This window comes from Platalea leucorodia (genome assembly GCF_965183815.1).
Source record: "Platalea leucorodia genome assembly, chromosome: 1".
NCBI classification, from domain to species: Eukaryota; Metazoa; Chordata; class Aves; order Pelecaniformes; family Threskiornithidae; genus Platalea; species Platalea leucorodia.
In genome coordinates this window covers 122,897,255-123,008,287 of record NC_138823.1, presented here as the reverse complement: position 1 = coordinate 123,008,287, position 111,033 = coordinate 122,897,255, and the positions used below count along the sequence as shown (strand labels likewise).

At 42.7% G+C, this 111,033-nt stretch overlaps 3 protein-coding genes across 3 annotated transcripts; 2 read left to right on the top strand and 1 right to left on the bottom strand.

Annotated features, from left to right (window-relative positions):
• Nucleotides 1–14,558: 14,558 nt before the first annotated feature.
• Nucleotides 14,559–51,024, top strand: CMTM8 (CKLF like MARVEL transmembrane domain containing 8). Its single transcript, XM_082312689.1, has 4 exons — nucleotides 14,559–14,880; nucleotides 43,015–43,188; nucleotides 47,535–47,651; nucleotides 50,473–51,024. Exons 1-4 carry the CDS (start codon nucleotides 14,701–14,703, stop codon nucleotides 50,554–50,556), a joined length of 555 nt encoding a protein of 184 aa, XP_082168815.1. The 5' UTR covers nucleotides 14,559–14,700; the 3' UTR covers nucleotides 50,557–51,024.
• A 4,072-nt stretch (nucleotides 51,025–55,096) lies between these two features.
• CMTM7 (CKLF like MARVEL transmembrane domain containing 7) lies at nucleotides 55,097–83,045 on the top strand. The gene is made up of 5 exons (XM_082307085.1): nucleotides 55,097–55,299; nucleotides 76,370–76,543; nucleotides 78,473–78,571; nucleotides 79,608–79,689; nucleotides 80,049–83,045. The coding sequence occupies exons 1-5, from the start codon at nucleotides 55,141–55,143 to the stop codon at nucleotides 80,060–80,062; spliced, it is 528 nt and encodes a 175-aa protein (XP_082163211.1). The 5' UTR covers nucleotides 55,097–55,140; the 3' UTR covers nucleotides 80,063–83,045.
• Nucleotides 83,046–91,812: 8,767 nt separating this feature from the next.
• CMTM6 (CKLF like MARVEL transmembrane domain containing 6) lies at nucleotides 91,813–104,923 on the bottom strand. Its single transcript, XM_082313453.1, has 4 exons — nucleotides 104,756–104,923; nucleotides 99,023–99,199; nucleotides 98,012–98,110; nucleotides 91,813–96,496 (listed from the first exon to the last, which is right to left on the bottom strand). Exons 1-4 carry the CDS (start codon nucleotides 104,876–104,878, stop codon nucleotides 96,356–96,358), a joined length of 540 nt encoding a protein of 179 aa, XP_082169579.1. The 5' UTR covers nucleotides 104,879–104,923; the 3' UTR covers nucleotides 91,813–96,355.
• Between the last annotated feature and the right edge of the window lie 6,110 nt (nucleotides 104,924–111,033).

The window sequence follows — 111,033 nt, the reverse complement described above, 5'->3', positions numbered from 1 at the left end:
ATATGCTTTGGGTAGGGACTTTCCGATACCCTCCATCTATCAGTCTAGTTCTGCTCTTACTGAAAGCAGTTGCAGAACTGGATTTTAAGAGGAGAACAGTAGGGTGATGCCCAGCATAATGGTATCTCTGTCGGAGTTCCCCACGTCTAAATTGAATTTACCTATTTGTTATATTTACCTATTACCTACAGTATGTTTTAAAGCGATGTTGTGAAAGGTAATTGTAGGGAGCACTGGGAACTGTATGTTATTTCAGTAAGTTACTAGTAACAGCATGAATTACTGCTTTTAAATGTATGTCCTTCTGGTAACTCATGCTGAAGGAATTGGTGAATAATAGATAAAGCACAGCTCTGACCTGTGAGCAGTCTGGATTGTTTCGGTGGGGGTAACTGCCCAGTCTGCTCAGTATAATCCGTATTGCACTCTGTGATGTTAGCACTGCTTCTTGTCGCTACGCTGCCTGTTTCGTTTTCTCAGCTGGATGAGAGTCATTTCGTGTCTTTCACCCTACAGCTTTTCTTCATATCTATTCCAGCTTCCCTCTCGTCTTTATGCAGCTGCACCTGTATCTGCTATTTTGGATTGAACCTTAAGAAGGGTTCTTCATATCAAAAGGTGGGTGTGTGTACATGCACACACACATGCTCATCTATACAGGTAAGCCCCTACCTACCTGTTACTGAATATTTGCGTGCATGGGTAAGCCTCGTAAGGGGCTGGGAATTTTGCACGGGCTTTTAGCAAGGCCACCAGCAGGACCGATGTTCAGCTGCCTCTGCACCAGCCGTGTCCATCCATTCATTTGAAGCTGCTTGGTTGTGAAGCTAGTGCATAGATCTCTTCCAGACCATCTGTCGTGGTTTAACCCCAGCCAGCAACTAAGCACCACACAGCTGCTCGCTCACTCCCCCCCGGTGGGATGGGGGAGAGAATCAGAAGAGTAAAAGTGAGAAAACTCGTGGGTTGAGATAAAGACAGTTTAATAGGTAAAACAAAAGCCGCGCGCACAAGTGAAGCAAAGCAAGGAATTCATTCACTACTTCCCATCGGCTCTCAGGTGTTCAGCCATCCTCAGGAAAGCAGGGCTCCGTCACGCGTTAACAGTTACTTGGGAAGACAAACGCCATCACTCTGAATGTCCCCCCTTTCCTTCTTCTTCTCCCAGCTTTATATACTGAGCATGACGTCATATGGTATGGCATAGCCCTTTGGCCAGTCTGGGTCAGCTGTCCCAGCTGTGCCCCATCCCAGCTTCTTGTGCACCTGGCAGAGCACGAGAAGCTGAAAAGTCCTTGACTAGTGTAAACTCTGCTCAGCAAGAACCAAAACATCAGCATGTTATCAACATTACTCTCATCCTAAATCCAAACCACAGCACTATACCAGCTACTAAGAAGAAAATTAACTCTATCCCAGCTGAAACCAGGACACCATCCTACCTGGCAGTAAATCAGCTTGGGTTAATTGAAAGCATTGCTACTGTTTTAGGGGAACAGTATCACATCTATGCTACCAGTCATTGAAGCTCTGAAATGCCACGTTTGTAAAAAATAGTGCATATTCCATGTTTAGGTGAAAATAATAATAACATTAATTGAACTAGTTTGCTCTTTCTTTCTCCAAATCCAGGTTCATTATAAACCCCATTTTAAAAATCGCAAACGAGTGTGTCACATTCTTGTCAGAGAAACATACTTCAGCTCTCAGTGTGATAGATTCTTTCTGAATAGTTTGTTTTGAGGACTTAGTGAATAGCTTTCAGTTTGATGATTACTGAGCACAGGCATGTGGTAGGCTCAGAAAGTACAGCCTTGGGGATTTTTAGTTTGCTTTTTTGAAGGCTGGAGAGAACTGGAAAGCAAGCCAAATCTATTAGCAAGCACTGGCGGGGTTCCTGATCTATGTAAATAGTAATATAGAGACATGTATGAAGCATTAGCTAGTATTTAAAATGCAAACTTCAAACACAAAATCCTTGCATCACAGCTTCTCAGTAACTGTAAGCCATTTTTTTTAACATGCTATTCTTTTTTGTGGTACCTACTCCCTATATTGTTGCATCAAGGATAAACCAACGTGTTTTGTGATACATGATTTTGAAGACTCAAAATACTCACTTGAAAGCATTTTAGCAAAGTGAACTCAAAGCGAGCTGCTCTGTACTGTGATAGCTGTGCAGAGACAGCCTTGGCTGTGCCTGTGCTTTGGATTAAAACCCAGTTTTCGTACAAGTGGTTTTAGTGGTGTATTTAAACCCAGTTTAGGGATTTTTCTAATTTTCACTTACTGTGACGAGGTGCATTTGAATGTGACAGAGATGCTTTGGTTTTGGTTTTGTTTTCTTTTTTTTAATGCAGACTTCATCAGCGTAATTTTCTCCAAGCTTCGAGTTAGGTGGTAACTGCAGTAGCACTTAGTCATGCCAGTCATCCCTTGTCTGTGTTTAGTCTTATCCTCTGGTTTTCTTCAGCTGCGTTTTTTTCAGGCTGTAGGCTACTATAGAGAAGGAATGCCTTTTGTTACTCCCAGAGCTTTACCCAGCACGGCAAAAAAAGGATCAGCATACTGCCATCTGCATTTAGCCTTTTCTTATGTTTGTTGCCCAGTAGAGAGGTTAAGTGTGGAATACGATCTTGCAAACTTTCATGCTGCTGGGTTTAATCCTTCTGCCTCTTGCATCTTTATTCATATATGCACTGTTTTAAAACAGCAGAAGCTCGAGTTTTTCTTAGTGGTATTCCCCGGTTCAGTTGCTCAGGCAGCTTTAAGTCTCTAGAATACAGGATCACACCAAAATCTTGGTAGCTAGCAATGATCTTCTTCACCCAGAGTCCTTAAACTTTGACACAAAAGCTGCTTTATTTGATTCTAGTGGATTCCTACCCTAGAGCCACAGTATCCTACACTTACGTGTACTGTACTTCATTATCATACTTATTCAAATAACTTTTTTTTCTCAGAAATTTTGTCTCCAACTTATACATGACTATACATTATTCACAGATATATTCAAAAACTTGTAATTTGGCTGCTTATAACCATTTGGCAGAAGAATGTGCGGTTTCCAGGTGTGGCTTTTCTTCTAAAACACAATGTGGTTGGCTCGACAGTGCTGGGCACTGTCGAGAAGCAGAGGTGTTTCCTAGCAGGCACAATTAGCTTTCCGAATGCAATCAGATTAGAAATGAGAGAAGAGCATGGAATGAAGTTGGACTGCCTACCCTACAGGTAAATTGTTTTAAGTGTAACCTGTATCTACTACGTGTCGAGGAGAGAGGGAACAGAATTCAGAATATTGCACTCATCGGAGAATAGAGTGAGACCAAGTCAGTTTTAACCAGTGCAAGAGTTGGTAATGCAAGAACATACACTAAAATACAGGAGGAGTGAAGACAAAGCTGTTGAGAGTTGGTTCGAGCCTCTTTTGTCCTGTCATTCTGTACCAGGCACGGCTTCATGGTAACAGCTTAGTGCAGCGATGTTCTCTTCAAAACTAAAATCTAAAAGAGAGCTTAGCAGTTGCTCAAGTGCAAGAGAGATTTCACAAGCACACTGGGTATTACTGAAATGCACCGAGATGTAACAATTGCTGTTGAAGTTCCCCCTCCCTTCCATGTACCACTCTCCAAGAAAGATATGGGAAACTCTTGAGATGAGAAAAATATGCTGTTCATGCACTCCAGACAGGTTACACAGAGGAAATACGGACTCTACTCACTTTGCAGTGGGATGATGAGAGTTCAGAAAAATGCAGAGATAGTCACGAGAAAGCCTGGCAAGAGGTGGTCAGAGAAATAATTGCAGCCTCCTTGGGGTAAAGCCCCCCATTCTTTCTTGCACACACTGCACTTAACAAGCGAGAAATAATCCAAAGTGTTGTCTACCTCTTCATCAGTTTCTGATTCTTCTCAGAGCTAAAGTAAGCAGGATTAGGTCTGACTAAGTAATGAGAGATAGGCCCTCAAAGCAAAGCTCCTCAAAATGTTCTTCCTGAAATTCTGATGGAATTTTCTTCTGTCTCTCTTGCAATTGCAGAGCTAGAAGTGGGAGCTCTAGTAATAGCAAGGTATCCAGAACCCTGGCTATTAAAGTTTTTTATGTGATCTTAACAACAAAATAATTATAATCCTATTAGCAGCTGTAGCCTGGTGTTACCAGAGGTTGAGGTTAAATGATAGAAATTGAGCAAGAACACTCCAGGGACACTCCTGACTCCTGATGCGTTTTTATCCATCTAAAATAGGTCCTGACCCACAACTGGGCTGGAAATCTCGCTGGTTTTCCTTCCACCTGAGGACTTGTGTGTTGTGTACAAGCTCTCCGCTGGCACAAAGCCAGCAACACTGCTTTTCTCATTGCTGCTGTAATCAGTCCTAAAGTGAAGAGCAGGGGATTCGGTTACATGATTTGCGAATTATCAAATGCTATGGTGATGGGGGCATGAGAAGCACTTCTGTGAAGGATCGCATTGAGACAGAACCCGTCGTGTCAGCATGTGGGCTGAGCCAGGGGAGCATCCAAGGAGTGGTAAGCAAATACTGGGAGGTTTAAACATCTCTGCTCTTCTAACGTTGGAACAGCAATTAGGTCCAGACTGGATGGACGGATGGTTTTTAGGAAATAGAGTGGAAAGGCCCGGTATGGGAAAACTTGAGAAGCACAGCTCCAGGTACGTTGTTTTAATTACTGAGTTGGACTGGACTGATTTAAAACTCATTATGTTATAATGACTGGGAACTCTGCACCAGGTAATCAGGCCTTGGATGAGTCCCTCTCGAACGCATTGCTAAAAATGACAATATGTGGTTTATTGTTGCAGAAGCTATAGGGTAAATAAGCAGGGAACCTAAACTATTCAAGGCAGCCTGCTTGAGTCAGGATGAAAGCATTTCAGCTGGGCTGTTACAAGGAAGTTCCCAGGGCTGCTGACTGAACGTGTCCTAAAGAACAGGCGACTTCATTCCCTGGGACTGCTTCCTCTGTGTGTTAAATTCACGTTTTAAAAAAGGAGATGCATGTGCATGCACAGACAACACTTGAACAGGGAAAATGCTTAGTTTTCAAGTCCGCTTTCAGTTCTAAAGCATTAGTGTCAACATACGATTTATCTCTATTCAAGGCAGTTTTCTTGGGCTTGCCCAGTCACAAGTCTTTGCATAGCTAGATAGAGTTTTGCAAAGATTATTTTGCTTTCAAAAGCATTACCTGCCTTGAGATGATTAGTAAAATATATTGAAATCCAGTAGGAAAATCACAAGAAATAGCCGATCTCCATATGCATTTTAATATGAATTTGAAGTGTTTGGGGTTGGTGGTGGTTTGGGTTGGCAAGTTTTTTATTTTCTCTCCTGCCTTTGAGCAAACACAGCCTAGTGCATCTGCTTTAGTCCAGTATTGTTGACCGATTATAATGTGATGATGGCTTTTTTTAGCACAGCTTATGTCAGGGGACTCACTACCACGCACACAGGATAAGGGATGCTTCTCTGTCCAGTGCTAATGGAGAGACTATGCCTCTTGCTATCACTCATCCTATGGCTCATGCTTGCTAAAAGTTATTTTCAAACACATTAATGAAATGCTGTGAAATAATGTTTTCTTTTTCAAGGCAGGGATACATCCAGAGCAAGCATGTGGGGGATGTAGTTCAAGTCCTGCCTCTTCTTCGCTTCCCCAGATTTGGAGGTGAGCCTGAACTGTACCACTCGCACTCAGATGAGGTAGGCTGGGGGCCTGCTACCCCTCCATTCCCCGCTGCTAGAGAGGCAGCTGTCATGCGTCCTTGCAGCTCCCGTTCTATGGTCTTATAAGAAGACACGATTGAATACTTGTCTTTGTAGTAGAAGTGCCTTCACCAGAAGTTTTTTTGCCTTTTCTGTCTGTGTTTCTTTGGTTGCCTGACACGCAGTTGCTTTACAGATGGGAGTACTTTTTCAGGCTGGAGGATGTCACCTATAACTCATCTTCTGATTAGATAGATACCTTGAAATACCCCTTAAAATATCCCAGTGTTGTTCATTGCTATTTATGAAGATAATTTATTAAATCCTGCATTTTAGCACTGATGAACTTAAATAATTCCCTTACTCGTATTTCTCTTACTTGTGAATTACACCAAGAAATCCTTCACTAGTGAATTCAGACAATGCAGAAAAGTAGGCTTCTAGCACAAGAGGGATGCTTGTATGCAAGAAAAAATCTCAGATTTCATTAACACCTGGTTTAAATATCTCTTTGCTAACTTTGGTGTTTTTCCTTTTACAGCCTGCTTGAACAATGAATCACAAAAATATGACCTCCCTGATTAGTACTTCACTGAAATAGTAATCATAACATCACTTAAAAAGAAAGCACAGCAGTTTGATGCATGACCTTCAGTTGCACACGCTGATACAGCTTGTTTCCTGAGCCTCTGATTGAATCCTTGTGAGGAAGGCAAGTAAGAAATTATTTGATTGCCATATTCAGAGCACTACACTGCTTTTGTAAGATTATATGTTTGATATATTTCGCGACTACTTTTTTTTTTTTAAATAATTGTCTGGGTCTAGAAGACATTCTTTTAATTATATAGATATGTCTCTGTGTGTGTCTGCATATGTTTACATATATATATAAATATATATATATATATATAAAAAACCAGTTTTCTGATGTGCTGAGGAGATGAAGGTTAAGCTATCGCACTACCTGTCCTCATCTTCCTTCATAGTCTTTTAACCAATTGGTCGATTCCAGCTGAATGTGACAAAGTGGAGGAGTACCAAAAGATATCAAATTCTTGTAAATGCCAAGAAAACATGCTAACTGAGGATACCCTCTTAGTAGAAAAAAGCTACATGGAGTAGATTGACCTTACAAATACCCGCACTGCAGCGAGTACTTCCAATGGAGTCTGAACTTTCTTGAACATTAAGGTGAGCCAACCTCAAAGTTCACAGCAAACGAAGCTTTTTAATTGTGGGGCTTATGGGGACATCTGTGTTATAACAAATCTCATGTCAGAATTGTCTTAGCATTAAGCCAGATATTCACAAATATATGATGGACTTAATTCACCTCAATATTAGTAATTACAGCCACATCCATCTCAGAGCATCCTCTACTTACTCCAAATCTAATACTGCAAACCACAGGGCTGTGGCAATTCACGTAATTTAAATACCTAGGTAATGAGGTTGCCCGCAGTAGAAAGGCTGTATTTTAGCTGCACTACAAGCACTTAGTAAAATCCTCCTTGGTATGTTTTTCTCATGGTTCAAAGAGCTTAGATAGCCTAACTCCTATCAGCTCTTCTCCCAATCTCCTAAAATCCCCAAATGAAAACCTTCCTTTCTTCTGAAATTCTCTTCTCCCTCACTGATCTAGCAAAGAAGCATTATCCGTGCTCAGTAGCTAGTTAGTAGGGTGATAAATGACTTGACAGGATAAGCCTTCTCAAGACATGTCGTAAATGGGATAAGCCTTTGTTCTGAGGAAATCCCAGTCCCTCCAAAAGGCAGCCCATCATCCATCCCCTGACTGCGCTGTAGTCTGATACTATGCACTGTTCTCACACAGCCCAAAGCCTGCAATTTTCAAAGCAGACTAAGTGAATTGAGAAATTTTAACAAAATTTGGCTTTCTGATTCATTTAAAAATCCCAGCAGGTTTTGATAGACCTGCAACAAGCAACACACACTGTTCCCCATAAATACATGCAGCCGTAATAGAAAAATCACTCTCTCTTCTATTTATCTCCTGTTTCTCCAGGCTCCTATTTCTCTTGCAACAGTTGTTTTTCAGGAACCTAGATCCGAAGAAGGCACTAAGTGCCTTGCATCGCTGCAGCTATTTTTTTTCATGCACTGACACAAGACTTAACCAGGTAGCAGCAGCTTTGCATGCTGGCTTTGTGCATATCTGTAACACTAATGCTATGAAAGCATCCAGCAATTATTTATAGTCATGAGCATTGTTCTGTATGTTCTAAAACACTGGTGCCTGCACCTCTGTGGCCTGCTCTGAGGTGAACTTGACTGTGTTTTGTGCCAGGGAGATTTGTTTCTTTGTTTTTGTTTTTGTTTCAGGGCTAAGACTGTTCTATGAATACAAATAATAGGGTCATTTTTTTCTTTGTATTCATAGAAGTCTTTTGGCACTGATCTACTTGCCAAGATAAATTGCTGATTTGAAAATACCGATACCATATCGCTCAGTCACTTGGAGGTTTCAGACCATTATGTGGTATAATGTGTTCCTCTGTTAACATTTTGCTCTCCTTCAGTTAATGGACAGATGTCAAAAGCCTTTATCCCATATTAACAGGACGGCTGTGCAAACCAGTATGAATGAGGAGCAGTAAAACATCTGCCTGCATTTCTCTGCCTTCTCCTTCCCCTGTTGTGTTCTCCAAGACTTAGGTCAGTGCCCTGCCAGGCTCCCAGTCCTCCTCCTCTCCTGCTCTTCAGCCCCCCGCGACAGAGCATGTACGCTCTGGTACCTCGCCGCGGCCAGCTGCCTCCTTTCTCAGCAGATCCTGCAGTCAGCCCACTGGCCTTTTTTTCTTTCTCCGGATGAGGATTTTCCACCCTTAAACCTTGCAGCCCACCTGCATAAAACTGATTCTCCCCCTACAGCGCTTTCATTGCCCAACTATTGGCCAGGCACAGCCCAGCCAGCGAGATTCATGAGATCCTTTATCCTGCTACCGCTTCAGGACAAGGAGGTGATGTGTCAGGCATTGGTACTATGTGTATATTGTACAGCTGGGTGACTGCAGCATTAACAAGATTGGAGCTTTATGGAATTAATTGGAATTTTATTTCTGTGGTTTCTCAAATCACTCGGGTCGTCTCTTGCCATGTTCTGTATAATACAGACCACAAAATTTGTCAATATAAGCTTGATAAAGAGTATATTTTAAATAAATCCATAGCTTTGAATTATAGATTTAAAATTATGGAGAGTCTACTGCTTTACTTAATAAATTATTCAAATAGCTAAGTATGCTGTATTAAAAAGATAAGTTAAAAAACCCCAAACAACAAAGATGCTTTATTTTCAGTCTGACTTTGTCCAACTTCAGCTTCCAGCCATGGTATCTGGTTAGATTTTTGCCTGCCAGCTACTGGATGTCTTCTCTCTGTGTATATGCGCACACAGCAAGCGTGAGTCACCTCCTAATAATTTAGCATAATATAAGGTGCGCTTTAGGTCTCAGGCATGTTTCAGGGTGTTGTACCAACCACAGCAGAGCAAGATAGCTGTCTGTTAAGCCTGCAGGCAAGATGATGGCAGAAGTTGAGGTGGCTGTAAACGCTCTCCCTAAACATGGATGATGCTGTGATAAAACCACAGTGGGATTGTCCAGTCTTTCATCAATTTTCTAAAAACAAATACGGCATTGACAATTGTTGAAGGTGATCTTTTCCTTCAGCTGTTTTGCACTGGGCTCGGGTGCTGTATAAACATTACCTGCTGTGATTTACATAAACAGTTAGGCAAGCACCATCCTTAACAAGTAAAAAAAACATACATGTCTTCAGTGGAAACGTTTATATTGTCAAGTACTGTAATCACTAGTATGTGTTTGTACCATAGTAATATTTAAAGTCTACGGAGGACTGGTGACCCCAATGAAAGTATTTATGAGTGTGCCCCAGGGACAGCCTGCCTGGACATGCTCAGGGGCAGAATAAGCTCATTCCTCACATGACGTGACACCAGACACTCTTGAGTATTCAGGTGACTCGTGATTTGCACGTGCGAGAAGACATGGCCACCAGCTGCACTTGGAGCTGTGCTTGCAGGCCCACTGTAGAGAAAGACAGCTGAGGGCAGCTGAGAAGCAGGCTGTGAAATACAATATGGGCATACTCTTGCAGGTGTGTCACAGATCTGAGGTCCCTGACCCCAAAGTATGAAAACCACAACTCCCATTCTGAGATTTGTACATAGACTTCACAGTTCTCACTACGCACTCTTCTCTTAATTTGAGTAGATGTGCTCTCTGCCCTGAAGTTAAGCATATGCATACAGCGTGCAGGGACAGTGTTCTAAGTACAAATTTGCTCTGGAGAAGTAAGAAATTTTTCCTCAGCACAGTATCTACGACACAGTTGTGTTTTTCAGGGTTGGGAGATTCCCAGAGCAGATAAAACAGCTGGTGAAAGGCTAACACACAGAAAATACATGGCTTATGTACTTTGTGGTTTCTTTTCTTAGCACAGTCTCTATCACCAGTTTACTTAGTGCCATGATAATGGGTTTCAAAACTGGGAAAAAAAAAAAAAATCTTAAAGTCAGTATATGACTGTTCACAGCATGGAGTTAATTCTCTGTATGGCAGTGCATATGTTCTAAGACAGCTTTTTGGCAGGTAAAATGTCTGTGTGTCCATAGTCAGGCCTTTGTCCGTATAATTCAAATAAACTTCATGTAAAGAAAGAAATATTTGTGAGAAAATGAGTGCAGAACATAAACAAACAGCTAAATTTTGCATTTTCCAGCATTAGGCTAGTAACTTATGTATCTGATGGTCAAATCCCATGCACTGTCGTTAACTCCAACTGTAGTTTCAATTGGTATTGATTTTATGTTTGTTTATTCTGGGGTGCCCAAGCTGCAAGACCAAAAAAGCCTCATGTTCAGTAACCCCACATATAAACACGGATCCTCTACAGATTTGCAGAATAATAGCCATTTTGAAAATAAAGGCATCTCATCTATTCTCTCTCTGTTGCAGCAACATTAGAAGATCCAAGTATCTCAATCATGAAAACCATCTTTACTTTGCAAAATACCAGTTCATATACAGGGTCATTAGCCTTGATTGACCATTAGGCATGTCTATAGCACATGTCACTACCAAAGTACAAATCAAGTATTTCTGGTTTGGGTTACTATAAATCAGCTTTCCGTACAGTCGTAAGCCGCCGAAGAGTAATATATGTTATTAATCATTTACTTAAATACATTTGTAGCTCAAAGCCTACATTTTGCTGATTCCGAAAAGCCATTAGGAAATATTCCAAACATTTCTTGATTTAATGCTAACTAAAAATATCTCATCCTCAGATTAGCACAGTGGGATGTCAAGGGTGAGAATATTTGTCCTGGACATCCGGCACGAATCCATGTTCCTTACGTATGACCTGGGTTCCACGGAAAATACAATTCCTTTCTTGCCCTCTTTAGAATAAGTTCCCTTAGCTTTCTTAGATCACTCCTAGGTGGTCTAAAAACAGTAAATTTTTGCTGTTGACTGAAATCTGCTGATGATCAGCAAAAAATCTCAATCACCTTTCCTTTTATATGTTTACTCGGGTTACTTACTTACCTAAAAAAAAGTCTGAATAACTTTGACATTTGAAAATTCTAGGATTTGGGAGGGGGGAAGGGAAGCTGTATTTCAAAAACAGAAAACCAGTTCAGGAAATTCCAGTCAGCTCTGCTCCTTGGGCCTGTGAGTCTAATTAGCACTTCCAGTTGGTCAGATTGTTGCTAAGAAGGTAGTTCTAAATAGCTCAATCAGTAATCTCAAAAATGTTGATAACCTCAGGATCTGAGAACCAAACCAGCTTAAATGGAAGAATCTGTAAATTAAGTATCAATACATTCAGGAATAAGCCCTTTACTTAGAAACCTGATAATACTTCCATCAGCTACTTTGCTTTTACTAAAACATTTACATTGAAAGGCTTCACCAAATTACGTATTTTTTTCTAATCAGTTTACTTCATTATAGTAGTTGATAAACAGAGGTTACAATCTTGACTGGTGTTTGAAAGCCCCACTGATCCTTTCCTTGAAAGGTTAATTTAAAATACAGAAAATGGGCCACCTTCTTCTCTCTTGGTAGTTCTGTAATAAAAGGTTGATTGTTCAATCAGCAGCATTCAATTATTTTGCTTCTGATGTTATCTACATGTAAAAAAATCTAGCTAAGCTCAGATGGTCCCTGCAGGCTTGCCAGTTCTAGCCTTCAGTGCAAGGATGCAAAACAAAAAATTAGAGCTTCACAATTAACTTTCAAAATGTAAAGTATTATGTTGTCAAGTTAAAGAATGAAATTTTCTTCCTGGAATATCAGTGATATAGAAAAGCTTCTGGAGTGTTTGCCCCTTTTTTTAGTGAAACTCATTCTTAGAATATGTTTGCCGGAGAAAAATGTGCTAACCGAGGAAGTCAGAGTGGCAGCCAGTGTTCAGAGAAGTAGCCCAGAAATGTAGCCATCCAATTCTTGTTGAATTAGTCACGATACTAGACCTCTACAACAGACATTGAAAACTTAGGCTATATTAATAGATTTAATATAGTTGAAACAGAAAACAAATGTTTCCCTAGCTGTGTTTTTGTTTTTGTTTTTTTTCTTCCACGGGACCTGGGATGCTCAAATGACAGATGTACAGACCAAAAGCAATGAAATTTATTGCTTTGATTGTGATGGTTGAAAGAAACAACGCTGACCTCCAGAAGTTTAGAGAGCAAAATAAATACAGAGTTTTAGCATTATGTATCAAAACTGAGACCACTGACTAATATCCTGGAAACACGGTGAGACTATACATCCAGTGTAAAATAAATCAGCTCTCAACAGGAAAGTGATGTCAATGACACGAACCATTTTGAAATTTGTGTTAATTTTGCTATTGGCATGAATTTTAGCCCCACATTTACTCACTTTTACTTACTGATCTTATAGGTGGGAAAATGAAAAGACAGGACTCACTCAGAGGAGAAAATCAATGCTGTTGCATTATAAAGGATCCTCGTGAACAGCAACAAGGGCATCTCAAAGCGACTCTGGCATTGGAAGGAAGCTTGGCAGTGCTGAACAATCAGATAAAGCACTTTTTATTTGCAAGCCAGTTGAGGCAGGTCGTTAAACAGACCAATGCACAGATGTGTTCTCTTCCTTCAAAATCTCAGCTCTTATTTAAGAGAAAGGGATAAAATAGGAGCACAACCAATATAGAATGTTGGTAACTCCACAAAAAGTGATGGTTTTGCCAAAGTGTAAAATTCCTCATTCACGACTGAGATGTTGTGTTAAATGGTTTGAGTGTGTGCTTTGATAATGGTCTTTTTTTTTTTCCTCACAAGGAAATGGTATGATCTGTATATCATATCACACTGAGTGGCTGGCATCTCATTCTGATGACCTGCAGTTCAAGTTTACAAAAATCTGCCACATTTCTTCTGCCATCTTAAATAAAAAAGTCACCAGTGCCTATGAGTACGCAAAGGCTCCACAGAGCCCGAGCCAAGACACACATTCCAAGAAGCATATGGAGCCTGTGCTGTGACTCTCTTACACTGTGAGCGGAGGCACAATCATGCACGGAACCAGTTCCTTTGGTAATTCACGTTTCCCCTATTCCTGGGAGAAACTCTGCCATCATCCTCCTCCCTCCCCAGCTGATTCAATCCCTTGCTGAAAGGTAATACTGCAAAATCCATCCTTTGTTAGCCGGTAGGAGAGCAGCAGTAAACAATTCGAGGACAATAGCCACCAGACATATGGAAAACACTTCATTTTTACTGAGCTGCAACATGCAAATTCTTTGCTAACGAGAATTCCTGAATGTTGAAAAAAACTATAATCTGCTTGCTTACTGTTGAGACACCATATTTTTTGTGGAATGGAAGATCACTTTAGAAGCTTTAAATGACCTGGAAATGATTTTTTTTTTTAAAAAAGGTGACACTTTAGATTGCAAAAGTACTAAAAAATATAGGTTAGGGAACAGCTCGACGCTGTCGGGTAGTAGGCCAATAATGACCTCATAATTTCCATTTTCAGTGCTTTCATGGGTTTTAAAAAGTCTTTTGCATCATGGAGACTCTTGATTGTTTGGCAGATCCCAGCTAAATCCCCATTTCCAGCTCTAAGAGGGCTGGGGTGTCTCCTAGCCTCTCGTTCCCTGCCTGGGGCACTTCGCGGTGGTTCCTCTCCCAACAGCGTGCCGCTGACGAGCGATGGCAGCCAGCGGGGACGACAACCCACAGCGCCAGCTTGGAGATGTTGTCTGTCAACCCGTCAACCTCTTGTCTCCTGTCAATGTTTGCTGTGACAGTGACAGTCTAGATGGAAAACAATGGCAGACGGCTGGGGTTGGAGCCCCAAAAACGTGCTCGCCCATGAGGCCATGGGATGGTTTCCCGCGGGGTGTTTTCCCAGAGAACGGCTGGCTGGGCTTGGCTCCTCGGCCGCGCCGCAAGCGGAGGTGGTCCCAAGGCCTCTGTGTGTACAGAAGGCCGGGAGGTCAGGGGATGGTTTCAGAGGGGCCCCGCGTTGCCCCCTCAGAGGGCCCTTCCCTAGCGCTGGGGATCCCCCGCACCACCAACCCCGGGCCGGGGTCCCCCACAGCGGCCTCGGCGGCCCGTTCCCGGCGCCCACCCTCAGTGGGCTGCCGGCCGCCCCGTCAGGCGGGCGGCCCCGCTCCCGCCGCGGGGGCAGGCACGGGAGGGCTGGGCGGCCTCCTGGGCGGGCGGCCCCCCGCCGGACCCGCCTCTCTGCCCGGGGCCGGGCGCCGAGCACCCTCCCCCCCGCGCCGAGGCGAGGGGCTGCCCGCGGCGCCGGGGCCGCACAAAGCGGTGCGCGGCGGCGCCTTTCCCGCCGCCCGTCAGGCGGCCGCCGCCCCTGCCTCCGCCCCGCCGCCGGGCTCGGGGCTGGCCGGGAGGCGCGGGGCAGCCCCGCGGCGCCGACCAACGATGGAGCCGCCGGTGCCGCCGCCGCCGCCGCCTCAGGAGCAGCCGCCGCGCCCTCGCTCCCACACGGTCACCACCACCAGCAGCTCCTTCACCGCCAACCTGTCGGCCAGCTCCAGCACCCTCGCCTACGACAGGGAGTTCCTGCGGACCCTGCCCGGGCTCCTCATGGTGACCGAGATCGTGAGTGACCCCGGGCAGGCGGCGGCCAGGGAGGAGCCGGGCCGGGGGGCGCGCGGAGGGGCGGGGGAGCGCCGGCCCGGCACCGGGCGCTGGGCCGGTGTTGGGGTCCCCGCCGTGGAGAGCTCCCGCCGCCGTTTGGAGGTTGGGCTCTTTCCCCTCGGTTTCATCACCCGAGGCGGCTTCGGTGGGTCCGTGCCGGCGGGGGAAGCGGAGGGAAGGGACGGCTTGGAAACGGGGGCGGCTTTACCGGGGGGGCACAGCGCTCCCGCCTCCAGGCTACGGACAGCTGCAAAAGTAGTAGGGGCCACAGGCAGCCGCCCTAGCCTCCCGCGGAGTTTGCGGTATCGTCGCCTCTCGAGGCGGAAAAAAGGAGTTTTGGCAGGTCGGGAACTGACTTTTGGAGGCTTTTCTTTAACTGCGTTGGTTGTATGTGCTTCGTGCTTCATCGCGCACAGGTAACAGTGACGTGAGAGTTCATTAGGCGACTTATCTTCGTTTTGTAAGTCAATAAAAAACATTTCCTTAGGCTCTTCGTGATTAGATACACCTGTGCACAGTGGGATAGGAACTAGCACCTTTTGGTTTTTGGTAGCGATTTTGTTTTTTTGCAGGTGCTTTGTAAGGTGTAAACGACCCCGGGCAGCACGGGGTTCAGTCACTTGTCCTAGTCGTAGGCAGCGGAGCAACGCCGGGATCCCTCGGCGGTCCTGCCTGCTCTCCCTGGGTTAAGCAGTGGACACTCGGCATCTCCGCTTAAAAATAACGCGTTTCTTTCAAGTCTGCTCATCTACGCTATTGGTAGTTAAGGAACTTAAAGAGCTGGTTGCCCCAGCTAATTTTTTGAGTTTCCTGTGCGATGTTTTTGCTTTGATGATGCTGGAAGGATTAACATATCTGACCGGATTCGTTTTCAAGGCTTGAAAACATTGTGCTTCACAAGAGCAGTGGAATGACTGTTGGTTTTGCTGACTTCAAAGTTAAAATAACCAAGCAAAGCTTCAGGCTGACGTGCGGTGTGGGACCTCTGGCAGGAGCAGTGCCGTCGGAGAGAGGATGCGCACTGAGATGCCAGCTGCTGCGCGGGCAAGTAGTGGTGAGGGTGTGAAGTCCGAGCCTGCTACCGGCTGGTGCCTTGCATGCCGGCATGGTTGGGAGTTCTGGCGATCTTTAGTAGGTAGGTGGTTGCAGGCTTATTTCAGTTGTTAAATACAGGGGATGCTTCCCTGTCAAAGTTGTAGATCTGTGAATAAAGGAGTCTTAGTTTTTGAAAGAAAAGCTGCTTGCTTTTCCACTCCTCTTCAGTTACTAATTACAACACAATTATGAACCTTTATTGCTCTTTATCTGAAGAGTGATCCCACTGTAGATTGTTAGAGAGGTGCCCATGGCTTTTCCCGAGCCCTGCTGGAATGTCGTATATTCAGCCTGACTGCAAATACTGCATCAGCTGCACTTATATTGAGCTACACGGCCACAGGGCATGGTCAGGCTCTTGCTTACTCTTTGTTGGAAGTGTGCTTTCTAGTTTGTGTTGACAGGTGATGATATTGGTGTAGCTTACCTTTCTAAACAGTGATGATGGTTTTTAGGGGGACTTTGCTTCCAGTCAGCCATTCCTGACTCCTGGAATAATTATAAAATGATTCTTCAGCCACCATTTTGAGATGCTTGAGTTCATTAATATTGACATTTAAAGCCAGCTTCGCCTCAAGTTTCATAAGTACTTGAGAACACGTTTACCAGCTTCAGAAAGACACTCAATGCTACCTGACTTTGTAGGCTAGTGTAGAGTTGTGTCTGCACTACCGCCTTCCATGTATGTATTTTTATTGATCAACAGTGTGAAGATGTGCGGTTCCTGGCCAGCTCAAAGGAGCTGACAGAAGTCTCTAATGCAGATGAACTTACGCTGGTTTGTGATGATGTATTTGAGAGAATGGAGGACAGTTTTAATAGGAAGTTGAAGGCAATAAGGCAGGTCCTACAGAAGCAGAGTATTGCTAGATACTGCCTTTGAGGAAATACTTCTGGTTCTTAACCCCACTTATTTTAAAGCAGGTAGAGTAGCTGTTCTTCTGTGAAATTAAAGGAAAAGAAAAACGTATTAGTGAATACCTTGATATGGAATTAACTGAAATAAAACCAGTTATTAAAGTCAAATAAGTGAGTTTGTATATATGTGTGTGTGTGTGTGTGTGTGTATATGTTTGGCATTGGTTTTGGTCAAACCTTTTCCACCAGTTCTGTATGTCCTTTTTTTTCTGAGGGAAAATGTGCTTTAAGAGAGCATGACTAGCTTTACACAAGATCTGTATTTCAAAATTGGCTCTGCATATTCTGCAGTAATGGAGTTGTGTACCCTAAATCAGTCAGTTCCTGCTTGTTCTGATCATCCTATATATATAAAAGTTGTGGCTTGCCTGCACAGATTGGCTCTTCAGGGTCTTTCTGACCCTTGGTACTGATCCCCCTGCCCACAGCACAATCCTGCTAAGGATTTGCAAACCTGTAAACGGGACAAACTCATGTGTGTCTGTATTTCAGTCTCAGGCGTTTGCAGCCTGATAGATCATTTTCAAAGCATCAAGCTCTGAAGTGCAGCAGCTGTGGCAAGAGCATACTTTGCTTCTGCTGCCCCTGCTCTGGAGACACCTGTGAGATGGACAGGGAAGAAGAGTGTTTTTAGTAGTATCTGTTATCACTGCAGCTACTGATCTGCCAGACCCTGTGTTCATTAGGATGCTATGTTAAAGCTAAGCTAGGGGTGTTAAACAACAGCGCTAAATGTTCTGAGAGTTTGCACGGTGGGGCTGCGTAAATATTTGGTTATCGCTGCTGTCGGTCAGTAGACGTGCATGCACCAAGAGGAGTGCAGAGTGCCGTCTGTGACTCCTGGCTCTGAGACCGGAGCTCTCTTCTCTGTTATAGGCAAAGGGCAAATCTGTGTTATTATTCAACCAAAGAGAATGGAAGAGCACAAAGTCACCACATCAATTAAATCTTTCAGTCCTTTAAGTGAGGGATCTTGATCAGGTTTTGCTCTTACCTCCCGAATTTGGATACTGTGAAGATGAATTAACTGCCGCGTGGATTTCCACATGCACTGGTAACCAGCCTACTTCTGCACTGAGGCTGTGGTTTAATGGCACAGTAAATTCAGCTTAACGATTCCCACTAAGAGATTCTTTGCAATGCTGCAAAACACTGGTCTGCTATTAACTCAGTCTGCTGTTTCCAATTTGTTCAAAATGAGTTAGCTTTATAAAGACAGGTTTTATGATGGATCAGGTATTATCTGGCCTTTATGTAGCTGCTTTAAAGCCAGCATAAATCTGGGATGAGATTGACTGTGCATATTCAGCAGTAATGGAGTCATGTACCCAAACCTGGTTCAGATTAATTTTGTAATGCTGTGTGGTCTAGCACTGCACACATCTAGTATGAATGAACACAGAACCACAGCCTGAAGTGTAGGCTGAATTACCTGGTGCTGACAGATTTCCATTGCCTTCTACCTCTGCCTCCATGACGAGAGAGCGTGCCAGGTTGCCTGCCCCTTACTGGGAAAGAACTGGGGTCAGTTTGTTTCAGTGCAAAGAGCAGAATAGAAAATGCCACTGGATTTCTGAGAGGCCTTTGGGAACTGGCATAAAACACAGCTTAGGTGTGTGGCACTTTATCTAAATTATTTATATACAAAAGTAATGATGCTTGCTGAACAGGGCAGGGGCTTCTGACTCAGGAGACTTGGATTCACTGGCCTTAGTTGGCCAGTGACTACTGACAATGAATTTATCTGCATCTCTCTAACTTCTCTGAATGACTTCTCTGTTCATGGAATACAGATACAAATCTTTGTAAGGCACACTGAGAGCTGTTGGCAGAAAGTAATATGTAAGACATAAATGGTGTTACATAGTCTTTAACTCAGATGTTCATCAACTGAGTTGACACTGCAGTAAAAATATATCCCATAGAAGATAATTGATACTTACTTCTATAGTGTAACCCCCCCCCCCCGCCCCAAGGAGGATTTATATTTTCAAAAGAAGCAAGTATAACAATTTCCAGAGATGTCTTTTGAGTGTTTCTTTTCTGTACAATGATGGCCCAGAAAGACTATGTTTTGTCTTCTTTGGAATTTTATGGCCAAGATAAATGATGGCTAGTGACACCTTCTCAGAGCTTTAAATCAGCTTCTAAAGTCAAGCGTTATGGATCACTTTGCAGAAGTGGAGAGTTTTGTGGTTGCTATGGATGTAGTTATAAAAATATTTACTTTCTAGCAGAATGACATTGATTCTTTCAGAGTGTTGCTTCACACCAGTATGTTGCTAGATACAGTCTCTAATAAAACTTGCCCTACTAATTTTAAGACTTGTAATGGCTGTTTGTCCTTAATAAAAACACATACTACATAGCTTGGAAAGGTTTGGAAGGTTGTTATGCTGCTGCTGCAAGTGAAGGCTTGCGATGGTGTAAATTTTAGTAAATTATAATTACAGTTGCATTTCTTCATGCTATTCTATGCAGCTTATTCTCAGAGTGAAATGCTCAGAATAAGACACATACTTGAAATAGAAGCCTGATAGGAGGTTATTTACATCATTGGCACCGCATAAAATTATGGTTTGAAATTACATTTCTGGACAATAAAAATAATTTTGATCACTATTTCATTATTCTTCAAACGTAAGACCTTTGAAGGCTTAATTGAGAAAAGAAATCTTGTTGAATTTGTTTATTCTAGTAGAGTGGTGAGCTTCAAAATATTAAATAGACATTGAAAGTTATGTCAGATTTAAGATATTGAGGTTACCAAAACCAGAACAACTGGACATGTCCAAATGTTTGTTCAATAGGCTTTCCTTCATTTTTTTCCCTAAGAGATGCATCAAAATCTTCTACAGATATTCAGGTTTTGAATTAAGTTAGCAATAAAATCATAGCAATGTTAAGAAAAAGAGAAGTAATACAGTGGGACCACCTACTGTTGAAAAGCTAAAAGACAAAAATTATGCTTAATTTTTTAAAGCTCTCCTTGCATTGACCTTTTTCTTGTAGTCTTATGCCCTCTCTGACTGCAGGTAAGAGTGTTGTGTATAGATCCCGTGCTCCTCCTCCACCCCCAGTTCTTGGACAGACCTCAGAAACACAGAGGGAGTTTCATAAAGCCCCTTTCCTCTCCTGAGTAGCAGCAAGTCTTTCTCTTCTATCAGGAACTTGGGAGATTTTTGCTATTTTTTTTTTTTTCTTCTTATAATGCAGTTTTTACTCCAGTCGTAGCATGTCTGCTTACATGTAGTTGACAACACTGAGGCACCTTCTAATGTGTTGAACAAGTGCTTTGCCTAGAGGAGGTGTATGTAAGCATGGTCTTAAAACAGTTCACTTTGAATTACTGAGTGAAAAGAAGTGTCCTGTACTAGTCAGGCACTTCATCCAGTAGCTTCATCTTCCTGTGCATGAGTAAGAAAATACACAATATAAAGTCCAAGCTTTCTTTTGCTCTTGATCAGACAAAACTCTCACTGAAGTCAGGTTTCTGTTCTCCCTTTTTTAGGTGCTGTTGTTCCATTGCTAACCCTTAGTGTAACTATCCTTAGTGTAGTGGATGCACACATCTATATGATTTCCATCTTCCTCTAGGATCATATTGTTGTTTAAAGTTCTGCTTCTTTAAAGGTCTTTGGTTTCCTGGACAAGATCAGGGCGTTTCCTTGGGAAAAGAGAGCTGTTTGGGGGACACAAGAAAACAGAAGGTTTGCAAAGTGTTGTCTGGAACATGTTCCAAGTGCAGACAGAAACAGTATTAGGACTGACGTGGTAAGAGGGTGAAAATGCCTCTCAAACTGAAAGCAGATATTTTACAAAAGGTCAAAAATGCAAAATATTCTCAATACCTCAAGGTTAAGGTAGAACATGTATGAAATGTCATTATCTCTTCATGAGAAGAATGCTTTAAAGACATACTTAAACATCAACTTTGTTCTTGGGTGGATAGTGAATATAATGTAATTCCTTCTTCCTCACCCCTCCCAAACTCTAGAAAACAATTACCTTCTTTTGTACCTGAGAAAAAAATTCTTATATAACCCGAAGCTAATTTTAAATAATTTTTTTGGCCTTCAGTAGCCTATGTCTGTATGTTCGTGAAATGTGCAGTCCTCCCATTATTCCTAATGGAATAAGTACAGCTTCGTAGGTGCTTAGCTTTAGTATGATGCTGTGGCTGGGTGTGTGACTCATAAGGATTAGTGCTAAGGCTAAAACCATCATGGTCTGAGGAGAAAGGTTGATGGTGTAGTTGGAAAGAGATTGGGACTGCATCCCTGAAAACTGCCTTTTTCCAGCTATGCCAGCTGGTCCGGGAAAAATCATATGGAAGACATTCCTCACCCCTGCCCTTCACCCAGAAGTCCCACATCCCTGGGTAATTGTACTATGGGAACTGAGTTGCTTGTGAAGGCAGTGGTGTTGTCAGATACAGCAAATGATGGAGACACTTGATGCTACGTTTTGTCCTAAAATAAATACAAATCCTGGACTTAGGTCTGTGTCCCTTTTCTCTTTGGTTTGGTTTTGTTGTTTGTTTTTGTTTTTTCCCCTCCTCTCATGTTATATTCTTTTTTTCCTCTTTCTGCATTGGGATTCCTGCCTTCTCCTTGGAATGATTTATTACACACTGTTAAGACCTCAAATTAGAGGATCTTAAAGTAGTGTATGCCTATCTAAAAAAAAAAAAAACATTTTCCATGCCAGGTATGAAGAAGAGGTATATTTGCTGGCAGTGTAGTAGGAATGCAAGCAGGAAAAGGACAAAGACAAAAAGGTTAATTGACTATAACTCACACAAGACTTGCAAAATCATATACGGCCCCCAAATTTCTGACTCTTAGTCTTAACCATTAACAAAGTGCTGCTTCTACAGCAAGAGCAAATGCCTTTCACTCCCTGCTTTAGGATGCTGGGAGTGCTCCTGCATACCTGGGGAGCCTGCGGATGTGTCTGCTCTGTCCTATGTCCTGCACCAACTGCGTAGCAGTAACCGGCAGGGTTAGAGCAGCAGTGGCTCAAGGATTCTTCTTAAAAATTGAATTCTCAAAACCACAGAAAAATTCCCTCAGGGACTCTGAGCCCTTCTGAATGGGAAGCGTAGCGGCAATTATGATGTGCTGCCCTTGTTTGGTGAGTGCCTTCTCATTCAGCCTGCTGTTTTTTCCTGTTCTCTCCTGGGAATAATAGTGCCATGTAGTCAGTTTCTAATGGTCCTGCTTTTATTTATTTATATATGTGTGTGTATGTATGTATTTTTTTAGCTTTGTTTTTCTTTTGGATAAAGTACATATTGTAACAGTGTGATGTTTCTGCACTTGTTCCTGTTTCAACTCCAGAAAAGCAGTAGAAAGTGTGACCAAGCCCTCTTTTTCTAGGGTCAAATAGCAAATAGATGTTAGCATCCATCAGACCTTTGGCAAGGTAGTTCTGTTCCTGTGGCCTGAGCCAGTTCCTGTGGAAGCTGCTGGCACTGATTCACCTGCCTCTGAAAGGAGTGGCTGAGGTACAAGACTGGTAAAACTCCAGTGAAGGAGGGACTGAGTAAGGAAAGAATCAAGTCACTGCTTTCAGTGGGAGCTGGGTCTGGTCCCAGGAAGGCTTGGTGTTAAGCTTATGATAGTGAACTGAAAGAGGCTGGGGTCTTGGTTCCACATTCATTAATACTGGATCCAGGCTTTGCCAGATCACTTCACTACACAGACTTGGATCAGTCCTGGGCATGGCTGCATTTTTGCCAAGTTAGAGCACAATATTGAGTGTTTACACTGTTCGTTTTTGCAAGGTATGGGTGTGCGGGTGACACTGATGCAACCACAAGTTTGCAGAGACAAAAATCTTCAAGGCAAAACAAAAACAATTTCAACAAATTGGTATCATTAGAGGGATGCTGTCCCAGCAGTTTATTCTGGGCAGCCACAATGTTTCTGGTCCAATATGAGATGCGCTAAAATCAGATTTTGTAGAACTGAGTAACTAAGTAAGCATGGTAATAATCAGCAAGGTGTTGTTAGTCTTTGGATATATCATCTAGTTACAAAGAATAAATGTATTGCAAAATGCTAGGTAGGACTGGGAAGAGGCTATGTGGGGAAAGCAGCTTCTCTGATCATAGTCGAGTAGTTACGGCTTGTGTTTAGCTGATGGTGTGATGTGCACAACTTGAAAGGAAACCTGTCAAGAACCTCTGCTTCATGCCTGAAAACAAGAGTCGTTTGTATCATCAGCTTTAAATGTGACTGCTATGTCCAGGCCTGGATTTAAATACATTAAAGGTGACACTGTTTCACACGGACTCCATTTATTTAGCCTGGAAGCTGTACAGCCACTAACAGGGTCCACCCCCTTTTTTTTTTTCCTTTGTATGTGTGTATAGTGATTACATGAAAGAGTCCCTTTAATAGGTATTTTAGCATCTGTTCTCTTCATTCAACAGTAGTGCTGTTCGCAAGGCTGCAGCTCCTGCCGTGGGTAGTAGCTGAACGTGGCAGTTTTGAGAGGAGTATGAGGAACCATAGGAGAAATTTAAAAACGGGGGCACAGAGAGTGTTGCAGGCAGTAATTACGCACTGGGGGACAGGGGAACAGGCAAAAAAGCCTCCAACAAAAGGAAAAGCGCTGCAATGTGTCTTTAAAATGACACTTCAACTGATAAAATCAGCCTTGGTTGTCTCCAACTGGAGACAGCCATGGTAGGGTAGACTCTGAGAAGGATCGGGTGAGGGGAGGGCGAATCCTGGTTGGATGCCTGCTACTACTGCTGTAGATTGGAAAGCATAAACAAATGCACAATTGTCCTCAACAGGCTCGGAGCACAACTGTGATATGTGCTGGGGAAGGTGGTGCTCTTGTTCAGTCCTTAGAGGGGGAAAATCCGCCCAAAAATGACAGTATCTGCACTGTTTTGGTTTTAGTTTAATTTCTAAACCACGATGTATCTGGCTGCCAGTAACATCATATGCTGTTTCAAGAGCTTGCATGTGTATAGGCGCATACAAAACCATTAAAAAAACATTATTATAGCTGAAGGCCTTGGAAATTAAGAAGCACCAGAATTGATGTTCACCCTGGCAGTGTTGGTTTGGTATTGGATTGCGTGCAGACACTGGAGTGCAGTCAAAACCTGCGTGGTCGCGTTATTTTTGTCAAGAAACTTCTGTCACTGGCATTGCACAGGAGAGTTTTTCTGGGAGTTACTGGGATATTGTGCATACAGCATTGAAGGAAGGCATGTCACGAGTAAGGAAAGGGGTTGTTCAAAGAGAAAGGATGGTCCCCCGGCTAATTGCTTCCTTGGAAAATCTGATTCTTATCTTCTGCTTGCACTAGTGTTCCTATGGGGTGCTAGATAAGGCAAGTAAGCCTGGCATTTCAGTGTGCTGGCTTTTCTCCTTGTTTTCTGGATCCCCGACTTTGGGTCTGAGATGCAAAAGAAATGATTATTGGCAGTTGTAGCTGAAGTCAATAGGAGCTATGTTCTGAAGCAGCTAAATGCAGTGTCATGTTAAGTGCTGCGGGGAAAAAAGTTTTCCAGTGAAATTTGGCAAGAAGTACTTTTGACCTTAATTTTAGTGCACTGTCTGTAAAATTGGGATACCATACTTCTTTGTCTCACAGAGATGTGTTCAATAGTTTACTGATGACCTGTGAGATAATTCAGATAACAAAGTATTTTTAAGGAGCCCATGTGGATACAAAGCGCTGAGTTGCACGCTGGGAACAAGTCTGCAGGCCACAGTAAACAAGTAAACAAGGAGAAAGCGAAATAGTAAAGGCACTAGTTCTGAAGGAGGCTCTCCCTTTGGTTGCTGCAGGCAGGTGGTGGTGTGGGGACGGGGAAGGTATGTGGTCATGTAATTACAGACTGTACCACAATGTATACTTAACTAATGGTAGAATTAAGATGTGTGAAGAACTTTGTTTCCAGCATTGTTGTATACTTAACGGAAAGTATTTCAACATATGTTTGCGCCTGTCTCTCTCTTGTACACTCTCCTGCCTCTTTGTCGCAAGTCCTATCTTTCCAACTCTTTTAGTTGCAGGGGTTTTTTTGTCCCTTCGCTCCTTCAAGCCTTCCTTGCCCAGCAGCTCGGGGCAACTTGCTGAAGGCCTGTTTTGCACGATCTTCATCCAGACTGCTCTTCTTCAGGCTTGACACAGATAATCAACATAGAAGAATAAGAATTTGGCAAAATGGGGTCTTGTGAGAAGGTGTGAAGCAACTGAAAGAACAGGCTGCGCTCAGTATGAGACATCCATCTTTAATGGTTTCATACAGCTGTAGGTGGACAAAACTATGAAAAATGCTGTAGTATTTTAGAAGAATTAGAAATACTTATAGTGATACAGTGATTTAGGAGGTTGTTGGTGAATATTGTGACATGTTTTGGTTCTTGCGTTGTGGCAGGTGCTTTCTTTTATTTAAACAAATGCTTTTGGCTAAGCCGTAGGCCTAGAGCAGGTTGGACGGACTTGGTTTTTGTCAGACCTGCCACTATCTTGTGATGACCTCAATGAAGGATTTTGGAAAAAGGCTGAAAAGTTCTTCAATATGAGAAATTCAGGATACATGGAAAAGCAGGATCCCTGTTGGGATTTCTGATTTATATTTCAAAGCCTCACTGGGTGCATAAGCCATGTTCATTGGACTGTGCAATACAGTTACAACAGTTATTTACTACTGTGGATTGCTGGTTGACCTCCAAGATGAAAATATTTCTCCTTCCCTTTGATATTACTAAGATATAGCACAGTACAAATGAATACAGTATTGGTGTTCTGTTCTCCAAATGCACAGGAATTGTGCTAATGTCAGAGTCTGGATGCCATATAAAATTCCTACTGGACAGAAAGATAGTTGTCATTGAGAAACCACTATATTTAGTTTCTGAAAACCACAATCCTTATTTTACTGTTTTGAGTAGATTCTTGCATTAATGAGACTTGACTTTAAAAGGCAGTGTGCAAGAGGAAAGTAATGACCTACTTGAAGAGATGGGTTCTCTTGTGGTGTGTTTTCTGTTTGAATTATGACCTCCATCTGAAGATGTATAAAACCAGTTTTGAACATATTACACAGGCCTATAGACTATAATTGAATGATGAGATTTACCAAGAGTGGAATAACAATAGACAACTTTTTATGTTATTAATTACATCTTCATTGTTCCATTTGGTATATTTAAAGAATTTTCCCTGTTTATCTTCTCAGCAAAAAGGGTAGGAATCTTAGCCATGAGAATAAGGTTTCCAAACATTTTGTTCCAACTTGGGATTTCTTTCTAGACTTTGGCAATCACAAAACATGACCAGACACTTCTACAAAGAACTCGACATTCTCTTTGTGCAGTAACAGAGGACTATCTCAGAAATGTTTGCCTGAAGTAAGCAAGTCAAGATAATGTGTTAAAGGTGAGATGGGGTCTCTTAGGAGGTGTTTTACCAAGTCAAGTTAAAATTAAAGAGAGTACACAGCAATAAATTAAATGGAATTCTCTAAGCTTGGTTACATCTAATTTTCACTTTCTTGTTAAGCTGAACAGTGGAAAAAACAACCTCAGAAAACCCCCAAACCAACCTATGTCTGAAGTAATTTTTCACTTTAAAAACTGGGCTTTATTTCAAAATGCCTCTTCAGTTTAGGCCTTGGTGTAAAGAAAAAAGGGTGGAGAAGTGTATTTTAAAAGAACACATAATTTTGACTTATGGTGGTTGCTGTTTCTGTAAGATTACATAGACAATGTACACAAACAAGAAGATGACCCTGAGAAGAGGTGCAGATAGTCCAGATGAGTTGATGGGAACAAAATCAGACTAAGATCTAATGTACACAAACAGTATTGTTATGAAGAGAAGGTTATAATGAATCGGTTTTTGATGCTATTAAAACCTGTTGCAAATTTCCCATTAACTTCAGTCATGCTGACATATCCGCACATGAAATAAAAATAACATGAAAGCTTACCTACCGCAAAGGCTATACAGGCTAATCAGCGCTTATATTGTTTGTCAGGCTCTTAAAGATCAGCAGCTCCTTTCCGATAGTCATTTCCTATCCACTTGTTAGTATTTGCTAAAGGGGTGGCTCTGTTGTTCCTTCCGTTCAGTGCTGAAGAAAAGTGTATGCCCAGAAGCTTTCCCCATTTGTTTCATTTGCCAACTCCATGGATTAGTCTAATAAAAGAGATCACCTCCCTTAAGACCTTTCCTCTCCAATACCCCTGTGTGGAGTACTTGCTGTCAAATTAGACTGAGATTAGGAGGAGCCTAATTAACACTTTTTACCTTTTTTTGTGTTGACCTACGGTGCTAAAACTGACTCTGGGGAAAATTAAAGGCACAGTTAACCTACTTGTTATTCTGTTTCATATGCGCTGTTTCTTTGGCTTGAACAGAGCAGCTGATAGATGATAAAAAGCGGAGGCTGTGCAGATCCATTCCTCAGACGTGTCCTTTTATAACCCAGATGTCTAATTTACATATTTCTTTAAAGCTCCCGATAGTCATGTGTCCCACAGTACAAGCAGATATCTTATTTCGTGATGAAGCATTAGTAGTTTTGTTACATCCACATCATCGTAACCTCATGATACTATTAAATCCTAGATGTCAAAACAGCTCATCACAAATGTCGATCTAAACATGTTTATTCAGTCCAACAAATGAGTGCGTCCCATGGCTTTCCTGCCTTATCACTGGATTATTAAACGACATATGCCTTCTGTATCAAAGGCAAATCGCTATGCACGCTGTGTTCTTCCTTTTCCCTTTGTGTGAACTAGCAAAGCTTCCAGCTAGTGATGTCTTTCAGTGGCCTAATTCCTTTCTGCTTTCTTGGTTTTACTTGCTAAGACCTGTAATATTGTCGGCGGTAGGAGGTTACATTACGTGCCTCTGTGTTTGTGCACAGTTCATGACAGCAAGCTGAGTTTTCAATGTGTATGGATTTGAGCATTTTGGTATAGGAATAGTTGGTAGCTGGAAGAAAGGGGTACCTGCAAAATTCTACTTTTGTAGTCAGATTTTTTGAGTTCTCTAAGGAATTTTCCCTCTTCGATTTTATTTTTCCCTCTTTGATTTGAAAGTAGTAATATCATGCTTTGGAGGGAAAATGTGCTCAGTATCTCTGACTGCACACAGACTTTTTAAACAAAAAGCCGCCATAGACGGCCTTCCCTTCCCCCCTCAGTGGGAAAACAGGAACTTCTAAGCAGGAGGTAAATAGCTGAAATACTGAACAAAGAGTATTTGAACAAAGACTGGTAACACCTCTTTATTGTATCTGCCCTATTGTCATTCTAGGGAAGAAAATACTGGGCAGAAGAAAGCTGTGCTCCAAATCTGAGGAAAGAGAAAGGGAAAAGGTGTGGAAGTTAGTTAAGTAAATATAATTTAGTTGGTTGTGTATATTGGGGACGGTGTAATATAAACAGAAGTACAGGAAAAGGCTTGGGTTTTTCAGAAGAACCACTTGGGTGGGAAGAGAGCCTGCTGCCAGAGCAGAGCGTAGCCTCAGCCTGTAACCCCTCAGCTCCTTGGCTTTTGTTACCTTACCTAGAGCTCTCCTCCTTATAATTTTGGCGTGTGTGCTACATCACTTGCTGCTAATGAATTGCAGGTCAGATGCAGATAGACTTTGACAAAGTCGGTTGCTGCATTTTTGGATATTGGTGCTGCCAGCGGCCTGCCGGGTCAGGTCGTGGCCACCTCCACTGAACCAGCAGCTGACCCAGTCACAGTTCCCGTCACCTTAAACCATGACGGACTGTGACCCGAGCGCTGCGGAAGCGGTTGGCTGGTAAGCAGTTGCAAATTTGGTGCTGAAGGCTGACAAGGTGACTGCCCTCTAGTTATCCGCCTTGCTCATCTGCCAGTGGTTGATGGTGTAGTAGCCTTGTCCTCTTGTTTCACAGTTTAGTCTATGCCTATGCATGAGACCATGCCCTGAGACAGAGCCCGTGTCCTGATCTGCTGACTCAGCTTCTTGTAATGCAGGGGATGGGGAGAGGTTGGAGGGGGTGGAGAGCAAGCAGTGCTTATATTTTAGACCAATATTTTGATCTCGTGCTGAGGAGATCTGCCTGAATTTTAGGACAAAATTCTAGCCTGTGCTAGGACTGTGGGCACACTTTGCTAGATAAGGGGCCTGTTGTGATAGGACAAGGGGTAATGGTTTTAAACCAAAAGAGAGTAGATTTAGACTAGATATAAAGAAGAAATTTTTTACAATGAGGATGGTGAAACACTGGGACAGGTTGCCCAGAGAGGTGGTAGATGCCCCATCCCTGGAAACACTCAAGGTCAGGTTGGATGGGGCTCTGAGCAACCTGATCTAGTTGAAGATGTCCCTGCTCATTGCAGGGGGGGTTGGACTAGATGACCTTTAAAGGTCCCTTCCAACCCAAACTATTCTGTGCTTCTATGATATGTTTGGGGGTTGTACTAGTTTTCAGGCTAACAACATGCTCATCTCTCAGAGGAAAATGCTACGCCTGCAGAAGAGCTGGAAGGAGAATGTGTGGGGAATACCTTTGCACTATGGAGTGTAATTGCTCTTAACACTTCTCTTTCAGGCATGGGAGATCCACTAATCCATAGTAATCCCTGTAGTTTGCAACAGTTCTGACATCTGTGAACTGTATTGGAAAATCAGATTTAGAGAGAGAAATGGAATTGAGTATGCTTGAAAACCCAAAATCTATTAGCTGTATTGTGGGGAGAGTGAAGCGTAAGTGCATGCAGTGAGAGCAGCAGCTAAGGAGGACTTGTTCCTCCTTGTTTCTTGACTTTTCTGTGTTTATGTATTACAGGAGGCAAATACAGAAGTTCTGATTTCAAGCTGGTAGTTCTTAAACACAGACAGCTGAAAAGGTCTCCATGCCTTGCTGTTCACTGCAGTTCACAGTTCAGGGTATGATGATAACCCAAACCAGTGGTTTGTTTACCTCGGCTACACTGGGCAGTAGAGTGTGGTAATTCAGGAGCAGCTTTGTATGCAGTCACCCTTGCAGGGCAGCACCCTCTGGCAGAAAAGCAGAGCAGACATCTGAGGGACATGAAATCATTTCTGCTTACTTATTTAAATCTGCGCAAGCCAATGTCTTCAGGCCGTGAAATATTTTTTCTTGATTGGAGACTTTCTTTTCCTTGCACTAGAAAGCCAACAGTTGTAGCCAGTTGTTCTGTTCTTTGTTTACACAAGGCCCATTGAAGCGGTTGGAGAACATTATACCCTGCCTGACACACAGGCATATATACTTAATTTATGACTTTGGTAGTTTGAATTTTGAGTGTCAGGTATCCCACGGAGCTTTTTACTTTGTTCTCTTATGCTGCATGGACCACTTGAGTATTTATTATGGAGAGCAGACAGGCTGTGGGAAGTACTTCAGACCTGTGGACTTTTTTCTTCAGAACCTTAAAAATAAAGTTGCGGAGCACGGTAGCAAAGACTTCTCTAAAAGCATGACTGATCCGCAGTGTCTTTTTAAATGTTTGTCCAATTAATTTTCTTTCTTTGGCATTAATGTTTTCACTTGCATATAATTCTTCATCTTAAAGTTGCCTTTGTACCCTAAACTTCTCTGCAAACATTAATTGTGGGACAGTGGTAACAACTCTTAAATAGGTCTCTATTGAAAACTTAATTCTTAATTGCCCTGATCCTGATTCCTTCAAAGTAAACTGTTTCTACTACTACTGTGAAAAGAAAAAAGAGAAGGAAGAAAAGGGGGTGGGGGGAAGCATAGCTTACTGTCAGAAGCAATGTTGATATTTGTGATTCTCTCATGTTCAGTTGTGTCTTGTCAACAATTTTAAATATGGCTCTTAGTAGAAAGTTATCTTTGATATATCGGTGACAGATGGAGATTTCAGAAAAGGACATGCCTGGAAACTGGCTTCAGACAAATTCAGATGAGAAGTGAGGATGAGGTTTTTCAACAATGAGAGTAATAGGCATTATGGCAGCTTGTTTAGAGACAAGATGAATCTTATCATTGCAATGTCTATGCCAAGATGTCATCTCTTTCCAAAAAGCATGTTGTAGCTTGAAATCTTTATAGCATTGCACACTTGGTCAAAATGGTCCTTTCTGACTGTAAGTCTGTGAACACAGAAAAACATAACAAGTGTTAAATTTTTATAGGCATGCTGTTCTTCTGTGTTGTTAATGCAAAATGTATTCAGGAAAGAAAACAATTTTTCCAGAGAAGGAAAAAGATTTTTTCAATGAGGTACTTCTACAACATGTGGATCAGTCTTTGTAAAATCCTTCATCTTTACCTAAAAACACAAATAATGGCTCCTGGGATTGGACCTTTATATCTGGAACTCCATACAGAAATAGTCAAGAGGTACAATAAGTTTCTAAATAGGCGGACAACAACAGATCTGGATGCAGACTTATTTTCTCATGTCTTCTGTTTGTCAGGCAAGGGGAACTGTTACAACTTTTGGTGACCAGAGGATTTTGTCTCGCAGTGAGCAAAAATTTTGTATTGTACAGCAGCAATTTCTGTGGTGGTCAGCTGGAAATGAAAAGATACTTTCATTCTAAAAATTTAAAAAAAAAAAAGTTTTTTGAATGAGCAGTTAATGTTTTCCTCATGTTTAAATGGATGTAGAATGCAGCAGTAGCCTTTCTTAGCAGAAACTGTCTTTGATTTTTCCATTGCATCGTATCTGGCTTTATGACTGTGTATCCTAACTATAGGGCAAAATACAAGTTATTCCTAAAGAAGTAATAAGCTTTCTGTTTTAATGTAACAGCTAAGATTTGTGAAACAATGCTGTGCGTCCGCTAATTATAGGCATCTCTATTTACATGGCCTAACAGGAAGATGGAGATGTAAAAATAGCAACAAAGAGCCTGTGACATTATTAATAAAGCAGCTGTATACAGCATTGTTCTCTTGAAGAACGTAGACAACATTTAAACAAAGTGGACTACATAAATAATCCGTCATAATTCATAAGTAACCATTGTTAGGAATTCTCTTTTAAAAATAGTTCACCTTATTAACATACAAATGATGGCAGAATTACTTTCTTTCTGGGTGTGTGTGTTTTGCATGTACACATGCACGAGATGTTAAAAGTAACTTGCACAAATCATTGCCATTTATTGAGAAACTGGTGTTCTTCTACCCTCAGGAACTTTGTCCTTTCAGGGAAGATGGGAGAAAGGAAAATAGAGTGCTATTAAACTTCTTTCAGAGGAAGAGTTTGTGTGTAGATAGAAGAGGCAAGATCAAGGTAGAAGAACACATAGGTAACTCAAACCTCTTTTCCTGAATTTATTAGAACAAAAGAACAAACTCTTCCTACCATCATGTTCCATTAAGAAACAACGGTAGTTGTAGTGATAATAATAAATAGCCACATTGGGGAAGACACAGACACATATGACCCTGTATCTTTTTAGCTCAGAATCCACTTCTGAGCTTTTCCAGTTTAAATAATAAAAGAAAAAGTAGAAAGAGATTATTGAGTTAGAGATTACTGAAGCTAATAGTCTTTTTTTCTAATTTTTCTGTGCAAGGAGAATAATTTCCTTACAATGCACTTCCAAAAGTATCAAAGACAACTATGTGTTCAGTGTACGCAGCAGGTTAAATCTGCACACTCACAGTTTGTACATGTGCTTTATAAAGGAGAAATCGTATTCAGAGCACAAGGGTTATACCATGGTCTTTACCTCCAGAAATATGTCTCTACTACTCGACTTGAAAGCCTGCAGCCCATATATTTGTGAACCAGTCACTACGTTTGCATGAGCAAAAGGTAGTATCTTAAGCTCGTCATCTGCCCCACCCAAGAAATGCCCCTCAAAAACCCTAAACCAAAAACTGGGAGGGGGCAGACCCTATCCCGCAATTAAACTGCAGCTGCACTCCTGAAACCCTTTCTGTCTTGACAAGAGAGATGAAATTCATCATCCATAGAAGTTCTTGTTAAATGCGAGGAGAGGAAATTTCTTCCTTTGTCCAAATCTCAGCTTCAGATGTCAAAATAAGAATTCAAAAAGCCTGCCAGTACGGTTTTCCTTTCCTTTTTTTTTTTTAAATTTATATTGAAGCAAAGAAGCACTGCGAGCCCTTTTAAATCCTTCCACCAAGTAGCTGATGTTCCCTACTAATATGAGCTCTCAAATCCGCCTGCAATTTTATAGTATGAAGATCTTTTTAAAATTGAAATCAGTGAAATCATACAGCATTGTATGAGTTTGATCATAGGACTTACTACAAATCAACCCAATGAATTACTACTGCGTCTCATGTGGGTCATATAGGATGTATTTTTGCTTCTGTACTGCCTGTACAAGGACAGGACTGTTTAAAGGACCAACTTGTGAATGTTACTTCTCAGAGAAATCAGCTACAACTTTTACTCAGAGCTCCAAAATGCATTAATATTTGAATGTTAAATACAAAAACAGTTAACCTTGTAGTTTCACCTATATTGATGATTTATAGCCAGGATTTTAAAAAGGGAAAAATGATCAGAGTATGGAATTTATGTGCTATTTTTAAAACTGATGGTGTTTGTACCGAATCTTCAAGTTTTTCCCCCAAAACCCTACCTCTAGAAGCTGCACAAAAGCAACTGCTAGGAAACAAAGAAATATGTATCCTGTGCCATGTGTGTCTCCGTGGGACTATTTTGCTCTGTAATTGTCTGCTTTAAAATTCATACTTGAAAGCAGCATTAAGTTAAAATTTCCTCAGAAAGTAACTGAAAAGGCAGATTATTTTGTGTTTGGATCTAATATGCTATTACTTCACATTTTCCTTTCTCTGCTGCTGAAGAGAAAAGCGTAGCAGGAATTCCAGGGAGTAATTCGCAGCTCCGTGATACTGTGGTGTTGCCTGTAGCAGTACCACTTCTCCCAACTCTGTCAGGAAACTGTGGAGACAGTGAATGTGAAATCAACAGCATTGCTGCACAACAGCAAGGTGTTTCTGTTTGGGAGATGCCAGGTGGTGGGAGTAATCCCTGCCGCAGCCAGGCCTTGCTGAAGTGGAAGGAAAAGGGAGCAGCAGCGTTCCTTTTATTCGCATCCCTCGTGATTGCTAGATAAGAGGCCAGACGGTCTCCTTGTGTTGGGGTCACGTTTAGAGATTAAGCGCTGTGGAACTCATTGCCTTCCAACTGTTTCACCGGGTGCCCTTCCAGAGAGGTAAGTGCTTTTTAGGACAGGCTGTTTGTCTTTGGTGGCGTTTTGCACCACCCCTCTTTATTTTTACATTAAACTGTGGCCCCGATGGAGCCGCTGATAGCAGTAACCAGCGCGTTCCCGGTCAGCTGCAGCAGCTCTGAGGCTGGTTGCAGGTCTTTCTCCTGACTGACCTGGGACGGACCCATGGCGCTGTGTTGTGCATAAAGGTACTTTCATCAGATAATAAAATGCTATGGGCGAAGATGAGGCTGTGCCTTCTGCTATGGGTATGTATCTAAAATGATGGCTAGCCCTGTGTTAGCAAGGGTGTATAAGATAATACATGCGTAGTGCACAGTAACCTATACAAATGTCTCTGTGTGAGCAGATCCTCAGGCAAAACATGAGTGTTAAGTTAGAATTTACAGGCATTAGTAAACAGTAGTGTGCTCCTGAATGCAGCCCTCAAAAACCTTAAAGCATTTAATGTGGAAAGTGCCCTGGGACAAGGACCAATCTTTATGCTTTGTACACATTTTAATGACCTGTTAATGATTAACCACTGCTCTGCTGAGAAGATGGATTTTGTGATGATATAATTCAAGCTGGTTTCTTCACCGTTGCTTGGCATTATTCTTCATAATCCTACTTTAGAAAAAAAACGGTATATTGATGTGGCATGTAGTCATCCCATCCTATTCTATTAACACTTTTGCAGCTTCCAGTACTTGGTTGCCAGGGTCTCCTGCAGGAAAGTAAGGCAAATTAAAACCAGAAGTTAGTAACGGTGGTTGTAATGGATCTGGTTAGTGGTCTGTTTAGTCCAGTATATTCAGGCTCTGATAAGGAGTGATACTGAAAACTTGGGGAGGAGTGTAAGAAGGAGCACATATGGCAAGATCCTTCTCTGCTATAGTTCTCTAGCTTCTAGTGAACTGAACATTTAGGAATTTGCAGAGCTGAAGGTTGCATCTTGACTATTGTGTATATACGTATTATATACAGACAGGGCTGACCTGTCTTCCAGGAGTGTGTATGATGTTTCCTGTGGCAACGAATTCTGTAATTTGGTTATGTGTTGTTTTTTTTCCTTCTTCTTGATTTTTTTTTTTTTTTTTTTTTACATACCACTTCCTTCTGTTTGTTTTTCAACTTTCTGCCTGATAATTTAGCTGGATACTTCTTGTGTTGCAAGTCCTAATTCAGTCCTTGTTCCTTTCTTTATGCCACCCGCCATTCTGCAGATTTCTATCATGTCCTCCCTCAGTCTTCAATAGAAAATTGGACTCATCTTTTTTCCAATCTTAAATTTCTTTTCTTGCAGGAGCCGTTTTCTGTGCCTTGCATAATCCACCTGTGTCATTTTAGAAATGGGAGAGAGGAATGAACAGAAGATACTCAATGCGTGGGTACGCCATTGATTTATAAAGCACTGCGATATGTTCTGTTTGGTGGAGTTTTTCTATTACTTTATTCCTTTCCTGACAATTTCTAATCTTCCTTTGTGAAATTTTTGATCACATGGAACAAAATTTACAACCCAAGCACAGTCTTATTTCTTGTTTACCTTCTGAATATCCACTACCCTACCTCTAGTTATTTTTTTCAGACAAAGCTTCCTGAGAAACTGTAAGAAATAAACTCTTTTGTAGTGATTTCACAGTTTTGATGGGAGATGTGACAGTCTGTGTTTTCCAGAAAACATCTCTTGCTTTTCTAATTTAAGCTACCTCCTCTTGGTCTGTGTTACTGGTGTTAGCTCTGGTCTCACACATTCCATGCCTATTTCTCAGGTGAAGAACGTTTGAGCATTGTAATACGCCGCGGGGATGGACAGCATGGTTTCCTTACTCTCTCCCACCCCTGAGTTGTTTTTTTTCTTAGCTGTCAGTTGCAGTGAGACAGAGCATCGTATCATAGAAGGCTCCTCACGCATGAGTTGCAGTGTGGTCAGTGGAGTCAACAGTGGAAGCCAGAAAAGGAGTACCTTTGTGATTTATTCATTTTAGCAGGTGGTAGACTCATTAAGGTAACACGAAATTGGGGTCTGCTACTGCATCTTGCTCAGGTACTGTTGTCTTTGTGCCTAGTCAGCACCTGCAATATTGCAATACCCATTCTGATCAGAAAAATAAGTTTCCCACTTGCCATAGACTGCCTCCCTCTCTCTGCTCTTCCCAATGAGACTTTATTATAGTTTCTTGGGCACTCCTGCAAGCTGACTCAGCCTCTCAGCATGAATCCTTTTGTAAGTGCAAGCCGATACCCTTATTTACGCATGCCGCGGCCAGTTCAGTACATCCTCACTGCTTGGCTGATCTGGATAATGAGCGTCATGGTCTGAACATCAGGACTAGCCCTGCTTTACTGGCTCAGGTGTGGGGAGGTCTGCTCCCCAGATCTTTAGGCGAAGGCACTCTTGGACTCTTTCCTGGGGAATTGGGGTAGGTGTGGGAGGACTTCCCAGCTCCGTGGAGCTGTAGGAGAGGCACTGGAGGTTCGTCAGCTTTTGAAGGGCTTGGTCTGAATTCTCACTCCGGAATAGGCACGCTTCCTATTGAATGAAATGTCTGCTAGTTGGCCTTGACTCATTGCAGGCCTGGGTCAGGAGGTTTTTCTGTGTGGCTTGTAATAGGATTTGGACTAAACTCTTAAGTAAGAGAGTTCAGTCTTTAGTGAAGACATACTTCTGGAGCGTATTTTGGCACGTGCTGCTTCCAGTAGTTTTCTTTCTTAGGAAATCTATCCTAAAAAACACCTTTTGTACAACTGCAGCACAAACAAGATTTTTATATTTTGTATTGTAGTCTGGATTGATATTTGATTGACTTATTCAGTACTTGTAGGCTTTCGCCTTATTTTTTTCTGAGGCGTTTTTCCTGCATGGACATTAAAATACAATTTTCTAAATAGTGGGGAAGTGTTTTGTGGTTTGGGGGTTTTTATTTTGTTTTTGTTTGGTTTTGGTGGGCTTTTTTTTGGTGGGGTTTGTTTTTTGGGTTTTGTTTTGTTTTTTTTTTTGAAGTAGAACAAACAAATGATCCTTATTTCGAGTAGTTTGTGGATAAACCTACATTTGATGTTGCTGTTGTACCCAGTATGAAAGTAAACCTATCAAAGTTGCTTTGTGGAGGCACTCTAACTTAGCATAAGCCTTGTGAAAGATTTCTGTGTGTGTGTATATATATATATATATACACACATCTCGCTTTCTTCAAGCGTTCCCTTTCAATCTGCAGGGGTTTGGCACCCTATGCAAACTGCCCCTTTGATGTTTCTGCTGGGCATCTGAAGCCTGTGGAAGTGCCCCCTTCTAAAGCGGTTTTCTTTTTAAAAAAAAAAAAAAAAAAGGCAATGATTGTGCTCCCTCTAGTGGCAAAAGGCGGAATTGTTGTATGTCACTTTGTAGATCGTGTGTGAGAGCACAAAACCTCCGATTTAAAGACATTATTTAAGTGCAGTACAAACATTTACTCCATTTAGCCGTAGCTGAAAGGAAAAAAAAAAAAATCATTCTGTATCTGTCAAATATAAGACAATTAATTCTGCCTGTTCTATACGACTGACTGACCTGGGCATGTCTTACAGGAACAATAGAGGAGGAGTGCCCTTTTTCCCCCTCTTTTTTTTTCTCTTTAACCACCCCTCCGGATATTTTGATTCGCAGTATAAGATCCTGCGTTTTGGTGTATGATCCCTGTCATGATAGGTTTGGAAGAATGTTTGTTAATCTTACCAAATGCTTACAAAACACCCAAGGGGTGGTTGACTAATCCACATCAAAGAAGAGGAGCCCCTATAGTACTGAACTGCTGGTCTGGCTGCCCTTAGGGACCCTTGTTTTTCCTCTTAGTGCCCAAGGAAAAGTATCTACAACGTTGCCTTCCCAAGGGCCATGAAAGGTGAGATAAGAAACTAGGCAGCGGGCATGAGAAATGTTTGCGCTCTCCCTGCACGCAAGAGACTCCCTGGGTTTTTTTTGCCTGCAGAGAGTAGCCAAGGGAAGAAAAGGCTGGAGGTTCAGACATTCATAGGCTGCTTGTGCTGCTGCTGAGGTAGCTCCTAACTTGTGATTTAGTAGTGAAATAATGATGTGCAATAATTTAGAATGGTCTCTCTTTCCTCTAGTCATAAATCTCCTTTCTTAGGAAGGAGAGGCAAGATGTCTTGCTTTCTACTTGCTGGATTCTGCCCATGTTTAGGTGGCTTGCATACAGGAGACAACTGTTGCTGCAAATGCACAACTCTTCTAATCTCCTTCTAGCATAATTTCCATCTGTGCCAGTAGCAATTCTGTATAAATCCTACGATACTTATGCATACAGAGAACTGAAATGGTCCTAGGAAGCATCTCTAGGATAAAGAACAGGAAAAGCTTCAGGCGAACATGCCAAATAGTTTTTCTCCCTGTCAGTTCTGCCAAGTTCTTTTTCCTTTGAAAGGGATGCATAAACATTTTTAACTGTGTTGCTGAGTTAACCAGTCAAGATGAATGCTGCAGAATTTGTAACGTTAGCATCACTGGAGAGGAGTCACTGCATCATAGGCTTTTTAAATACAGTTTGCAAGTACGAATTCAGTTCTGCAGTTTTTAAGCTGTTTCAAAAAGCAAAACTGGATACACAGGTTCAAGCTCACACCTGCTTTCGTACCTGCTGACTTGTACCAGTGACATGAGACAAGATGTGTCTCATCTACTAGGCAACAAAGCCTTTATATTTTTTTTTTAAGTGACTAAATAGTCCGATACTTTTAAAGTTCTCGGCACTGTGGAAAAATTATGGCACTTATTTAAGGGTTTGAATATGCAATTAAGCATCTAATTTTAAACCTGCACACTCAATAATATTGGACTTTGCTACAAAGTTATTTCCTTTTTATGGTATCTGCCAAATGCTGAAGTATGCATTAGCACATTTGACATATTAATGCATTCTAGTAGTAGAGGTACCTGATAAAGCAGCAGCCAAATGACCACAAAATAGATGCCCAACTGCAATAAACAAGGGAAATTTGCTTGCCTTTATCATGTACTGATGAGTGAAATCCCTATCTCCCATCTGACTTGAAAAAGTGGGCCCAGTTGGTGGAGCCCTTGCAGTCTTAGGACCCAGCATCCCTTCTCATCAACTGCCACATGCATTATTTTCTTTGGTCGTCTTGATGCTTTTTCCTCCCTTTCTCAGAGTCATTTTTGACAGGATTGTAGTATGTTCCTGTAATTCTAAATAAGCATATTCTGACATCCTCATAAATTAAAATAAAATACTTAGCTATTACTAATACAATCTAGCACACCTGGTTATAACGAGATACAGGCCTTTCCCAGTTACTGAGGGGAGCTTTCTCCCTTGTCTTGCACCTGATCTGAAGCAGTGAAGGTAGCTGTGTACTGTCTGCACATGCTGAATTACTGTGGGCACTCCCCAGGTATCGCATGCAGTTGCTGGTCTTTGCTTTATGGTATCGCATACCTATCACTCACTTGCCAGATTCTGTACAGTAGATGCTCATTGAGATGGCATTTGAACTCCCCACCGGTTATTCCCAGTGGGGAGGTTTGTTATCAAATCAGCAGGAAAAAGCGACATTCTTGGCTCAAGCAGATGCACAAGTGTCATCCAGTTTGTACTGATCTGTTGAACAGCAAACGTGTAATGTAAGGGACAGTCAGAATATTATGAGACAGGCTTTTAACACCACAGAAGCTATCTCAGTATTTAACATGCTGAGAAGACAAGCTAATCAAGAAAGACTCGTCTAGATGTCTGTGTTCCTTTTGACTCCTTAGGTATTTTGTAGATGCCGACGGCCAGTGTGAACTTTAAATCAATTTATTGCATATGTTTACATATGCAATAAAACCATTTGCCATATCATTTAACTACACACAGAGTGAATTGTTGACCATGAGCTGATCTGACCTTTTCAGCTCCAGTAATATGCAGTAAGAGTATCTGGATCTAACTGAAAATGTCAGATGCGCTCTAATATGCAACCCATCAAAGTTACGATGCACATGAACCAAGAACTGGTTAAGAATATAAATCTGTAACACCCATGGTGCATCTCAATTGCTTAGATAAATTGTTCTGCCATTGGTACGGGCTGGCTAAAAGTGTGCATTAAAAGCAATTCTTTGGAATACATGTGAGATGTACAGCTGCTTAAATATTAAAATGATCTTGAAAGAGGGGTGATAACACCAGGTTAGAATATTAACTGGAAAAAACAGTGACCAGTGAGAATACCAGTGCTCTAGTTAATGTCTTGCTAGCTTCGTTGTGTGGTAATGTAAGATTAGGGGTCTCCTGTAACCTCAAAATCTTCCTTTTTAATTTTAATAATTTGCTGCTTGTGAAGTTTTTATTCTTTCCAGAAATAATCCATTATATAAGCTGAGGTGTCTTTATCAATCTTACTTGTGTTGAATTTAGTATTAAGTGTTTTTCATAGTCTTGTGCTTTTTATGAAAAAGTCTACTTCTATTTTTAAAAGCTTTCTAAAAACCAACACTGTTGTTCATAGGTTATGGTGTATAATGATGTTTAATTTCTTTGTTTTCTTTGTCTCATCTTCGATGTTTCTGTTCTTGGTATTTTGCTAGATATTCAGACCTAGGATAAATCTGTAATAATTATTTATCAAGCATGAGACCATTTATTCATTGGTATAATTTCTGAATGATGAATTTAAATTTGGATTAAAGTGGATGGGCACAATGAAAAGCAACTTTGTATCCTGAGAAAATGATATTTTGTTAGCTAAACAGTCTCTCAAGATTGTTTAATCTTAAAGCAGTTGTTACACTAAAATTGAGTTGGTTTTTAATCTAATCATGGGTAGTTAGTGCAATTTGAAGCATTATTAACTGAATTGCTACTATTACTAAAATGTTGTTGGAACTAGAATTAAAATTAACTATGGGAAGCATTGCTGAACGGATAACTTTGCATTAAAGAATAGTGCATATCTTCAAATAGCATTAACTGGGTAGTTTAACTGTTCTTGTGAGGCAATGCTGCCCTCCCCTGGTAAGATACGGAAAGTAGGAATTTTTATCCCAGTCTGAGCAGGTTCTAGGGCTTCCTGTTAAAGAGAAACTGCTGAATTGGTGAAAACCATGGAAAAAGTGCTCTTAAAAAGACCATTATGTACCTTCTCTATTACAAGACCAAAAAAAAAATATGGAACAGACATTTGTGCGGTGTTTTATGTATGCATGGTGCAGATGTGGATGAATGTACAAATAATAGACAGGAATATACTGTGAACACACAAAACAACAAAGTGAGAGCTGAATTAAGTTTGGGTGGCAATTTGGAGGATGAATTGAAGACAAAATAAACATACCAGGTAGCCGCTGAAAGTTAGCAGGACTGATTACAATGAACTTTTGTTTAACAGTATAGTTTTGTCTTGTATATAATGTTTAGAGATTTATCATTGATATTTACATGTTTGGTTCTGCAATAGAAAAGTAAATGAGACCATGGCCAACAACTTGCATGGGAACAGAATTAGCTCTTGTGCAAGTGAAGATATAGCAAAACTGTCATCTTCTGTCAGGGGCTGTTGATTACAAAGATACCACCGTAGGCTCAGGAAGTCCCTCCACTGCACACTCCTGAGAGCTGAGGAAGGTAGTCCAAGGAAATATTACTATTGCATCATCTATTCTTAATGTGTTTCTTCAAACATCTGTTACTAACCACCGCTGGAGACAGAATATTGGGGTAAAAGGTTCTTTAAATTGTCTAGCTATGGCTGTTTTCTGTTAAGTGTGCTGCTATTTGCTTTAATTTTGTTTTCCTTCCATTTCTCACTGCTAGGCAGTTTCACCATAGTCCAGATAGCAGAAAGAGATGAGCCTTGTTTCAAATATAAGAATTTTAGTTTCCACATCTGACTCCAGTAAAGTGTGTGTGGTGGCGTTTGGGTTTTTTGTTTGGTTTTAAGGTATAAAATAACCCTTTCTTTTTGTAATTAAGAGTTTTCTAATTGCTGGACAACTTGCAAAACACAGAACTTTTCTTCCTGTGGCATATGACTTGACTTCTGTTTTGTTTGCCCCTCATCCCTCTTAATGCATTGGAGATCACCTAACACTAAAGAAAACTGGAGAGCGTATCTTAAAATATCTGGTTCATTGTATTTCTTCATGTCTTAGATGTGAACAGATTGCCAGATTCAGGATCAGGAAGGAGTTTTTTCCCCAGACTGGTTTGCTTGAGGGCTTTGCTTGAGTGTGAGTTCTTGTCTACTACTTTGGGTCAGGTCACCTGGGAGATGTTTTAAGAACTGTGGAATGGAATGACATTCCCAACCTGACCTGCTCTGGTCCAGCAGCATGTTACAGTGGTGGTAGCTGTTGATATTTTACTACTACCTTTTCTAGTAAGGTCCTAGGAGTTGTTTTGTGTCTATGGTGCCTGCCAGTCCACAGAGCAGGTGTGGACCATTTTGAACTAGACCCCAACTACTCAAGTTACCTGTGACTGTGGCAGATGGGACCTGAAGATCCCAGTGGTCCTTTACAGGCTTCTGTTTCTAAAGTGACTTTGCTGACTGCAAAGTAGTAGTATTTACCTTCATGCACGTAAGCTAGTAGGCTGTAATAAGCAATCCTTTTGAGACCTAGCTGTAAAACCACTGCAAGTATGGCTCCATAATAGTTAAAGGTGAGCTAAATCTACACCAAGACGCCTCGTTCTGCCTTTCCCTTTGTGACGCCCTGCCACAGCAAAACCAGTTTTATATGTCCTTCTTTTTTGTTAGATTAGTATTCTGTCAGTGTAGCATCCCAGCTCAGCTCATCAAATGGTTATGTGAATGGCAGTGGCATCATTCCTTGACCTAGAGCAAATGTATGAGGTCTAAGATTGTGTAACAGTTTTCTTTCTTCTCCATAACTTTTGCAGGTATTGGGGCTGCTGGTGTGGACCCTGATTGCTGGAACAGAATACTTTCTATATCCAGCCTTTGGCTGGGTGATGTTTGTAGCTGTGTTTTACTGGGTTCTCACAGTCTTCTTTCTGATCATCTACATGACAATGACCTATACCAGGATCCCCCAGGTGCCATGGACCACAGTGGTAAATATACTTATTCATTGTTGATTCAGATTTGCTGGGTTATGAAGAGAATAAAATATTTATGCATTCTATGAGTGTAGTTAACCAACTGTATTTGTGCTTTTTGCAGATTTTTCCCTAATTACTGTGTGACTGCATACCTGCAGTGTTTAACCTTCATCCTACCCAGATACTTTTAAAACACTTTTCCTATGATGTTTCACCATTTTGTTCAGCGGTTGATGTAGTGACTTGATTTTTAATAATGTGCATGTGACTGATACTTATGCATAGTGACCTCTTTTCTCCCTGTAGTGATTACATCCCATGAAGAATGAGTCTGTTGCTACCTCTGAGCTAACAGACCTGGACGTATGGCTTAAACAGCAGAAATCCCTATTTGAATCAACACCATGAATTGGACGTGGGACCCTGGGTCTTAAAACATGAGTCTTCCTCTGCTGAAGTAAAAGCAAAGGTGGTTCAGAGGTAGCACCAGTCTGGCAATCCATATGTGGCCTACTGTGAAAATGGTGCTGAAAATTAGTGTTACATATACGTAAAATATGTGCCATGTAATCCTTTTGCTTTTAGCTCAAGGCTTAATGCAAATCAGATAAACAGCTAATGTAATTACAGGAAAATTCCACAGGCACTTAAAATTCAGATCCAGTTTTTGTGGTTTGAACAAACCTGGCTAGCTGTACCTCTCAACGGTATATTTTTACATGTTTTTCATAACAGGCTGGTGTTCAGGGTAATAGATCCTAAAAGTCATTGTCATCTCAGCCAACTGGCTATTTGTGACCCATCCAGGAATTATTATAAATTTTAGCTTTGCATTTGTCTGATACAGTGAGATACTGTTACTTTTTTCTTTTTCACTAGCTAAAGATTATTGACTAGGATTCTGTTAATTTTATGGTAAAATATATTTGACTTCTGTGTTGCAAACAGCTTATCAGCTCTATTGTGTACGTGACTAAAATCGAATACTCTTTTCTTTTCATCTTCCCATTTGCTGCTGTAATAAATAGCCAGCTATAGCAATTACTAATAAGAACAACCAGGATTATGTTCAGATAGCTTCTCTGTTTTCAAGTTTCATGACCAGCAATTACCATTAAGGCTATAACACTGCTATAGAAATGTTGGATTTTTTCAATTACAGCAGTAATGTGTCTGGGTACATTCAAAGGTGTGTTGTGTTGTTTCTTTTTTCCCCCCATTGCATTAGATGTAAGTAAAGTACATTCAAAGGGAAGCATCTTTGTATCCATTTGGATACAGCTTTAGTCATTACCCTTCTTTCATCAGTTTAACACTATTATCAGACAACGGCTGCACATAAATGAGTTGCCCCGATCTATGTGGTAGACAAGCTGGAGTATTTGATTTGTTTCTGCTTCATATTGAGTGTATTTCTTGCTCTGAGTTCCAGACATATTGTAGATAAGATCACATAAATGTAGGTCCAAAAGGTAGTCTCCTTTTATAGTAAAGGGTACTATGAAGAGAAAATAAATGCAAAATAAATAAAAGATGCTTGCATTCCAGCTTGTTTTGCCCTAAGGTATTAAAAGAGCTGTTGGGAACAGCCTTTGAATTGGACCTCTGCCACTCCTGGCTGGCTAAGAGGAATGTTGGGTCTCTTTTCAGAGAAATGTTGTTAATGTCTTCATTCAAGAGAGCATGACACACACCTCTTTTGAGTGAGTGAGTTTACACCCACTTTCCCCCTATTCTCTGAAGTATCCTGAATTTCAGTCTCTGCTAGTTATTGCTCTGCCTCCTTAGGCAACAGTTAGCTCAAACTGTGCCTATTGTCTGCAGTATCCAAAATTACATCTGGACTTCTCTGTCATAAATCCACTTTTTGCAGGTTAAGCACATTACCAAATTGCTTAAGATGCAGTTACTTTTACTGCAAATTAACCCAAAGGACATGCTTCAAAACTGACTCTCCTTAATAGTGCAAGTTCTTTGCTGAAACAATCAATGGAAGCTTTTAAAATCTGGTAAATTTGAATTTAAGAAGCAGATGGTAATTTCGCATGAACCATTTGGTTTGAATAATATATTGGCAGTAAAGGCCCAATCAGCTTGCATTGCATTCCATCTTCCCCAACAGTGTTATTTCCCAGAGCAGCACTTCTAAAAAATTACGTGCTTTTTTTCTTTTCTACATGACAAGATATCGCAGGGATTTGTAGCTTTCCAGCGTAATTGAGTCTTTTTGGAATGGGAAATCTAAAAATAACAACAACAAATACTCTAGGCAATCAAATTTGGAGTTTGAAAATCAGCGCTTTACAGAAGTTCACCTGAACCTGCCAATAGTTGGCATCTTATCCTAAGATTGACGGTTTGATATTTTATTACTGTAACACCCAGATAAAATGAGAGGTGAAATTTGTCGATAGAGATAATACCTTTATTAGATCAACTGATATAGGCGAGATAAACCCCACTCATTTATAAGTGTTCGAATCTAACCTCAAGTGCCAGGCTCCATCTGAGTGCTGAGGCACTGCCCATGATTCCCTGCAGAAAGGTGGGTAAGTGGCTCTTTTCCAAATGCCCTGAAGTTGCAAGGACTTAGGAACCACCGGAGGACATGCATGCCCTTCAGCCTGCTCTGAAAACTGTAAGGCTTTTTGTATGGTAAGTCTCATATAGGCAGTGGTGACCAGAAGACTGACGTATTGACAGATGACAGCACAGCATGCTGCTCTCTGGAGGGGCCTGCAGTTGAGAAAGCACGTGTTTGGGGAATGGCTTCCCTTCAGAAAGTTTTGAACCCTGAGTGTCACAGGAGAGTGCAGCAGTGGGCCAGACTCCACCCAGTCTGAAGCAAACTCTGCCAGAACCAAACATCCTGGAGATGGATGTGAGGAACTTCCGTACCAACCACTTCAGGCTGTTGATCGACGCTTTGGTGCACTGAGGGAATTGCTGATGTGGATACAGCTGTTGTCACTGCCTTTGAACTTCTCTTCTTGGGCTGCAGCTCTTTTTTAGATTCTGCCAGAGTTGGTGACTAGTGAATTCAATAATGAATAATTGGTATATATTCCTAGTATCCACTGGGTCACACCATGGAAATTAATAAGTTGGAGCTCCACCAGTATGGCAACATTTAGAGACAACTGGGTCAACAGAGTTAAGGGTTATGATATTTGTGTGACGCTCTGGGGTACAAGCATGGGTCCAGAAGCTGAAGGGAGCAGATCATGTACAACATTAAGACCTGGTCTTAATTGAGTTACTAATTCCTGCAATTGTAACTAGGTGCAAAGCATGTCACAGGTATTCTACTTAAACATGGCACTAGTGAACTAAAAGAATATTTTATGGCCAAAGTCATATGCCTTAGACAAGTAGGAGGGTGGAGTTTTGGGGGAAATTTTGTTTTTAGTAAGTATGAACTTCCTATAGGCATGACCAAGTAGTAAGTAAAGGACAAAGTATTAAAATTACTTACTTTTAAAAAAGCCCTCATACTTTTTCATCTGTCTTTCATCATCTTAGACTTCCATTTTCCCTTCCTTTCTTGTTCTCTTTCACATGCAAAACCAAGCAAACTGTGTGGTGTTACATGAGATCAACGTTATCGGCTTTGCTTCTTTCTTAGTAATAAATGTAAGTACCCTGAGAGATTAGCTCTGCACCTTGGAAGAGAAAATGCAGCATCTGCTGTGGATGGGAATGATGACCCATGTAGTCCATTCAGACTGTTCTCCTCCTTGGTTTTATCTGTTTCTTTCTCCTCTCAAAAACAGGCAGAAGGGAAAGGTACTGAAAGGTGGAAGAATACAACTGAAAAAATTACACCCTATTTATTTCCGTCGGAAGTGGAGAAAACAAAGTTTTGGAAGCTTTATAAATATTCTTCATATGCCATGAGTCATTGATTCCTACAGTGTATCTGTGTAGATTAGAAATGCAATCAAATTGCAGTTTTATTTTATTTCTTTCTTTTTTTCATGTAGCGTCACATTCTTACTGCCTAACACTTGGATTGTGATAACCAAACTTTGTCCTTACTTTCACCTTTGGGAAATCACAGTACAACAGCTTTAAGACTCTTCTGGATTTAGTGTGACGGAGAGAACAGTTTGTCCAAAATGTGCTTTAACGTTTATCGATCTTCAAAATAAGCAGTTAAATTTTAATCTTACAGATAGAAACTTGGAAGAAGGTAAAAATAGTTAAGAATCACGTTTCTTGTGTACATTGCACGTGTACATTATATTTCAGAGGAGAGTTTTGTAATGTTGGAATAGAAAATGGTAACAAATGCATGTGCATATTAATTACTTATTATTACTTATTATTAATTACTAAAAACTTTGGTTTTTCAACAGGGTCTGTGTTTTAATGGAAGTGCCTTCATTTTGTACCTCATTGCTGCCATTGTAGATGCATCTTCAGTTACCAAAGAACTGGACGGTCACAATTACAACAGCTGGGCAGCCTCTTCAGTGAGTTCATTTTTTGTTTAAATCAGTTCTGCGTCCAATAGAGTTACATCAAAAGGAGGGTCGCTGGAAGTGCAGGTTGAAATGCATGCGTTCTGGATTTTGAAAAGGTGCAGACTGATATAGATGCTCATGCACAAAACCTATAGGTAGCTGTAATTTAGTTCATAGTTTTTGGAGGTGACTAGAAATTCCACCAGGAGATGACAGTCACATCAGAAAAGGCTGTAATGTTTTGAAGATCATGCTGCTTTTCCCCTCTCCTGCCCCCATTTATTACTAGCTCTCTGGCAGATGTTATAGCCTGCACATCAGAGTAGAAAAAACTGATGGGGTGGGCACCAAGTCACCTCAATGGACTTGGACAACTTCAAAAGCAGTTTAAACTAACTCAGCTAACTTTGCACGCATGTGGATAAGGTGCATGTAGCTTTTTGTGGGCTGAGCCATGTACACAGCACCTTTGGGAAGGTCCTGAAGTGGTATTGCTCTTTCTACAGTGATCTTCCTGTTACAGCCTCAACTTTTGATAATCTTTCTTCTGAGTTGGGTGGGCAATACCTGAAAAATCATGTAACTTCCCAGTGTTTTAAAGTTGATGCAAATCATTAATTAGTCTGACATTACTGTCTTACTACTTAGATTTGGAAATCCAAAGCAGTCAGTCAATGTGGGTGAAAAACAAGTTTTTGGTTTTTTTAAGAGAGTCTTGTCACTTTCTGAGTAGGTGAACGTATTCTCTAGCTAAGTTAAGGGAGTTGTAAAAGCACTTTTTGCATGTTGTGGCAACAGTAGTCAAATTCAACTGTATAGAGTAATTCCGAATTATGGCTACTTTGCTGACTGTTCATGCTTCTGCAGTTGTCCTCTCTGGACTATTCACAAATCTTGTCTTCTGTCTGAAGCTTATTGTAGACAGCCATGAACACAGAGACTTGAACACCTGCTCTGTTTTTTGTCTTGGGAATTGGATAACTACGTCCTTGTCACTTCACTGGTGTTCAGGGTCTTCTCCCCTTGGCAGTTCGTAACTATTGATCTGTTACCCAGCCACTGCTGTTGACAGGAACTTGCTTGCTGCTAGATAAGCTTCCATGCTGATTGAGGTTTTATTCAAAATGCATGAATGCTCAGTGTCTCATGGGATGTTTGGAATCTCTTCTAATACCTCCTAATAGTGTTTATCTAATGCACTGTCGAAATAAACTATTAAATGTAGATTCTTGCTTTCTGAACCCATTAAGGGTTTCATGGATGGATGTTTGTGAGAATTCAGCAAGTCATCTATCCCCAACAGTCATTCTTTGTTAGAAAGATTTTAGATGGAGCTTTTATTTCATAAGAAACAAAGTTACTGGAAAAGAAGAATGCTACAATTTTCTGTTGTAATAATATTTTACATCATCATCATCTACAGTTTTTGGTGCAAGAGATTAAATTGACATTAGACAAGACTCACCAAGAGCCCTCTGTTGGAGGGCATAGATTTACTGCCTGTATGCATGCTGCTCTCAGAGCTGAAGTGCCTACCCAGGCCAACGATGGTATCTAAGCAAGAAACATTGGTAGAATCATAAAATATTTTTAGGCTGGAAGGGACCTCTGGAGGTCATCCGGTCCAACTCTCTCCCCCCTTAAAGCAGGGCTAACTCATATCAGGCTACCAAGGCCTTGTCCGCTTGAGTTTTGAGTATTTCCAAGGATGGCTATTCCACAATGCCTCTGGGCCTCTGTTGCCATGTTTGATTACTCTCATTGTGATATTTTTTTTTTCCTAATATCTAATTGAAGTTTCCCTTCTTGTAACTTGCGTTTGTTCCCTCTTGTCCTATCACACTGCTCACCTCCAAGAAAAGTAGTGTTAATCCTATTTGCAGTGTCAGCTTTATTTGGTTCAGTTACCAGCACAAAACATTCTGGTCTTATCATAAGACCATTTTGAACATAGTCTATTTTGAACAACATGCAGTGATTAACAGGAACTTAACCGCTGGCACTGAATTGGACTTTATCAGTACAACTGAAATAGTTCACAGCTGTTCCTTGGTTTCTGCGTGCATATGCTGCAAGGACTGCAGAAGCAACACCGCTGATACTGTGTAGTTTTAATCTTTAAAATAAATCTAGCCTGCTACAGAAGGCTTATTCTGCAATCAGTTTCTGACAATGTAGTGGTATCTCAGCGTGGTTGCTGTCACTGTTATTTGCACTGAGGAATACGTTTATTTATCAGTAGAGAACCTCTGGAACTGGTAACCTAATCGGTACCGCTGTTTGAGAACATGTCTGGGCCCGCATTTGGGTCCCAGCTTTCTCTGTAAACAAGCTGTGTTGATGCACGGTGTGCCGTACTGAGGTACGGGTGGGCTGTGGGCAATTCCTGGAGCGTAGCAGCAGTGCAGGAGCGTTAGCTTGAGCTCACGCTGTCCCACGGACTATCCCTCAGTCTTCACCAGCAATCGATGTTGCAGCCAGTGAGTATAGGATTGGTGGGGATCCAATCTATGAGATCCATACTGAGGCAGTATAATGTGGAGAGATGAGCTGAAACATGCCATGTTTTATCTGCTTCTAGGTGTGTATTTCTACGCATAATATAAGCTTACTTACAGGGTGTTGACTGCGATGGCCACACAAGTACAAGGAGGTGTAAGAGTGCCATTTTAGTCAGCCTGCTATTTCTCCTTTTTCCAAATGCCATAGCTGTTTGGGTTTTTTGGTTTGGTTTTGGTTGTTTTGTTTTGTTTTTTTTTCCATAAAAATGACAGTGCTCGCAAATATATATTTTTTCCTAATATATTTTTTTTTTCCCCTCTCTCTACAGTTCTTTGCCTTTGTGGTTACCTCCTGCTATGCTGGAAATACGTACTTTAGCTTTATATCTTGGCGATCACGAACTTTGCAGTAAATATTTTGTTAAAATGAATTCTGTAGTATAAAATATCTTGAGGATTATACTCTTTTGACAAAAGCTTGGAAGAGGGATGAGGTCTTTTTGAACATTTCTGTTAGAATTGACACAATATAGTTTAAACTGAGATTAAAATGATTATTTATAATACAGTATCATCTTTAGAGACATCTAACACTGACTTTGTACTATATAATACAATTTCATACTGCTTCTTTTAAAATTTAATGTGGTATTTTTCTAGAAATTGTGTAGATGTTATTACTAAAGCTTTAATAAATCTTACTCAGACTGTGTGAATTTTGTAAATGTAACTTTTTAAATGTTACAGGTATACTTTTGATACTGAATGCTACAAATCAAAACTAAGATTGATACTGTCTCATTATTGTGTACAAAAAGTGACATTGTGCACGGAAAAAAAAAAACACCCAAAACTTTAAAAATAAATAAATAATTGACCCAACTGTGCATGTTTTGTAAACTGGGAGTAGAAGGTTGTTTTTTTAATTTCTTTTTCAGAGTTAAATATATGCTACTAAGAATTCTAATGATCCCGTCAGTCTGCATATTCTAACAGCTTCTCACAGTCATGAGACAGCTTTTGGAACCTGTTACTGTAGGTCTGAAGCTGGCTGAAGGAATGTTGCACCTGAAACACATTATCTTAACAGGTTTCTAAAATCCAGCAGGCTCCAAGGCATAAGTCTAGACAACAGTCCCTTAGTGCTCAGTGTTTAACCTACTGAGAATATCACAAAAGGCCTTCTAAAAGGTAATATATTTTGTTTCTCAGGGGACTGTGTTTTTCTCTTTTCTCCTCAGATTAGGCCATTAATCTGTCCTAATTAAAATCTGGGCTTCTAAATCCTATTCAATGATGTAAAGATTAAATCCGTAGAAGAATTGTCAAGATGCCAGTGCTAGAAAGAAAGAATTTCCTCCCTCCTTTCCTGTCTACTGGCATCATCTGTGAGTTGTTAGTTTAACAAATGAATTTTTTAATTTGATGCTCATATTTAAGTATCTTTGAGTCAAGCAGAAGTATGACAGAAGATTATGACTTTCAAAACAGATACCTTTGAAGATGACTTTGAAATACAAATTACCTAAGGAATTTTTTCCAGGAATTATGTATTAGAGAGCGTGAGGTCGTGATTGTTTTGTGATATTTAAAGTTTTCCTCATTTAAAACTACTGGTAAATCTTTTTTCCTGGATTAAGAAGATTTGGACTCTCTTCCAGTCTTCAAAAACTTAGCTGGACAATTATATATGGTAGTAGAGAGATCTTACTGCTTAAAAAAATGTTATTTCTCCCTGTGACTAAATGGTGTGTGCTTACTTACGTGTGTGCCTTGCAGTAAAGGAGATTTATCAGCAGCCAGCTAATTCTATTCTTGATCACATTGTTTTGTTCTTTATTATCTGCCAGAGTCACAGGATTTCAGTGTAAGGGAAGCCAAGATACTAGTTAAAAGCCTATATTTGTCTGCAGATTGCATCTGGTCTGTACAACAAAGGTCAGGCTGTCTGCTGCTTGCTAAAATTATCCAGTTGTGAGAAGGAAGAAGGGCTACCAACTATGCATTTTTATCTACACAGATAAAATGTGTCATTAAAATCCCATATGCTCTTTTCCATTGCTGGAAAAAAATCAAAGGCATAAAAATGATCCAAATGTCAACTGATAAAATGTGACTAGAAATGTAGCCAGAATTAAAATCTCATCAGTGATTTCTCATCAGTAAAAATGCTTTTGTAGTAATAGAATTCCTTTCTTAAATGATATTTGATGTACCTATCTTAAGTCCAAAGAACGTGACTATGTTTGCACAAATGTTTCATGATTTTGTGGTAACTGTGATGGTCTGGCCTAAAGTCATAACCCAGACAACATTTGTGGATAGAGGTGGTAAGAGGGAGTACAGCTAAGAGGGAGTAATATGTTTCATCCCATTTACCAAAAACTGTCATGGAAACTGTCTGTTACATGTCAGAATAAACCCATTAGTGAAGGACAAAACCACACTATTGCCAGATGAGGAATGATTCTGGCAAAATATCTACCATCTCTCTGAGTCTTCAGTGCTGATCCTCAAGGGAAGATGTGTGGAATGTCTTCCAAAGGCAAATCTGTGAGTTCAAGCCTTAATTCTGAATTTTAAAAAAACACATACTAGGCAGAAGTTTGCTTTATGCTTGGCCTTGCTTTTTTCCACAAACCATAACGTATCTGCCTTGTTCTTTCCTTTTAGAAAGATAATTATCTTACTTCCCATGCTCTTTCTTATGTGTCTCATTTCTCAGCTGTTCCCCAGGTACCAACTGTTTTTCAAGTGTTCTGAAGATCTAGTTAACATGGGAGGAATCAGTGCAAGTTGAGAATTACTTCGGAAGTTTGCTCCTCCCTATTTCAGGCCTGAAGAAAGGCATAAGCACCCAAAAGGTTATCTGTTTCTTCCAGCTCATTAGTCTTAAACACTGATTTGCAAACTATGATGTATACCTTTGTATATTCTAATATTGATAAAGAAGATAAGCTAGCTGTGGTTTATCATATAACAATCAAAACAAGATTTGTGGCTGCAGGCATTGCTTAGTGTGCCTAAGATTGAAAGAAACCTCACTTAAAAGAACAACCTTATTTAAAAGAAATCATTAGTGAAATTCTTAATACGGATATTTAGAAGAATGAACAAAATGCTAATCCACTTGCAAAACAAAGGTATTTGACATTATAAATACCTTGTTTCAGACAGTCTCTCTGAAAAATCCAAGTCACCCACATACATAAGGATACTTGATGTCAACTTATGGCCATCAAAATTCCTTTATCAAGGTGCTGTCGGTACCTCTTATCATCATCATACATGATGCACTTAACGAGTAAAGTAAATAGCATGAGAACTGTAATAAAAACTTGAAATTCAGCAGTGTTTTAGACTGACTTTGTGCCAGTGGTTTACAGAAGATGCCTGTATTTCTGAGTAGAAAATATGACTGTTATGCTACTTGTATTAATTTAAAGATATTTCTGTTTTACTGGGCTGAACTCAGATCAGCAGGGCCCCAGACATATACACACTTTCAAAGGAAGTTAAGAGCTAAAGAAGCTGAATCACCGCGTAAGAAAAATATATTTCTTAATAGGAAGTACAGAAGTTACTAGGACCTTCCTCCACAGGGCTTGCAAGAAGCCTATACGTGTGCATGCTTCTGAACTTGACAAGAAGAGGGGAAAAAAGCACCTGTTTAAAAAACAAACAAACACAACCCCAAAACTCTTCCTTAGTAGCTAGGATTTTACTCTTGTGTAGATGGGCAGTGTTGTAGCTTTGATATCTAATGAAATGAAATAAAATTTGGTGGGACAGGTAATATCTTTTATTGCAATTACTAGCTGGCTTAATGGAAGCCCAAAACCATGCACTGCTTAGTCTGTTACAGGCCATCGCTTACACTGGCAAACACTGTCTTCCTCATGTAAATTACTTACGCTAGCCCCTTATTTGTGTTGGAGATCATCTGAACTTACCTGTCTTCCCTCCTAAGACAGTTTCAATTGCTGAAGGAGCTAGTAAATACTAAATGTGAACTGAATGTGCATCCTAACTGCAGAGCAGAGCAGCAGCAGATGGGGTTACTACTCTAGTAAAGCGGCATATGCCCAGCTCGGAGGCCTGCTGTGACCTCACTTGTCAGAAAGCAAAACAAGTTATTTTTAAACTTGAGGAAATATATAGCTTCCTTTGCTGAGTTTTGTTAGTATCTTTGCATGATTTAATTCGAACAAAGGGGTTGAGACATTTGGACAGTCATTACTGCCCATTTAGTGCAAGTGTTTTATCTTTTACGAGATCGTGAATCAGAAGGTTTGGGGGTCTTTGGTGCGAATAAATGTTGTGTGGGAAGCCGCTGTCTGCAGCTGTACCTCCACTGCGAAGCACCGGAGCGGCTCCCCTCCGAGAACATCGCTGGTGAACTTTTGAACACGCCGAGGGGTCTTTTACCGATGGAGCAACACCGCTAACCGCTGTGGTGGCCGGCTCAGCGTGGAGCTCCCCTCCCGGGACCCCACCATGTCCAGTGAGGCGTCCCTCTCCCTGCTTGAAAACGTTCGCTTCGGCCTCCATCTTCATGTAACCCAGCTGCAAAAGGGGGGCACGGCCGGGCGTCCCGTCTGCGGCTGCCGGTCCGGAAAGGCGCTGCGGGAGCGGCGGGTCGGAGCCGCGGCACTGCTGCCCTTTGCCTGCCCGAGCGGGGCTCCCGGGCCCCGCTGCCGGGCGTCGTCCCGGGCCCGGCTTCTCCTCCACCTCCCTGCGCGGGAGCGACGGCGCCTTCCCCGCCGGAGGGGAAACCCTCGCGGCTTCTCCTCGCCCGCCCCCTCCGCGGCCCCCGCCCCGCGGCCGCGCCAGCCGGGCAGCGAGCGAGGGCGGGCGGGGAGGCGCCGGGCTCCGCCCGGCCCCTGGCAGCCCCGGGGCGCCGCCGCCGCCCGCCCCTCGCCGCCCCGCCCAGCCCCGTCCCGTCCCGTTCCCCTGTCCCGGGCCGGGCGGCGGCGAGGGGAGCGCGGGAGCGAGCCATGTCTCACGGGGCGCGAGTGATCCGCACCGGGGTGAGCAGCGGGGGGCCCGCGGCCCCACCGGCCGCCACCGCCGCCTCCTCAGCGGGCTCGGACGCGGAGCTCATGGACGGCGCCTATTTCCGCTCCTGCGCCGGCATGCTGAAGGTGGCCCAGATGGTAAGGGGCGAGCGGGGCGGGGGGCGGCCGTTGGGGCCGTTGGGGCCCTCGGCGCGCGCGGGCGGGCGCCGCAGTCACCCCGGCTGGGTGTTTCTTCTGGCGCCGGGTCTGGAGAGCGTCGTCGCGGGGTGCCGGGGTGGGCGCTCATCGCCAGTTCGGCCGCTGCGATTTCACTCCTCGGCTCTCGCAGCTCGCGGGAGGAAGAAAAGTCCGGGTTCCTCTGGCAAAGCCAAGCGTTGAGGTCTGTCACAAGCTGCCTTTGCGTTTTCCTCGGGCAGCAACGCGCGCTTCTCTTCAGACGGACGTGCGTGAGCCCAGAGTAACGCTCCTTGCTCCAAGTGCTGCGTAGTATTATCTTGATAATGGTAGCTAATGGTAATGATTAGCATTAACAACTTTTTGCCTTTAATAATAATAATAATGGTAATGCCATGATGGGAAGGCACATCGTGCCCCAGCGGAATGCCTCATTCCTTAGAGTGGGTAAGTTTTCTGGAGAAAGCGGGGCCGAGTGCCAGCGCCGACAGTGGGCTGGTAAGGGTGGGCACCATGGCTGAGACTGCTAGTCCGGCTGGCTCCGTGCCCTGGCTGTTGGAGACCTCCAGGCCATGACCCAGTGAGCCAGGGAGGGATCTGGGAGATGTATGGCTGGAAAGCAGAAATTCAAAAGAAACCTATAGAAATCTGGATTTGAGCTGATGGCTTAACTTGACTCAATGCAGGAAATTGTGCTCCATCCAGGTATGGAGAGGATTAACAGATGGATAAGCTCTTTCTCGTTTCTGTGGCACATAATTGTCCATGGAGCTATTTGTCAGCTTAATTCCAGTAATGGCAGCAAATAATGGCTAGGAAAGAGCATGGACGACAACACATAGCAATACCTCCTCACATATATTCTCATCCTGCAAAAACTCATGCCTCAACAACATTTTATGCTGCAGTTGTTGCCTTTGTTTTTTTATAAACCCCAATGCCTTTTTTTTCCCCCTGCCTTTATTTGTCTAGTCCTTTTTTAAAAATTCTGTAAGTTATTAGCATCCAGAGTCCTAAATTGACATTAGAAGTTAGGAATCATTTTGTTCGAGGTTACTGTGGAGTAATATCAAATCCTAAAGTTTCTCTTCAAAAGCCGCACAGTTTCTTCCAGGTGATTAATAGCCATCAGCTGCCCTTAGAAATGAGCCTGGGTAGCAAGAGACGTAGTGGAATGTGACTGGGCATGGCTACCTGCACCTGCGGAGCGTTTGTGCTGTGCTTCTGAGACCTTGGGCTTGTCCCTCACTATGAATTCTGTTCCGTAGGAATACAAAGTCATCTGCTGCCTTCTCTTCACTTGGGTTGTTCGCAAACCATTGTGTGGATCTGGAGTATCTTTTCAGGAGACAAACGACATTCTTTTGAGCGTGTGTCTACATTGCAAATGAATGTGTAGTCCTAAACCGGTAGACTTGTGCTTTGCTGATGAGCTAAAAGTCTCTTTATCCTTTTGCTTTCACCACTGTGGAAAGAACAGGTCCTTTTATGGACTAGAAGTACCTAGTCCTCTGCTCTCCATCCTGCTGTGGTGTCACTACAGCTATGACGTATGACTCTTAGAGCTTGCACAGGCATGCTTATTTGTGCTGAAATTTCAGGGTTTGGTACAGGTATAAAGTGTGTGTGTGTATACTTTACATATTTTTATGTAATGTATGTAAATCTATGTAATTTTATGTAATACTTCACATAAAGTAATATTTTATCAATGCTGTTCAATATCAAATTCATCAGAATTTAAACTAGTGGCTTTCTACGGTGACGTTAACTGAAGCTAAAAAAATGTAAATTAGTTCCCCTTAGCACTCTTTCAGCTTCACCTCCTTACATTTTTCTGCTTTCCAGCTTGCCAGTAAATAACATCAGTAGGAGTTACCTCGGGTATCCAAGGAACTTTGGGCAAATGAACTTCTTTTAATATGGTATCACAATGGTGTCTTCTTCACAAATAATTCCCTAAGAAAATTAAACGTTTGTGCTGCAGTGTGCAGAAATAACCAGGATAGGTTAGTTCTAGATTAACTCCTGCACCCAATAAAAAATGGAGAGCTAAATATTTTTGCAACTCTCCTTTATCTCTTCTCAGACAGTATTTCCACTGTATCCATGGGTCCATTTGTATTAGTATTCAGTTCTTCTAATAAGAAGTGTTTGCAGTGTCCTTCTTTGAAAATAATTCTTTATGGTAAATCTATAACCATTTCTGCATTAGTGTTAATGTGGCTGTGTGTAGTCTTACTAAGAAGGAGAACAATTTGTGGACAGAAGACAAGGGTAAAGTCTTTTGGGTTAGAAGTATAACACATTAAATTGTGTAGTGGGCCTCTGAATGGTTGTGGTTATGAAGAGGAAACATTACTGTTTCTGTTTTCTCTTTCTTCGTCAATCCATTTTACCAAGAAGTAAACGATATGAGAGAGAACAAGAAAGAAGCATTTCATCATTTACTGTAACGTTAAGGGTTGTTTGCAGTACTTGCAACCTAAAAGAAAATTTGATTGTATGTATATGTGCATGAAATAATTCTAATAGATGACAACAATATGCTATGGAAATTATACAAAGGAAATAGATAATGTTACAGCTGTTCTTCTGTAAGAAAGATCATAACACAAGGACTGAAACTCAGATCTTGGACAAGATGAAGAGATGGTGCAGCAATCTGATGATTACTGAATTGTTGATAATGTCTAAATATTACCAGTGCTTTCTCTTCAAATTCTAAGTGCTGTGGTGTCTAGCATAGAATGAAATTAGAAAGTAAAAAATGTGTTTCTTGCCTGTAAGCCTACAAAAATTCCTTTACTTTTTTGCTAGAGAATTTCTTTAACCTTGCAGAATGATTATAGCTTTGAAAAGGTAATACATTTTATGCATTGAGTTCATGGCTTTCTAATGCTTAGGGAATGGTCTGCAAATATTTTGAAAATAAAATGGAGGAGGCTTGTGTATTTTACATGGCAGTAAGACAGTTTGAAAGCTGTTTTGCATGCATGAGTATTACTAATGTTAGTAGGGGCTCCATTTTCAAAATCCAGTCTGAATTGACACTCTGACTTTAACAGGAAGTTATGAAGTATCTTCAACATCTAACCCACTTCAACTGGTTTAACTTGATGGTGATTAATATAGCTTTTGCTTTTTCTTTTCTTTTTTTTTTTCTTTGTACTTGCAGTTTTACCGAGATCTCTCATATTCACAGGGATACATGCAGGATTCCGTTGTGGCCACCTTGGTTCTATAGCAGCAGTGTACTAAGTAAGTGTGTGAGTGGGTATGTACCAGTGTGCACAACACACTTATACCTGAGAAGTTAAATAACTTGAATTTTAGCGAGCTTGGCAAAATCAACACACGTGGCAATCTTCAGTATGCTACACTAACTGTGCTGATTTGTTTGAAGCACGTTTGCTCTGTGTCCATGCTACCGCTGGCTTGTTTTATTGTAAGACTTTTTAGGAACCTATGTTACTAATTCTCAGTAGATCGGTTCTTGGAAGCCTTTTGAGGCATCCTGTGCCATTAGAGACAGTGGTATGAATTTGCATCCGTATTGTCACCAGGGTGGCTCAAGTGGCAGTGTTCATAGATTGAAACAAGTCTATTCAGCTGAATTTCTTGTGGAGCCATGCCCTTATGCGCCTTTTGTATTTTCACAACTGAAGTCTGGAGGATGCCACAGACACTGTATTAGACTAGGTCCTGCTTTTGGCACAGCCCATGTTGGACAGTGGAGCCTATACAGGTATCCTACCATCTTCAGCAGTTGGCTGGTAGGAATGGCTGTGATTGTATCATCTGTCCAAAGTGTCTGAGGCAGAGATTTGCAAGAGTGTGACCAATACAGACTGAAGAGAGAAAAGAAGTGTTGAGAGCTCACATGTAGGAGAGCCATCACGGCACAGGACATGCTTGTGTAGGTCTCTGAGGCTTCTCAAACTGTTCTTGGACTGTTCCTTGTTTCTGGACTCTGAGAGGTGCAGAGGTGGCCCATGGCCTTTTGCCCCTCTTTCACCTCCTTCAGGTTGGGCCAAGCTAACTGACCAGTTCAGACTGAAGGCGATTGTTCCCACAATGACACTCTTGTTACTGAGAGGACAATAGTTCTGGCACAGTTAAGCTCAGCCTCAGAATACAGGGTGTTTTAAGCTAAAACCAGCACTGATTCTTTCAGCTCAATACGAACCAGGAAAGAGCAGTTTCACCAGGCAGAAAAGAAGAAAATCAAAATGATCTTGTCAAGGCTGAAGAAAAATTTACAAACAATTGCAAGGTAAAAAAGGATAAACTCAATAAATGTTGACTTAACAACATTATTTTAACTTGTTAAAATACTAAGGCAATAGTTAAAGCTTTTCTGCTGAGTATCTATTTAATTTCCAAAGTATGTCTTGACAAAAGCAATGACATACTTGATAAGTTAATAGCCAACAAGACAGTCTGTAAGTCTGAGTAACTTTGGAGTGTGCTGAAACCTCTCTGGGTTATTTGTGTACTAACATACACTTGAATAATAGTATTCAAGAGAATATTAATACGTCTAACACTGAAAGCTAGAAAATGCTGGCAGTTAGGTTGCTGGAGCCAAGATCAATTTCTGAATGTGTTGGATATCAGACAAATTTACTGGGGAGCTAAATTCAGAAGAAGTTAAAATATGAAAAGAAAGCAAAATCTGTTAGTGGAAGAAAACAATTCCTAATCAAAACCATTGATACAGGAAAAGGAAATTCACAAAAGCAAATGATACTTGGAATGATTTGAGAGCTACTCAATCTTCTAACTTGTTCTTGAACCTGAAACATCTTTCTATCCATGGAGGTGATTGAAGTAAAACATCTAATTCTTTGCAGCAGCATGTCAGTGCCAGACGTAACAAGCTTCGTGAAAGTTGCTGGATGCTAACCTACAAAGCTTAGATTCAAACAGTTCTGTGTTCTGCTTGACTTTCCATCTGGCTGATAACAGAAAACATGAAAAATAATGCTGTAATAGCTATCAGTGATGTCATGACATATTATACAAAAAGTCTTATTTTGAGGCATGCAGGAGGCATTTTATGTTTGCAAAGAAAATAATAATTGAGGACAGACACGCCCTGCCCCAGAATGTGCAGGTGTCTTTAGTCTGCAACTGTGTGATAAACTACTGGCTAAGCAATAAGAAATGGGACATGTTTTTAGCAGCAAAGTTATTTTCAGGCCAAGGTCAGAGCTATGTGTTGTAGCTGCTAATTATTTTTGTTGTTCTGCTAGAAGCTGCAGTAAAAGGACCTTGCTTGGCATGCTGAGCAAAGAGAGAAAAAATTATCTAAGTCTCAGATGGCTCCAAAGTAAGCAGGAGCATTTGAGTGAGGAATGTCCAAGCTTAGTAATTAAAACCAATAGGTCTGGGAAGTCCTGTTATTTTCACTCTGAGATCACTGAAACAGGCTGGCTTGGCCAGTTGTATTTTTTCCATGCCTCTGCTCTGGGTGGCCGTTTTAGAGTTTCTGCCCAGGTATTTGCGTAAGAGGTGGGAGCAAACAGTGTGTTCTCTGTGCGTTAACCAAGGCGTGCTTGGTGGTAAGCTGACACAGTTTTATTTGATGAGACAAAACTTCACAAGCATCACCAGTTTATGGAATTTTCCCTTTCTGTCTCACCTCCATGCAGCCATTCACAAGTGATGCAGCTGTTCACAAGGTTACTCAGTAAACCAAACTGGGGAACTGATTTAGCTTTACTTCAGCTTTCCTTCGGTTTTCTTTTTTTCGTAAGAGTTTTTAGAGAACAGTGCAGCCATAGAGACTACTGTCAGCAAGAGCAAGTGTCTGGCGTATAAGGGCAGGAAATACATAAGCCTGAAGTGGTTCCATGTGCTTCAAACCACAAGCTGAGAATGTAGTCCTTTTTCTCTTGGGCAGGGGAAGGTTTTGTGCCATCTGTTTTAATTTCTGTCTCTTTCAGCAAAAAACAAACTAGTAATTTTTCTAATGTTGAAACTGCTCTAGAAGGCTAAGAAATCAACTCCAGTACATTTTGTAAAAAGACAGTTATAGTCATTGTTAAACACTAGGGAATCTCTGTTCTGAATGCGTCAGTGAATGTTTTATTTGTATCCTAAAAGAGGCTTCCTAAAAGCACAAAGTTGGAGCTACTCTTCATTGCTCATTTGACCCGTCCGTTAGGATTTGTTGCAATATCTTCATTAGCAACCTGAGTGCATGTAGTGCTCTTCGTATAGAGGTGATTGAAGAAGGGTTAGCAAATACATTTTCTGAAACAAAAAAAAAAGGAAATGAAGCCTAGAAATTTACCACATCACCTGAGATGTGTTTAGTATGCTTGAAAGAGTAGAGTGAAGTATTGGCAGTGGTTTCCTGGCACATTTGTTTTACAGGAAGTTAGATTTGCAAATGCCATTTAAAAATCTTAATCAGGTGTACATGGTGTCCGTGGATAATAAGATGTGGTGAAAAGCATGGATTCTTACTGCTTTGTGACTTCCCTTTAAGATGTGCAAGTGCGGTGTATTCCCTGTCTTCACTCTCTTTGGGGATGGTGTCCCTTTGAACATCCTCCTCTCCTGCCACAGAGAAACAGAAAGCAGGGGATCAGTTCTTTCCAAGTGCGGTCTCCATCTGCTTGGAACCTGTAAATGATAAAGAGCATCTTGCTAAGCATCCTTCGCTGGGTTCCAGGGCTGTAGATGCTGGAACAATTTGTTGTGTCTCATCGTGATCCAGTAAAGCCATGGCTGTACCTCAGTGAGGGCAGTATACCTGACCGTGAGGCTCTGTTAGGTACCTGCTCTGCATTACCGGGGTAATGGGGTATCGTCCCCCGAAGCCAGACAGTGTTTGCTTACTATGAGTAAGTGTTTCCTCCGCTCCCCTCCCTGGGGAGTCCTTGTGAGGTACTCGCTCAGTACTGCGGCTGAGTTGTCTCCTTTGCGCTATTGTCACGTCATGTGCGCCGTGGCCTTGTCCTCCTATTCTGTGGTGAGATGTAAAGTATACAGCAGCCAGAAATTGCTACTTTCTGTACACAGAGATCAAACTCTAAAATTGCTATGATTTTCTTTCACTCACCTGTGAGCTTCCTCTTTTTTGCGTAACTCAGATTCTTAAGGGATCATCACGGCTGAAACAACCCCCTGCACTGCGATGCTGGTAATTTGATGAATGTAATGGCGAGTACAAATGTGTCTGACTGGTCAAAGCTAGGTGACTGCAGCTTTCAAAGCCAAAGCACATTTGGCTGCTGTTCTTGCAACAATGGCAGCAGCTGCAACGCTGATGGCTTCCTCTCCTGCTCACAGCTTCCCTTAAGGAAAATGGAAATGCGATGATGACAAGATTGAGAAGTTGCTTCAAGGGGGAATTTTCTTAGAATGTTTTGGTGGTTTTTTTTGGTTTGTTTTTTTGTGTTGTTTTTTGGTTGTTTGTTTTTTTTTTTTTTTAAATGCCATTAGTGAGTTCAAGAAACAAGTACTGACAGCTGGGAGAGAAGTATGCTGTTAACCTGAGATGACCAGCAGCAGCTGCAGAACTACAGAATGACTTAGCATACTTTCCTGCAAGTCTGTAATCACACTCTGGGAAGGCCACTTCAAGAGCTCTTTCATCTGTTTGGGAAAAACGCAGTCCCCAGTTGCTGCTTGTCACCTGCTGGCTAATTGAGCTTTTTGTAGATCGCTTGAGTGAAGCTTCCTAGTAGACAAGGGAGTGCTGTCCCAGTGTGTTTGAGAGGCCTGCCGGTCTCCAGGTGGTCACTGAAAGCTGTCAGCTGCGACAGTGCCACTGGGGAATCTCATCTATTCTCATTTTTCCCCCCTTCGTTCATCACCCTTCACTTCTCTGGCACCTTGCCGAGCATCAAGTGTTTGCACTTAGAAAAGGTCATTCTTTTGTGTGCTAAGGCCTGGTCTGATCCAGCAGCCAGGTTGTGATGATGCTGGTTGGTCTGGAAATTGTCATGATGTTAGCATTTTCAGGAACTCTCACCTGTTTTTTCTGATAAAAATTATGAAGTGCCAGCACAGCTAACAACATGGACTTCGGTGATATAAGCAAGTCCTCCTCTTATTCGAGGAGACCTTGCTCAAGGCTCCGTTGCCATGGCTAACAAAGCCTTTGCTGGAGATGACAGATATGAACTTTTTAACTGCTGTCTGTGCGACTGCCAGATGTCAGTGTGGTGTTCTCTGGAGCAGGGAGAGATACGGCAGGTGTTAACTGAAGATTTGAATCAGTCAAGCAATAAATGCCTCAGACAATGAGAATGGGTTGTGTTGTGAGCAGCATCTGTAAGGGCGAGTGATGAACAGATTGCTTTCTGAGGGTTAGCAGGCATAGGCACTGACACTTTACTGAGTGGTTCGCAAGACATTCCTTATCTCGGTAACAACTTTCAGGAAGATGAGATTGCACATGCTTTTTATTTTTTGTGCATCTAGTTTGATAGGTTACTAGAATGACTGTTGCCATGAGGTACTGGTTTTGTGTTATATTTCCTATTAGAGTTCTAAGTAGCAGTGTGCTGTCAGATATGTATTAGATATCCAGGTCAAGGGGGAAACTTCGCAGCTTGCTGTGCAGAGTTTGTGGGTGTTTGTTAATAATAAATGCTGCATACCCTGGGCTTTAAGCAGCCAGCCAGTCTGAGCCAGGCTTGGCTAGTCAGCCAGCGTGGGCTCCTTCTCTGTAGGTGGTATTGCCATGCATGGTTGGTAAATCCATTTTTAGACAGCCATGAACTTTATCTACAAGAGCTCTATAGCTCACAAGTAAGGATTAAGCTCTTTCTGTATCGTATATTACTGACAATATAGGACTTTACTGACTATTTAGAGAGCAAACAATACAAACAACCTAAACAATATATCTGAGAATGGTTCAGAGCAGTGGTTTCGGAGGTGCCTTGCTCCTACAAGGAGCTCTTCTTCCCAGCTGACTAAAAGGAAGTATGGCAGGTGAGGTGGGAAATCTCCTGCCCCCAAGGAGGGCTCCCTCTCCAGACCCAGGGGTGGTGAACTCTGTTTCTGCTTTTGCAGCAACAGCCTCAAAGGACAAAGTTCTCCAGCAATGTTTACATACCTTAGGTGTCTTTGTACCTCCATGAGCATGTATATTCCTGTACACCATTGTTGGATTCCTTTCTGCCATCAAGAGCCACTTTCCTGCCATTCTTTAAGACAGCTCAAACCTCTTAATTTTTAGGTTCTACCAAACCCACTTTTGCTGGCCTACAGTTCTCTTCTCCTGGTCCATTTCTTTTTCTTGCCTCAGAAGCACCTTGTGTGCTTGAGGTAGTCTTTCCCTGTTTACAGAAACCTACCTACACTGTGGACTGTCTTCTCCTGTCATTCTGTCTGACTCTTGGGTTTACCAGAGCAAGAGAACAGTTAACATGGCAGTCTAGGAGGATCTAGATGTTGGAAGTGTTGGCTTTGCAGAGGGGAGAAGTAACAATCACAGCTTGCTGTGCAATTTCTGAATCTGCACAGATTTGGTTATATTAATCCCTACATTTTTGGTTGCTATCACCAGATCCTCCACTTTTTACTAGAGGACTCTGGAGATTCGAGTCTCTTACAAAGTTTTTTACTTCCTATAATCTTCTGAGTTGTGATATAGGGATTCTCCCTACCATGCAAGATAGATGGTCTTCTACAGTGGAGTGAATTACAGCAGGAGCCACGTGCATGCATGCTTTTTGCAGCAATCAGGTAGTATTTTTCTAAATGGGCTTGGTGGTGTGGGACATGGGTTCCTAGTGAGCACCACAACCAGTACATTACCTGGGAGGAGGGCAGAGAAGCATGGGCAGAGCCAGTGATTGTATCTGTGCATCTGCAGAGAAAACCAATTATAGAGGATGTGTCCCTGCTTTTACCTGAAACAGCAGGTTCACCTATGATTTGGGGATTATGACTTGATTTGAGACGGTAGAGACCACAGGAGTGGGTGGCAGGCTAGCTGTTACATGGGGGCTATTGCCTGCACAGAGAAGTAATTCATTAGTAGATGGACAAGCTATGTGCTTGCAAGGTATAGGGGTCTCCTGGCTTTGTCCAGAGTAGTACCTTCAGTCATTGCAGGTGTCTAGAAAGGCATAAGCACCTTTTTGAGAGTTAGAGGGAAAGCAGCGGTGTTTCCCAGAGTTACAGCCCTGGTAGGGCATTTGCTGTGTTTAAAATTCTGTTCCTATCCTTTGCAGACATGCTAGCAGTCAGCTGTGCCACCAATACTGTTTTGCAATGAGTTTTATGTGTTTGGGGAATTGTTTTTGACTTGAATATGGCACTTATGCAATGTTACTCAATTATCACTTACATTGCTGCAGTATTTTGAGTGTTGTGTGTGTGCATCTTTTATGTAGATTGGAAAAACTTACTGATAGTGCTTTTACAGTTGAAATGTTTTAAGTTGATTTTTAAAACAAATCTGTTAATATTGGAGAGAAAAGAAATAAAATTATGAGGTGGTTGTTGGTAACAGACTTGCATTATGGGTTTTTTTAAATTAATTCACTGCCTGATAAGAATATAGCATATTCTTTGCCATATAACTGTAAAGTCCTCAGCTTTCAGTTAAAAACATACAGGATTGTATGGTGTCTTCCAGTGTGGTGCAGTGGTGGTACAGGCAGCTGTGGGGATTGAGGCAGGGAGCTAGTTAAGCTGGCAGTTGTGGAATTGAAGTATTGCATACACTGGACTTAATTGTAGCTGGTCATTACAAAGAATTGCCTTTTTAATGACCGTGGCTAACACCCTGTAACAAGGGCTCTTTAATAATGTCATGCATATGCTGGTTCTGTGATTACCCCACATCCTTTTCTACCACCAAGGCCTGTACTTGAGCAGATATATAACTTGTTATTAATAAAGAATACCACTTGCTTGTATTTAGGATTGTCCTCTTATCTGAGTCATAGAGGGTCTGAATAAGATTATTTTGCCTTTTCTCACCCTCCCACCATTATAATCTTCAATAAATAGCCTGTGGATGGGCGTGCACAAGAAAAGTCACTTATCGGAGGCCAGGCAGCCTCCTTATTTTAGCAAAGCAGCCAGACAAGAAGGAAATCTGCCCAGACGCAGGGGCTGAGAGATTATTATGCAGCCAAAGACTGACTGCTTCACAGAACCATGCACTTGAAGGCAGCTGATTTCATCTGTCATTAGTGAAGTTTTAAATGGACTGGGTTTTTTATCTGCCTTTTCTAGTAGGTGTTTGGCTGTTACAGCTCCCATTTCCAACACTGCCCTGGAAGAAGGAAATCTCGATTACAGCAGCAGTCAACGTTGTTGCTTAAATTAGCTGAACCAGTCTTGCATGAACTACAATTGTAACCTTGGCCTGCTCTTCGATCGTCTTTCTGTTTTGGGAAGCTGTTCAAAAAAATTATTCTATTCTGTCCAGAAATATGTACTTAATAATATATGGGCGTTGCTTCACTGTGTTGAGGTGTAACATTCGGAAATGTACAGCTGCAGTCAGTGACATTTCTCCAGGGCATGGTTGTCCTGACTGGCTCACTTAGGGATGGAAAATTGCGCTTACTATCTTGGCTGGTGTCAGAAGCTGGAAACTTTGACTTTTTTTCGTTCAAATACAGAAAGCATTTAGCTCTTATTATATTTTTTTTTTTTTAAAAGACTGTGATAAAACTGGATATGAGTCAGTGGTGTCCCTTGCTCCAAATCTGTAGACAGACAGTTTTTTTATTATTGCTTGTACTAGGACTTGGGTAAGTTTTAAGAGAGTGGAAATCGACCAGTTTTTATCGATTTCATGGATAGTTCTCAGGGTCCTCCTCTTTTCAGATTCAGGAGTAGCGACATTAAAGCAGTACAAAGATTCATCAGTGCTCCAGCAATCTCCTCTCAATGCTGTTTGACAGCATCCGGGGGGAAAAAAAAAAAGCTGTTTCTGTCTTCTAGGGGGTTAAATTGTCAGAGAAGGATGGAAAGGAAAAGCAAAGCACTTTCAGGTATTGCCAACTACCAGCTGGAGACTGGTAAGCCAGAGCTGCTGCCTACAGTCTTTGTACAGGTATAGTATCATGCTGAATCCCATCCCCTGACCTTTTTCCCCTAAATGGTGCTAATTTTTAGTTAGCTAATTGCAATGCATGTCCTGATGCAAGGGAGTGGGGAAGGTAGCTAGGAAACATTAAAAGAGAGAATTATGGTGTGCTCGCATGTATAGAGGGAAATTTAGATGGGAGAGAATGAGAGATATAAAGGAGAAGAAATATGGAGTGTAACGTAGGGAAAGAAGAGGAAAGGGGAATAAAGAGCAGGGAAAAAAAGGAAACACTGGAGACAAAAAGTCGTAGTACAACTTCTTACGGCAGAGTGTAGCAGAGGGGAGTACAGTCAAGAAAGAAGAGAAGATATTCTGAGAAAAGCAAGAAAGTGGTTGTATGTTTCATGGCAAAATAATTCAATGAAAAGATAATGCAGTGCTGGGTGGATTATACATGACAAGGTGTGTGTCACAGTATTATGGTAAATCTTTGAGATAAGAGTTATAGTGTTTCTCTAGAACTGGGCACCTTGAGGCAATTTTGCTTCTTATTGACATTATCTTTCCTCCCTGCAGCTTAGCTGGCATTTCACATCTTATTTCTATATAGAAAAAGAAAATTATTATCCATAGCTAAAAGTTACACAGTAAAACAGCAGTTTCAGCCTGTCAGTTCAGGGTATGATCTTGGGGCTTGCAAAACCCACATTCAGTTCCTTTCTGCAGTGAAGGTGTTTCATATTGTTCTTTGTACTACTGCAGCAGCTAGAAGTCCCAGGCAAGGAGCAGGCCACCTGCAGTGGGTTAACCCCAGCCAGCAGCCAAACACTCACCCAGCCTCTCACTCGCTCCCCTCTCCTGCAGGATGGGGAGAAAATAAAGGAGTGCGAAAAGACCTGTGGATCAAGATAATGATAGTTTTATAAGGAAAGCAAAAGCTGCACATGCAAGCAAAGCAAAAGGAGGAATTCATTCACTACTCCCCATCAGCAGGAAGACATTTAGCCACTTCCTGGAAAGCAGGTCCTCGGCATGGCTAATGGTTGCTTGGGCAGACAAATGCTATAACCACAAATGTTTCCCCTTATACCTCCTTTTCTTGAGCTTTTGTTGCTGAACATGACATCATATGGTCTGGAATATCCCTTTGGTCAGTTGGAGCCAGCTGTCCTCTCTGTGTCCCTTCCCAATGTCTTGCCCACTTGCAAGCCTGCCTGAGGATGAGGGGAGGGAAAAGAGAGAAAGAAAGCCTTGCTGCTGTGCAAGCATTGTTCAGCAGCAGCCAAAAGATTGATTGTTATCAACACTGTTTTAACCACAGTGCCATGTGAGCTGCTGCGAAGGCAGTTAAGTCTACCTCGGCCACAGCCAGTACATCACCACTGTACAGGGTGTTGTACAGGCACAGTGGGAAAAGGGTAACCCTTACTGGGCAGTCATTAATAGAATTGTGAAAGAACGGCTGGATACGGGCAAGTGATAATGTATGGTACAGAACAGTCAGGAATGGTCAAGAAGATGAATAGTAGTCTTGGCTTTAAATATTGCCCTTCCAGTTAGAAAACAGTTTATTTGCAATGTCTTGTGCATGGTGGCTTTTTTGCAGCACATGATATCAAAGTCTACTGTAAGTAAATAAGTGACAGTCAGGAAATAAATACTAATTCCCATTTTACAGTGAGCTAGGATTCTCGCTTTTTATTTATCTTCTGTGGTGTAATGGCAACATCAACCAAAAAGCAACCCCCAAAAGACTAACCTTTTCCTACTGTTCTACTTGTTCTGTGGCTTCCTCCTTGGATGTTTTAGGGTCATTCCCACACATATTTTCACCCATGCTTGTCAGTTACATCTGTGATCTGTTGGTTATTGGTTTGGGCTTTTCTGGGGGGAGACGCTGTGGGTTTGGTGTTTTGGGGGTTTTTGGGGGTTTGTGGTTTGTTTGTTTTTTTTTTTTTTTGTGGGCATCTATTCTCATTCACGCTATGAAAGAAAATGGTGATCTTGACCTAGAGGTTGCTCAACATTTTTGCCTTATTTTACACATCTAAAGTGTTTTGAAGGTGAAAAACTTTAGCACAATGCATGTGGAGTCTTTATTAGCCCTCATTTGGCGAATGGGGGAGCTGAAGCGGCGAAATACGTGATTTACTGAAGTTCAAACAGTAAGATGGTTACAAAACTGGGGTCAGAATGCAAGAGCCAGTGACATTCAGTTCCTCCCTTGTCAGTGTTTGTCTGTGGAAATGTATCTCTAATGCTCAGGACATTAGGCTTTCCTTTAGAGTAGGCTGTTGTAAATATTGGAGATCATGCTGGATTTATGTTTGTGCAGGTAGCTGTGTCTGAGGAAAATTTAGTTCTCTCCAAATGTTACAAAAGAATTAAGTATTGGTAATAAAGCCAGAGCTTTATTTATTACATCCATTAAAGCAGGACAGTAGAAAAAGATCATATGAAGCACTTGCACAGATTGATTCTTGGGTTATAAAATTGTTCTGTGGTCAGACAAACTACAGTCTTCTACCAGATGATCAGAAAATGCTTCGTGGTGCCAGCTGGTCTATGGGTACATGGGGGGCAAAACAAGTCCTTTCTTATGTTATGGTTCCTTCAATACCTTCAAGGCACTAGTGAGGAAAATTGCATCTGTAATCTCTTCTGCCTGCCTGTTCCTTGGAGCAGGTGATTCTCTAGTAAGCTGCTTTGAACTTGCTGGCTTGGTCCAGGTGCTGGTACCCTCCAGCACGATTGTGTTAGTGAAGGGGAGTCCAGCCTGTTAGTCCTGAGATGCAGGCAGCTCTTGGGCAGTTTCACGGTGGCCCATGTGACTGGCGACAGGACTAGAAATCACAGGAGGATCTAGCCACAAGAGAGGCTGAGGATCGTGTTGCTGGCTTTCTCTTGGTCCTGTGAAGCTAGGATGTTTGGAGCTGAGCTTTCTCTGTAAACTAATTGCATCTGCAGTACTACAGCCAGCCAAGAGCAAGTGCAGGGAGTTAGGTGGAATCTAAACCATCTGAAATGAGGAGTACAATGGCATCTGGGCCTAATGCCATGGGCCTTTTCTCCAGTGTGCATTTGCACTGGAAGTAACTGGAAAGTGAATCTTCATCCTGTGTATAATCTCTTCATAATACAAAGGCATGATTCCTCTCCTTTTCTTAAGAATGTGTTGAATTTTCCTGCAGTGGAAGATTGACTTCCTTGTTTTTTACTGAGTGTAATCAATGACCAATGGACTTTAGATGCTTGTTCTTCGACAGGGACAAGAAGAAACAAGGAGGAAAACAGCTGTTTTTTAAAAAGGAACAGCATTTTTAGGGAACAATTCAAGTAGCATTTTATAGCACAGGGAAACAGAATTTATCACTGTTGTCCAGTCCTTCCCTATCCTCTCTAGCGTAAGAGGTACAGAAGGAAGGTGTGCCATTCTGAACAGGTTGATGTCATCTCTATGGGCAGGAAGGAAGATCCAGGGAACTACAGGTTGGTCAGCCTCACCTCAGGCCCTGGAAAGGTGATGAAGAAAATCCTCCTGGAAAGCATTTCCAAACACCTGAAGGACAAGAAGGTGATCGGGAGTAGTCAGCATGGATTTACAAAGTGGAAATCATGCTTGACCAGCCTTACAGCCTTCTGTAATGAGGTAACTAGCTTGGTGGTCAAGGGGAGAGTAGTGGGTGTTGTTTACCTTGATCTTAGTAAGGTTATGGTCTCCCATAACATCCTCATAGACAAGCTGACAGGGTATGGCTTAGGTAAGTGGGCAGTGAGGTGGGTTAAAAACTGTCTGAATGGCCAGGCCCAGAGGGTTGTGGTACAAGGTCCTTGGAGGCCAGTCACTATGTGGTATACCCCAGGGGTCAATACTGGGGCCAGTACTGTTCAACATCTTCTATCACTATCTGGACGTTGAGGCAGAGTGCACCCTCAGCAAGTTTGTAGATGATAAAAAACTGGGAGGGGTGGCTGATGAGCCAGAAGGTTGTGCTGCCATGGAGAGGGACCTTGACAGGCTGGACAAAGAGATATTTCGTCAGGTTAAACAGGGAAATGCAAAGTTCTGCATCTGAGGATATCTGAGGGTAAGCCCCTGCACCAGTACAGGCGTGGGGCCAACTGGCTGGAAAGCAACTTTTGCAGAGAAGACCTTGGGGTCCTGGTTGACAACAAGCCGACCATGAGCCAGCAATGCACCCTCATGGCAAAGGTGGCTGACAGCATCCTGGGCTGCTTTGGGAAGTGTTGCCAGCGGATCAGGATCCTTCCCCTCTACTTGACACCGGTGAGACCACATCTGCAGTATTGTGTGCAGTTCTGGGCTCGCCAGTGCAAGAGAGCCATGGCCTTACTGGAGTGAGTCCAGCACAGGTCCACAAAGATGCTGAAGGTTGTGGAGCATCCTTCGTGTGAGGAGAACCTGATAGAGCTGGGACTGTTGAGCCTAGAGAAGAGAAGGTTCAGGGGAGCCCACGAACTTGTATAAATACCTGATGGGAGGGAGTGAAGGACAGGGAGAGGGAGTCTTCTCAATAGTGCCCAGTGACAGGACAAGAGGCAGTGGGCACATGAAAGTCAATCTGAACATCAGAAAATGCTTTTCCACTATGAGGATGGTCAAACACTGGCACAGGTTGCCCAGAGAGGTTGTAGAGTCTCCATCCTTGGAAATATTCAAAACCTAGCTGGAAACAGTCCTGGGCAACTGGCTCTAAGTGTCCCTGCTTGAGTAAGGGGGTTGGACAAGATGACTTCCAGAGGCCCCTTCCAACCTCAACTATTCTCTGATTCTGTGATCCTTGTTGTGAGCACGAGACACGTAACTGGATCACACCTTACATTTCCCGCATGGCTGGGACACACATTGTCCTGCTGCAGCTCCTCTCTCACCCCCCAGCCCTGGGGTGTGGCTGGTCGGCCTGGCCCATGCCTGGCACATTGAGTGAGTGTTGTCATGGCACAGGGGAAAAAGGGGCTTGAGCCTTGCCCTCATCACTTAAAGGCAGCAGCAGCATAACCCCCGGTCCTTCTTTGTTGTGAAGATCAGATCTCCCAGCCCATGTCCTATCTTCCATTAACATCCTTGAAAGATCTGTACTTGTTCACCCTTTTTTAGGGGCCATGAGTTGGCTTTTGAAGGAAGACCGTATCAGAAAAGAGCAAATTATGTTTCATTTTTGGTAGAGCCATGCTCACTTCAAATCAGAATGGAGTTTAGGCTTGGGAGCTTATGTCAGTCCTATTCAAGAGCCAACATTTTCCACAGGCACATTGCAGAGGATGTGGTTGCCTCGTCTCCAGCTCAAAATAGAGATGAGAATGCAGACTCTTACCATCTTTCTTTTGTGATGTCTGTTCTGTCTGGTAAGCTGTCGAGTGCCTCCTGGCAATTGCTGACTGCCTTTAGTTCACATTGGCTTCACTGCGAGATAGTTCCTGATCTATAGCAGTGTTCCTAAACACGCTTCATGACTCACATCAAATACCTGGTTCAGTGGAAAGTCAAGAAGTGGATTAGTTTAAGCTGATCAGCTTCTGTGAAACAGAGTAAATATGGAACTTTATTGAAATCCAAAAATCTCTCCTTGGAGTTGATTGATGCATATGTTCTTTGTTTTGCTTTTCAGAAACTAGAAGGCACTTAAATAGCAATGTCCTGCAATGTCCCCCCCACCCCTTTTGTAATACAGGTCTGAAGCCTGAATATATTTTGTAGAGTGAAATCTTCTAACAAGACTGACCATCATTTGACCTGTACTGCTGGTCTGACTGGCTTGCTGGCTATGGGTTATATGTCTGCTGCTCTCACAGTCTGTGAAATACTATATTGAAATGGAAATGGCAGTGCTCTAATTTTTTTGTGCCTCTAGTTTTTATTTTCAAGATTTATTAACCTACTCCCCTGAGCACAGTTGCATAAAGAACACTCATAACATTTGATCATTTTATTGCTTTGCCATTCGTTTCTCTTTCTCTCTCTCTGTGCCACAAACTGACTTCTAAGATATATGTTGAACTGTATCCTGGACAGTTATGTATTAATCATTTTATCACTCAATTTCAAGTTCTCTGGAAACAGGGATCACAGGGGGCAAAAAAGATACAGTCATCACCGAGTATATCATGATAAACTGATATCTCGTGAAGGAACTTTGGTATTCGTCACTTCTAAAGGAAAAATAATATTATGTGGCTCTGTTTCCTACATTTGTTAGCATTCCTTTTCAACAGGTGAGTTTTAAACTCTGACTGTACCTGCTAGCCATGCAGGCAATATAGTGTGGCAAACATGGTATAGCTTTATATAAAGTTGTTGATATCGTCCCCTTTTGTACCTGTCCTGTGAAATAGCATTATGTGCCTCCAGTCAGAGGACCCTCTTTAGAAACTGTGTGTAAATCTCATGTTGTGAAATTTATGCTAAGAAAGGAAATCTTTGAAAGAAATACCTCTTGCCACACAGTGGTTTCTTCCTACCTATGTGCTGAGGCACATCTAAAATCAAAGAAGGGAGAATCTTTACTAATTGTTTTTGGAATTGTTTTAATTGTGAAGTACTCTTGAAATGGAAAGCATGTTTGTTCAAATCCATGTTTCTACCCTGTTCTTAGGAGCTGAGCAGATTCTTCACTGAATGGTTGGTACCTTGTATCTTCTTATTTCTGAGGAATATAACACCTCAGATGAATTTCCTGATCTTGTCCTTGTATGGCTCACATTCTTCTTTATGCTGCTTCTCAAATTTTTATACCTTCTAACTGGAAAAAAAACCACCACTTTTATGCTGCAATGGAGTTGAAAGAACTAGGACTGGTTTAAACTAATTTTTTTTTACCAGTGCGTCTTATTATTTGGATGGTGGTTGTACTTCAAGGATCCAGTCCTTCTTAATCTTTGTACACAGTAAAAAATTTGATAATGGTTCAAGCATGAAATAAGCCAATAGCCAGATTTAGTACTGCTGTGAATTAGCACTTTCTTCTTGATTTGTACAGTGTAATTGAAACTGAGAACTGATTATTGTGAAGGCACCTGAATAAGGGAGGCCTCTTTTAGCCTTTGGTGGTTAGAGAAGTGTTGTCCTCATGCCACCTTTATCCAAGAGCAAGATTCAATACTTGCCATGACTTCTTGTTGACTCTTCCTATAGAACGAAATTTCATTAAATTTCATTTTCATCTTCTCATGAAAATGGTAGCTGTGTCTTGCATCACTTCCAAGTGTTATAGATTATAGGGTTAATGACCTGCTGATCTCCTTCTGATTGTTCACGTTATTCAACAGCTAAGTCATACAACTCTGTGCTCAACTGATGTTAAGATTCAGGGAGCCAAGATGGATGTTCTGCGGCAGCCTGAGCCAGCGTGGTTACTCTCCCAAACCAGAGGGCAGGAACATATTTGGGGAGACAGGGACTGAGCAATACCATGCATTTTTAAAGGCATATGTAACCTCCATTCTTGAGAGGCGTTGAACATGATCCAGCCCTGCACCTCAAAGTCCTCTCTTCCCTACCCTATATCTGTTTCAAAGGTGGGAGGAGATGTAGGCTTATTCTAGCACAGAAGCCTGTAACTGGCTTGGGCTGAACATCACTTACAATGCTGATATCAACTTTGGGCTACCACAATAAAAATAATGGAGCCGGACCAGATCTAACAATAGCTTAGCCACTTGTGTGGGAAAGGATCCTGGAGCACTGACTTTTCTTTTTGGAGCCACCTTTTTGAGGTGGTTCACTGTTGGAACATTGATGTAGCTGTTTGGATGAAGTTTGGCCAAAGTGCAAGTTCTTGTGAACTTCTTGTGAAGTTTTTATATGTGTATAGAGCTTTTGGTTGCACTTGAGGATGTGTATGTTTAGCCTGTCCACTTAGAACTGAGCAGGTGAAACTCAGTTAAAACCACAGCAGGAAGAATCTAAGCTATGTTGTTTGGGTGGTGTGGTTTTTTTTTTCCTTTTAATCTTAAGGAAATTATTCTGATAATGGATGCAGTTGGTTAGGAGTTTGGAAGATAAGTGTGTAGGAACGGATGGTGCAGTCTTCAAGTGCTTGGCTTCTTCAGATAGTTTTTTAATGTCTTGGAGAAACACTTAAAATGTGAATCATTACTGCTACTGGCTGACTTGGGATGAACTAAAAATCACAGAGGCTGAAAGCATGCATTGACAAAGTCTGTAATAAGAAAATATTTGGGTGTATCCTTGGTAGATTTATTTTTATCACCCAGGCTAGCCAGGGTGGTAGAATCAGCAAGATTAGTAAAATAAACAAGTAACTTTAGATTAAAAAAATAAAATTGCTTTTGTCCTTTGCAAGCCTACAACTGAAAGTAGTTGTACAATAATGCTTTATAGTTTTATGTGACAACATTAACGTAGTAAAGCTTTATAACTATTGTATTGGGGGTGGGGTGAATTAATCGGTTCCTCCAAATGTTTATATTATTTGCTATGATACTACCTTATAGTCTGCTAATACTCCTGCTCTGTAGGTGGTAGAAAAGGAAGGGTAAAACTGTTAGTTCATTTGCAGCCAGGTCTGCCAATTTCATATGTGAGAACTCCAACAAAATGAAAGTAAAGGCACGTGTGTTCATGGGCACCTTAATTTTTACGGCTTTCAGTGATTTGCTTCTGAAAGTCTGTGGGCTGTAGATGCTTCAGTTGCTGGTGTAACTCCAGGCATTCAGTGCCTCTTCTCTATTTGAGACCTGTTGTATTGTACACAGAGACTTCTTTAGGTTGGATTCTTCAGGCTGAAACTGCTGCTTTCCTTCTAGCAGTTGGCTCTTTCCCTACTCTTAATGGTTCTTTTAGCTCATGTAGCAGCAAATTTTAAAATAGTATTACCATGCTTGTTACTTTGTCCTCTATTTTGTTGGGACCATCCAATTTACATTAGATATGTCTTCTGTTTATAAGTGCCGTTTTGTCGTGTTGAAAATAATCTCCGCGGCCCTCTGAGCACCGTTGTAAAAATCTTCAATGTGCCTTTTATCTTTCAGATCTCACTGCTGGTTGGATTCATCAGTGTAAATAATTCTCCGTGGACGGATTACAGTGCATACAGCTACTTTCAGATTGTCGCCATCTGCGACTTGGTTATGATTTTGTTCTTCTACATTATCCACATTTTCAGAATCTACAGGAAGCTCACTTGTGTTAGCTGGCCACTTGCAGTAAGTCTGGGTTCCTTCCCTCTCTTGTGGGTTGATGTCTCAATTACTTAGTCCATTTTCTTGTGCTATCACACAATGATAAGCTGTCTTTCACATACTGCTTTTTTGCCTTGTATACAAATCCTTTTGTTGCTTTTGTATTAGTATTCAGTTCAGCAGATGCTCTAATTTTAAGTTTTTTAGCTGATTTGGATCTGATCCTGCCCTCCTTTACACAGATACAAATCCAGATTTACTCCAGGGAAGGCAGTAGTGTTATTCTGAGACAATTGAAAAGAACCTACCGATTATCAAGCCTTCAGCAGATGGCTCCTAGCTCGGGTCACTTATAGCAGCTAAGGGATTGCTAGATTACCAAATAACAGCGTTAGAATTCATGTACTACATCCTGTCCCAAAGTAAAGTCTGCTAGCGCTATTTAAGTCAAATGTGTCTCTCTTTGGTGTGGTTTTAGGTAACTTAAACAATAGCAAGAAATAGGAGCCTCAGCCTGATTGCCATAGCCTGGCCATTCCTGGAATATCCTGCAGGATGTTCCTGCCTCATTCCCACATTTCCCCTGCACATCCATCTCTCATATCCTAGCAGGGAGCTAACAAGCAGCACAGAAAATGCGAGACCTGAACTTCCTCAGTAGCTTTGGCTCAGGTCAGCTAACAGAAGAGTCCTGCATCCTAGTGTGGGATGACGGATTTCAATAACCTCTTAGAACATGTCTCCCTTACGGATAGTGATATGTTAGCTCCACAGAGGAAGGACCAGAGGGATGGGGAAAGCCAAGTGGAGAGATATAGAGGGATTTTGAAATCCAAGAGGTGGTTGGATGGTGTTTAATGGAAGCTATGTAAGTAGTTTACGGATCTAAGGTAATGGTTTGTCCATCCATCCACTTCTAACCAGAGAGAAAAATTTAATTTTCTTTTTCTTTTTAGCTGAAGAATATAGTTAGACTTGCACCCCTTTTTATTGTTTCAAATGTGTACCACCACTATCTGTTTCTAGAAGGTACTTCTTTATCTAGAGATAATACAGATGCAGGGATTGAAATAAGCTAATAAATGACAGTTTTGCAAAGCAGAATTTAATGTGTGCATTGCTGTAACAGGACTATGCCATTTTGACTTCTGCATAGGCTGCTTTTGTTTTTTGTCATGTGTTTAATCATTCCTAAATGTTCCAGAGTCACTAGTGAGTTTATGGCACTGCAGTTTGTGGCTGCTCAGCTTCAGATAGCTTTATGGGATGTGATGCTTGGCCATTGCCGCTCTTTTACAACCAACCTCCTTTTCAGTCACATACTTTAGTATCTTTAGAACAGAATAGGAAGACCTGTAAGAGACTTTGGGAAACTACAGCTAGTGTTTGGCTGAGTTTCCTGGCAGGATCTCTACATCGCAATCAGGGGTGTGATTTGCAGTCAGTAAAGTTGCAGTGGTTCAAGAGGTTGTTCAGCACTGACACCTTTTAAAGCTGGGAAGTATTTTTCCAGAGGGGCACTCTCCCAGCTCTGCCAAGGGCTGGTTTTCCACCTAATTTAGCCTTTGATGATTCTTTCGCACCTTTGCCCGTCCCTTGGATTCCTCTAAAGTAGTGGCCTGTGTACACTGCTTTATTTGGTGTCTCTAAAGAGGCAATGGCGTGCCTAATTTGCCTGCTGCATTATGGACTGGCCAGAGAAGCTTCCTTATGGAAATAACTTATTCTAGCAAAAGCAAGGGTTGAGATCTTGATTACCCGAAACAGGGTTACAAATGAGGAAAGTAAGGTCACAAGGTGTTTTTTTCCCTTCCTCCCCCGCCGCCCCCCCCAGCTTTTTTTTTTTGACTGGTGGTTTGAGTAACCTCTGTCAACTTGTTTTCATTATGAGGTATGTTGAAATGCTTTCCTGATAAGTTTCCCTACTGATGCAGGCTGTGGTTGTCTTCACAGGAGTTTCTTCATTATTTAATCGGTACAATTCTGCTTCTCATTGCATCGATTGTAGCAGCATCCAAGAGTTACAATTTGACTGGACTTGTGGCTGGAGCGGTAAGACTGTGTTTATTAGTCTTGACACTTTTTAAATTGCAATATATATTAAGTAGGGCATTGGAAATCTATTACTTGTGATTTTATTTTCTTACAGACTTGCCTTGCTTGTGTCTTGGTTGGGTGAACTACCTTCTAGCTCATTTCAGTGAATGTTCTGTAACACAATGCCAACAAAAATATTTTGTTGTGAGACTCCAGACTGAGCACTAAAGTGGGTATTTGTCCTGTCAGAGAGTCGAAACCAAAGGTTCCTGCTTTAACTCATAGGAACTAATGTGTTTAGGGGAAGAATTAAGACAATTCAGTTTTGACAAATGGCTGTTGTAACAGCTAGAAGTTACTGGAAGGATTTCACCCCAGTCTTCGGCTTTTGACGCCACCTGCTCCTGAACAGAGCCCTGTTCAGGATAATGTCTCCTGAACTAAAACCCACTGGGATCCTGGGCTGACTTATTGGAAGATACTCTCTGCCACTGTTGGCTGGAGGGCTTTATAGAGAGAGGCATGACTTCTGAGTGTAGGCAACAATATTTTCACAGCAGCAGGACCTGAAATACAACTCCTCCAGAATAAAGAATTGCTTTCAGAAACTTAGTCCTGATGATGCAAACAGACTAGAAAGCTTACCTGACTTGTTTATTTGGCAGATGTCAGGGAAGGACTTGTTTGAATAGGACAGTAAACGAACAGTAATCAGAGGTGTTAGAAAAAGTCTTTTCTTTGTTGCAGAATCCTAGTGAGAAGTCTAGAAGGTGAGACTCTATGCTGCTGTCTAGTGTTTTCTCCCCCCTTGTATATGACTCTCAGTCTGTCTTTCAGTCATTGTTTTGACAAGACATAAGCTGCTATTACACTATGGAAACTTTTATTTTTTTTTTTAGTATATTGGCAGAATGGAGTAAGAAATCATTTTTTTGGGTCTATTAACATCATAAAATATGTAGGTGGATATACAAGAGTGTCTGTGCATTCATGGAATATGTGTCATTTAATGGTCTGTAAGTATTTGTGGTTTGTGTGTTTTCTCATCCAGACTTTCGGGTTCCTAGCTACGATCCTTTGTGTTTTAAGCATATGGTCATCCTACAAGGTTTCGTGCATCACGCAGTCAACAAGTAAGTATCGTGCTTAATAACTGCCAGAATGCTTGCCTAAAATGAATATTTGTATTTTCTGCCACAGGGCTGTGTCTGCCTGGAAGGATTTATTAATGTCCTGTTCCTTGTTACCCAAAATTACTTGCAAAGCAATAATTCCGTATTTTCTGTCAACACAGATGTATCACAGCTACTGACAGCTGTTAACAACTAACTACAAGAGCAAAATAACTTGCTTCTAGCAAGTAGTAAATGTATCAGTGCTTTCTCTTCACTCTCCCCCATCCCCTACCAAAAGAAGGTTTCTTGTGTGTTCCTTAGTAAAGTAGATGAATTTGTTCGTAGCAACGCAGTTGACACTGTGTTCCTTTTCAAAGATGCATCTGTATGACTCCTTCATCCCTGCAAGACGTCTGCCTTACAAAATAGGATACCAAAGAGGAGCGTCCACTACTGAGGAGACAGCCTGGACAGCCAGTAGCTTTTGAAGATCTACTTGAATGCCTATGCAAAACAATGTTGTGAACCAAAGGTTTTTTGCTCCCCTCACTTCCCCCCCAAGAAGTTTATAATGGAGAAACTGCTTTTTATGAGCTTTACAGAGAAAAACAACTTCTGTCTCACAAGCTGGGCTGTGGTCATTTCCAGCTATTTGCAATAAGTGCATTTAAAACTCGTTTGGAAAGTCATTTGGTTCTTCTTTCAGATGGATGGAAAAATTGCTTCTGATTTCCTCCATCTGTTTACAGAAGGGAAATCCTGCAAATTCTGACCTGATTCTTAACTTCCAAGGATGATTTGTTTAATGAAGGAACTGTTACAAACTGATTTGTGCCTGGATAAGCTGACCCTAGTCTTTGTTACCTCTTTCTATCAGAACTGTGGACTTTTTCTAACATCAGCTCAACCAGCATCAAAAATTATGAACTGCAACTTGAATACATCACTGCAAGCAGTCCCTCCTAGCCCCAACCGTACATGATGAAATCAGGTTTTTTTCTCCATGAATTTTTACAGGTTATTAACAATCAAAGATTATTCTTAAAAACTCCCTTCTGCCAAATACAGGAAAATACATACCCAAGAATATGTGTTTAATGTTTTGTGGGACCTTTTTTTTTTTTTTTCCTTTTCACAAATACTCATTTGTAAAATGGGTATTTGTAAGACCTGTTCGGTAGAAAATTCTGTGCATTCCCTATAAATTATTCTCTTTGGGGTCTAACTGTTTATGGAAAGCCCATTGTGAATGGAGCAATGTGCTTCTTTCTCTCTCTTACATGTGGTTTGTCCCTTCCTCTGCCTCTGCTGGGATTCATGCTTTCGGAGACTCTGCCCAGAGCCTGGACAGGCAGAACAGTGCAGTTTTGTCCAACCTGGTATCGTCATGAAGTTCTCTGTAATTTCGAGGCTGAGGCAGTGTCTTCTTGGCACCTTTGTCTTTCTCTCCTTTTGCACTCCATCTCTGGTAAGCTGGATATTCTTTGCGGGGAAAAAGGGAAGCACAGGCCCCTCCTCCTTGGTGCTTCCCCTTTCATATCTAGCTGTGAAGCAGAACTTGTACTTATAAGTTGGTCTCTTCTGTCAGGGCAACTGCATGATGGTGCAACGGGTTTCTGCAAAAAGTAGGATTTATACAGTTTACCAGGTCCAATCTGGAGGAAAAAAGCATTTTCTGGCCTGATACGGATTTTTCTATTTTTCTGAAATTTTGCGTCAATACTGCTAAGTAATTTAATGGTCCTCTCAGAAAATTCTTTTTGTGCCTCATAGCAGGTCATCATACATTGTCATTTGTTGCCACCTTCTTTTTTTCTCTCATGCTTTACTTCGACTTTTTTTTTCTTCACTCTTTGACAAAAGAAATTGGCCAACTGCTAAAGTGTCAAAAATTTTGAGTAACTAAATGAAAATAACTGAGCAGATAACCTGGAAAGGTAGAAATGCCCCTCCTCACTGTGCACAGTTTCTGTGATTCTTTTTGCTGTTCCTTTTCATATATGCCCTATACAGTAACATAGAGCAGGAAACAATTTGAAAGTGCAAAAGTCTGCTGTTTGTGGATGAAGATAGATATATTCACTCCAAGATAAACTGCTTTGACATTAATGTAGAGGATTATTCAAATAAAACTATATAACAGGCAGTTATAATGTTATTAATTTCATACTGACTAATTTTTAGTTCTTTACAATGTCCAACTTTGGCCTGCTTTTCTGCCCTGTACCTTCAGATGACATATTTTGTGTTTGGTCAGAAATGGGTCACTTTTTCCTTTTTAACAACCTGAATTGAGCATACCTCAAAGGCTCTCTGGCTTAAAAGAACAGACATCCTTCTCAGCTAGAAATCCACTGTCAGCAGAGTCAGTGACGGTTCAGGCTTCCTTGCCCTGCCAGCACAGGACTGGTCCAAAGGACATACATGACAAGAGGCTTCATTCTGGGCACTTTGAGTGAAAATACCTGCAGAAGAAGGTACACACACACACACACACACACACACGTATTTTTTTGCAATGGGTGCTTGATCACCAGTTCTCCTGCCAAGACTGACTTAACTACAGTTTTTGGAAACCAGGACTCCGACTTTAATTTGGACTGACATGGTAGCTATTTAAGGATACAACCTCTTCTGTTCCCCCAGAGGAAAGTGCTCTATTTCTCCTTCACCTCCTGAGATGCCACCTCAGATAGATAGTAGGCACCTTCCTACAAGCTTCCAACACCTCTTGGAAATCCTGTGGGAAACGAATGTTCTGCTGCACCCAGCGTGAATGCAGCTGACACCTCAGCGCTGCGGTGGCAGAGGGGAGAAACACCTGCTAAGGACTGGGGCTGGAGCCTGAGCTTGCTCTGAAGAAAACGCTGTTTCCCCTCTCTGCTGGAATCGTGCCCCCTCTCCTGGCACTACACTAGCATCTTTTTTTCAGCCTCCCACATCACTCTGTCACTTGTCACCATGTGGGGGTTAAAAAAAATTAGGGGGAATTTCATGCAGTCTGACAACCAAAGAATTTCTGAACTATGCTCTGTGATCGTCCAAAGAATATGTTTTGCTGCAAATGCACTTATTTATGCTGGATCGAGAGAAGTAAATTACAAGTTCCCTTTTGGTTTTTGTGCCTATCTACAGGTCTAAGGTATGCCTGCAGCTTTTGCTGTTATGACAGTGCTGGGCCCATAGACCCACCAGATGCTCTTAGAGCGGGATGCTGTCAGGCTGGAAAACTGACATCTCTGCTACCAAAGCTTCCTCGCTTCCCCCACATCCTCCTCGTGAAACATGTCTACCAAGGAAAGCGCAGGTTTTGCTGGTATCGCCAGCTCTACTGGGGGTCTTTGAATGACAGCTCTGTCTGGCAGGGACTTTGGCACCGCACTACTGTAGCTCTGCCAGAAAAAGTGTTTTAAGTTTCCTTCAGTGTTGACCTGGTTCTGAAAGCTCCATCTGTCTGCAACTTTGTCAAATATGGGATTCCAGCTGTTTTAGAAATAAACTATGTTTGCTATTTGGATGATGTAACAGCTTTGAGAATCAGATTGTTGTCTTGCTCATTTTTTTCCTTCCTCTACTAGAGCAGTGACTTTCTCTCTGGGGATTGTCAGAATATATCCTGTAACTGGAGGACAAGAGGTAGGAGCCACAGAAAAAACTGTTCCCCTGCTGTTGTGTTTGGATCTGCTGGTCTCTGACTATCCTACCCAAAAGTTGTCCACCCTCTTCAGCTCCAAGATGAGTGTAGTATATCCTTTAAGCCAATACAGGTGGAGTTTGGGGTTCGGTTTTACTGAAAATTAAAATGTATGTGTTGGGAGAAGAAAGTAGGTAGTACAAGCTGTTTAATACTGCAGAAAAAAACCCTGATGTTTGAGCTCTGGGGCCTTGAGATAAGTTAGAGAGTGAATAGTGCTTTTGTCGGGTAGAAACTGGGAAAATGAGAAGCAGAAATGAAACTTCTAAAAAAAGAGGAAGGGTGGCTTTGAAAAGCTTGAGGACCACAGTGCTGGATGAAGACACTGCAGGTTATGTGACAGCTTGCACGCTTTTTCTGTTGCTCTGAAATGGTTGTGTTTTCCATTGTGTGAACTACGAAGGAATGGGTTCTTTGCTCCTAAAAGGCTTTGGGAACAAATCGCTATGTGGGGTTTAGAGGGGATAGCAGGACACTAGGGTAATGGTAACTTTTGATGAATTGTAAGGGGGCAGGGGTGTTGAGTGATGCTCCAGGGAAGAGGACTAGGAGCTTATTAGGACAAAAAGGAGCAGGAGACAAGGAAGAGCAGGTGCAAACATTAGTAGAAAGCTTATGAGAGGAAGAAGTAATGTGAGCATACTATACACTACTAGAAATACTGGCAGATATCAACAGTTTCTGGCTGTATCAGTACTTAAAGGGCAGACCTGCTTGGAGTGATAGAAAAATCTCTTTTCTGCTTGCCTCCTACGTACTCTTCGTACCCTGTGTCTAGCATTTTCATGTTCTGCTAAAGCCGTGGGAGGATGCACTAAACCTGACCCAGGGGCTGTGGAACATGGCATCAAGTTGCCACATGTTCTGTGCCCTATTTAACCTAAAATTGCTCAGGGCTCCACTGTTCTTAGAGACAGCGTGGAGCAAAACGCTGCTGTTGAGTGTGAGAGGCTGTGTGCTGGCCAGTGGCCTTGGCCATCCCTCTGGCTAGGGGCGAAAGTACAGACCTGCTTTTAGACTGAGTGTCACCTGAAAGCCAAGGAAGGCTGGAGTTACGTGTCGCTGGGCCCTACTGGGTCCTGCACCTCGGTCACAACCACCCCATGCAACGCTACAGGCTGGGGGAGGAGTGGCTGGAGAGCTGCCTGGCAGAAAAGGACCTGGGGGTGTTGGTCGACAGCCAGCTGAACATGAGCCAGCAGTGTGCCCAGGTGGCCAAGAGGGCCAATGGCATGCTGGCTTGTATCAGGAATAGTGTGGCCAGCAGGACCAGGGAGGTGACAGTGCCCCCATACTCGGCACTGGTGAGGCCGCACCTCGAGTACTGTGTTCAGTTTTGGGCCCCTCACTACAAGAAGGACATCGAGGAGCTGCAGTGTGTCCAAAGAAGGGCAACGAAGCTGGTGAAGGGTCTAGAGCACAAGTCTTACGAGGAGCAGCTGAGGGAGCTGGGGTGGTTGTCTGGAGAAGAGGAGGCTGAGGGGAGACCTGATTGCTCTCCACAACTACCTGACAGGAGGTTGTAGCGAGGTGGGGGTTGGTCTTTTCTCCCTAGTAACAAGCGATAGGATGAGAGGAAATGGCCTCAAGCTGCGCCAGGGGAGGTTTAGGTTGGATATTAGGAAAAACTTCTTCACCAAAAGGGCAGTCAGGCATTGGAACAGGCTGCCCAGGGAAGTGTTTGAGTCTCCATCCCTGGAGGTATTTAAAAGAAGGGTAGACGTGGTGCTCGAGGACATGGTTTAGTGGTGGACTTGGCAGTGATAGGTTAACGGTTGGACTTGATGATCTTAAGGGTCTTTTCCAACCTTAATGATTCTATGATGAGCTGGACACTGGGCTGGCATCCAGGAGGTGCTGCTGGTTGTGTGAGATGGGGAGAAGCAGGTACCAGAGAAAGGGTCTGTGGGAGGCCCATGTCCTGTTCTTTCTGCCTGCAGAGATTTACACCCAGGTGGCAGGAGAGGGCCCTCACCACAAAGCTCTAGGGTATTCTTAAGCAACCCTCCTGTTTAGGCCATTTCAGTTTTCAGACTGGAGCGCAGGTGCAGGTGCCATGTCCTTGGCTTACCTTTCGCTCCTCCGCAGATGCACAGGGCTGCACACTTGCGAGGCCAGCCTGCTGGGAACAGGCAGCTCTTCGTTTTGGTCCCTGGTCCCAGAGCTTGTTTAACGCCACTACATGGAAGCAGGTTAAAAAGTAATGTTGTTGCTTGTCATCTTCCTCTCCTAGAGAAGGATGATTACTTTTTTCCAGCACAACGGCAGCTGGAAAACAGGAAAAGTAGTAAGTGCTGTTGGCTGCTCCTTCCTAAGCCTGTCCCTTCTACAGGTCAATGATTACCCACAGCTGGCCACTCCAGAGTTTGTTTCTATTCTGCTTGTCCCTGAGCCCAGAGTCCATCAGCCTCAGCTAGTCCCCTGGGTCAGCACTCGGGTTTCTCACGGCCAGTATGGTAAGTATGCGCCGTTGTTTATTACTAGGGACTGACCGGTATGTAGTGGGTTCCCATCATCCAGGAGCTTGCGTCAAAAAAAAAAAAAAGCCCATATTTATGAACACCTGATGAAGTAGCTTTATCCTCTTATTATCTCATATCTGCACTGGTTTACTGGGTTAATGACTTGCCAATTTAGTAAGTATCAAACAGGCTCTCATCACCTGCCCGGACCAGCCCCTCTGCCTTGGGGCAGTTGGCAAAAAAATTGTGTCTGCATTTTGCCCTCTGCCAAACTTCTGTCTGAGCTGCTCTGACAGTGCAATTGAAGCTGTCTGGCCATGCCCAGAAGCAGCACTTCATGCAGGTAGGAAGCTTGAAAGTTGGGGGGGCGGCGGGGGGGAAAGAGAGAGAGAGAGAAAAAAAGTTGCAGCACCACAGGAGTTTCCTGCCTCAAGGGCAACGTGGCTGCCAAGACAAGCTTTCAGTTTTACATGGAGGTGGAATTTAGATAGCGAAATCTTTGGCATGTTTCTGGCTTAGTGCTGTGAAAGCTTGGCTTTAAGAAGCTGGTGTTGAGTAGCTGAAGGCATGATATTGTGGCTGCTGGTGGCGTGCTGAGTGGGACAGTAGTGTGATAGGGAGGGTTCATAACCAGGAGGCTGAGAGGGACCTTGCCTTTTGGGGTGGCGGTGGTGTGGAATAAGGAGGGCAGAGCTAGAAAAGAAAGCACAGATGAAGAAGCTAAAATCAAGGGGCCGCTGCAGAGTAGCAGTGCTAGCCAACGTTTCCTGAGCTAGCAGCTCAGAACAGTGCTGTTACTTGGGTTAATGTTTTCATTCGCTTCCTGAACATGATACGACCTCCAGCAGCACCTGTTTTTTGCATATTGCTGAACTACAGCTTTACAGAAAGGCGCATAAGAGAAATATTTTCAAAAGCAGTTTTGTCACTGGGTAACTGCTAACCAGCTCTCAGGTGAGACCTGTATTTGAGCAGAGTATGTCCTTCAGAGCACTAGCCAGCCATGAAGGCCAGAGCTTCTGAAGCAGAAGAAAGGATTAGGATGTAGATAAAATGACTTCAATTAAGATGGATTTTTGTGGATCCTGGCTTGAACTGAGTTAAATTCAAAATGCCCAAGATGTTGTAGATTTCATATATTGTTCTTTAGGTGTTTCCAGACCTAGAATAACAGCAATGCACAAAGCAACCCTTTGAAAGGAATGAACTGCAACCTCTAAAGCATTAGCAAAAGAGCAGCAGTCCTGCCCTCCTCACTGTGACAGGAAATTCAACTAGCAGCGTGCAGTAACGCAGGAAGGCACAGGTGTCCCAGTGCCAACACTCGGTGCCACAAAGCCCCCAGGTTCCTCTGACTGGCCCTAAAATGATTTCAGCCCTGTCTGGAGCCACGTATGTCACCTTCAGAGCCCCTCTCGCCTGTGACTCCAGAGAGGTGTGCCTACAGGCTGGGACCGTGCAAAGGTAGACAGGCAGCTCTGCGGCAAACCAAGCACCTGGGGAAAAGAGGGAATAGCACAGAAGAAAAGGAACAAACCGAGTGCTCTGTGCTTTGCATGTGTGGGTATGTGTAGAAAAAAAGTAATGCGTGGTGGCGAAGGAAACACCTGTGTGTTTCTGTGGCTGATGAAGGGGCTACCAGAAAGACAATAAGAATATGCCAGCTTTTGAAGTGTGGATGACGTGATAGGCTAAACAGCGTGGTGGGGCATTTCTCCCCGCAGGGGTGAATATTCCCAAGCCACTAACGTAGTTATTGCTAAATTAAGTATGTCTGAACCACTTGTTCTTTTCTTACATGTTCGCACTTGCACAGGAAGAGCAACAGCAGACAAGCAACCCTCGGCATAGGAGGAATTGCAGCAAGACTCTAGAAACCTTGGGGAAGAAAAAACCCACAGGTGCAGACTCAGAGGCACCTCTTAGGCATACAAGGAGTAGGAAATTAGAGACAGCACTCATCCTGCACCTATTTTTACAGCCCAAAGAGAGTAAGTACCATTCTCCCAGGGAAAAGCACAGTGTGTCTTGGAGGCGATTTGCATGGGACTGGCCTTAATACCCAGCCATTCTTCCTTGCATATTCAATGAAGAAAGAGAAGGGTGAGAGTGAATCACAGCAGTGACTCAGAGTGCCCGAGTTACCCTAAACCTCTGATTCACCCTCTAGAGGTGCCTCTTCCTCCAGCAGCTAGTCGGGGGAGCTTGGCCCCCCAGCTGGGACATCTCAGGGTAAGGCTGAGGAGATACCCCTTTTACTGTGGAGCTCCATGTGGAGCTGGGGCAACACCCACCTCTTAATTCCAGCACTTGCATCTCAGCACTTAAGTAATGAGATAGCTGGGTGGATGGGAAAAGACCAGGCTAGGAGTTGTCTATCACCTCAAAGTCTGTAACTAGCCAAAAGCATCCAGCAATCCTTTTATTACATCTGCTAGCCAGCTGTGATGGTAGGCCCCCCAGTACAGCCCTGCCAGCACACACAATTCCACTAACACAACTTCGTTTTATTGAGATTATTGGGGGTTGTTGTACGAGGTGGACCGGTGCTGGTGGCTTTGTACCACCACGAGTACGAATCGCAGCTCTGCTGGTATAATGGCTCCTTTTAAATCAGAAGTACTTTGTCCATTTAACACAGTCTACTGTTATTTCTACATCTGTAAATCACTCTTAACATAAAACTTAATGATCTGCATCCCCCTTTTTCACGAACCCCAGCCAAACAAGAGCACAATGCTGCAGCTGTAGCTATTAAGCCATGGTGGCAGCAAAGCACTCCATTAATACCTCATGCTCAGCAGTTTGTGATGCATGAGAGCTGAATAATTATGCCCTTGTTACCCTCAAATGAGAGGCACAATTGCCAGAAACAAGCATTTACAATTAAAAAACTGTATCAAGTCAAGGACAACATTTGTTCATTCATAAAACAAGCCTTTCTGAGCAAGAGGACTACGAGGCAGAAAACAGACAGGCTTATGTTAACGAGACAGTTGTTTCTAGAGCTGTATTGTACCCCCTCAGATAAAGTGGCAATGGAGGTCTATCCCAGCCGTTTTGAGAAACCAGCAGGCAGAGCTTTAGCCAAAGTGCTTGTTGCTATGAATTGCACCGATAGGGAGGTTCAGTGTAGGTTTGAGGGACAGGACTGGGAAGCAGGACTTTAACAATGATGTGAGTATCACTAACCAGTGACCTGCAGCCTTTGAAACGGAGCAGGCAGGCAGAGGAGAGTGAAAATGGGTGTTGTGTTAACAATAAAAATAGAGGTGGTGAGAGTCTGTCCTCCTTTCTGAGGATGCCTTGTTGCTCCCACCAGGGCAGCAGCTCCACGTCTTTGGTTAGTGGCGTGCAGAGACCACAGAACAATTAACTGTTCCTTACCTACAGCTCAACATGAACAGGGATTTCAGAATCGCGTCTGCACTGGTATTTTTGGAAGAGTGACGGCTGGTGCAAAGCAAGTAGCTAAAAGGAAAGCTGCAGCGCAGACAGACTTGCGTTATTTTGAGCAACGTTCCACCGTTCTCTAAGCAAGGGTAGGGCATGTGGTAATAAAAAACTTGTCATGCTTTTGTCTTACAATATTTTAAGTCCAAATGAGGCCTATGAGTACACCCCAAACTTAGCACTGCAGAATACTACATGCTTGCATGCAGCACATCTAGCAGCAGACACCTGACTGGCTATGTGCTGTGTGCTGTCCTCATCTGGCTGTGCATGAGTCACGCTACAGAAGAATGTGGCTATGCTGTCACCTCCTTGTGAAGCCCTGACTCTCACCTCAGGACTTGCCAACTTCAAAACAGCCAAGTCTGTGTTATTTTCCCAGTCCTGTTCTAATATTCAGCCAAGAGATAATAGCTCATAAGAAACAAACTGAATGAGTGATCAGGACACACGGGCTGGTCAAAGCAAGTTTCGCTGGGGCGCCTGGCGAGGACCGGAATTGCAAGAAGCCCTGTCTGGCATGCATTACAGCTATGTTTGCCAACATTTCTGTTTATGAACCCTGACATTTTTCCAGCATGCATAATTTGCATTTTTTTGATTATAAGCTTCTTTCATTTAACTTCCTGAGAGTCCAGAAAATGCTCAGATACTCCCCATTCCTTTCTTCTACCCACGATCCACAGAACTTTCACCGAAAACCACAGCGTAATACTGACCACAGAAATCTTCCAAGCTGCAGTAGAGTGTTATAGGTGCAGATGTAGTCGTGCAGCCGAAGCTTGGCTTTGTAATAAAAAGGAATTTTTTAAAAAATATCTATCTATCTCTTGACAGGTTACAAAACAAAAGGAATAAAAGTAAAACTCTTTCAGACTGCTTAGGTGAAGTATCTCTTGAGACAATATTGATCTATTATCAAAAACCCTCCAGGCTACCTTTTGAGAAATAAGAAAATGATTGGAAACAGTATCACTAAAAGGCACAGTTCAATTTATAGCCACGCTGACAAAAGAAGGCGGCAAGGGTGTTTCAACTCCAGCGAAAATCCCGGTGGGAAGAGGGCGAAGTCCTCCCGGCCACATCATTTCAATCACCGGATCATCTCTGCCCTCTCGTGGGCAAACTCCTCTCCTGCCGCTTCTCGGCAGATCCCTGCGCAGGCCGCTGCGCCCTGCGGTGCAGGCAAAGAACAGCGACTCGGCGACCCCACGACCCAGCCGAGCAGTTACCCTCGCTTGCTTCCTGCACGACAGCACGAAGGAGGCTGTGCGATAAAGCAGGCGGCCGGTCGTGCTCCTGGCTGGAAGGAGAAAGCCCACCCGAAAGCAAGGAAACACGTAGGTGCCTTCAAGGAGGGCTGCGCAGGCGGCGGCGACCAGGTGGTGCCGGCGCGCTCGCCAAGGCAAGCCGCAGACCACCAGCCTTGATTCTGCCCTGCTGCGCCATTGCCAGAATTTACAGTAAGGTAACTTGGATTACGCTCCTGAGAAAGGAGTCATCACGATTCTGGCAGTAACAGGACTTAAAGCATGTGGTCATGCTCCAAATTAACTCTTCATTAATCTTTCTTAGGACTTCCGAGTTATTTTCTCATGCTGTGTGAATCCACCACTGACATACCCCTTTAATATAACATTTTGCCTCAATTGTTTTCTTGCATCCAGTTTTCAAGTGTAATTAAAAGCATTAGAGACCTTTTTTTCCCATATGAATCCTTACGGTTACACTCATCTCTGGCAGCTTCATCAAAGAGGCAATTTCACCTTTAATGTTACGATATAAAGAAAAATATACCATGGCATTCCAATTTCAGTGCCAACAATGAAGAAAGTGCCATTCTCCTCCTGTTCACAAGATCACCACCAGGTAAAAAGCAATCTGTAGGATTCTGAAACAAAAAAGCTACCCTGCCAGAAAGCGTGCAGGTTTCCCTCTTTTCCCTCGCCCCCTACCACTGACAATCATCAGACAAACATTTTTAAAGGATCCAGCGGCTCCCCCTCAACCAAGTAACTCGGTCACCTGCATTTTTCTATGCCAGAAGAAATTATTTGCTCTTAACACCTTTTGGCTAGTTTGTGCTCCTTCCTTCAACAAGTCTGCCACTTCATTTTTTTTTCAGCTCCAACTCCTCAAGACAATAGGAAAGCAGCACTTGAATTGCGCTTGTGACAGTAACCTAGAGACCCTGGTGGGTGTAAAGGCTGTTGCAAAGCAGTTTGGTTGGACCCTGTGGTATGAGGCAACACTGACCTTATTGGACCTTTCCTCCTGGGAAGTTGCAGTGAGAATATCCAGCTCTGCAAGTTGGACCCTCTTCCCTGGTAACAGGCAAACACAATGCGAGCTCTTTCCTCCAAACCAGGAAAAAAGAATGATGTTATTTCCTGTGGTCGGCTCTGGGAGAACTACATAGAGACACCAAATCATAGCAGCAGAAACGAGAAACACTCAAGTTATTTACTAATATTTTATTTAAAAAATGCTTACAAAATATTTTAGAAATTTCTTAAGACCAAAAAAGCATAATACATTAAAAACGACCACAGGTTTAGAATGGAAAAAATATTTAAGTATTTCATAATTATTTAAATGGAAATTCAAGGCAACAAAACTGTATAAAATTTTTATTTTATATATATAAAACTACTGTATTATCATCCTGATTTAATAATCATTAAAGGTCACTTAAATTCTCAAAGGTATTAAAAGTGATAAATAGTTCTGAACAGCATAAAATTTAGTATCTAGAGATCTGCTTACATTTACAGAAATAGACTAAAACAAAGATGAACTTCCATCTTAAAAGCACCACCAGCATCTTGATTCATTACAATTTTATAAAACCTTTAAAAAATTACACAAAGTATTTATTTCCCTTCAGTGTAGAAAGCTTGGTATTTTTATTGCACAAATTTAAATGAGGATCACCATGATGGCCATTATGCAAAAACATCTTGTAAAGAGCTCCGAGAATTGTGGGAGATGATAGCTCACTGCTTGTTCAAGTTGGAGGGTGCAAAGGTAGAACTCGATTCTAACAGACCACAACCCTTCCCTGCTATTTTTAAGCGCAGAGCGCAAGCAGTAAGGCACAGTTCCTTCACAGATTTAGAACACAAAGGGCACTGGTAGCATTGTGATTTTAGCGTGGGCTCAACGCCAAACGCAAAAAGTAACATTCACAATCGGCATAATGCACGCATAGGTCTTCAGAGCAGAAACTCACAGTCCAGCCACTTAACAGCAAGTCCTCACATGTCCTGGAGAATCCTCTGCACCGATTCTCAAGGCACCGTAAACAAAGCCTGAAAGCGGGTGCAGAGCCTTTAAGTATTTTTTTGGACGGGCTCAACTGGAAAAGCTGAATGCTTTTAATGCGTCTGAGCAGGCTCGCAACACAACTGCCAAGCACCATGGTGAAGAAGGGAGAAGACAATCCCCAGGCAGACATACTGGGCCAGTTGCTTCTTTCCACACGTGTTACTACCAGTTAAGATGCTACAGAGATGGTTGCTTTGCAAACAGATGAAGAAATTTAAGACAGTTGCTTGTAACAGCACTTCTGCCAGAGCTCCTACCACTCTCCTGAACAACCCCTAATCCACTTCAGTCAAAATCAGCTAACTTAATGTAAGTAATTTAAAGAGCTGGTTTAAATAAAGCAGGCTGATTTCATCAGAAGCAGGCTGGGAAACAAGCAGACCGCTTTGCTGACAGAGCACGGGAGGGGTAAGAGACATCCAGCCACACACGCAGAGCTCCTGCAAAAACAGATGTTTAATCCAGCTCCAACGCCATTCTCTGGGATCAGTCTAATTAAAAGACAAGACACTCAAAGCCTGGATCCGACGTCAGAAGCATCAAAGTGGGTATGTCAAGACTGCAGGAGACCAGTCTGCTCAGCCGTGGCAGCAAGCAAGTCTCTCCCCGCACCTAGCCTGGGAGGGCAGAGAAGCTGGGAGGGACACACACCTGCCCCTTTATCTTAGGAAGCTGATGAAGCTTAAGGAAACAACCTTGCAGAAGCAGAGAACACCATACACACTAGCAAACCTGCCTCTCAACTATTTTAAAACAGAACAAAAAAGAACACCTTGTGCGTCGAAGCCTAGGATTAATAGTACCACCATGCAGAAACTGCTTCGTTAGCCAACAGCTGGTTTGGGAGCAACAATTTAGCAATTGCCTTAAATCTATCACCAGTATGTGACTTGTCTGCTTGTAGTATTTAACTACTACGTGACAGATTAATGCCAGCTAAACAGTATCTGGAATGGAGCAATAGGTATTGTGAAGAATAGCAGGACTCTTCCTATTAGCAAGCTTCTGTGACATACGGGAAAACAACTAACCAGTTTCCCGAAGACGAGCGTTTGTCCTTTTCATTAGCCGACGGCAACGCTTGCGTCCCTTTCAGTCAGAGATGGAATCTGATCCTCAGATCTACACATGGATCAGTCAGTGGGTGAGAGACTGGGTATAAACTACCTACTTGGAACACTAAAATGAAAACGAAAAACATGTCAAAACGCCCTCACTAACAACCCAAAACACACCAGGGATGCCAGGATGTATCATAGTGTCCTAGTAGAATCCATCAAACCGTTCTGCAAAGGTTGGCAGTATTTGCTTCAAAAGGCCTAACAGTCAGATCATGAGAGTCAGGAGATCTCACTCAGAGCCACCTTCTTCTGACACCAACTCCTTGTGGCACCTTTTCATGAAAATAACTCGCTCTGTATTTCAGTTTCTCTGTGAAGTATCAGCAGTAGATATCATGGACAGGGAGGCCAAGGCAGAGAGAGAACTTTACAGATCCTTCTCAGTACCACTATCTCCAATTCAGGAATGGACACCAGTAACAAAGCACTTAGGTGGGGAAAAGTCTATAGAAAAAGAAACCAAACCCCAGAACCCTCTTCATATATTTTCAAACTGAGAAAAATTACAAGAAAAATGACCTCAAGATAAAAGTCCCATCATGGTGCTGCGTTGCTTAATAAATATCAGCAGTGCAGTGTTACTCTTACACTATATTTACAGCTTTTAATTACAGATCGAGATTTAGGGACTACAGGCATTTTGCTGTGAAAACAAATTGAGTAGAAGCCTGGGCAATAAAAAACAAAAAAAATCCCTTGGAATGTTAATCATAGATACGGACACAATCCCCAAAGAAAGACACTGCAAATCATAGCAGAGAGATTTCTCATTAAGGCAAGTTTCATATCACCAGTAACACTGCTTGTAAACAAAACATCTCTAATCTACCCAGTTTTCAGAGACAGCTACAGCAAGCTCTGTACACCTAGACTGAGATCAGGTTTTAGTGCAAATGGACACTAATAAATACAAGGAAAAAAAAGGCAGTCCAAAGAGCATTTCTTCTTCACAAAGCAGAAAATTCTGTGAAAGAAAGTATTATATGCATGGCTCTGAAACCAAGCTACAGCTTAAGCTTGATGCTTCACACCACCTGTCAAAATTTTACATCCTCCAAGCTAAGTGTAGTGTTAGACTTAAGTCTCAGAGCTTAGAGAGAGAACATCACAAACTCACATTCATCAGAAAGCGGCAGCATTGGAAAAAAACTCTGACGTTCTTTTACGGTCCTTTGTCTTACGACAGCTTCCTCATCCTTTTCCAAATACAGCTTGCTCAGCCAATTTCTGGAGGGCTTATCTTAATGCTGCCACAACAGGTTACAGGACTATAAATTTCTCACACTAGGGTATTGATGAAATAGAGTTAATGCCTGGAAGACACGGCAAATGTCACGAGCACCCAAACAAGAACTGTTTTTGCATAATCAGCTTTTTCTCATTTGCTTTGGTATTTTGGAACATCTCCTGGCTTACAGCAATTTGCTCTGCTTTTGAAGACTTTCCTCTTAAGTGAGGTCTAGCAGTCTTGCTTCTGCCTCTGACCTCTGAAAAAATGCCTCTTCACCACTTCATTTCTTTTACAGCCGTCAACATCTGCTCCGATATGTCCGTCGCTTGTCTGATACGTGTTGCATCAGTAGTGTTTCTTGCAGTCCCACAGCCTGTTGCTTTTAAGACAAATCAAGGGTACCAGTGCTTATTTACCTCTTTACCAACTGACCTAGTCAGCAGCAAGAAGTCTCAAGCTAGTGCCATATTTATAAACAAAGAAAATGGTGGGGTTCATAACCATTCTGGCAAAACTTAACCATTTGCTATGCATAAACAAGCTGCATATGGTATTAACCTTGCAAGTAATATTCACCAGGATAGTACCAACGTGCTGTAACGTCTTTCCCATTGATGTTCAGATTGCCACTTTTTGCATTACTTCGTGAAAATATTTATTCTTCATCTTTTTCCTCTCACAGCTGGCTTTTCAAGTTTCTTCCTGCAACTTTTATAGCTTTTGAAACAATCTGAAAGAAGATTCTGGCATACAAGTCCAAACTTTGACGACCACGGGGTGCAAAACTGTCTCCTTAATATACCGTTACATTGCCCTCCCCATAAAACCCCTACGCTCGCTATTCCCTTGAACTGGTCTCCACGGACAGAACTGAGACATATGAATAGTAAAAACAAAACAAACCCCCTTATGTAAGGATAAGCATTTCTGTAAGGCTCCAATCAGGTATCCCTTTTACATTCGGTTTGACCAGTAAGTACAAGAACAAATTCTGCTGTACTAATTTATAACTTGGAACAGAAGTATCTGGTCCATTTACACAGAAAATGTCTTTAGGGAATAGCTCAGAGTTTATCATCACACATTAACCTTTATTAGTCACCTCTGTCAAAAATCAAATCAGCACACTGTTGTCCTTAAGTTATTCTATTTAGACACAAGATTTTTTAGTGTCTGTCACCTGAACAGGTGGCAGGACCAGTTATTAAGCAGGACCAGTTACCTTAGAACACGATGCTCAAGATGCCATTACTTGACCTAAGGATCTATAAAGTTTTGTGATGAGCAATGCGTAGAAAATTGGTTAGAAGGAAGGGACAGAAGTTGTTACCTACGGTGCACTGAAAGTTCATTTTAGTTTTCTCCATTCAAAAAAAAGAAATAATTCGAGAAAGCTTTATTTATTCAGTGGCCGACTTTCTGTGGCTCTCTGAGCGTTGCCAGGATTTTCAGTGCATCGGTCGACGTTTTGTTTCCGACAATAATACTCTATAATAATTTCAGCTAAAAATGCACCACTTGCAAGAAATCCAAACACCTGTGAAAGTGAAAGGAATACATGATTTTAAAATGTACAAACATTAACAGTATTCTAACATTGTTTGGAGAGATTTGCTGGACTAGTTACATACATTAATAACGCTTATACATTAAGATTACGGTCCTCCTTAAATCAGTGGTTCCATTTAAATTAGAAACAGATCAGAAACCATAATTCTAGCACATTTAATGCAAAAGTTTTTACAGTTCTCATTCTCTTAATCAAGCTTGAACCGTGCAATATGTTCTAAACAGCCCTTAATAGTAAAAGTATACTCATTTTGTTGCAGAAATGAGTTATTAAAGCAGCATGGCATTGGTGGTATAGCAGAGTATTTATCCAAGAGATGGCTGCTGATTCAAGGGATAAGTGAAGAAGAGTAACACATGGAAGGTGAAGGGAGAGATCTGCAGAGCCTAAGCACGTCCTTACCAGGTCAGCAAGGGGGGATGAAATGACATTTTGTTAATGACATTTCAGTCATGGTATGATAGCGATAAGGAGAAGGCTGCTTTCAGCAGCTTCTTTCAAACAAGGAAACACATGCATTATTCTAACTTTTACCTAAATTTTACACAACTGTTTGCCCCAAAGCAATTTGACACTAGTAAGTCTCAAAGCACAATAGTTTTTGTTTTTCCAGCGCCAGAAAAAAAAAAAACGGAAAGACTTCATACTCAAAGCATTAGGTTTGAATAAATCAACATCACAGAAGATGACTACACAAAAGCGTGTACCTCTAATAGCTTGTGCTGCCTGTGGAACAGAACTATTTTGCTTTCTTTTCTAACTAATTTTTTCTCATTCAAGAATAAAATCAAAATTTGATCTTTTAAACTCACGTATTCACAATTCCCAAGTTATTCTAAAGAAGTGCCAAAGGAGTGAGGAATTACGACATCCACAGCATCCCAAAGTCTCTTCAGTGCCTTGCCCTGAGCCTCTTCAGTGTTCCCTGGGAGATCCATGCCCTGTTGCTCTTCTAACTATTTCTGTCACTGAGGAAACTGCTGCTCTTACTGCAGCCTTTGCAAGTCAACATTCTCCACGTATGCTTTATAATGCCTGGCAAAAGACATGGTTTCTTGCTGACTTTGTGAGGGGGTGGCATTATGAACGGACAATTGAGGAAAAAAGTAGGCATTTCAGAGACAGGCTATCAGAGAACTGGGGAAGCTGTGAGAGAGGGCAACGTCGAAACGGTGACAGATGACAGGGAATAATACGGAGCCAAGGCAGTGAAGTCTGAGGAACCCAGAAGCAAGCCGACAACGCTGGCGAGCTGCAAGTGCACGCAGAGCTTTCGAGCAATCCTGAGGAATGCCTGCTCTTTGGATTTCCTACAGGAAGTTTCTGGAAGGTCTGAAATAGGTAATTCCTCCTGAAACATCGCAATGCACTGAATACTGTTCCCTGCCCAGTTTCTTCCCTGCAAACTGAGTGAGGTTTAGAGGGCAAAGAAATGAACATACAAGATAACTGCAAAGTAAATTATGCAATTTTAAGACTTACACATGCAGCAGTTTCAACAGCAGACCCAGAGCTGGTCGCAGCAAGCACTATTGACGCTAACAGAAAAAAGGCACCTATGGCTGGCATGGCAAACACATTCTGCAAATATAAAAAAAAGAATGTTATAGAATTGTAGATATACTACCTGAAAAAGAACAAGCATCGTAACAGCAGCTGAGTTAATCTGCCAGTGAATTTATGCTTTGAAACGTCGATGCTAATGGGAGCTTCAGAACATACATTCTACAACTATATTCCAAACAACATTCAACATTATCAATTATTTAAGAGAGTCTGCATTACGTACTCCCCTGGTTTTGTCTTCTTTAAGTATTTTATTCATTTCATCTAACTTATTTCACAATCAAATTCTGACTCAGGTCAACCATGCTAGCATTATTCCCTATGTAAAACATCTAGGAAACCAGAAACCGGTAAATAAATGTGCTCATTCAAATCTCTTGCTACACTCCCTCATCTGTACCTTCACGTAAAAAACCCGACTGTTTGCTCTGAAGACAAATAGGAAGGGACGCTCAAAAGACGCTATAATATTCTCACTGACTTTACAGAGCAATTTTGTGCCACTGCTGGATGTTCTGAAATATAAAAGCAGGAACTGTAACAAGTATGATTATTACCAATAAGGAGGTAGGCTACACCCAGTAGGAAAACAGATAGGGTAAACAGGCAAGTTGCAAGTATCATGTCAGCAGTAAACTGTGTTCTGTATATGTACATATATGCAACGACTATGCAGTAGTATTAGTCTGTGTGAAAGACTTTCACACAAATCCTAAAATCCTGCAGGTAACCAACATGACAATTTTGGAAAAGTTGTCAATATAAAAGGGACTCTCAAAGTTGACTCATCTTTTTAAACTACAAGCTACTTTAATCTACCCTTTAAACAGAGAAGAAAAGCAGATTCATTCTGCGTAGCCTTTTTACTCCACAGTAGTCTTTAAGCACTTACAAGAAATGGTTTGTTTTAAAAAAAACTTCCCTTACCACTTTCTGTACTTTATCTTCCCCAAGTGTTTCATATGCATCAGTGCAATACACACACAGGATCAGGAGGCTCAAAAGAAAGGCACTGCAGCTTACGAATTCAAAGAAGTAAAGTCCTCCACACTTGATACAATCCTCCACAATTTCTTCACAAATAACAGCCAGAAGAGAGAGAATCTGCAAACAAGTAACATGCTTGAGTTGGATCAAGTCTCTAAATCTTCAGCAAACAGACATCTCCGATATGAACATTAATAAAGACAGCTGTAAGGAAAATCCTCAATCTACATAGCGCAGAATTTTTCCGAGTTCTATTTTCTTAGAGGCAGAAATAATTATATAGTGACACGGTTTACACTTGCTGTTAAAGTTGGACAATAAACTACACTCAGGTAAGCTGAGCACCCGCTGCCAAGCACAGGCTGCTGGATTAGACAGTCAAGATTCCTGATTTGTGGTTTTGTGCGATGGCCAGTTGGAAGCAGACGAGGCAGGCAGCGTGGCCAGCGCACAGCCCGCTCAGAACGAGCAAAAATGCCATTGCTTACTACTGGCAACTGCACTTCATTTTAAATGCATTTGGGTTCAGGGTGGAGGGGGAAATTGGATGGCACCGACAGAGTCAGCTACCTCCCTGAAAGTTTACAGCCGACGTTACCTCCCTTGATAAACTTCAGAGAAAGTGCATGTAGCTAATCGCTCATGTGCTTGTGACCCAGTAAGGACAGAAGCTCAGCTGTACTTGTAGGAACCAAAACCTTAAACTATGTTTAAGCCATGTTGGACACTGTTTGATTTATGCAGAAGCTCATGTTCACCTTCCTGTCACAGTATGTTTTGAGGAAAGAACATGAGTTAATTCCTGTACAGTCACCATACATCTGCTGCTGGATGTTCTGCTATTTTACTGTACAAGAAAGAATATTGCTTTATTTAAATGTTCTCTCATTTTGGCCACTTCTTGCTAGTTTCCTTCATCCCATAAAGCTGACACAGGATTACAGATCCTTGCAGTAAGGAGTTCGCCAAATTAAAACAAAACCATTCAGGTCCCTTGAATCGGACTCAGCTATAAAATTGAGACTGATATAAGGATGATGACCCTATTTTTAATAAAAATTCTAAAATTCAGAATTGTTATTTTCCCGTTATTAGCGACTGCAGATGCTTCATCTGCACCTTATTCTTGGAAAACAACCACCAGCCTTCAGTTTCAGTTTTCTGACAGTAAAAATAAAAACAGCAATTTAGCATGTGCGAACTATAAATTCCCCCACTATGCCAGACCTCAGAAGGGCACTTCAAAGCCTTGTGTTTTGAATATTCTGCAATCATATAAAGTAAACAGGATCTCAGAAAGGCGAAGAACCGGAGCTGCGAAACTGCAGTATTACTATCGGGCCTCCACATACTTCCCTTCTCTCCCGCAGCGGCTGGCAAGGCAAACTTCTCAGCAGCCCTCACACCTAAAACAGTCGCTACAAGGGCTGTCCAAGGAATGTTTTCAACTCTCAATTTCCAATTTTTAAGGTTTTTGCTTTGTTTTGTTTCATTTCTAAAGATTTGCTTACAGCTGCAGCCAATGACTTTCAATTTCACATTTTTCACAGGGTCAGCTAAAGTGTGAAATACGTTTTCATGTATTGTTCTAGCTCTTTTTATCAGCACTGAAAACTGAATGCCATCATTTTCACCTGGGATGAAACAGAACAGAAAGGAAATAAACCTGCCCTTAAAAGAATTTGTAAGCCCAGATAACCATATGATGACCTAAATACCTGAAAAAACCCCTCTCTGCTGAGTGTACAAACAACTAGAAAAAAATCCCACTCAAAGAGTAGCTATAAAGGGTTCAGTGTCAAATGAATGAGATTTACCAAGTGGAGTCCTATATGGGACTTGTCCAAGTCACTATTCAATTTTTTATTAATAAGCTGAATAACAAAATAAAGTACATTTGTTAAAAAAGCCTTAGCTTGAGGAACTTTGGTTAAAGTAATGTATCAGCAGCACATTTATAAGCTGACAGAGAGTTCTGCTTGGGTTTAACTTGCTTCTTGATATCACTATGAGAAACAAAAGGGATTACTCTGTTGTCCTACTACAAAAGAACAGTAGTTTTAAATACCACTAAAAGAGGAGTGCCTAACTTCAGTTTATACAGTTACAGCTATATAAGATAGCAAGAAGTTTTTTCTACTACTAGCCAGAAGATTATAATCTCTATTATTCATCTGCATTTTAGTAACATCCCACTACTAGATACAGTACAAATACATGAGCCGCTTTAAACAAGCCGGGAGATTCCACATTTCATTCAGTTTCCCAAGACCTGTTCTGCTGGAGATCCACCTTCGTCCGTCAGCGTTAGTCCTGGGATGAGTGCAGACCTCTACAGGCTTACATGAAGCAGCCAAAGCTCCTTCTGTTTTGTTTTTATATCTGCCTCCTCCACACGGATCCCATGGAGAATCCCTAGCAGCCAATGCCCAGAACATCACTACTGCTTTTGTTTGAGCCGCCAACAACAAGTGGAGAGGCAGCTCCTCAGTTTCTTGAGAGCTAAACCTTCCAGGCAGATTTTCTTTCACCCTGAAGCCCAGGGTAACACCTGAAGAGAAAAGCAGGCAGCCACCGCCACCTGCCTTCCCTCTCGCCCGGAGCCCTGCACCGCTGCCGGGAGGCAGAGGTGACCCGGCAGGCAGGGCAGGGCACGGCGGGAAAACCCACACCTCGCCATATGCGTGCGCTGCTTGCCTTCCTCTGTGCTGTAAATGCAAAAGCAGCCTTGGAAATGCAGTTTTTAACTTCTTTTTTTTTTTCTTTAATTTTTAGTCCTATCTGTCTATACGTACACCAGAACTTAAACATCTTCATCTGTCCCTTACCAGCAAGAAGTTATTCATTGATACTGAAATTACTGTTGGAAGTTTCTACACGTGTCAAGTTTCTAGATTTAGTAAGTGAAAAGGCTACAATAGAATGCTACAAAAATAAAGCAGATCAATGAACTTTCCAACAGGCCTGTGAAAATGCTCAGCAGTGGCATTCCCGATACAAATCTTCTAGTTCAGATGGGTGCACATATTAATTCTGGCAGTCTCCCCAGTCAGGGCTCCTCTAGGAAGTGATCAGCTCAGAAAAAGAACAGATTTTTAAGACTGAATCGCAATTTTCCTTTCCAATTCGGGCATTTTTGTTCAAGTCAAACAATAGTTGATGACAAGTATTTCTGCTTTAGATAAGAATTTGTTGCTACCTCAGTCTTGGCACAATATGTGCTGTGCCATTTATCCTCGCACAGAATTTGAACCAGTCATGGACTAACAAAAACATTCCACCTATATAAAAAAAAATAATAATTAAAAAAAAAAAAATCTCAAAACCCCTGCAATAAGTATGCCTCCCAACATCCTTTTGGCAGTTACATTTTCCTTATTTCATTTGCCCAAAAAGCTTTAATGAGGCAGGCTAATATTACAATGTATGCCATTATTAATCAGAAGAAAAGCATTTCCGAGGTCTAGAAACCAGTTTTCTGCAGGTGATTTCAGAGTGCTTTGTAAAATACTCGATCACTTCTATGATGAAGACCGCTGATTTTCCGAGTGCGATACCCTGTTTAGCAGTCCACGCGAGTGATTATCAGTGCGTAATCCCAATAACAACTCACAGTCACCACTGTAACACAAGGCTAATAGATGTTAGTGACCGTCACCATCACTGCCGTTTCCAAAAATCAACACTTTCCCAAAACAGGAACATTTCTCTTACTGGTGATACTGAGGCTTCCACCTTCAGTAATTTCTGGGTCTTGTTTAAAGTGTTTTGAGCAAGAACTCTTGAGATCTGTGCGTTTTGGTACAGGGAAACAAAAAGGGGGGAAAAAACTGTTGGAAATTAGGAGGGTGAACAGCTATTCCATTTTCTTTTTTCTCTTGTTGAAAGACAGTACAGGCCATAAATTCTTTAGGAGCATATCAAGCAGCTATCCATCCTGTTTAGGATAATCATAATTTTCCTTTTTCCTACCCAGAAAGCTTTTTAAATAATGCATCTGTTCAGGTAAACAGTTTAAGACTTTGGTACACCAGTAAATTTGCCTATGTAATGGTTTATTTTAGCCAGTGAAACCACTTATATAGATGATCTGCTTGTTTGGGAGCAACAGCCAGCAGATCTTACTTTATTAATCTCCAGTAGATGAAGTAAAAGTTTATGTTCTATTATATTTATTTATTTAAAGCACTCTTGGGTATGATTTTTTTAAGCACTCTTAGGAAACATCATTTTTGGCAGCATTACCATTATCTGTACCAGCACTCAAGAATCTTACATTTATGGTTGAAGGGTTTTTTGACCGTGTGCGAGACAAAGTTTAAAAACCAAATGTCCTCTTTTCTGCAATGGTGAAGTAATGAGAAAGGGCTGGAAACCACCTACAATTCCCGTGAGCGTGAGACATCTGACTAAAAAGCCACTTTGTTGGCTGGAAAATGTACTTTGACACACATTTACAGTCAGCTGCCTTTCCCCACTTTCGATTTCACTACCTCCCTGCCAGCACTTAAAAATGAAGCTCCTCCTGTCCTCATCAGCACAGTCCCACTGGCACGTTTCGGAAAAGCCCGTAGCCGAGCGCAGAACAAGCAGGAATCCGAATCAGGCGCCCGGCTGCTGAATGCGTTCAGGAATAACGTTAGACGTGGCAAAAAGCAAGCCGAATATAAGCCTTTTATGTCCTGGTGGGCACAGGACTGCCCAGCATGAAGTGATGCACCGCAGTGTCTCATACAGCGGGCCACCACCACCACTGCATGTTTCTGGTGCAATTTTCTCCCATGAATCACGGGAGAAATGAGATTTTCGCAGCGTGATCCGCTTACAAACGGGTGGCAGGAGAGGGAGGTCTGGATCTGATGACCCAGCAAGAGCTTCCCGGTTCTGCTGCCCTACCCTGAGGGTCAACCCAAGGCTTCTACCTCCTGCTTTCATCCAACGCGGCCCTGAGAAGAAAATACCGAGTTCCCCGTCAGGTTTCCCTCTGGTGTTAAACCGCAACGACGGCAGCCCCCTGAACCACGGCACCTCGGCTGCAGGGCTCGCACAACCGCCCGATGGCAGCGCCTGCGCCCGCAGCTGGAACACGAAAAAGGAACAAGCCTGTTCCTTCCCCACCACAACGCAATCCCCGCCGAGACGGCGGCACCGTAAGGCACCGCCTCTGCTTTCCATCCGAGCCACAACTCCGCAAAGCTTTAGTGACCAAGAGCAAAGCCGGGCTTTGCCTCTGCTGCGCCTGAAGCCGGGCCTTCTGGTGGAGCCTGCGCTTTGCCGGTGAAGAGTTTAATTTTTAAGCGGCGGGGGTTGTCCTAAGGCCGGCGGCCGTGGCACCGCGCTCCCTTCCATGCCCAAAGCCGCCCCTTCGGTACGCAGGGGCAGCTGCAAAGCGGGCGGCCGGCAGGGCGGGAGCGGCCGCAGCCCGCACAGCCCGGCGCGGCCACCTCGGCGGGGCTTTCGGCCTCCGCCGCCCCGCCGCCATTCCGCCCGGCGCGGCTCGTCCCCGGCCACGGGGCGGGGGAGGCGGCCGCGGCCTGCGGAGGCGGTCGGTCGGTCGGTCGGTCGGTCAGTCAGTCAGTCCGCCCGCCCGCCCGCCGGCGGGCGGCAACAGCTCCCCGCCTCCCGCGTCCGCCGCTCCCCGCCGGGCTGAGTAGAGGAGGGGAGGGGACTCACCGCCTGGAGCGCTTTGGTCGGCAGCCGCCATCCCCGCAGGTGCCGCAGGGTGCAGCTGAAGAAGCGGCGGGGCGGCTTGGCCTGCGGCTCGGTGGTCGGGTTGTAGACGTCGCCGTTGTCCATGGCCGCGCCGCCGCCGGCTGCCAGCTGGGGGAGAGCGACAGGGAAGGGGCGGCGGCGGTGGGAGGGAGGGGCGGGAGGGAGAAGGGGAAGGTGGCGGCAGGGGCAGGGCCGGGCAGGGCCGGGCCGCCGGCGGCCCGCCCAGGCCCCGCCGGGACAAGGGCGCTTCCGGCAGCGAGCGCCATCGCTCCCCCCCGCGGCGGGCGGGCGCGGCTGCCGAGGGCGGCCTGCGGGGGGCGGCGGGGCCGGGGCCTCGCCCAGGGGGCCGTGCCCAGGGGCCGCCTCAGGCCGGTGGGGGCCGTGCCCAGGGGCCGCCTCAGGCCCGGGCTGGGGGGGGCCGTGCCCAGGGGCCGCCTCAGGCCGGGGGCTGTTCCCGGTTTTGTAAGGGGTGCTTATTTCGAAGAGTTTACAAGATCATTTACTTTGCTGTTGTCACACCAGATTGCCGTATCAGAAGGGTTTTTTTCCCGGTTTACGCTCCTGTCCTGGTTTCCACTGGGATAGTTAATTTTCTTCCTAGTAGCTGGTACAGTGCTGTGGTTTGGATTTAGGGTGAGAATAATGCTGACAACGCACTGATGGTTTAGCTGTTGCTGAGCAGTGCTTACATGAAGTCAAGGCCTTGTCAGGCTCCCCTGCGCTGCCGGGTGCACCGGAGCCGGGAGGGGGCACAGCCAGGGCAGCTGGCCAGAGGGCTGTCCCATGCCGTATGGCGTCATGCCCAGTAGATAAACTGGGGGGAGATGGCTGGGGGGCAGCGATCGCTGCTCAGGGACGGGCTGGGCATCAGTCAGCAGGCGGTGAGCATTGTGCATCACTTGCTTTGTGTATTCTTTTACCATTATTACTATTATTTTCTCTTCCTCTGCTGTCCTGTTAAACTGTCTTTATCCCAACCCACGGGTTTAACTTTTTTTTTCCGATTCTCTCCCCCATCCCACTGGGGAGGGGGAGCGAGCAGCTCTGTGGTGCTCAGTTGCCAACTGGGGATAAACCCCAACCATTCCCTGTTGTCAATGAGAGAAAACACTAGTATCCCTGAGTCTCTGCTAATATACTTCCATACCTTTACCCAGATCAACTTTAAAAAGAAGCTACAGCTTTCGGTGCCTACGCAAGAGTAGACATAAGAGTAGATCAACCCTGTTGTATCTAACCAAAAGTGGTTACGTTCACTTTTATATTATTAATGTATTATCCACAGAACTATAGAACTATTACTGTCCTTCATAGTCAAGTTCAGATTTACTTCACTTACTTAAATTCAGTCAAATACAACCTACTGATAGAAAAGACGGCAATTTGCTCTCTTAACCATGGCTTTATACGTGCGTAGGGCACAGAGCAGGCTGTTCAGACGCTGCCTTGCTTTCAGAACCGCGCGGTGAAGTGGAGGGATGCGTGCTACAGTCACCCACGAGGTAGGTGCTGTTTTTAACTCTGCCGAGGGCCACCGTGAACTGGACGGACGGAGTAGCACGGGCCGGGTAAAAGCAGCTGGGCCATGCTCCGTGCTGAACGCGTACCAGCAGGCCGTACACACAACCTCTCCCGGTGAGACAGCACGAGGCAACGTGTGGGGTCCCCAGGCAGGGTGGTACAGCCTTGGCTGTGCCGTGAGCAGTGTTCAGCTGCAGGAACTGGCTCGAGGGGTGAATAAGTAGGGCAAGTCCTGTAACTCCCAAGGCACGGGAGTTTCCGCTAAAATAAGTAAGGTGTCGCCGTGGGTGTGCCCTAGCTTCTGCCTGGGGTCGGGATGAGTCTAAGGTAGCTGCGCTGGCAGCATCCCAGGCTGCAGGACTGAGCAGGTAGGTGTAGTCGGTACATTTACATTTACGAGTCCCTGGTGCTTTCGTTACCTTTTTTTTACATCAGTATGTTATAAATAAGATTACGTTACAGAGGCTGGCATCTCTCTTCTGAAGGAAATTCCCTTTTTGTTTTGTTTCTTCCTTGATGATATCTCAAAACTGGCTGAATAACTCCAAAGCCACAAAGCGCGTGACTAGGCTCTGTGGTGGCCTGAGGGAGACAGGACTTAACGGAGATAGAAGCAATTGCCAGATCTTTTAAGGTGTTTGGTAGCATCTTAGGCTATTTTGTAGTTGTTCCCTTTTTAATCTTTCCCAGTGCCTTAATGCAGCATTACTAGATTATGAACACAGATGTTAGTCTTGAAGGCAACTGTCTTGAGGAGAGACCGCTTTTCAAGGAGTCACAGAAACACAAGACAAACCTACAAAGGATAAACTATATGGCAACCTTTTTCTAGTTACTGCTGTCTTTAAGAGTTGTTTTTCCTGTTCAGGCCTTCTCCGGGAAATACGTAACAGTGATGCATGAATTATAAAGGCTAGCTTGCCATTTAAAGCCTAACTTATTTAGGCCACTTTATTTATTTATATATATAGTTATTATATATTTATTTATAGATCATGTGATAGAGTGGGAATGAAAACTGGACAACAGCATAGGGCCTGACAGCTTAAAAATACTTCGGGCATTATGTTAGAACATACAAATGCTGCTGTTCACACAAACTGCAGGTGTTCCTCACCCTTTTCATCAGCACCGTCTTTCAAGTTCAGTCTCTCCCCTTTAAAGAGGGAATGCAAATCAAAACAACAGTTACGATAAATAGCAAGCCTGCGTAACGCAGGTAACTGTAATTAGCTGGCTGTGACGTAATGGAAATCCCATTCCAGAGGTGCGTCTGTTCATTTCCTTCTGTTTACGTGCTACACCTGACAGAGTTTTCCAACAAGAGAAGTCTGTCTTAACCGCCGCCGCGGCCTCTGCCGGAGCGGCGGGACCAGAGCTGAAGGCAGGGCGCGGTGGCAGAGCAGCGGCCCTGGAGTTGGGTCCCGCGCCACGCCAACACCTCCAGCCAGCCGGGCAGAGCGCGGCAGACCGGCGGAAGCAGACGGGTCACGAGCGACCTGGTTTTCTCCCTCATTACATCTTCTCCACAGATACCCACCGTAGCGACCAAAAAGCAATACCAATTAAGTTGAGAAAGCCGCCTCTTTCGGGGCGATTACAGGTGTAGCTGTGTGACAGTTACCGCTCCTTGCCGCTCATGTTGAAATGATTGACAAAGCAGCGTGACTGGAGCTCCTTGAAGCAGTTGACCAAATGCCAGCCAGCGGAATGAGGCAGATACCTGTAGCTGCCGGGGCTGCATCGTTGTTTTCATAAAGTGACGCCCCGGTGGCTCTTTGGCACCGGCTCTGTGGCAGTACGATGCGAAAGCCCAAGTGCCTCGCACTCGGAACTGGCAGCAGGCCTCCACCGACCTCACCCCCCAACAGTCTCCTTTTCCCGTGTTCGTAAACGCGGCTGTGGGGTTTTTGCTCTTCTTCTCAGAGGGTGCGGGAGAAGGAAGGAGAGGGACGGGAAAGCAGCTTAAAAGCCCAAACCACTGAAGGAGCCGGCCTGGGTTTCGTTGGAAGGGCGGTGAGGTTTATCGCTACTGCACGATTTGGGGAGCTCCGCTGAAGTCAGCCGGTCGGAGGCACGGCTCTCCCCTGCTCTCCGTTCTGGTGTTCCCACACGAGCACCTCAGCAGCTTTCGTTGGTGACTCCAGCCCCATGTCCGAGGTAAATAGAGGTGCCTCGCTAGCAAAGGGAATATTCCAAGTACTGCGGCAAAGAGCTCAGAAAAGACTTGAACGTGTGGCATCTGCTGAAACTTCTTCAGCTCTTGAGGCTCTATTTTTGGGCTCAGTATTGCAACCAAACTTCACAAACCCCGATCACCATCCCAACATGCTAGAATGTGTGATTTTTAAACAGCTGAAGATGAAGAATTAGCATTTTTAACAGCTATTCCTGAGTATCCCTTATGGCACAAGAGAAAAAAAAACCCAAACCCCTCAACTCCCCACATTTCCCAAACGCAGGGTTAGGCCAGCTCTCGTCAGTGTTTTCCGCTTGCGTCTGCGCAGCACAGAGAAGCACGAGGCCGTGAGGCAGCGATAGGCAACAGTTCTGCGGCTGCAGGTGTCCTACCGCAAATTAAGTTTGCTCCCCAAGAAGAGGCTGCAGCCCGGCAGGCTGGTGCTTGCGTTTCAGATGTATCGCTAGAAAGTTAGGGTTCGTGTGGTCTGGTAGCCAGCCCACATAACCTAAAAGTCACGTGCACGTTTCGGAGACTGCCATTTTCAGCTGGAAACTATGAACTGTCTGGAAATAAAGTGGCCATTTACTCAAAATTGTCAAGCTTAAAATCTGCAGAACAGCTTTATTACAACCAGGATACTCAAAGAACCGATGTAGGAACATGGTAGAGAGAAGGAGGAAGAGGAGGTTTGTGAAATTCCCCCAAAACAGTTTAGTTTGAAGCTAATCAGCTCCCTGTCTACACAGAAGTAGCCCTGTAAGTCTAAAGGAATTTATTTGGTTTATTTATTTTGTAGTGTTTTTGCAGTATTCACACTGCAAAGCATTTGAAAAGCATTAATCGTTCTTCGTCAAAAATCATCTCCTGCAGTTCTGGTATTCCCTCTTTGCTTTCTGCATCGTGCGGGCTGGACTGAAACTTTGTACCAAACACCACTGAAGTATTAAAGGCACACGAGGGCGATTCGGAGCAAAATTAAGGAAGTTATTCATGCTGTTACTCTTTTTCGAACTGGGGTCATCACAAACCTAACCCACCTGCACCTTAGGGCATGAAAGCACAACAAAGGATCCTGCCGAAGTATTGTTGCCAAATTGTTTTACCCCATTTATTTCTTACTTCGTTTTGGTGCCTGACCTGATGGCGAAGGAAGGAGACGAGGGAGCCGGACTCGGCGGCCCGGCGTCGCGTGAAAAGGGCCTTCTGGCACAGAGGCTCCCTTTGCACCATGGTTCTGGGACATCCCACCCACCCCAGTTGTCCCCTCGCATCCGAGCGGGAGGCGGGGGAACTGCAACTCAAGAGGACAAAGCAACCAGCCCCGCCGTCTGGGTCTCAGCAGAGGGAAAGGGGAAGCCAAAGCCCTCGGGTTACGCAGCAGCGCATTCTCAGACGTCTTCCTTTTGTGGTAAAGATACCTTAAAGTCTTTTTCCTTTTCCCCAAACAGCGCGAGCGGGCTGTAGGTAGGTAATGACAGCAGCGTGAAGAGAATCTGAACTTTAAGGAGGGAAGCGGGCTACTTTAGTCTTACAGAATGAAAAGGCAGGGTAGGGAGGCTGCCTTTTTGTAAATAATAATTTGTAAGTAATAATTTAAAAATCCCCAAAACAACAAAACCGAAGAGCTATCAGGGTTTAGGGAAGAAATACATTTAGAAGCTTTAAATATGCAGAAGTGACATTTTGCCAGCTTTGTTTGAAGAAGTGAAATTATAATGAGTCATTAATAAGGTTTTCCCCGTCCCAGCCTCTGCAAAAAAGGGCACCTCGTGCAGTAACTCCTAATATATTACATGTCCAGTTTCCCAGCTTCGGAAAGGGTGTTGTGCTTTGCCAGATGCTCAAATGAACTAAATTAAAAGATTGCAGGAGCTCAAGTTTTCTTTCAAACACCTGGCCAGTACCAACCAGTTTAAGCCGTTGCCCTAAAAGCCGGGAAGCTTCACCCTACCGCCACCCGCCACCGCAGCTGCACGAGGAAGCGTGCGGGTGCCGACCGGAGCAGGACCCCTTCTCTCAGGCACATTTCAAATTCTGTTTCAAGACGTTTCCCTACAGAATCTAGAGAACTGCTCCGATACCGATGCATATGCCATGCATCCGTGACTGGAAGCTTCATTTGGTTTTTTGTTTTTTTTTTTTTTTTTTTCTTCAAGACATAATTTATTTATACAGTTGTTCATCAGCAGGTCATGCATTTCTCCATCTGCCACCTTTACCGAATCACTGCCGCAAGCCAAAGTTTAAGGACTCCAGTTTGAACGACTGAGCCATAGTTAAGAATCTCTGCTGAAACTTGTCAGTCCACAATTCAATCTTCTGAGTCAATTTTCACAAGTCTGTGAACTCCAGCGATCCAACATGCAACCACAGACATGTTGTTCTTAAGTTAATGTAGGTATTTTTAAAATACGGAGGTAATTCACTAGAACCACCACAGAATGCAGGAACTGGAGGAGACGGTACCACTATGTTCAAAACAAAGAGGATTTACCCTCTCTTCTTCAGTGCTTCAGAAGCTCTCTAAAGAGAGAAA

Bases quoted from the DNA above. Each gene is read 5' to 3' on its own strand.
- CMTM8 (XM_082312689.1), top strand. From the start codon at position 14,701: ATGGAGCCGCCGGTGCCGCCGCCGCCGCCGCCTCAGGAGCAGCCGCCG. The intron at 43,189-47,534 runs GTAAATATACTT...GTTTTTCAACAG, and splicing joins AGGTGCCATGGACCACAGTG to GGTCTGTGTTTTAATGGAAG. The intron at 47,652-50,472 runs GTGAGTTCATTT...CTCTCTCTACAG, and splicing joins ACAGCTGGGCAGCCTCTTCA to TTCTTTGCCTTTGTGGTTAC.
- CMTM7 (XM_082307085.1), top strand. From the start codon at position 55,141: ATGTCTCACGGGGCGCGAGTGATCCGCACCGGGGTGAGCAGCGGGGGG. The intron at 55,300-76,369 runs GTAAGGGGCGAG...TTTATCTTTCAG, and splicing joins TGCTGAAGGTGGCCCAGATG to ATCTCACTGCTGGTTGGATT. The intron at 76,544-78,472 runs GTAAGTCTGGGT...TTGTCTTCACAG, and splicing joins GTGTTAGCTGGCCACTTGCA to GAGTTTCTTCATTATTTAAT.
- CMTM6 (XM_082313453.1), bottom strand. From the start codon at position 104,878: ATGGACAACGGCGACGTCTACAACCCGACCACCGAGCCGCAGGCCAAG. The intron at 99,200-104,755 runs GTGAGTCCCCTC...ACTTGTTTGCAG, and splicing joins CGACCAAAGCGCTCCAGGCG to ATTCTCTCTCTTCTGGCTGT. The intron at 98,111-99,022 runs GTAAGGGAAGTT...TTATATTTGCAG, and splicing joins AAGATAAAGTACAGAAAGTG to AATGTGTTTGCCATGCCAGC.